This window comes from Mus caroli, unplaced genomic scaffold (assembly GCF_978045245.1).
Source record: "Mus caroli unplaced genomic scaffold, Mus_caroli_1 scaffold_4, whole genome shotgun sequence".
NCBI lineage: Eukaryota > Metazoa > Chordata > Mammalia > Rodentia > Muridae > Mus > Mus caroli.
Window position 1 is genome coordinate 112,355,787 of NW_028227259.1, and position 130,067 is coordinate 112,485,853.

General features: G+C 41.6%; 1 protein-coding gene, 1 non-coding gene and 2 pseudogenes across 4 annotated transcripts; 2 read left to right on the forward strand and 2 right to left on the reverse strand.

Annotated features, from left to right (window-relative positions):
- Positions 1 to 12,032: 12,032 nt before the first annotated feature.
- LOC110294917 (small nuclear ribonucleoprotein G pseudogene) lies at positions 12,033 to 12,353 on the forward strand (annotated as a pseudogene).
- A 51,434-nt stretch (positions 12,354 to 63,787) lies between these two features.
- On the reverse strand, positions 63,788 to 64,251 carry LOC110295430 (small ribosomal subunit protein eS19 pseudogene; annotated as a pseudogene).
- Positions 64,252 to 77,518: 13,267 nt separating this feature from the next.
- Positions 77,519 to 121,489, forward strand: Mtf2 (metal response element binding transcription factor 2). Of its 3 annotated transcripts, XM_085836986.1 has the most exons (16): positions 77,519 to 77,785; positions 81,001 to 81,198; positions 92,721 to 92,919; positions 93,032 to 93,113; positions 98,733 to 98,929; positions 99,315 to 99,463; positions 102,833 to 102,928; positions 104,098 to 104,166; positions 105,071 to 105,194; positions 110,043 to 110,110; positions 111,745 to 111,915; positions 115,334 to 115,439; positions 115,584 to 115,636; positions 115,744 to 115,848; positions 117,491 to 117,806; positions 119,149 to 121,489. In XM_085836986.1, the coding sequence occupies exons 2-16, from the start codon at positions 81,161 to 81,163 to the stop codon at positions 119,218 to 119,220; spliced, it is 1,845 nt and encodes a 614-aa protein (XP_085693112.1). In that variant the 5' UTR covers positions 77,519 to 77,785; positions 81,001 to 81,160; the 3' UTR covers positions 119,221 to 121,489. The 3 variants fall into 3 exon arrangements, with proteins under 3 accessions (XP_085693112.1, XP_085693111.1, XP_021019035.2); XM_085836985.1 differs by having other exon boundaries at positions 117,491 to 121,488; XM_021163376.3 differs by lacking the exon at positions 81,001 to 81,198 and having other exon boundaries at positions 117,491 to 121,488.
- Positions 107,306 to 107,412, reverse strand: LOC115031277 (U6 spliceosomal RNA). Its single transcript, XR_003836876.1, has one exon. It is a non-coding gene; the product is annotated as a U6 spliceosomal RNA (small nuclear RNA).
- Positions 121,490 to 130,067: the final 8,578 nt, after the last annotated feature.

Genomic DNA, 130,067 nt, shown 5'->3' on the forward strand with positions numbered 1-130,067 from the left:
GCTGCTGCTGCTGAGCTATTGACTGTTGATAAACTCAGAGAGAGAGACAGACATTGTCTTCAGTAACCCACTAAGCTCCAAACCTATAGTCACACAGCTCTGGTTAAACTCAGTAGGCGAGTGGCCTGGACCAGCAGATGGTTCTTCAGCAGCAGGTACCTGAGGAGGAAGGGCCAGGGGAGATGAGAGATAAAAGCAGACCTATGGGTTGAGAAAGTCTTGCATAAACTATGTTTTATACCAAGCAAGCTTTAAAAAGAAAAGATTTATTCTTTTTTTTTTTTTTTTTTTGGTTTTTTCGAGACAGGGTTTCTCTGTATAGCCCTGGCTGTCCTGGAACTCACTCTGTAGACCAGGCTGGCCTCGAACTCAGAAATCCCCCTGCCTCTGCCTCCCAAGTGCTGGGATTAAAGGCGTGCGCCACCACGCCCGGCCCAGATTTATTCATTTATGTATGCAAGTACACTGTCACTCTCTTCAGACACACCAGAAGAGGGCATCAGATCCCATTACAAATGGTTGTGAGCCACCATGTAGTTGCTAGGAATTGAACTCAGGACCTCTGGAAGAGCAGTCACTGCTCTTAACCTCTGAGCCATATCCTCAACCCCCAGCAAGCTTTTTAAAAATTGCAGAATCTTAGTGAAGTATGGTGGTGCATGTCTTTAATCCCAGCACTTGGGAGCAGAGACAGGCAGATCTCTTGAGTTCCAGGGTAGCCTGGTTTACAGAGTGAGTTCCAGGATAGCCAGGGCTACACAGAAAAACCGTGTGTTGAAAGAGAAGGGAGAGGGCTGGTGAGATGGCTCAGTGGGTAAGAGCACCCGACTGCTCTTCCGAAGGTCCAGAGTTCAAATCCCAGCAACCACATGGTGGCTCACAACTACCCGAAATGAGATCTGACGCCCTCTTCTGGTGTGTCTGAGGACAGCTACAGTGTACTTACATATAATAAATAAATTAATTAAAAAAAAAAGAAAGAGAAGGGAACAGGGAGAGATTTGAAGGAGCAAGGGATATAAATAGGTAACAGGATAGGAAGTAGTGGGGGTGAGAGCAGTCAGTATGCATTATATACATTTGTGAATGTTTCAGAAAACTAAGGTCTAAAAAGACTGAAAAATTGCAGAGATGTATTTTGATGCATATGACACAAAAATTAGAAAAAAAAGTACAGAGTAAGAGACTTATTCTGACTCATTCTGAGACTTGCTGGAGTAGTGTCCTGGAGAGGTTTTGTCTTGGAATCTGGTTCTGGTGGTTTCTATGTGGGAACAGACACTGTATCTAGGTGTGCAGTTGGGTAGAGGTGGTGGTGGGAACCTCTGGGACTCCTGATGTTTCAGTTCTGTTCGAGGCGTAGGAAGTAGTGTTTCCAAACTGAAAGGTTGGTGGGAGTTTGAAGAAGGAGAAGAGAAGGTGTAAAGTAGTTGTCTGGATCGGGAGATGAATGGGCAAGAAAAAAAAAAAAAATCTGAGCTTTCCGAGTGTGCCCGCTGCCCAGAGCTCGTGAGTTTAAGTGGGATAAGTTGATGCGATCATGTTATTTTCTCTAACACAATCAGCAACCAAGGGTACAGGTTCAGAATAAGCTGAGACTTCCTCGTCACCAAAATTTACAAGGGAATAAATAAGAATAAAGAGAGGGCAGTAAGAAAAAGAGGATGTGAGCAAGAGAGTGGGTTTGACTCACCAGGGAACTTAAGATGAGTGAAGAGACAGAGTGGGCACGGAGAGGTCAAGGATGGCAAAAAGGCAGAAGGATCAGTAACTGGCAAGTACTACATCAGTGAGCCTTGGGATGAAAGAGCTGGAAGAAGTCTGTGTGGTTCTGAGGGTTCTGGGTCACGAGGAAAGAGAATCATCTGGAGAGAAAGCAGGGAGGAGAGCCTGGCTCCGGCTGGTCTCTCTCTGGATAGGTTTCAACCTGCAGGGACAATGGAAGAGACTCAAGGTCAGAGTGCATGATTACAAGAGCCTGGTGTGGAGACACAAACCTAAAATCCCAACACTTGGGAGGTGAGGCACCAGGTACAAAAGATCGGGTATTCAAGGCCATCCTCAGCTATATTTGAGAAAGTAGGGGGAGTATGATCACGCCTTTAATTTATAAGCCAGCTGGCTCAGCCACCTTTGTGGAGTGTCTGGGCTCGGCCTGCCAATTTGCCGTGATCTTTCTCGGCACCATCCCCTGCTCCATCCCCCAATGTTTATTTACCTTTTACTGTCTGATTCCTTTGGCGTCTGACTTCGAAGTCATGACTTCTGGGTTAAAGTCATGGAAGTGATTTGAGATGGTAGACTCTGATAAGAGCTTCTTGGAAACTTCAGAATGGGAAAGCAAGAAGGCAAAGAAAGGTAAAGGTGGGGAGGGGAATTAGGCTGTGGAGTAAGTGGTTGCAGCTCAGTGATATAGTGTACGAACCCCCGAACCCCCGGTTTTGATTGCTAACAATGAGGGAGTAGGAAATGAACGAGACAGAGAGAGGTAATCTTTACCTGAAATTCCACAGATAATACAATTACAAATAAGTTATTTCTGTAAGCTGTGTGGCTTGTATTTAGCTCTTTGGTCAACATAATGTAGAGTATTCATAATTCAAGATGGTAAGTGAATTTACACCCCAAGAAAAATTAAGTATATGAAAGATGCTACAATTTAATCATATGGATGTAGATTGAAATAAGAGGCAGGACTTAAAATTTTTCCATAAAAAGGCATATTGGATAAACACATACATGCATCAGGTCAACATAGCAGGTAAAACGCTAGCCATGCAAACCTGACAGGCTGTGTTCTAGCCCAGGAACCCACGTGAAAAAACAAACCAGTGGCTGGGTGGTGGTGGCCCACACCTTTAATCCCAGCACGGGGAAGACAGAGGCAGTCGGATCTCTGTGAATTAGAGGACAGCCTGGTGGTCTACAGAGCAAGTTCCAGGACTATACCCAGAAACCCTGTCTCAAACAAACAAAAACCAACCAAACAAACAAACAAACAAACAAAAACAGATTCAGTGGTACACATTGTAATCCCAGCAGCCCTACAGTAAGATGGGAGGTGGAGACCATAGGCTTGCTAGCCTTATATTGAGAAAACAGCAGCAGCAGACAGAAGACCCTCAACAAAGTTGTCTTAGAGCTATTTTGCTGGGAGGCAACACCATGATCAAAAGCAACCTGAGGAAGAAAGGGTTTGTTTGGTTTACACATCCTGAATCACAGTCCACCAAGGGAAGCCAAGACCTGGAGGCAGGAGCAGCTGCAGAGGCCATGAAGAAGTTCTGCTTACTGGCTTGCTTTTCATGGCTTGCTCAGCCCGCTTTCTTGTAGAACCCAGGACTACCAGCCCAGGGATGGCCCCACCCACAATGGGCTGGGCCCTCCCCCATCAATCACTAATTTAAGAAAATGCTCTATACAGGCTTGCCTATGTCCAGTCTTTTTTTTTTTTTTTTTTTGGTTTTTTGGTTTTTTTCGCCACCACCACCCAGCCCCAAGAAAAATTCTTGAGGGGGCTGGTGAGATGGCTCAGTGGGTAAAAGCACTGACTGCTCTTCCAAAGGTCCTGAGTACAAACCCCAGCAACCATATGCTGGCTCACAACCAATCCATAATGGGATCTGATGCCCTCTTATGGTGTGTCTGAAGACAGCGACAGTGTACTTAGTTATAATAATAAATAAATCTTTGGGCCAGAGCGAGCGGGCCAACCGGAGCGACCAGAGCAAGCAGAGTTGACAGGAGCAAGCCAGAGCAAGTGGGGTTGACTGGAGCAAGTAGAGGTCCTAAATTCAATTCCCAGCAACCAGATGAAGACTCAAACTATCTATACAGCTACAGTGTGTACTCTTATACATAAAATAAATAAATCTTAAAAAAAGAAAAAGAAAAGAAAAATTCTTGATAGAATCTAAAGGCCCACCTTCACAACATAAACTTAGGTAAGTTATCCAACTTCTCACTCCTGGGAACTATTTTCAACTCATAGTTCCAGTCTGTGACCTAGGGTCAAGCCATCCTTCCTCTGGTCTCATCTTGATCAAGTTCTAAATGTTAATTGCCCCCATGAACCTCTATTCTTTTTTTTTTTTTTTAAATTTTTTTTTTAAGTTTATTTTTATTTATTATATGTAAGTACACTGTAGCTGTCTTCAGACACTCCAGAAGAGGGCGCCAGATCTCGTTATGGATGGTTGTGAGCCACCATGTGGTTGCTGGGATTTGAACTCTGGACCTTCGGAAGAGCAGTTGGGTGCTCTTACCCACTGAGCCATCTCACCAGCCCAAACCTCTATTCTTATAGGGTTGGGTTTTGTTGTTTTGTTTTGAGACTGGGACTTACTTTGTAGTTCTGGCTGGCCTAGAACTTGCTGTGTAGAGCAGGCTGGCTTTAAACTCACAGAGAATAGCCTCTCAGTACTAGGATTGAGTTTGCCACTACACCTAGCGCCATAACTAGACTTTGTTCTGGTCTCTGTTTTAGAATTGAATTTCCAATGATCTAGACAGTTCATTTGATCTCTGAATTTGGGGCCCTGTCCTGTTAGGTTATAGACCCTAACGATCCTCAGTTACTAGCTCTCGCCTACCAGTTTGAGTCCCACAGCATCTCCCCCTGAATTTGATGATTCTGTGTCAGCTTGAGCCTGGCTAGCTGCTGCCCCTGTGCCCTTCACTGACAACAGCTTTATGAACTTTATCCTGATATTATGAAATCTTAAACATGCCTGCTCACAGCCAAAAATCCCAAGATCCAGCCTCATCTAATGAATGTGTTCAGTACTGATTCTGAGGTAGGATAAAAAGATAGGGGAAAAATTTTTTGAAATAGGGTCTTTGGCTGGCAAGATGACACAGTAGAGACAGACTCTTGCCAAATATGCCTACTTACCTGAGTTTGATCCCTAGAACCCATAAGGTAGTAGGAGAAAACCAGCTCCCGAGAATGTCTTACAATTGGCACACGTGGGCGGCAAGCCCCAGTGAAGCTCTTGTCTGTTTCCCACAGTGAGTTAGTTCACTACTGAGCCACAAGCATTCACCTGGGTGCTTGTGTTTGATAAGGAGCATCCGTGACCATGCTGTTATCTCTTCAACAGCACCTCAACTCATTTTCTTCAGTAGTGTAGCCACTTTCAAGTTGCCTGTGCACCAGCAAAAAACTTCCCCGTGTACATTCAAGCATCTCTAATAAACCCAGTGGGTCACAAATGAAAGATGTGAAATTAGGATGGGCACTTGGGAAAGAAGAAGGGGTCCAGTGCGAGAGGCAGAGTGATGAAGTAATGGGGGGCAATGACAAAAATACAGTATATACATATATGAAATAGAGAATAATACAGTGTATATATTTTCATATATATGTATATATATGAATAGAGAATAATACAGTCAGAGAATAATAAAAAGTGTTTAACCTCCATATGGCTCAGTATAGCAAGAGTTTCTTTGACCTTTGTGGCCTTATCAGCCTGTATAATCTCCTTACAGAAAAAAAAAAAAAGTGGAGAGTCCTCTTAGGATCCCTTTGAACAACTTATGTAGTCAGGTGTGGTGGCGCACACCTTTGATTCCAGCACTCAGGAGGCAGAGGCAGGTGGATCTTGGAGTTCGAGGCTAGCCTGGTCTGGAGAGCAAGTCTCGAAAAACTCAGGGCTACACAGAGAAACACTGAGGGGGGAAAACAAACAAACAAACAAACAAAACAAACACACAAAAACGAAAAACCAAGGAAGCAGGTTGTATCACTGTATCACTAATAGTCATGGCTAGGCATTGGGCCAGCCTGGTAAATTAGGAGTCAAGAGGACACATCCCTCTGCGGATGTGACTCAGTGCAGACAGAGCCTTGCCTGGCATGCATGAGGCCCTTGTTCAGTCTTCGGTATAGCTTACATCATAGAACAAGCACTCAAGAGCCAAAGATAGGAAGAATCATCCAGAAACAAAAGATCTACCGAATGCTGCATGTGTGGAAGGTTAGGCACACAGACAGTGACCAGAGAGACTAGGAGGCCAAGAGCCTTTCATCCCAGCACTCATGCAGCAGAGATGGGCAGATCTCTGTGAGCCTGAGGCCACCTGGTCTGCATAGGAAGTTCCAGGCCAGCCAGAGCTAGCCAGTCTCAGCAAAAGGAAACAAAATAGAAACAGAAGGCTTGAGAGATGGCTCCTTAGGTAAGAGTGCTTGCTGCTCTTGTACAGAACCAGTTCAGTCCCAGCATCTGCACTGAGCAGTTCACAACTGCCTATTAACTCCAACTCCAGGGGATCTGATGCCTTCTCCTGACCTCGGCAGGCACCCACCAAAACGTGCCATTCACTCTCACAGATGCATAAACATAAATAAAAGTATATTTTAAAAATAATAAAATAAAATAATCTTTTCTTTTAATGGAAAGAAAGGCACCAAGACAGGAACCACACCCATGAGCACAGGTGTGGACCCCTCAAAGAGGAGTTGCAGTTATCAAAAGGCTTTTGTAAACATAGATGTTTTTGGTTTTGTTTTTCTTTTCTTTTCTTTTCTTTTCTTTTCTTTCTTTCTTTCTTTCTTTTTTTTGTTTTTTGTTTTTTGGTTTTTGGTTTTTTTTTGGGGGGGGGTTGGTTTTTTGAGACAGGGTTTCTCTGTATAGCCCTGGCTGTCCTGGAACTCACTCTGTAGACCAGGCTGGCCTCGATCTCAGAAATCCGTCTGCCTCTGCCTCCCAAATGCTGGGATTAAAGGTGTGCGCCACCCCGCCCAGCCTCTTTTTTTAAAAAAAAGATTTATTATTATGTAAGTACACTGTAGCTGTCTTTAGACACATCAGAAGAAGGCACCTGATCCCATTACAGATGGCTGTGAGCCACCATGTGCTTGCTGGGATTTGAACTCAGGACCTCTGGAAGAGCAGTCAGTGCACTTAGCGGCTGAGTCATCTCTCCAGCCCTTTCTTTTTCTTTTTAAAAACACTTTTAAAAGTTATTTTTCCTTTACGTTTAATTTCTTTGTTTTGTGTGCATGTATGCACATGTGCACCAGGGCACACTCATGTACCAGAAGGTACCTAGTGAAAATCTGCTCTTTCCTTCCACCCTTTGGGACCCAGGAATCAGACCTAGGTCATCAGGCTTGCTGGAGAGAGTCTTTACTTCCTGGGCCCTCTTTTTACTTTTCAATATGTGAGATTATCGATGGTCTTGGGTGGATTTTATCTGATAAAGTAAAACCGGAACCTGGTAGGGCTGTGCAAAAGTTTGTATATGTCCTTTCCTTGTAAAGTGTTTTATGGTGAGTTTTTTTTTCCTTCTCAGATGGAGGAGGCTTCAGCCAGGCTTTGGGGTCAGGAGCTCCTTTCCTTTGCAGACTCCCACAGCTTCCCCTTCCTTCCTTCCTTCCTTCCTTCCTTCCTTCCTTCCTTCCTTCCTTCCTTCCTTCCTTTCTTTCTTTCTTTCTTTCTTTCTTTCTTTCTTTCTTTCTTTCTTTCTTTCTTTCTTCCCTGTCTGTGAGTAGTCTCAGCAAGAGGTCAGAGCTGTGGAGGTCAAGTACCAGGCAGAGAATTCCCCAAGGAAGTCCTCATTCTCAGGCGAAACAGTGTCTGGAAATAACGTTCACTCTTGCGTAAGGGACATGGGCTGCTCTGGACTGGCCTTTCCTTTTCCTACTGCTAACAAATGGTTTGGCTACACAACATGAGAGCTGCCAATTTCCTTCACTTTTGGGCAGTGTCCGCTGCTCTCTCTCCCTGGGTACTATAAAGTTCTTAATCGGGACCCGCAGATGCTTCTGCAGTGATTCTATTTTGGCAAGAGACTCCGAGCATCTGGAGACAAGTTGAGAACTGGAAATAGATCCTGCCCATTGACTCAGCCTGACAGGACGGCTTGCTTCTTAATCCCACACCAAGTAAGGACTTATTAGTGGGGAGGGCATGCTAGTGGATCCCTCTCTGGGTCTGGTTTTGTTCCAGAGGTGTCTTTTATATTGAAACAGAAGTAGGGACAGCTGGTACAATGTTATATTCTCCCTCTTGAAAACTAACAGTCATATAGTTCTGAAAGTCTGGTGATTTTCCTCCTCCTGTGAAGCAGGAATTTCACAGAGCACTACCCCTCTCTAGGCCATCTGGGGAAGCAATCTCTCATCTCCCAGAGTAGAGCAACTCATGGCCTACTTCCTTCCTTTAAGCTGGAGAGCTTGTCATTTCATCCACCCTAGGGTAAAGGTCTATATTCCTGTGATGATTTGTATATTCTTGGGCCATGGAGTGGTACCATTTGGAGGTGTGGCCTTGTTGGAATAGGTGTGTCACTATGGGCGTGGGCTTAAGATTCTCACCCTAGTTGCATGGAAGTCAGTCTTCCACTAGCAGCCTTTGGATGAAGATGTAGAACTCTCAGCTCTTCCTGCGACATGCTGAATAGATACTGACATGCTCCCACCTTGATGATAATGGACTGAACCTCTGAACCTGTAAGCCAGCCCCAATTAAGTGTTGTTTTATTAAGACTTGCCTTGGTCATGGTGTCTGTTCACAGCAGTAAAGCCCTAACTAAGACAATTCCATTTGTTTGGTCTTTTGAAACAATGTCTTAGGCTGAATCCCAGGCTGGCCTGGGACTTACTGTGGAGACCAATGTTGTCAAACTTTCAGTAATCCCCCTGCCTCTGCAATGTTGGGATTACAGGTGGGAGTCATCATGCCTATCTCAAAAACTTAACATTCTCTGATAGGTAAATTACATTCTATTCCTGCTTTACCTGCAAGAATTGATAGCAAAAGCAGGGACATTTGTTTACAAGGAAATATTCCTTTACCATTGGATTCATGAATAAAGGTTGATGCATCCCATCTTTCCCTCCTAACCCTTTCTCTGCTGTAAACTCTGACAGCTCTGGTCAACCAACAGTGTCCCTCAGGTGCCCTGTGGTGAGGAATCTCCCCCCCACCCCCCAAGATTTATTTATTATTTCATTATGAATGTTCTATCTGCATATATACCTGCATGCCAGCATAGGGGATTATGTCACATTATAGATAGTTGTGAGTCACCATGTGGGTGTTGGGACTTGAACTCAGGACCTCTGGAAGTCAGTACTTTTAACCCGTGAGCCATCTCTCTAGCCCAAGGGTTCATTAAATGAATGTGGATCCCATTACCTCAGCTTGGAGCCCAGCTCTAGAGGTTCTGACTACGTAACCTTAGGTAAGTTACATGATTTCTAGGGTTTGCTTCTCTAAACTAGTGTGATATTTAAATCCCAGGTTGTATCTGAAAGTGTCTGGGGAGCTGGGGATTAATTTTAGTAGCGAAGCACTTCCTGGCACGCACAAATTCTGGATTCCATTTCTATCATATCTATAGTGTCTCACATACTACAGATGTTCTACCAGCTGTCCTGAGGATGAGACATTGTTCTCGGAAGTTTTTGATCACAGAACGGTTTGCACCTGAGATTGTCCTGTCATGATACACAATTTGACTTGTGGTTTTTGGGTGCTGGGGAAATAATCACGGTCTTATAAATGTTATTACACAGCATTTATGTTTATTAAACATAAATGTTTCATCCCTGACTTTAAGAAATGTCACCTGGATGTAATGATTCACACTTGTACTTCCAGCCCTTGGGAGGCTGAGGTGGGAGGATTGCTGCAAGTTAATGGCTGGCCTAGGCTATAATGTAACACCTGGCAGAGAGAGAGAGAGAGTTAGAGAGAGAGAGAGAGAGAGAGAGAGAGAGAGAGAGAGAGAGAGAGAGAGAGAACATTGCTGTGTAGAGCTGTGATCTTAGCACTCGGGAGAGAGAAACAGGAGAATATCATGCTACTGCTACAGCTATTTGATATGCATGATTAATGTGTTAAATTAATAGAACAAAACCTTTAAAAGTTAAACTAGGAATGGTAAGATGGCCCACCTAGTAAAAGCATTCACCAAGCAAGCTTGATGGCATGAGTTCAATCCCTGGAGTCTACATTAAAATGGAAGGAGAGACGTGACTTCCAAAAGTTGTTTTTCTTCATCTATACACATATATACACAGGCATGCTATTAATAGAGGGAGGGGAAGGGAGACGGGGGGGGGGGGAGGAGAAGGAGAAGAGGAGAGGAAGGAGGAGGAGGAGAGAAGAAGAAGAGAAAGAAGGAAAGGAAGAAGAAATGAAGATATTTGGCAAAGAGAAAAGTTAAAAGGTAGGGAAGATAATGAAGCATGGATAGAAAGAGAAAATTATAGGAACATGCGAAGGGAAAGGGGCCCTTGACCCCAGAGTGTGGCTGAAGCTTCCTTTTAGCAGCTGAATTCTCCCACACAGTTAACAATGGCTCAAGGCCTTCCTCCCTTTTCAGTTGTAAACCTGCCATTTTCTAGGAATCTCACTTAAAACTCCTTTTACCGCTCCTGCAGTCCCGGTGGCTCCTGGCTAAAAACCGTGACACTGTACAATAGTTCACCATGCTGGGCTGGGACTCTCCCTTGCGGAGTCACATTTGGGCATGTCGTGCTTTCTGCAGCTTTTCTTTAAGAAGACTATGTCCTCGCCCCTTAAGTGTGCTTTTATTTTTTTCAGGGCTGTCTTTCTTTCTAACTTTAATAAAATCCCAACTCTGTGTCACACTCACTAGTCCTGAAATTTTTTTCTAAGTTCCAGAACAATCAGGGGAGCGCCTCTGGATGCTAAGGATGACAGAGTGAAGCTTCGCCTTATTCCCTCAGTGCTGACAGTAATACCTATGGTTAAGAACATATCATCTTGGACTGGAAAGATGCCTCAATGGTTAAAAGTGCTTGCTGTCAGCCGGGCGTGGTGACACACGCCTTTGATCCCAGCACTTGGGAGGCAGAGGCAGGCGGATTTCTGAGTTCGAGGCCAGCCCGGTCTACAAAGTGAGTTCCAGGACAGCCAGGGCTACAGAGAAACCCTATCTCGAAAAAAAAAAAGACTACATTTTCCAGCGTCCCTTGCGGCCGGAAGGGCGGGACTATGGGAGGAAATGTAATGCAGTAAATTTTACTCCCTTATAAAGGTCGCTGTTTCTCCTTTCCCGCGCCCTTTTAAGCATTCTCTCCTCCACGTGTATGGTATTTGATATATGGCTCAGTTTCCCGTAGTGAGATTTATGCTCCCTCGGTGTGTAGTCAATAAACATGTTTCCGTCTGCGTAAGGCCAGACGTGCTTCTCTTTTTCTGCCTTTTCATCTCTTGAAGATCCATCAGAATCAGGTGGTAGAGGTACACACATTTAATACTAGCACTTGGAAGGCAGAGGCAAGCATATTTCTCTAAGTTCGGGGCAGCCTGATCTACAGAGTGAATTACAGGACAGCCTGAGCTACACAGTGAAACCCTGTCTTAAAAAAAGAAAAAAGAGAACCGGGCGTTGGTGGCGCTCGCCTTTAATCCCAGCACTCGGGAGGCAGAGGCAGGCGGATTTCTGAGTTCGAGGCCAGCCTGGTCTACAAAGTGAGTTCCAGGACAGCCAGGGCTACACAGAGAAACCCTGTCTCGGAGAAAAAAAAAAAAAAAAAAAGCATCAGAAATCTAACACACTTGTTCTGCAAATTCAGTCCCTGGGATCTACATGGTAGGAGAGAACTGACTCTCACAAGCTGTCCTATGCTCCGAGCTCCACATGCATACAGTGGCACATGGTACCGCACATAATAAATACAATATAATCTTTAATATAGTATACTAATACCTAGGTATCTAAAATTTACTTCTAAACTTCTGAATAGGCACAGCTGTGACTCATTTTTTCAGGGAAGACCAAATCTATTACAAGACTTTGGTGTCCAGAAAAAAATGAAGCAAGAATCGGGATCTGGGAAAGAGCAGCAGGTGTTGTGTGTGGCTGAGGAGGTGATGAGAAGCTCCTGAGGCTGTCCCCTAAGAGGCAAAAAAAAAAAAAAAAAAAAAAAAAAATGAATGAAGAAGATAGGACTTCAATCAGCGCCAAGCCTGCCCCCCACCCCACGCGCACGCGCGCATTTGTGAGCATTTCCTTCACTGTCCTGTGGAGCCTGCTGAGGAGTCAAAGCACACCCTCCCGAACTGAAGAAAATTATGGACAAGAAGTTATCATTGAAGTTAAACGGTGGCAGACACGTACAAGGAATGCCACAGGGCTTTGATCCCTTTATGAATCTTGTGATTGATGAGCGTGTGGAGATTGCAAATGATAGGCAACAGAATAACATCGGAATGGTGGTCAGGTGGGGAAACGGCACCATCATGTCAGAAGCCTTGGAAAGAGTGAACACTGTCCAGCAGTGGCGTCCACATCCCTCCCCAAAGGCCCTGTTTGATTGTGCTGTAGAATTGGGTCATGTACATTTTCATATGAAACTTTTTGCAAAATAAACTTTTGTGATACTTTAAAAAAGAAGAAGAAGGTAGGGTTTCAAACAGAAAGAGAGGAGGTGCAGACAGACTAAGGAGCTACTGAGCACAGTTGGAATTTAGAAGTCTAGCCCAGAATTTTGTAATACTCACCAAAATGCAAGAAGCCCTAGAATCCATCCCCTGCATCACGTAAAATGGGTGTGGTGGCACACAATACCAGCACTTGGGAGATGGAGGGGGGAGGAATCGGTCATCCAGGGCCACACGAAACCCTGTCCCAAGCAGTCATTTAACCAGCCTGTGTCTTGGCTGACACTGACCCTGAGTCCTGTAGCTGTCCTGGCAGGAGTAAAGACACTCTAGAAAGATGTGTGCCCCTCCCTTTGGCTATCAGACTACTGAAACAATGGACCCCCAGAAGTTGGAATTTCCCCAGGAATCTCATGCTGGGAAAAGGAAAAGACTGGAGCCTGGTGCCAGGCAGAGGTGGACCAGAGCTGAGACACTGGTGATGGTTGGGACAGAACCTTGACCAGCCTGCGCAGTTATGTGCACCCCTTCCTCACCTCAGGACCCTGAAGAAGGATTCCTCTTCCCAATGTGGCCATATCGAATAAACATCCTCTTTCTGTTTTTGGTATTACTCTTTTCTGTAATTAGCCAGTTAAAACTGGTTGGCCATAGGACTGCTAGGGCTTACTTAGTCATTGATTCTAACATCTCCTCTGATGACAATTACCTTTCAGATTGTCAGGATTTTGCAGCAAGCCTGCTGCCAGTTGAGCCAGGTTATCTACCCCCTACTTCCAGACCTTTGCCTGGGTGTCTTTAAGGCAATCAGCTGATGAAGGACCTGATATTCCCAACACTGTTATGCAATGAACAGATGAGGTGAGCAAACTGTAACTGTTATATGATAAATAGTTTTGTTTTGGTTTTTTTTTGTTTGTTTGTTTTTGTTTTTTTTTTGTTTTTCGAGACAGGGTTTCTCTGTATAGCCCTGGCTGTCCTGGAACTCACTTTGTAGACCAGGCTGGCCTCAAACTCAGAAATCTGCCTGCCTCTGCCTCCCAAGTGCTGGGATCAAAGGCGTGTGCCACCATGCCCAGCGATATTTTATTTTTGAGCCATGGTTTCATGGAGGCTATTCTGGCACTGAAACCTGAACAGTAATACAGAATGTGTCAAATATCCATAAATATCCCACTTTAAGCTGTAACACCAGCATTTTCAAGGCTGACATAGGGGGATCATGAGTTTGAGGATAGCCTGGGCTACATGGCAAGAGCTTGCATCAAAACAAAATCCTTACTTTAAGTTACGTGGTATAGAAAGCACTGCTTGCTTTTGATGTTTTTATAAGACAGCAGGGGAGAAACTGCCTGTCTCTCAAGGTCCCAAATGAAATATTAAGCCGAGACTAACATCAACATAAGATCAAAATTTACACCATTACAAGAAAGTTAGTAGGAGGTGTCAGAAGATCTTCCAGCTTTGGGATATTTGCTTACTCAGTTTGACAGAGATGAAGAGGTAGGATGTGCTGCCCAATACCTCTGAGATCACTGAGCAAGCTCGTCTTCAGGCAGAGGGCTGGCTTCCACCTCTGGAATATCTTAGTCTTGTCATAGCATTCATCCATATAGATCTTACCATGTGAGTTTCTCGTGCTAACAGAGGTGCCTGAGACACTGAACCAAACATTTGGTTCATTTCATCGACGACGTAAAGCGGCACACGTAACTAGGGTAAGCGTGCCTACTTCGTACTTTTTCTTCACCTGCGGGAAGTTCTTTTTGACCAGTGGACTAAAGACCATCCTGGGTTTTGGATAGCTTTCCGCCATGTTGCCCAGTGAGAATGGAACTGTAACAGCGATCTAACTTGGATGTGTCCTGACAGACAAAAAAGAAGCTGTGTGCATGTGCAGAATTTAAACGAAGAGCAGAAACTCGGAAGAAACGGAAGCTGGAGACTTTGCGGAAATGTTCGTGAGTATATAGAGGCACCTCCAGGATGTGAGAGTATTTGTCTCCTATAAGATGAATCTTCAAAGGGCTGGGAGGACGGCTCCACTGAAGGACTGGGAGGATGGCCCATTTCTCTTGGTACAGCGCTCCCTGTGCAGGCATGATGGCATGAGCTTGTTTCCCAGCATCCACATGAAAAGGCTGGGCTCAACAGCATATTGCTGTAACCCTAGAGCTGGGGAGGTAGAAACAAGAGGATCCTTGGGGCTTACTGGCCAACTAGTGTAGTGGAACCAGGGATCTCCAGGTTGAGAGAGAGAACAATGCCAGTGGAAGGACCCATGCTGGTAAAGGAGCTTGCTGCACAAGTCTGGAAACCTGAGCCTGATCTCGGGGCCCATATACATGGAACCAGCTCCACAAAGTTGTTCTCTGACCTACACATGTGCTTTCTGGCACACTCACTGCCACACCCACAACAAATAAATAAAAGAGAGAAACTGAGGACGTCACATACCAGCCTCTGGCCTATATACAGCGTGTGTGTGTGTGTGTGTGTGTGTGTGTGTGTGTATGTGTGTGTGTGTGTGTGATGTTCTGAATAATCAATGGTCAAGATTACCCCTCTGATGATTCTCAGAGTTCTTTCTCAGTGACTTGCACATCCAATTGCCCATGAGCTTACTGCAGCCGTCCCTTTAACAAACCTTATCTCACTGACACTGTTAAAAGTCATCCTGACCTTGAGCCTTCAAGGTCATCTGACTTGTGCCCTCTGTTCAGAACCATGCTCACCAGGAAAAGACTGCCACCATGTGGCAGGTAGGTACTGTTGCCCCCTTTACTAAGTAATCTATAATTTAAGAGATTTTTTTTTTAAAATTTATCTTTGCTATCTTTAGTTACGCATGTGTGTATGTGGGAAATGTGCACGGGAGTGAAGTGCCCTTAGAGGTATCAGATGACTCAGGAGCTGGCATTAAAGAGGGTTGTAAGTCTCTTTAACTGATGTGGGTGCTGTGAGCTGAACTCAGGTTCTCTGGAAGAACAATTGCAAATGCTCTTAACCACTGGACCATCTCCCCAGCCCCAGTAATTTGTAACCTGATAACTTGTCCTCATTATAATCAAAAGTTATTCTGTCTAATCTGCAATTCTTGCCCTCTCCACATCTGCCAGCTATGTTACTCATGGAATTGCTAATCTTATTTACTAATATGAGATAGCAAACCATACTGTTACGTATTATGGAACTTACTTTCTTTTATAAACGATCTCATGTAGCCCAGGGCGGCTTTGTACTTTTTATGAAACTAGGGGTGGCTTTGAACTACTAATCTTTCTGCCTCCAAACCTTAAATACTGACATTGCAGGTTTGTGCCACCATACACCCTGTGTCCTAGTTTCGTTTCTATTGCTCTGATAAATATAGCACAATTGTTCTTGGTGCATGTGGAGCTCAGAAGAGAGCATCAGATCCCCCAGAACTAGAGTTCAGATGGCTACAAACCATCCTGTGGGTGCTGGGAACTGAATTCAGGTCCTCTACAAAAGCATCAAGTGCTCTTAACTGCTGAGTCGTCTCTCCAGCCCAGGGTTCAATGATCTTAATGTGCATTGTCTGCCCCATATAGTGGAGGCAGAATAGGGTCATTCAAGGAAATCTATTCACAGTTCAGGCCCCCTGCTCTTGGAAAGTAAGATGACAAAAACGAGGTGAGAAAGCAGGATCTTGACATCTCGGGATAGCATCCTCCTCTGCTGTGAGACCAACCAAGGAGAGCAGAAAAGCTGCATCCTCACAGGGCATTCAGGAACCCTCTGCTCAGATCAGACCTGAGAGCCGAAGCACCCAAACAGGTTTTGTCATCAACTCAACTTCTTTGCTATGAGGATGTGGCTTGGTTGGTAAAGTATTTGCCTAGCATTCATGAAGCCCTGGGCTTAATTCCCAGCAACACATAAAAGTAGGCATGGTGGCACACACCTGAAATTCCAGTTCTTGGGAGGTGAAGACAAGAGAATCAAAAGTTCAAAGCAGTGAGTTTGAAGCCAGCCTGGGCTATGTGCAATGCTTCCTAATCAAAACGAGACTTCTTTTTGTTTGTTTCTGTCTTAGTCAGGTTTTTTTCTCTTGCTGCAAAGACACACCATGACCCAGAAGAAAACTGGGGAGGGAAGGCTTTATTCAACTGACACTTCCACATTGCTGTTCATCACCAAAGGAAGTCAGGACAGTCTTGCGCGCATCCGACTCGACCAGCAAGAACGAGGCTGCAACAGGATCCTTCTGCACACACGCGCGTTTATTGGGAGAGCTTGATTGCAGAGGCGAAAAGACCCTCAGCCCAGCCCTGGTGCTGCTTTATATAGGCCTAGGAGAGGCGTGTCTCACACCCGGATCGTGTTGTGTTTGGTTGATGCTTACTACCTCATTTGCATTCCTACATCTGATTGGTTACTTTCTCTCTTATCTGATTGGTTACTTTCTCTCTCTTCTGATTGGTCAATTTCTCTCTCTTCTGATTGGTCAATTTCTCTCTCTTCTGATTGGTCAATTTTGGTCAATTCTCAAAACCTCATCTTGGCAAAAAACTTTCCTGCCTATGTATGCGTGGTGGCCAGCAGAAGCCTGTGCCACTCTGCAACGGCACATGTGGCTTCCCACAGGACAGGAACTTACACAGGGCGGGAACCTGGAGGCAGGTGCTAATACAGAGGCCATGGAAGGGTGCTGTTTACAGGATTGCTTCCCCTGGCTTGCTCAGCATGCCTTTTTATAGAACCCAGGACTACCAGCCCAGGGATGGCACCACCCACAATGGCCCCTCCCATTCTTGATCACTAATTGAGAAAATGCCTTACAGCTGGATCTCATGGAGGCATTTCCTCACGGAGGGCTCCTTTCTCTGTGATAACTCCAGCTTGTGTCAAGTTGACACACAAAACCAGCCAGTACAGTTTCTGAGACAGGATCACTGTGTAGTCCTGACTGGCTTGGAACTCACTATATAGACTAAGCCAGCCTCAAACTCTTGGCGATCTTCCTGCCTCTGTTTTCTGAGTTCTGAGATTATGGACACGAGCCACCTTGTCCTGCCTTTAGCACACATGTTTTCTTCTTTCTTTCTTTCTTTCTTTCTTTCTTTCTTTCTTTCTTTCTTTTTTTGTTATTTGTTGTTTTGAGGTAGGGTCTTACTATGTAGTCCTAGCTGGTCTGGAACCATCTACATAGACCATGGGAGATAGAGATCCACCTGACTCTGCCTTGAAAGTCCTGAGATTAAAGACATGTACCACCATACCTGGCCCAGAATACCTTAGTGCAGGTCTTTGTGCCTGTGTAGTTTTGACAGGCCCTTCTTTTATTTTTCTGACTACTACTCATACCCAACATATCCAAAAAGTCTTCCTTAGTGCACACATTTGCCTACAGCGCTTGTGTCGGTCCTTCTAACCTGCCATACTTTCTCTCTGCTTTACTTGTTTGGCCTTCACCAAGGTCTTCCTTCTCTTCCTTTGTTGCTGTTCTCATTGCTCCTCTGTTTGTTTGTTTTAACTTAGGGTGACCTTGAATCTGTGAACCTCCAGCCTCAGCCTCCAGAGTGCTAGAATTTTAAGTAATCCATTGTTCAATGACAGGTGGACCTATCTTGTCTTCCTAATTGGATTCACAGAAGCAATCTCTTAGACTCACGGTAGGGCATAGGAATCTACAAACACATATGGGATAGGAATTATCTCATGGGCATAGAGCTTAGGAGGCACTCAGTCCTCGGAATGATTAAACCAAGGAATGGGTCGATGTGATGTGGCTGACTGTATGTGAGAAACAAGGCTTTGCTCAAGTGTGGCAAGGATGCATTTGTAGGAAAGGCAAGGATCAGGGGATTCCATGCGTGGTGGCCAGCAGAAGCCTGTGCCACTCTGCAACGGCACATGTGGCTTCCCACAGGACAGGAACTTACACAGGGCGGGAACCTGGAGGCAGGTGCCTCCCTTCTTAACTGTCTAGTGTTACATGTCTTGATCCTACTAGTCACGCTCTCTTTCCAACACCACCATTAATATTGCTTAATAAAGAAGCAAGCTCTTCAAGCAAACAAGCTACAGGGTGGGAAAGCAAACTCCATTTGGATTGATATGATCAAGCAATCTCTCCTGACTTGAGTCTTGTGGTGATTTGAATGAGAATGTTCTACGTAGGCTCTAGGATTGGAAGGCTTGTTTCTCAGTTGTTGGTGATGACTGGAGAGGTCTAGGAAGGAAGGCCTTGCTGGAGGAAGTACTTCACGGGGTATGAGCTTTTGAGCTGTCAAGGCCTCAAGTCATTCCATTAGATCTCTCCCACTTTTGCTTGAAGTTTACAACGTGAGCTCTTCACGGGGTATGAGCTTTTGAGCTGTCAAGGCCTCAAGTCATTCCATTAGATCTCTCCCACTTTTGCTTGAAGTTTACAACGTGAGCTCTTTGCTCGCTGCTCCAGCTGCCATACCTGCCTGCTGATACACTTCCCAGCCTTAGCTCTTTGGAGCCACACGACCAAATAAACTCTTCCTTCTATAAGTTGCCTTGGTGTAGGCTTATATTTTTCAAAACCTACTTTAATAAGAGTTCTTAAACACTTTAACCTTCCTTCTAATCCACCACCCGCCAGAGGTAGGGGGAAGGAAAGGTAAATAGGGCAAATGGGGATGTGGCCCTGTTTAGACATAGTTCTTTGAGGGCACTCAATCCAGTAGAAACAGCAAGGCTCTGCCAGTCGACTGAAGTCTGCAAAAGTATTGAGAAGCTGCTGAAATTTTATAAGAAGTTCTTTGGTGTATTTCTCTCTACAAAGTCACACAAAGTTCTGACAAATAATGATCAGTGAAACAGGAAAAGGGAGCCAATGCCACAGCATCAGCCACTGTCTGATGGGTTATACTTAAACCCTTTCTAACATCACATGTTCTCCCAAGCATCTACTCCAACAAAACACCCCATGCCCTTTTTTTCAGGCAGCTTCCAGAAAAACACATGTCTGGTCTGAGCACAACATCATCCCAAGTCTCTGCTTCAGCAGAGCATCTTCTCATAAGACAGTCTCCAGTAAAACATCACATAACACAGCTGAGTCTCCAAAGAAACCAGAAATTTCCACTTCACCTTGGTCATGCTATTTTGTCACAGCAACTGAAAAGAAGCTAATGCCATTGTCTAGGACCAAGACAAAGACAAATATTTCCGTGAGCTGTATCCAAAACCCTTGATGTGGCTTTAAACCAACCTTAATAGCACAGACTCAAATTAGGCACTCTGTCCTCTGCCAACATCTGGAACAAGCCAGTTATAACCCCTTCCTTAACTGCAAGATATTCTTCTTAGAGAATTATATGCCATTGGTTAAAATCAAGTCAGGTAGAATGAAAGTCTAAGACAATGTAAAATCTATGTCATTCTATGATGCGATTTAAGTAAACCCAGATTTTGCACAATTTTCTATGAACATTTTGCACAATGTTCTATGATTCTACTTTGGCAGCCATTTCTTGTAGACCAGGAAAAAGGGGCAGTGATTTCTGTGGAAGGAAGAAGATACATATTGACCTAGCTATCCTATGCCTCAGACACTCTAGAAGGATCAGTACTTAAATATTAACAAAACTTAGCCTAGTCACTCTAGATCCTGCAATTGGAATAAAATAGGAGTTGAGTTTGGCAGTACATGCCTGTAACCCCAGCATTTGGGATGTAGAGGCAGGAGAATAAGTGTAGTGAGAACTTTGGTTTCTTTAAAACAAACAAACAAACAAAAAAAAACAGAAATGTTATGTGAATATGTTTTTGTTTTAATCCCAGATGTGGAATGTGGAGCTGCTTCAGACTGTCCACAGCAGCTAACTATTATTTGTCTTGTGCTCTGGCAGGAGCATGATTTTGTCAGCCAAAGATAGTCTACAGCTGGAATTCCAGAGACTCTTGAGTAAGTCTAGACATGCCAGCACCCCAAGAGTCACTGGTGGCTGCTGCTCCCCTGCTGCCTGCTGCTTTTTGAGAATTGCTGTTTGAGGATTGCTCAGTTGCTGGATGGTTGCTGGGTTGCTGGTGGCTGGTTGAAGATATCCTGAGAACGAAGATTGGACCTGCCCCAAGAAACTGGACACCCCTAATAAGCAGGAAGTATTCTAACAAGATTAATGTCCCCTTTCCCCTCTAACCTTTTTCTCCTACCTAGTGCTGAGGGGTTGGAAGGGATGGGGGTGAAGGTAGTTGGGCGGTAGAAGAAAAACAACCCAATAAGGTGGCTAAAAGTTCAGTTACAGATAAGAATTTCAAGTCATCCCCCGCTTCATATTTACTTCAAGGACAACCTGGGCTGCCTGGGAGCCCCTGTGTCAAACAAACAAACAAATAAACAGCACTATTTTTTGTTGTTGATTTAACTAAGTAATCAGGATTTCTTTCCTTTTTTATTTTAGTTTTTGTTTTGTTTTGTTTTGTTTTGTATAGTTCTGGCTGTCCTGGAACTCCCTTTGTAGGTCAGGCTGGCCTCAAACTCACAGAGATCTACCCGTCTCTACCTCTTGAGTGCTGGGATTAAAGGCATGTACAACCACTGCCTGGCTTGTTTTTTATTTTATTTTATTTTATTTTATAGTCAAAATGTGGTCTAGAACTCTCAAAAGCCATCCCCTCAAATTCCAAAATAGTTTTTCTGTTTTTCTTTTCTTCTTCTCTTGTGTGTATATTCATGAAGGGTTAGGGTTTTTGGAATGTGTATATGTGCCTTTTGTTGTTTTGAGTAGACATTGTGGTTTGTTGTATTTATGTGATCTTGAATTTATGACTCTCCTGCCTCCATCTGCTGTAGTCTGAACTTCATACTGGGTTCTAAAAGAAGGCTTTTGTTTGGTTGGGTGGTTTGCTTTGGTTTTCAGCAGATCTGACATTTATTTTTTAAATGATAGTGATAGTGTGTGTGAGATGATGTGTGATGATGATGATGATAATGATGTGTGTATGAGGCTAATGATGGATGGTGGTGTGTTTATGTGTGATAATGATGGGGTGTGTGCACGTCTGTGTTTGTGTACACACAAGTGCTATGGTGTGTATTTGGAGAACAGAGAACAACTTTCAGGAGTTGGTTCTCTTCTTTTATTTTTATTTTTAAAGATTTATTTATTTATTATATGTAAATACACTGTCGCTGTCTTCAGACACCCCGGAAGAGGGCATCAGATCTCATTATGGATGGTTGTGAGCCACCATGTGGTTGCTGGGATTTGAACTCAGGACCTTTGGAAGAATAGTCAGTGCTCTTAACCACTGAGCCATCTCACCAGCCCCTATTCTTATATTCTTGACCCCGAGGATTGAACGCAGGTTGTCAGGCTTGAGGAGTCAGCACTTTACGGGATGAATCATTTCTCTGACCCAGAGTTGATGTTTACCAGGAATGCATGCCTTAGGTTGTTTTGCCTTTTAGGAGCTTGGGGAGAGATGTTCTTTGCTATTTGTTCTTGAGTTTTTTGTTTGTTTATGTTTTTTGAAACAAGGTTTCTCTGTGTATCCCTGGGTGTCCTAGAACTTGCTCTGTAGACCAGGCTGATCTCAAACTCAGAAATCCACCTGCCTTTGCCCCCTGCCTGTGCTAGGATTAAAAGCATGCCAGGTTTTGGGTTGTTGTTGTTGTTGTTGCCATTGTTCTTGTTTGATTGCTTGGGGTTTTTTTGTTTAGTTTTTTTGGCTGGTTGGTATAATGGAACCCAGGACTTCATGCATGCTGGGCAAGTGCTCTACTACTGAGCTGCATACATCCCCAGCCCTTTTTACTTAAAGATAGGGTGTTACTATATCGACCAGGATGGCCTTTAACTCTTGATCCTCTTACCTCAAAGTTAACTGCAGTTGTAGACTCAAGCCACCCATCCCAGTTTAAAATAGTTTTTTTGTGTCTCAATGAATTAGTTTCATCAGACGATTTTAATTCTTCTTACTATTTATAAGTTTGGGAATTGATTAATATTCATGGGGTTTTTTTTTCTCTTTTTTTCTATCCAAGTCCCTTTCTCAAAAAGAGAAATTAGGCCATGACAGCTTTGCCAAAGGGAAAAAGAAAAGGGTTCTGCATAACCATCCGGCTAAGATCTGCCTGAAGGTCTCAGTGGTGTTGAGTAACCTCAGAGAAACTGCTTCTCTTATGATTCTGTCTAGAGATGGAGACATTGGAGACCCACCAGTTGCCAGGAACTTCAGTTACTAGATGCCTTATCAACCAAGGGAATCCCATTTCTCTTCCTGTTGAGATATGAAGCAGAGCTGCAGACATCCACAAAAAAAAAAAAAAAAAAAAAAAAAAACAAACCACACCACCTCTCCCATCTCTACGTAGGATAGATAGAAAGAAAGAAAGAGAGAAAAACCTATCTACTGTGCCAAGTACTATGCTGTGTGTCTTATGAATCAGGTCTCAAATGATCCTCACAATGACTTCATTGTCCAGATCTGACAATGGGGAAAACTGAGGGTCAATGGAGCTAGGAAATAACTAAAAACACTGGGAAACGGATTAGTTGGTCATTGATGTGGGTGGAGAATGAGAGCCAGGAAACTGTCTGTTTCTCCCACAACAATCCCTTATATAGTAGTGCCTGCAGGTTCACAACTTTGCAAAGCATGGGAACATCCCTTTAGCATCTCTCTGGCATTCATCTTACCTCCTTCATGACCCCATTCAGTCTTGCTACTCCCATTCTCCCTCCCCATATACTATCCAACTTGGTCAATATTGAGCGCTTTGGTCCTAGTAACCATTTGACCACATCTCTGGTTCAGACTGGCTCTCAATTCTGCAATTTGCTTCCTACTCTTTGGCTTCTAGACCTATGAAGAAGTGCATTCACCTTTACTATCCATTGACCGGTCTGTAGAATTGAACCATGCTTCCTGCATGAAACATCTGACCTGGGTGTCACAGTGAAGTCAGGTAAGCAAATGGGAGCTAGAAAAGCGTGTTGCAGAAGCAGAACATGAGCTTTGAATGATGGCTTATACCACAAACCCAGCACTCAGAAGGCTGAGGCAAGGGGGGTGCGGAAAGTTCAAAGTCAGCCTGGGCTACAGAGTGAGTTCTAGACCAACTTATAGTACAGGATGCCCAGTAACAGAAGCCATTCAGGAAGGGTACGGCAAGCAAGTGAGTTACCTGGAGATGGCCCACCATTTTACATGACTGGGATGGATGTGCTCTGAGAGGCAAGGTCCCCAGAGACTTCATCTCAGGATTGCTTTTCAAAACTGGGACTGGACAGTTTATTTTAGGTGCAAGGACAGAAATAAATAACTGACTGGTTTATATAAGACTTCAAAATAGGGCTGGAGAGATGGCTCAGTGGTTAAGAGCATCGACTGTAATGGGATCTGATGCCCTCTTCTGGTGTGTTTGAAGAGAGCAATGGTGTACTCAGATACATACATAAATAAATCTTTTTTTTTTTTTTTTTGGTTTTTTTTCGAGACAGGGTTTCTCTGTATAGCTCTGGCTGCCCTGGAACTCACTCTGTAGACCAGGCTGGCCTCGAACTCAGAAATCCGCCTGCCTCTGCCTCCCGAGTGCTGGGATTAAAGGCGTGTGCCACCACGCCCGGCTCAATAAATCTTTTTTTAAAAGACTTCAAAATAATAAGACACAAGACAGATGACTTGTCTCTTGGCAAAACCATGCTAATTTATGGTATAAAAACTATTGGTTTGCTGGGCGTGGTGGCACACACCTTTAATCCCAGTACTCAGGAGGCAGAGGCAGATGAATTTCTGAGTTCGAGGCCAGCCTGGTCTACAGAGTGAGTTCCAAGACAGCCAGGGCTATACAGAGAAACCCTGTCTTGAAGAAAAGAAAAAAAAAAAACTATTGGTTTAAACTTATAATGAACTTATGGAGCTAGAAAATAGATAAGGAATGTTCAGTCAGGTACTAGTCTCAATGGAAAGACATGTAAACAATTCTACTATCACTCCTTAAAGCTTACCGACCTATGACATTAAATATTACCTTAAACTTACTGTGAACTTATGGAACGCAAAAGTGCTTAGAAAACCATGTAATCAATTATCCTGAGAAGGTATAAAAACTAGGACCAGTAAAGTGGTAGTGTGTGTGTCTGTGCTTGTTCTTTTCTTTTCCTTTTTTCTCTGGCTCACGAAGAGTTAATGAATTCAGAGCCTCTCACCTGGCCAGTGAGAGCCCCAGAATCAAAAAGAGTTCAAGTAACCAAGTTTCTTTTCTTAATCCCCTGCTGCTATCAGCAGGAGTTAATAGCCAGAAGCCATCAGCCATCATTCTGTAACAACAAGAGAGAGTTAACCAAAAGTCATTAGCATTTGCCCCCCCCCCCAAAAAAAAAAACCCCACCATATGATGGCTCACAACCATCCATAATGAGATCTGGCGCTCTTTTCTGGAGTGTCTGAAGACAACTACAGTGTACTTACATATAATACATATAATAAATGTATTACATATGTATACATATGTATTACATATGTATTACATATAATAAATAAATAAATCTAAAAAAAATTTTAACAAAAACTAGCCAGCTGGTGGTGCTGAACAACTTTAATCCCAGCACTTGGGAGGCAAAGTCAAGTGGATCTCTGTGAGTCTGGGTTCCAAGAGAGCCAGGGCTACACAGAGAAACCCTGTCTCAAAAACCAAAATGAGAAATTAATGGGAATTTGTTTTAATAAGCATTTGACTTTAAGGGGCTGTGAAGCTGGCTTTCCACACAAGAACCTGAATTCAGGTCTTTAACATCCATCAACAGTTGGCTACAACAGTAGATGTCTGCAACCCTAGCCCTGGTGTCAAGAGTAGAAGAAAAGACTCTACTAAAGTAGTAGAAAAAGATCTACTAAAGATCTGGAGCTCATTGGCCAGCCAGCCTAGGGAGTTGGCAAACTCCAGGTTCAGTGAGAGACCCTGTATTTAAAACAAAATAAACAACAAAAGGAAGCAGAGATCCAAGGCTGACCTTTAACCTACACACACTCAAACGCATCTGTACACAGCCATTTGAACATGTGCATATGTATCATACATACACACAGGATTTGAGGGCTGGGAATATAGCTTAATGGGCAGAATTCTTGGATAGCACTCACAAAGCTCTGGGCTCATCCCCAGCACCAAACAAAATCTGGCACAGTAGTACCTTGTAATCTCAGCACTCAGGAAGAGAAAGAAGAAAGGTCAAAATGTACGCCTACTGTCTGCCCCACCGCAGTTCTCAGGCTAGCCTCAGATACATGAGACCATGTCTACTATGTTTGGTTTTGTTTTTAAATAAAACTCATCTTCGTATTCTTGGCTTATTTGCCTCATGGTGAGAGAAATTACCATCAATGTGTTCAACTGTCCAGAGAGACTTTCTGAGGTTAATGTTAGAAATTTAAAGTAAAATGGAAAAGGTAAACTCTTTCTCCCAAGGGAATTTCTCGCACAAGTCATACAAAGTCAGCTGTGTTGAGTATAATCTGTGAGGCCCACTGTCTAGCTACATGGCCCTGATAAGACCTTGAAATAGCTATACCCAGGGGATAAAGCCAAGCCAGCAAGCCCTGGATTTGATCCAGAATTTAATACCACATCTACTTTGTCTTTTACTCTCATGAGCTGTGCTAGAAGCCAAGGAAAATACAAATGTTTCCTTTATTCTCCTGTCATAATAGGAGAGTCAGGCCCTAGCCCTTCCTGCAGGGCTCCTCTTGGCTGAGTTCTAACCTCGTCATCATCCCCGCCATGACCCTAATCTTACTCCTGAGTCTTTCAAGGGCAGAAAATGGCAGCGTTCAGGACAGCGTGACACACAGCCACCTAGATCATTCCTTTTTAATTACAAATGTTTTGAAACATTTAACATGCAAGGTATTTTGTCTACATGTATGTCTGTGCATCATGTGTGTGCCTGGTACCAGAAGAGGATATAAGGATCCTCTAGGACTGAAATAACTGGCAGGTGTGAACCATCATGTGAATACTAGGAATTTAACTCAGGTCCTATGGAGGAGAAGACACTGCTCCTAACCACCAAGCTGTCATTCCAGCTCTGCCACATTCTTGAAGAGGGGAGAGTGATTGGAGGTCATCTACAGGGAGACAAGAGCCCACAGGAAGCCCTTTGTGCCACCAAATGATAGTCAGAGTCCCAGAGAAATCTAATGGACCAGAACTGGGGACTTGATCCTGAGTACACATGGCACACTTTTTGGAAACTAGAAACTCTTGTTCAGAGATTCAGAGGGGAAACATTGTAAGGATAGGTGAAGATCGCCGGGCGTGGTGGCGCACACCTTTAATCCCAGCACTCGGGAGGCAGAGGCAGGCGGATTTCTGAGTTCGAGGCCAGCCTGGTCTACAAAGTGAGTTTCAGGACAGCCAGAACTATACAGAGAAACCCTGTCTCGAAAAACCAAAAAAAAAAAAAAAAAAAAAAAAAGGATAGGTGAAGATCATGACAGTACATGATAATGTGACCTTGCGGGCGTGGTGGTGCGAGAGACAGAGGCAGGCACATTTCTGAGTTCGAGGCCAGCCTGGTCTACAAAGTGAGTTCCAGGACAGCCAGGGCTATACAGAGAAACCCTGTTTCGAAAACAAACAAACAAAAACAAAAAAACAAAAACAAAAAAACCTAAAAAATGTGACCTCATCTGTAGTTACAAGCTAGAGGCCGGAGGACATTCAGATTTCCTGAAAGAAACTAAAGGTGTTTACAAGTGTTCTTAGCATTGATATTGAGCTCACTCAAGAGACAGATAGGCACCTTGTTGGAGTTTTTGTCACCCACAGAGCAATTCCATGTGTGAAGGGTTTTGTTGTTCCTTTGGTTTCGGTTTTAAATGTGTATGAGTGTCTTGCCTGCTTGTGTGTCTATTTACCACATGCAGTGGCGCCTGAGGAGGCCAGAAGAGGATGTTGGATCCTCTGGGACTGGAGGACCATTGTAAGCTTCCATGTGGGTGCTGGGATCCAAACCAGTCCTCTAGAGCATCCCATTCTCTTAACCACTCCCCAACCATAAATACTAGATTAGAAGTGTGTGCCACCACTCCCTATTTCTGGGTCTCCTCCTCCTCCTCCCCCTTCTCTTCTGGGCATTGAGCCCACCGCTTTGTGTGTGCTAGGCAAGTGTCTACCATGGAGCTATGCCCCCATCCTCAATTTTCTAGAGGATTTTTAATTTGAAGACAAATATTCTACTTGAGAAAACAGATTGACATTTATACTGACTGGAAAAAGCAATGACATTTTTGGGAATTACTAGGCTCAAATGGCTTTTCAGGGTTAAGGAACCATTGAACCTGCCAGATGACATTCTTTTCTCAAGGGAGGGAGGGGGACAGGAGAGAAGGTAATTTGGAATCTTGCTCTCTCCTAAGAATATGCTTTCTTGCTTCTGTGTTTGGCATAGTGTCAAGGGGACTGTCAGCCCACAGGTAATCATTGTTAACTTGCTGTGGAAGGGAGAGCTATTTAGGAAAACATTAAAAGCCTGTTACAGGGTCATAAAACCTTCAAGGGCAAAGAAGTACAAGGCCTGTGCAACCTGTTTCACTCAAGCAGAGACACTGGGCAGAGGATTTCAGTACCCACTGAATTTTAAGAAAAAAAAATTTCCCATGTGGTTCGTCATGGATATTTTTTTAAAAAGACAATGTGTATAGAAAAACATACTACCATAAGTAGGATAACAGGGCAAGCAGAGGCAGAGAGTCTAGGCAATCCAGATTGATGATACGCCGCATTCTTGTGATTTCATTAGGAGTTCCCATCCTCAGAGGGTTGTAGCTACAAGGGGTTTCCTCAGTTGTCTATGCAAGCAATAACTCACACCTTTGTGCCCTTTGCACGCTGTGTGGTTTGGAGACAGCTACAGATCCAAAAAAGGTTGTTGATTAAGCTTTCATCAGAATTTATGAGCAAATTCTCTGAGTAGCACGGAAGGATAGGTAAGGAGCTCACCTTGAAAAGCATCACCTTGAGCTGAATGTGTGGGATGACATCACCTTGAGCTGGATGTGATGGCCGATGCCTGCAACTCCAATGTGCCCCACAAATATTATTGTATATGATTTGCATTTGTCAGCTGTACTTTACTGAAATCTTAAAAGATTTATTATTTGTGTGTGTGCATGCACATGTGTGTGGGCTCCCTCAGAAACAGAAGAGGGTACCAGAGTCACTGAAGTTGAAGTTACAGATAGTTGTAGGCTACCTGATGTGGGTGTTCAGGACCTCTTCAAGAGCAACAAGCACTTATAGTGCTGGAAAGATGGCTCAGCTGTTAAGAGAACTTGCTGTTCTTCCAAAGGACCGGGGTTGGATCCCCAGCACCCAAATGATGGCTCACAAACATTTGTAACTTCAGTCCCTGGGGTTCTGACATCCTTTTCTGGCCTCAACAGACAGCAAGCACTCATGTAGTACACAGATAAACATTCAGGCAAGGTATTTATGTACATAAAATATTTTTAATTAAAAAAAAAGTATCAAGTGTTCTCAACTACTGAGCCATCTCTCCAGTCCCTAGTGGATTTTTTCTTATGTATTTATTGTGTGTGAGAGGTCAGAAGGCGCCTGAGATTCAGAGAAAAGAGAGGCTTCCCTGATCAAAATCAAATGTGGACCATAGAGTAGTGAGAGGATAGAATCCTAATCACTAGATCACCAAGAACAGTCAAGTTACACTTTAATTTAAAACAAAACAAAACAAAACAAAAAACAAAAAACAAGCCTATATAATCTAGCACTTTGTACCCAGAAGCAGGAAGATATGAATTTAAGGTCATCTTCAGCTGAGCATGATAGCACAGCTATAATCCCAGCACATGGGAAACTGAGGGAAGATGGCTGCTGTAAGTCTGAGGATAGCTAGGAGTGAGTTCTAGGCAACAGGACCCTATCTCAACAAAAACATACTGGAAAGACAAGAGGGTCACAGGTTCAAGGTCAGCCTCTTCTACATAGTATCTTCGAGGCCTCATTAACCACATGAAATTCTGCCTCTTAACCAACTAACAATGCCGACAGCAAGAGACTTCTTCGGAAGGTTCAGAAAGTCTTCCTTCTGCTGTTTCCAGATTTACTTTGGTTTACAGTATTTTGGCTTTTTGAGACAGGGTCCTTTGTGACCGGGGTTGACCTTGAAATGATTATGGGGTGGAGCATGGCTTTGAGTCCCTTCTGCTTCTGCCTCCTTGTGCTGGGATGAGAGCTGTGAATATTACACCTGCTGCTTCTCCACTTAGACGTCTGAAATCCCACCCCACAGCAGGCTGATCTTCCCCTGGTTTCTTCCACTGAGACTGTTGAGCAAACACTACAGGTCGCCTTTGAATTTCTCCTACTGAGTCTGCTGACTAGTCCTGATCATCACTGCTCAGTGAACCTCGGCTGTTTTCTGTGGACTTCCCACACCATGACTTCCCTAACCCTGCTTTCTCTCCAGTCTCCCTCCTCTTTCTTCTCCCCTTCCTACCCTTCCTCACCTTCTTTCTTTTCCTCCCTTCTGGTGTTGCCCATGAAGCCCAGGGCTTTGCATATGCTAGGTAAGGCACACATCTGCAAGGGGTTTCTTCAAGTCCGTTTATTTTATTCAGCAAATCATTTCTCATGCTACTTATCAGCTTCAGTGGAACTGAAGGAACCATACAGTCATGGACAACACTGAGAAAGCACCTGCATTGTCTGTGGCTTGGACATTGTTCACCTTGGTGATCGCTCAAGTTCAAGTGCTAGGAAGAGGTACAGGGATAGTGGTATGGCTCCGGAACAACACATGACTTGCAGAAATGGGCCAGGCAAATGGCTCATCAGGTAAAAGCACCTGAGCCAAGCGAGCTCAATCCCTGGAACCCACACGGTAGGAGGAGAGCAAGTCAGCTACTCTGACTCCCACACATGCACTATGGTACAAGCATGTCCCCACAGGTACACACACACACACACACACACAATGTAATTACAAAATCAAAAATACAAGCAAACAAACCCCAGATGTGGAGGTGCATGGCAGTAACTGGAGGACTTGAGAGGCAGAAGTAAAACAATCCATTTAAGAGCTAGCCTTGGGGGCTGGTGAGATGGCTCAGTGGGTAAGAGCACCCGACTGTTCTTCCGAAGGTCCAGAGTTCAAATCCCAGCAACCACATGGTGGCTCACAACCATCCGTAACGTGATCTGGCGCCCTCTTCTGGAGTGTCTGAAGACAGCTACAGTGTACTTACATATAATAAATAAATAAATCTTAAAAAAGTAGCCTTGGCTATCTGAGACTCTGTTTTGGGGGATGAGCCTGAGAGGACAAGACATGTCAAAAAATGAGCTGATGCTATTTTCCCTTTTGAACCTTATCCCTCTTGATTCCAGAGGTAATCACTGTTTCAAACGTATGAGCATCAGTTTATCTTATTTTGTATATGTGTGTGTGTGTGTGTGTAGAAATAAAATATATCCTTATATCCAAAGCTGATCTTAGATTGTGGAGGGACTGTTGTAGGATTTACACACCTTGATGCTGATGTCTGAACTACAATTTAAACCAGGCTCAGAGCCCCACCCAAAGTATATGTATATAGCATTTTTTTTTCTGTAAGAAAATTGCTTCTGTCCCATAAAATGAAATGACATATCTCATGCTTCCATAAAGAACATCATGATTTCCTCCATCTCACTCTGGATGAGTGTGCAGACCACTGAGAAGCCTTCACTCTTCCCTAGAGCACAGATGGTGCTCTGGGTTCAGGGCTTGATAAGCAACCAACTCCTTGCCTTTGTGGTACATAGACAGAGACAGGTAGGTATCAGCTAAGGATAAGTGGGACAAAGCAAATTAATCAGGCATGACATCTGAGATGACTGTGTCTGAGTGTGTGAGGGTGAAGGAATCTTTAATATGAACACAATGAATATTGTGAATCCATCAGAGAAGTTGGAAAAGATCCGAATATAGAGCAAACTCGAGTACCAGTGATTTTTATTATTATTGTCATTGAATAAAATAAATAAGCTGGGTGTGGTGGCACACGCCTTTAATCCCAGCACTCGGGAGGCAGAGGCAGGCGGATTTCTGAGTTCAAGGCCAGCCTGGTCTACAGAGTGAGTTCCAGGACAGCCAGAGCTACACAGAGAAACCCTGTCTCAAAAAACCAAAATAAATAAATAAATAGGAAAGGAGCATGGCTGCTGCTAGGTATGGTGGAGGGCCATGTGTGGAGAGGAGGAGGGGAAAGTTGGGGGGCAGCAGGACAACTGTGTGCAGGAGCCAGGAGGGGCAGGTACCTAGACCTTGATATGCTAATAGGCACCACAGGCTAAAAGACAGGCCTGAGGAGGCATATGATACCTTCTAGCAAGTAGAACTATCTTCTTAACTCCCTGAAGGAATGATGGATTTTGCTACATACCTGACTCTGGGAAAAGGAATTTCTTGAGATCTTACAGATGGCAGGTGCCATTTAACTAGCCTCAGGCTAATATTAACTTAATCTTCCTGCCTCAGATTCGTGAGAATTAATAGCTGGGGTTATGAGCCTATGCCACAAGGCCTTGCATAACGTGATATTTGATGTGATAGCCCTCATTAGGGCTTCTGGAGGAGGAAATGCTATCAGAATAGGTACATTGCCTTCCCAGCTGTTTGAACATTAACAGGATAAGATGTCTCTGAGAAATGCAGCTGATTAAGGACATGGTTTGTGATGCTATCAGGGACATTAATCATAATGACTCTGGGGAGGAGAAGGAGGGTGGATTGGGCTAAACTTTCTAGGGCCTGGAACTAGAGACTGAGTTTGGTTCCCAGAACACAAATCAGGTAATTCCCCAGCTCCAGGGCACCCAACGCCCTCTTTTTAGTTTTATGGGGCACCCACAGAAGTGCCATACACTCAAACACATGCATATATACATATATACATATACACATCAAAAATTTTTTTTAAAAAAGGATATTTTAAAAAAAATTTTCCAAGACAAGATTGCTGTAGAAAGAACCTCTTATGAGCATCACCGGTCAATACAAAAGCCTATGGCCGAGGAGCCGAGGCAGGAAATGGGTGGGGCGCTGGCAGGAAGAGAGAGAATTCTGGGAAACTGTCAGAGGTGGGAGATGGAGGTAAACCAGAAGGAAGATGAACTCGGTTATTGTATGTAAGAGAAAGATCCTTTCATTGGACTAAAAGGGGGAAATGTAGAGAGACTTTCTCTTAAGCATCACCTACCAATAAAAAAGGTTATGACCAACGAGCTGAGGCAGGAAATGGAAGGTGGAACATCTAGCAGGGATAGAGAATTCTGGGAAATGGTCAGACCCACTGGAGGTTCGCAAGTTGAACCGCTGAGGAGACTGACCTAAACCAGCGCTGAGAAGACAACTGACCTAAACCAGCAGGTAGCAGCACTCAGGATAGAATAAAGGGGAGATTCGCTCCCAGGAACTCACAAAGAGAGGAAACCAGCCACGTAGCAGAACCCAGGATAGAATAAGAGGAATAACTTAAAAGCAAGCAAGTCAGAGGGTAGGCATGATGTTTCTGTACACTGTGTAAAGTTTTCCCTTGTGTTATTCAAATGCCAATTGCTCTGCCCTCATATTTTGTTTCAATCCATGTCGTTGCAATGCTTATACAAAGAATCTCCTGTCTCAAGTTTGGGCAAACAGTTCTTACCATTTATTCTTTGCCTTGTCAATCAAGGCTGAATACCCAATGACTGGGCAGAATAGAGAATACGGTAGGACATTTGCCAGCAGAGGGAGAGGGGAGAGGGGAGAGAGGGAGATTCAGGCAAGCTGGCAGGATGAAGGAATTGGAGCCAAGAAGAAGGGACTGGAAGAGCCAGATCAGTACTAATATGCAGGTCCTATGAGATGCCACTGGGAGGTCGCAGTTAGCACAGAAAGTAAAGGTAGATAGACCATTTAATTGCTCAGCTATTGAGGTACATGCCTGACTTTGGAAAAGGAATTTCTTAGGACCTTACAAATGGCAGGTACCATTTAGCTAACCCCAGGCTAATAGTAACTGTTAATAAACTTTTAAATAAAACTTGGTTTCTCTGTGCAGTTACTGGGGACTAGCATAAGGTAAGGAAATACAGCTGATGAATTAATTCACTGATTACATTTATATTAAGAACAATTCATGGGGCTGGTGAGATGGCTTAGTGCTTAAGAACACTGACTGCTCTTCCAGAGGTCCTGAGTTCAATTCCCAGCGACCACATGGTGGCTCACAACCATGTGTAGTGGGATCCGATGCCCTCTTCTGGTGTGTCTGAAGACAGCTACAGTGTACTCATATAAATAAATACATACATCTTTTTTTTTAAAAAAAAAAAAGAATTCATTTATATGAGAGAACAAGCCAAAGCTTATGGCCTGGGCATTTATTGATAATTAGTTTCAGTCATGATTCCGGGAGCAGGGGCTGGGAAGGAAAAGCTTGGGGTTTATTTTTTTCAGATTTGTCTGGGTAGCCCTGACTGACTTGGGAACTACCTCTGTAGATCAGTCTGGACTTTAACTCAGAGACATCTGCCTGTCTCTGTCTCCCATCTAAAGGCAGGCAACACCACTGCCCTTTGAAAATCTTTTCTTAAAAAGATTTCCAGAGCTAGATGTGAGCGCCCGACTTGACTGCAGAAGGGAAAAGACCTGGAGCCCAGAACTGGTGCTGCTTATATAGGCCTAGGAGAGGCGTGTCTCACACCCGATTGATTATGCATTCTACCTCATTTGCATGTCTCACATCTGATTGGTTATACTCTCAGTATCATACCTCATTTACATGTCTCTCATCCGATTGGTTATACTCTCAGTACCTCACAGAACCTCATTATCATGCCCGGGCCAGGCAGTGACTTGGCAAAAAACTTTACTTGCATATGTACACATTGGTTGTTTACCCAGCCTTATGCGTGGTGGCCAGCGGTAGCCAGCGCCACCTTGTAATGGCATATGTGGCTTCCCACAACTAGAAAACAACTACAGGTTTTGGGAGTTGCATTTGATTCACTTAGATCCTTCTCAAGACTTCTGCCTCTCCCCACCCACAAGTCTCTTACACTAAGGGCATGGCCAATCACTCGGGCTGTTCTGGTAGATACCTCACAGATGTAGTCCCAGGACCCCTTTCTCTTCAGGGAAAGACTACCTTTTCTTCTGGAGTATGTTTTTCCTGCTACAAACTCTGCTCTTTGGTCACACTTCATGACTGCTGGAACCATGAGACAAGCAGGCCAATCTGACCCCAGCACAGGACAGACCTGTCAAGGCAAGGTCTAACCACAAGCTCAGCGTTTATCCCCAGGTTTTTTGGTTTTTTGTTTTTTTTTTTACTTTGGAATGTAGGAAGAAAAACCATTCCTCTAAGGAGGCAAAGCTGCAAGCCCCAAGGCAGGGGAGTGCTGATAGTGTTCTTGGCAATCCCGACTTGCAGTGAAGCTACCTGAAAGAATAAACTGAATAAGCAGAAAGATTCTAAGGATAGGGAGGCTAACTAGCCCTCTGGGTTCCAGATCTCTTCAGATTCCTATGTAGCTCTCCTGTAATTCCAAGAAACTGCTAAACCCCCACCTCTGCCTAGTCTAATTGCATTTCTGTCCTGAGAAAAGTGTCCCAGTGCAATGCCTTCCTCTACATTGACTCAAGTTCTAAAATTAAAACCCCATCTCCCTTCCCTCGCTAAATAAAATTCCTCTCTAAAGTCCTAAGAGAAACTAATCCAGCTAACTGCCTGGACTTAGTTCCCTCTGAGAAGATAACAGTTTCTCTCTGCAGATAATGGGAGGCAAGCACTTGCAGAGACAGGGAGCAGATACCTCCAGAATCCTGCTGTGAGCTCGAACTGTTCCGAACAAAAAGTTATACAAAAAAAGAACAGCAAGGGAGATGGAGAGATGGCTCAGTAGTTAGCACATATTGATCTTGCAGAGGACCAAAATTCAGCTCCCAGTACCTATACCAAATAGTTCACAACTGCCTGTAATGCCAACGCCAGGGGATTCAGAAAATCCAATGTACTCTTCTGGTCTCTGAGGCCACTGTACTCACATGCACAGAGAGTGTATAATTTTAAAAAGTTTTTTAAATTGCCAAAACAAACTCACAAGAAAACAAACAAACAAAAAAAAAACAGAGGCTCAAGCCGGGCATGGTGACGCACGCCTTTGATCCCAGCACTTGGGAGGCAGAGGCAGGCAGATTTCTGAGTTCGAGGCCAGCCTGATCTACAAAGTGAGTTCCAGGAAAACCAGGGCTATACAGAGAAACCCTGTCTCGAAAAAAACAAACAAACAAAAACCCAGAGGCTCTCTGGGGTCTTGGTTTTGTAATTGGTCTATTTATGGCCAAGTGGTTCTGCTCCTGGTTGAATGACAGAGAGATGGATATGGGTTTACATATGGTATTGTTCCTAATAGGTAAGGAGACATCCCAGTGCCTGTGGATGCAGGTTGGTTGTGGTTTGAGTGTGTCTTCCAAGGCTTCATCTGTGGTGATGTTGAGAGATGGTATGTACCTTTAAGAGTTGGAGCCTAGGGCTGGTTGTGATAGCCATATGATCTGCCAATTACCTCAGTACCCAGGAGGTGGAGGTAAAAAGATCAGGGGTTCAAGACTATCCTAAGCAACATAATGAATTCAAAGACCAGCTGAACTATAGCGCACCTGTGTCAAAGCAGGGGCTGGTGCTGTAAAGAGGGCTAAGTGTTAAGAACACTTGCTGCTCTTGTAGAATATTCAGGTTCAATTACCAGTAACCATGTTGACCATCTCCAACCACCCATAACTCTAGCTCCAGAGAATCCAATAATGTCTTTTGGATTTCTTGGGTACCCACATTCATACATACATAGACCTTACACATACATACTAGTTAATTAAAACCAGAAACATAGGCTTGATGGTGTATGCCTTTAATCCCAGCACTCAAGAGGCAGAGGCAGGGAGATCTTTGTGTTCAAGGCCAGCACAGCTAGGGCTACATAGAAAAGCTGTGTCTTGAAAAACAAAAACAAAAAAATACCCCCCAAACAACAACAACAAACCCAAAACATACAAACAACAAAACCCTGTACCACTGCTAATAGAATATTTTTAAAAACACAAGAAAACACGTAGGGTTTGCATTAGAGAACATGCTTGGAAGAAGCCGTCTCTCCTCCTTTAACAATATCTAGGCAAGACAAGATGGCTGGGTTAAGTAAATGCAGAGTTAAATTCTCAGAACTCACAGTAAACTCCTGAAAATTGTCTTCTGGCTTCCACACACATTCAATGGCACGTGCACTCATAAATGTACACTTTGATAGTTAAATAGAAAAATAACTGAGATTGTAGCATAAGGGCAGCTGGGGGACACGGAGTTGAGACTAATGAGATACAGGCTGGTCTGATATAGCATTTTCTCCTGCTTTTCCTTTGCCCATCCCACCCTCCCCACCTGCCGCCATCCCCATATTTGACCGTTAAGAGTATTACACACAACTCAATTTGGCTTTGTGAGTTTTATTATTCATTTATTTGAGACCGGGTCACATGTAAACTTTAAATTCACTCTGTAACCATAGTTTGAACTCCTGATCTTCCTGTACCAACCTTCCAAGTGCTGGGATCGCAGCACACACCACCATGCCCAGCTCCACACTCATGATTGCATTGCTTTGAGGCTTCCTCTTACACGGCTGCCTTCCCTAATGCCCTAAAGTTCTTTGGTCTCATTTGCCTCTATTGTGTTTTTAGATTTATTTCATACATATGAGTGGCTTTTACTTGGTTGTCTTGTATGCGCACTACAGTGTGTTTGGTGCCTGGGGAGATTAAAAGGACGACTTTGGATTTCCTGAAACTACAGATGACTGTGAGCTACCACATGATCCTAGCAATCCAACCTGGATCCTCCGGAAGAGCAGCCCAGTGCTCTTAACTGCAGAGCCAATCCTCCAACCTCTCATTTGCCTTTGGCACCTCACTGTTTAGAAAACCGACATATAACAGAATTGCAGTAATTGTTTTTCTCCTCTCCTTTTCAGAAAGGGTCTGTATTGCCTAAGTTGCCCTTAAAATTGGAAGTAATCTTCCTCCCCTGGCCTTTGGATTTACAAATGGTAGCCACTAAGCTCCATAATAATTATTAAAAATCAAAATCAACGAATGGTCTGAGCTGAGGATTCAGTGGCAGAGTGACTACCATTCAGGAGGCCCTGGATTCAGCCCCAGCACTTCATAGAACAAATGTGTTGGCGACACAAGTCTAGAGAATCCCAGTGCTCAGGAGGCAGAGACAAGGGTGGAGGTAGAGGGGAATCAGAAGTTCAAAGTCACCCTTGGCTATGTGGTAAACCTGAGGCCAGCCTGGAATACATAAAACCAGTTTAAAAAAAAAAAAGACATATGACCTCTGCTAATGCCACCTGCTATACCTTCCCTTGAATGATGTTACCATTTTCTCCCTTGTATTGGGATTTTTGTGACTGCGTCCTCACTGGAATGAAAGCCCTCCAAACACCAGGCATAGCACTTTGTTTATAACCAGCATGAAAGTAATATTTGTAATCTAACTGATAAGAAATCAATACAGATATGATCATGCAGATGCCAGAATATAAGCAGGCCTTCATTTCCACAGAACTGTCATTCCAGCGCTGACAGGGATATTGAGGCTGAAGCTTGCTGAGGTATCTGAAGGGGTTTAGTAACCACGGGCCTTTCCTCCAGCTAATGGTAATTTTTGTTTTCACTGTAAGAAAACTGATGCCTAGGAACCAAAAAGTGACTCTGTTCAAACAGCAGGTCAGTTGCAGAATCAAGACTAGGTCTGCCCTCTCAGGACCCTGCTTGCCTTATCTTCTGCATAAGCCACAGACTTGGAAAAGTGGGGGTGATTCCCATATCAGGAGGAAAAGAGGAAGGGGAAAGAGAGGCTATGCGTCAGTGACCCCTCACACTTTCAGACTGAGAGGTTCTTGTTCAGACTGAGACTCAAGTTTGTTGGCCTATGAACACATCACAGCTTCCGGAGACTTAGGTAGGACACAACTATCTTCATCACGGGCAAGAAACTCTAGTAGATAAGCTATCTCATATTCACTGGGCAATTCTAAGGCACCAGACTAGTCATAAAGTCTACTTAATGATGTTGAACATGAAAGTCCAGATTGTGTATTTCCAAGCAACAATCCAGGCTAGCTAAATGGTCCATTTTTTTACATCTGGCCTGAACTCTCAAGTGTGTGAAGGTGGTGTTCCCAGTTTAAAGCTACAGCTACAACAGACTTTCTTCACCTGAGCATATTAAGACCAGATAGTTATGAGGGCCTCTTGGTGCATGCTGGGAATTTTAGCAGCATCCTTGGCCTCTACCCACTAGATTCCCACAGCAACACTCTGAGTCCAACTACTTGGAACAACTAAAATTCTCTCCAGAGCTGAGGAGATGGGTCTGTGGGTAAGAACATTTGCTGTGCAAGCAAAAAGACTATTGGGTCACAAAGTGTCCCCCACCCCCCAATGGCAGTGCTGACGGCAATGTTTTAAGATAATGACTCTACCCACACCTGGGCTGGGTTTTGCTGGGAAATAGAAATGTTAAGTGTTTCTCAGAAGCCTTTAAAGACTGATAAACACTCCTGACTGCAGCTGTCAGCACATTGTCTTTCTGGAAAAGTCCCCATGCTAACCACCTGGCAGTTCCAGGCTCTGTCATATGTCCATGTAAAACCCCATAGTTTATACAGCTGGGCACTATCTGAGATAGCTTCAGAGATGGCTTCACTCTGAGGCAGACAAGCAGGTTTTTGTTTGGTGCAGTCCTGGCTGATCTAAACTCAACTCTGTAGACCAGAGTGACCAAGAACTTGAATAGCTGCCTGCCTTCACCTGCGGAGTGCTGGGATTAAAGGCATGTGCCACCACACCTGGCTAGCTAGTTGAATCTTGATGGCTACCAGCCTGGCTCTTGTTTCTATGAGACCTTCTGTCTACAGGAAGTAAGTCGGAAAGTGATAGAACAGGGTACCTGAAATCCTCTGTTGCTCAACATTTCTTGTTTAGTTTTAAGTATATGTGTGTGTGTGTACATATATATACATGTACACATATCTCACCCCACAATAGCATTTGTAAAACCTTGGGATCCGCGACCAGGAACTGGATGGGAAAAGCAGACAGCTTGTCTCTTCAATCAGCCCCTCCCCTACACTATCAGCAGTGGCAGCTGCCAGCCAAGAGACTGCTGGAGTACCACCCACAGCTTTACATACACATCTCCTCCTGAAAGGCAAACTGTGCTGAGCCCGGTGCAGCAGAGACAGTCGTAGGTGCTCGTGAGAGCTGCACTAGTCTCACTAGAGTAGACTGAAGCTGCCACATCCTTCCCCTTGTGCAGATCCAGCTCTGGAGTCATCTGCAGATGACGAAATTCACTTGTTATTTAGGACATGGGGCAACCTGTCGTTGTGTTGCAATGCTTACTGACTGGTTCATTTTCCAACCACCTTCCTCTTCTCACCTAAATTACCTACTGGGTCTTCCAGGTCCTAGACACCAACTCATCACACTCCAAGCAGATCTCCATAGTCTGTGACTTTCCATGGCAGTTTGCTTACACCTTTGGGTGCACAAGGTTCTTAGCAGGCTACAAGGGCAGAACCACATTTCACTCATGTGCCGTAGCCTAATGACTAGGTCTGTTCACTGGGGAGAAGGATAATTTCCTCTTTGCCCTTGCATTTTCAATTATTAAAATATTGCAGAGCCGGGCGTGGTGGCGCACGCCTTTAATCCCAGCACTCGGGAGGCAGAGGCAGGTGGATTTCTGAGATCGAGGCCAGCCTGGTCTACAAAGTGAGTTCCAGGACAGCCAGGGCTATACAGAGAAATCCTGTCTCGAAAAACAAAAAAAAAAAAAAAAAAAAAAAAAACTGGGCTGGAGAGATGGCTCAGCGGTTAAGAGCACTGAATGCTCTTCCAGAGGTCCTGAGTTCAATTCACAGCAACCATATGGTGGCTCACAACATCTATAATGGGATCTGATGCCCTCTTCTGGTGTGTCTGAAGACTGCAACAGTGTACTCATATAGATGAATAGATAAATAAATCTTTAGAAAAAAAATTTAAAATCTAGGGTTGTAGAGATAGCTCAGCAGTTAAGAGCACTGGCTGCAGCCGGGTATGGTGGTGCACGCCTTTAATCCCAGCACTAGTCTATAGAGTGAGTTCCAGGACAGCCAGGGCTATACAGAGAAACCCTGTCTCGAAAAACAAAAACAACAACAACAAAAAACCCAACAACAACAACAACAAAACCAACAACAACAACAAAAAGAGCACTGACTGCTCTTCCGGAGGCCCTGAGTTCAATTCCAAGCAAACACATGGTAGCTCACAACCATTTGTAATGTGATCTGATGCCCTCTTCTGGCATATAGGTGTACATCCAGATAGAATACTCATATAAATTAAATAAAAGTTTTTAAAAAAATTAAAACTAGGCTGGGTGGTGGTGGCATGCTCCTTTAATCCCAGCACTCGGGAGGCAGAGCCAGGCAGATCTCTGAGTTCAAGGCCAGCCTGGTCTACAGAGTGAGTTCCAGGACAGCCAGGACTATACAGAAAAACCCTGTCTCGAAAAACCAAAATACTACTACTAATAACAATAACAATAATTTTGGCTTATAGTCTACAAATAGTCTACACATCAATACTGGTATAAATAAATAAATAGAGCTGGAGAGGTGGCTCAGCGTTTAACAGCACTATCTGCTCTTCTGGAGGTCCCGAGTTCAAATCCCAGCAACCACTTGGTACAACCATCTGTAACAAGACCTGATTCCCTCTTCCGGTGTCTGAAATCAGCTGAAATATACTTACATATAATAAATAAATCTTAATAAATGTTAAACAAATTAACAAGAGAAGAGATAGCTTGTCCAGGCGATTTTTTGTTTTGTTTTGTTCCTCCATGTAGCCCTGGTCATCTTGTAACTCACTCTGTAGACCAGACTAGCCTTGAACTCAGAGATCCACCTGCCTCTACCACCTGAGTGCTGGGATAAAAGGTGTTCGCCACCACCACCTGGCTAGACGAATTCTTTTTTTTTTTTTTTTTTTTTTGAGGGCCCTGGAGAGGGGCTCCCTTTTTTTTTTTTTTTAAGATTTATTTATTTATTATATGTAAGTACACTGTAGCTGTCTTCAGACACTCCAGAAGAGGGAGTCAGATCTTGTTACGGATGGTTGTGAGCCACCATGTGGTTGCTGGGATTTGAACTCCTGACCTTCGGAAGAGCAGTCGGGTGCTCTTACCCACTGAGCCATCTCACCAGCCCCAGGCTAGACGAATTCTAAACAATCTGTGTTACGCGATATTTGATCATACTTTGAACTGCAAGATTGTGTTATTTATTTTTAAAAAGCCATTTCTAATTGAGGTGTGGCTCAGCCTTAGTACATACCTTTAATCTCAAACAATGAAGGTTAAACTTCGTAGAAGGAAGCACCATGTTTGAAAGTGATGTCTAACTGAGTGGTAGACAGTGATGAATCAGAGAAAGATTTGACAGAATAGGAGATGCTCAAGTCTCAGAGAAGAGAGGAAAGTGAGGCTACTTAAGAGAGAGCAGTGCAGAGAGAGGGGAAGAGACAGTTTTACTGGAGCAGTTATACAGAGTCAGGCTGTAGAGAGAGCACGCTAGATACAGGTGAAGAGAGAATGAGCCAGAAAATGAGAAGAAGCCAGAAGATTAGAACAGATTGCCAAGTCTGAAGCCAAGCAGAGCATTTCAGGAGAGGTGGAGAGAGAGAACCCAGATTGAATCAATTAGCTTGGAGAAGAGCTTGAACCAGAACAGCTGAGTTGAATCAGCGAGACAGAGTTCAGAAAGCACTAGGAAGGGTGAGCCTATTCAGCAGTAAGTCTCAGAGGCTGAAAACATTTTGGGCCTAGATTAGATTGTATGGAGCCCTCATTATAATTTGTTCTAATTAATTAGATAGACATTTAAATGACGTTTACTATGTGACAGGTACTGTTATAAGTGTCTCTTACAGATTAACTCAGTAAAATCTTATTCCTTTTTTTTTTCTCCAGTACTGGGAATGACATCAGGGCCTGGTACATGCTAGCAAGAACTGGACCACTGAGTCACAACCCCAGCCAGATCATTGCCTTTTTGTGGACAGGGATCTGAGATCTGGGCTAGTCACACAACACTTGCTTGCACAGGTTCAAACAGCCATTAAGTGGTTGTATTGAGGGAATCTGACCACTAGATTGCATAGCTTCTCTTACTCAAAGAAAACTTTGAAAAGTGGTTTTAAGTGAGAATCTTGCCTTCTGTTGGGGGCATAACAACAAAAACCGAGCTGATAAAATTATTACCGGCCACTAGAGGGCAGCAAACCCTTACAAAGGTTGCCTTACAAATAAGTCGCTCAATATTTATTTATTTATTTATTTTTATTAATTTATTTGATACAGGGTTTCATGCAGCCTCCATCTTTTTTTTTTTTTTTCGAGACAGGGTTTCTCTGTATAGTCCTGGCTGTCCTGGAATTCGCTTTTTACCCCCCTACCTCCATCTTTGTATGTAGCCAATGCTGGCACTATGCATCTGAATCATTATGCCTGATTTTAAGCTAGTCTTCTTCTTCTTCTTCTTCTTCTTCTTCTTCTTCTTCTTCTTCTTCTTCTTCTTCTTCTTCTTTTTCTTCTTCTTCTTCTTTCTTTTGAAAGGTGAGTAGGAGGGGCAGGATGCTATATTTTATGAGACAGGGTCCAGGCTGGCCTCAAACTAGTTTCTGTAGGCCAAGCTGGTCCTCTAATCACCAGAATTCTCCTGCCTCCATCTCCTGAGTGCTAGGATTACAGGCATGGGCCACCATATATGACTTGAAATTCTTTTCTTAGGGGTAAATCTAGAATCCTGGGAGTACAGAGATGATTTAGCCATTAAAGGCACTTTCTGCCAAGCCTAATGACTTGAATTTAATTCCCAAGACCCACAAGGTAGGAGAGACTGATTCCTTCAAATTCTCTGAGTTGTTTCAGTGTGTATATACAGAGACACATATACACATAAATACATGTAATTTTAAGAGAATCCTAGAACTGGCAAGGTGGTTAAGAGCGCTTGTTTTTACAGAGGACAGGGCTTAAATCCCAGTACTCACATGGTGGCTTACAATGCATGTCTAGTTCCAGGGGATTTGATACTTTTTTCTGACCTCTTCGGCCTCAGACATACACATGATGCCCAAATACACATGTGAGAAGACACTCATGCATGTAAAATAAAATAAATGAATCTGAAAGAAGAATCTGGTAAGCTCTTTGAGATGGCTTAACCTTGTACTTCAGCACTCAGGAGGTGGAGACTGGAGAGGTAGAAATCCAAATTCATCCTCAGCTACATATTAAGTTGTGAGTTTGAGGAAGCCAACATATACAACACCTGATTTCAACAAATACAAAATCCCAGCTTTACTGAATAGAGGTCTTCAACAGAACTCCTGGCAGCTATAACCCAGGACTGCTATCTCCCACTGCTGCTGACAGAGTAAGTATTTAATCTTTTTTGTCATATAAATATCCTAAGGACACTGGAGTAGTTTGTCATGACATAGTCGTTTGTCATTGCTGATTAACCTGGACTCAATACACGGGGTAAACCCTGCTGTGGTGCTCCAAATCCAACTCAAGTGTGTTAGGGGACCAATTGTTAACCTAAGCTTTTACTTCTCGCCAGTGTTAATTCAAAGGAAACCCTCATGGCTGCCATCTGGGAGGGGTTTATGAGCTGCAAATTGAGTGCTCAGAGAGCAATTAAGCATTTAAATTAGAGCCCTGTGTAAATTTAACAGCTGGTAGGTGTTGTCATTTCCAAGCTACAAACCACCTGCTTAGCAGGATCTGCATACAAACTGAAGAAAATAGACTGAGTGCCTGAGAGTAGAAGCTGAATTTGGTAATTTAGAGCATAAATTCAGATTACACCTACAGCTGGGGCACCTTTAAGCGGAGGAGTTGAAAGCCCATCCTGGTCTACACCAGGCTTTGTCTCAAAACAACAACAAGCCGGGCGTGGTGGCGCACGCCTTTAATCCCAGCACTCGGGAGGCAGAGGCAGGCGGATTTCTGAGTTCGAGGCCAGCCTGGTCTACAAAGTGAGCTCCAGGACAGCCAGAGCTATACAGAGAAACCCTGTCTCGAAAAACCAAAAAAAAAAAAAAAAAAAAAAAAAAAAAAAAAAAAAAAAAAAAAAAAAACAACAACAAACCCCAGAGATTGTAATGAAAAAACCTAGAAGTTTACATTTAAATACATGGTATCTATAGAACTTGTTTCTCTTTTGTTGCCTTTGTTTTTTAGACAGGTTCTCTATGTCGCTCTGGGTGGCCTAGAACACTCAACAAGGATCAGTTTGTCTCTGTCTCTAGAGTGCTGAGGTTAAAGGCATTCACCACCATGCCCAACAGTGTTTTTGTTGTTCTCAGTTAACCAATGTTTCTAGACTTCCCCTTGGAGATGGTCATAAGGGGTAGGAAAGGGAGTTCTCAGATACCGACTGGTCTTGTGGCTGACTATGATTGACCAACTCCTCAGCTCAGTATGTATTTTTTTTAATATTTTATTTTTAGCTAGACATAGAGGCACATACGTTTAATACCAGCACTTGGTAGGCAGACGCAGCAGATCTCTGTGAGTTCAAGGCTATCCTGGTCTACATACAGAGTTTCAGGACAGCCAGGGCTATGTAGTAAGACCCTGTCTCAATTGAAAAAAAAAAGTTTTTATTGATCTTAATTTGTAAAATCAAATTTTATTGATATTTTTTCTGGCTTTATTTACTTATTTATTTTATTTATGAGGATGGGTGTTTTGCCTGTGTGTACATATGCCTGTGCACAATGAGAGTGCAGTGACCTCAGTGGTCAGAAGAGGATGTCAGATCCCCTAGACTGGTGTCACAGAAGGTTGTGAGCCACCATGTAGGGGCTGGGAATTGACTTTGGGTTCTCTGGAAGAGCATCTAGTTCTCTTCATTGATAACCCATCTCTCTAGATTCCTCAGTATGAGGTCTTTTCTTGTGGAGGTCAGAGGTTACTGTCAGGAGTCTTTCTCCATTACTCTCCACCTTACATTTTGAGGCAGGGTCTCTCACTGAATAGACTAGTCTTTTTTTTTTTTTTTTTTTTTTTTGTTTTGTTTTTGTTTTTCGAGACAGGGTTTCTCTGTATAGCCCTGGCTGTCCTGGAACTCACTCTGTAGACCAGGCTGGCCTCAAACTCAGAAATCCTCCTGTCTCTGCCTCCTGAGTGCTGGGATTAAAGGCGTGCGCCACCATGCCCAGCTGAATAGACTAGTCTTGATAGCCCAATTGTCCCAGACACCTGTCTCTAATCCCAAAATCTAGGGTGACAGGCAGGATAAACCCCCTTTTTACATGGGTCCTGAGCACTGAGCCATCTCCCCCAGCCCTCTTAAGTATTTGTTTGAGATCTTCTGTAACAAATACTGGTAGTTGTTGGAAAGGAAAAGAATTTGGATTAATTCTTGGTCTAGTTTACACGTGTTATTTCTATTTCTTATTAAAGTTATAACTCCCCTCCACAGAAATCCTGTGTGATCTATGACTTTAGAAAAGAGTATTCTGAGGAGCTGGAAGAAATCTGGATGTCAGGTCCCCTAGAACTGGAGGTCTATAGTCAAGTGAGAAAGAAACAGAAATAATATCAGGGGGTCAGTGCTGTGGTAGAACTTGACTGCAAGAAATAACATTAACCTAACAACAAGAGCTCTGATATTTGGAAACTTAGTTTCATATGCTCTAGACAATTTTCATATGCCATCCTATTTAATTCCACCAGTCCCGAGGGACAGGTGCACACCTGCCCTTTGCAAATGGGCAAGCTGAGGTTTAGGGGTGGCTTTGCCTTTCTGTCACTCTCCCTTGTGGTGTTTACATGCTTGCCCTTCTAAATTTAATTTCCTGTTTGTCTGCACCTTCAACTAAAATTGCACTAGGATTATAATACAGAGGGAGGTTATAGCTTTGTCACTAACAGCATGGTCAGTTCCTTTCATGTAACTCATGCCCTTGATTAAATAAAATGTATCAGAATTCAGATGGAAGGTGACACTTCCCACTGTGGGAGCACATATGTGGGCCATACTGTGAAAAGAATTCTGCACACACATATTGTTAAAGGTCTTTTAGTTATTAGATTTATTTATTTTATCTTATGTTAGATTTATTTATTTTATCTTATGCGTGCGCGAGTGTGTGTTGAGAGGAATGTGCAATGGTTAATGGACAACTTGTTAGAAGTTAGTCTTCCTTTCCACCCTGAGGGTCCTAGGACTCATACTGAGATCCTCAGGCTTGGTGGTAGGTACATTACCTGGTGAGCCATCTCAGCTGCCCATTGTTAATGCTTTGACAAAAGAGCCTGTACACACTGTTGATGGTTTACTTGTTTGGAGTTAATTCTCCAGGGTATAGGTGTCCCTGGAGAGTTCAAGCAGCTGCCTAGATCATCACTGCTTTGAGAAGCATAGAGGGTTTAAGTAGACAGGACTACAGCAGCAACACCAGGGACAAAGCTGCCCACCCGACCCCTGCTGGCTAGCGACGAGACTTAAGGCATGGCCTTTAGTGTGATTATCCACTCCTAGATTGCTGTCCCTCTCAATAAAACTCAACTTAAAAATTAATTTCCCAGGCTTGGAAGACGACTCAACAGATGAAGACCTTTGCTCCCAAGCCTGATGTGAGTTTCATCTCCAGGATCTACTTGGTGGAGGCAGAGGGCCAATTCATGAAAGTTGATGTACACACACACACACACACACACACACAGAGAGAGAGAGACAGACAGAGGCAGAAAGAGAGAGAGAGAGAGAGAGAGAATAAATGGTTTTGTTTAGTTTTTCTTTTTGTGAAGAAATTTACTTAAATTTTGAATGTTTGAAGAAACACAAAACCAAGCCATAAAACAAATGTTTTTAAAACTTTTTTAAAAAATGTTTCGTGTCTCTACTTCATTTTGCTTGTGACAGTCAGAGCTCCAGTATTTCTGTCCTACCAGGACCTTATCCATTCTACACCATAAGTTGGTTTCCCAATTTTATAGGTATAATTATAAGTTCAAGGCCAGCTTAGTCAGTTCCAGGACAGCCAGGGCTACACAGAGAAACCTTGTCTCAAAAAACCAAAAAAAAAAAAAAAAAAAAAAAGAAAAAAGAAAGAAAGAAAGAAATCACTGAAGAGACGATGAGAAACAGCTGACCACCTTGAGTGAGCTACGAAGGTGTGTTTGATTTACCAGGACTAGTGTATAATTCCATTGTAAAGCATAGGTTGAAGGGAATTAGTGATAATATATCCAGGAAGCTAGGGTACACCAAATGTGAGAACTTTGTACAGTATTTGAAGTTAAGCAGTTTGGGTGATAAAGATCTGTTGACAGCTTTTAAGTAGATTTCCTACTTGGAGATAAAGGACTGGAATCAGAATATGTCAGTTCAATACCTATTTTTTAAATTTTTCTTTTTTTTCTTTTTTTTCTTTTTGGTCTTTCGAGACAGGGTTTCTCTGTGTAGCCTTGGCTGTCCTGGAACTCACTCTGTAGACCAGGCTGGCCTCGAACTCAGAAATCTGCCTGCCTCTGCCTCCCAAGTGCTAGGATTAAAGGAGTGTGCCACCACGATCGGCCCAAATGAATCTTAAAAAAAAAAAAAAAGAGAGAGGGGTCTCATTATGTAGTTCTGTCTGGCCTAGAATTCTCTATATAGACCAGGCTGGTTTTGAACTCACTGAGTGAGACCTGCCTGCCTCTGTCGTCCAGAGCTGGAATTGAAGGCCTGCCCCACCAAGCCTGGCTTTAAGACCTAAATTTGTCATTGCTATGTGATCGTGTGATCTTCGGGGTTCTCCTGTACTTAGTTTTCCAAATGAAAATGATGAATATTGTGATGCCAAAAATACAGCAAAGGCAGAAAGCAAGAAAAACAAAAATCGTCGGGCAGTGGTGGGGCACGCCTTTAATCCTAGCACTTGGCAGGCAGAGACAGGCGGATTTCTGAGTTCGAGGCCAGCCTGGTCTACAGAGTGAGTTCCAGGACAGCCAAGGCTATACAGAGAAACTCTGTCTCAAGGAAAAAAAAATACAAAAGTAAATATGAAACAAAAAGCCCCCAAGTTCTTAAATGAAATAAGAGATAATTTTTACTGGGCATAGTGACAATGCCTTTAATCCTAGCACTTAGGAGGCAGAGATAGGTGGGTCTCTATGAGTTCAAGGCTATCCTGGTCACACAGTCATTCCCTGTCTAAAACACTGAGAACGAGGAGGGGTGGGGGAGGGAGAGAGAGAGAGACAGAGACAGAGAGTAAAAGGCAAATGGAGGCAGAAGAGAAAAACACAGAATTATTTATTCTGAAGCCAAAAATGAGTGGCCATGACCCATGAACACATATTCAAATTGCTACAAGCGCCATATTCCAATGTAGTAAGAGTTTCATGAAGTCCTTTGTTTTGGCTTTGGATTTCTGAGACAGGGTTTCTCTGTGTAGTCTTGGCTGTTCTGGAACTCTCTCTGTAGACCAGGCTAGCCTCGAACTTATAGAGATCCACCTGTTCTTGCCTCCTGAATGCCAGGACTAAAGACATGTGCCACCACCTCCCGGCAATTCACGAAGTGTTCTATACTAACAGATCAAAGCAAAACATAAATCAAGATACTTTTCAGATACGCTGGTGCAAGTATTAGGTAAGCAGGTTGCAGCAAAGAGGAGAAACCTCTGCTGGAGCCTCAGATGTTATCTGATGACCTTTTAGGGTTGGTGGAAGCAAGGGTCCATCTGTACATTCCAGAATGTTAGGTAAAAGATTGAGGTAGGCTATATATAGATGGCTCCTGAAGCAACTAAAATAGCACAAGATCATTTGTCTCTGGACTTGAGACGTTCCAACACTGCATAGCCACCCTTTCTAATCAGTCGATCAGCCCTGTAGAAAGTTTAAGATCCTTGTGATTTTTCCCTGAAAACTTCATTTCACTCGCCCCCCCCACCCCCCACCCTATCCTATCCCTCAGAGGATTGTTAAGTGCCAAGTAGCTGGGAGTTAAGTTTGAAGTATAGAGCTAACCACTAATGCTAGTTGTTACTACATTAGCATCTGTATCAGTCTACTGGGACTTTCATTACAGATACCATTGCCTGGCTGCCTTAAGCAACAGAAAAGTATTTTCTCAAAGTTCCTAGTCTAGAAGGCTGAGACTGAGACATTACTAAGATTCAATTCCCAGATTCCCATTTTTGTGATGTTCTTCTTCTCCATCATTCGGAAAATGGCCTCTCCTGTGTGTCTGTGTTGTAATCCTGTGCTTCTTAGAAAAACACCTGGAGCTGGGCATGGTGGCACACGCCTTTAATCCCAGCCCTAGGGAGGCAGAGGCAGGTGGATTTCTGAGTTCGAGGCCAGCCTGGTCTACAAAGTGAGTTCCAGGACAGCCAAGGCTACACAGAGAAACCCTGTCTCGAAAAACCATAAAAAACAAAACAAAACAAAAAACAAAACACACCTGGGCCAGCAAGATGGTTCAGTGGGTAAGAGCACTTTGTTATTAAGTCTGATGATGCATTAATAGGCAAGAACCAATCCCCGAAAGTTGTTCTCTGCCTCTCCCACGCACAAATAAATAAATATAATTTAAGAAAAGAGCCTACCCATATGACTTTACTTTATGTCTTTTGAAGCCTAACCTCCAAATATAGGGGTTCTGAGACAGTAGGGTGAAGAATTCAACATAATGTATTTTGAGGAATGCATAGCATATGACATCAACATAAAATGGGTGCCATCTCAAAGACAATATAAGATAGTTTATTCTTCAGCCAAGTGCGAGTGACCACGGCCAAGAGATGTGGATTCAGGTTATCCCAAAAACACATGTTCCAAAAATGGTGATGGTTTAAGTTTTTATAGTTACATAACAACAGAAAGTCATAAATCAATGCATTAAACAATGCATTAAAAAATCCACTGCGAGAGGCGTGTCAGGTGGGCGGGACAAAGGGCAAGGTGGATGCTATCTGTATCTGGCATTCTCAGCTTTGGGGGTGGCGGAAGCTGGGATCTGTTATGTTTAAAACGTTCCAAGGGGTCTGAGGAGATGGCTCAGCGGTTAAGAGCACTGACTGTTCTTCTGGAGGATCTGAGTTCAAATCCCATCAACCACATGGTGGTTCACAACCATCTATAGTAGAATCTGATGCCTTCTTCTGGTGTGTCTGAAGACAGCAGTACTGCACTTACATAAAACAAACAAATAAATCTTTTAAAAAAATTCCAGAAGATTTTGCACGATAGTCAGATAATCACAACGATGTTAGGTTGGACACAGGTGGCTATGAAGGGAGCTAAGGATAGTCTAAGGCAGTGTGGCTTTGGGTATACAGGGTTTCTGTTGGCATTAGAAGCAGCTTTAAGGTCAGCCTCCTAATCCATTGATGGTGTCAGCCCTAAGAGACAAGGACCCTCTTGTGTCTGTTGCCATGGCAACCGTCACACACTCCCTGTGTACACCTCACCTGTGCTATGGTGTGTGTGATTACATCACGGCCCGAATAAAAAGCAGAGACTCCAATCCCTCACCCCTTCTTCTTCCTCTTCTCTTCCTCCCCTACCCCAGTAAATCTTTTCTCTTCTCGTGGGACTGTGTTTGTCTGGCGAGATCTATTCAGATATGAGCCACAGCCGGGCGTGGTGGCGAACGCCTTTAATCCCAGCACTTGGGAGGCAGAGGCAGGCGGATTTCTGAGTTCGAGGCCAGCCTGGTCTACAAAGTGAGTTCCAGGACAGCCAGGACTACACAGAGAAACCCTGTCTCGAAAAACAAAAACAAAAACAAAAACAGATATGAGCCACCTTCTAACACAACAGTTTCAACTCTCCACAATCATAAAGTTCTATTTTTTTAGATTTATTTATTATTATAAATAAATACACTGTAGCTGTCTTCAGAAGCACCAGAAGAGGGCACCAGATCCCATTACAGGTGGTTGTGAGCCACCATGTGGTTGCAGGGACTTGAACTCAGGACCTTCAGAAGAGCAGTCAGTGCTCTTAACCGCTGCGCCATCTCGCCAGCCCCCATAAAGTTCTAAACAATCAACTGGTTGTATAAAATATTTAACATAGGCATACTGGTTTTTTTTCCTGAGAGTTTTAGTTTACAAGAAGAAAACCACTAAGGGCGTGGTGGCGCACACCTTTAATCCCAGCACTTGGGAGGCAGAGGCAGGCGAATTTCTGAGTTCGAGGCCAGCCTGGTCTACAGAGTGAGTTCCAGGACAGCCAGGGCTACACAGAGAAACCCTGTCTCAAAAAACCAAAAAAAAAAAAAAGAAAAAAGAAAACCAACATGTTGAGACTCTGCAAAGTCTGGTATGGCAATGGCAAATGAAAAATTATTTTCTGACCATTCCGTCCAAACAGGAACAAGTTTTACTCCCCAACCTTTACCCTTAAGTACTGAGTTCCCTGGCCAGGGGCTGTGTTGGATGAGTTTCAGGTTTAAGGTCAGGAGATGCAAGCTCATGTCTGAATCCACATCTCTTGGCCCTGGTCACTCATACTTGGCTGAAAAATAAACTATCTTATACTGCCTTTGTAAGGCACTGTCTCAAAGCAAAAGGAATAAAACAAACAAAACAAAACAGGGGCTACAGAGATGACTCAGCAGTTAAAAAATACCTACTGTTCTTGCAGAGGAACTGGGTTTGATTTCCAGCTTACAATCATCTGTAACTTCAGTTCCAGGAGACCTGATGCTCCCTTTCGGTCTCCATGGGCACCAGGCACATGTGTAGCACACAAACACACATGTGGGGAAAGCACTCATACATAGGAGCTGAGGACACTGCTCAATGGCACAGTAGTTAAACTCATTGGCTGCTCTTCCAGAGGACCCAGGTTCAATTCCCAGCATCCACATAACGGCTCATGACTGTTTTAAAATCCAGTTCCAGGGGAATCTGTCATCCTTAGGCACCGCACAAGCCTGGTACACAGATGCACAAACATATGTACAGGTAAAATACTCATACATATAAAATAAAACTGAAGGGAAAAATTAAATTTAAAATAACATGAATACACATCATAAAATAATTTAAAAACATGGTACTGTAGCTCTAGCTTATCTGATAGAGTGCAGATGCTAATGAGCACAAAACCGTAGCACCACTTGAAACCATGAATGGTGCCACATGCCTGTATTTCTATAACTTGGGAGGTGGAGATAGGAAGTTCTGGGCTATTGTAAGTAGTTCCAGGTAGTCTGGGCTACTGTAAGACTCGGTGAAGAAGAAGGAGGGGGGGGGAGGGGGGAGGGGGAGGAAGAGGGGAGAGGAGGGGGGGGAGGAGGGGGAGGAGAATAAAAACACTTTTAGCTTTTAATCCCAGCACTTGAAAAGCAGAGGCAAGCAGTTCTCTGAATTCAAGGCAAGCCTGGTCTACAGAGTGGGCTCCAGGATAGCCAGGGCTACACAGAAGAACCCTGTCTGGGATTGGGGGGGGGGGTGTTGTTCACTCTTAATTTCATAGTACCAACTGTTGTCCAACATCTGGCTTTCTGGTGGCTACACCTGGGACATCATCAAACTGAAGTGGTGGGGAGGGAGAGTAAAAGTATCCAAAGGTATCCAGTGCCAGCAGAGAGGTGAAGCTTGGGTTTTAACCACAAATTGTCAAGTTTGATCAAAGGACTTACCCTGAAAAGGAGAAGCCACAGATCTTGGCTGGGAAAGAGGAAGGGGTGGGAGGAGACAAAATAGAGACAGGAGTTGGGAAAGCAGGTTGAGAGCAACCCAGAGCACCTTGTCTAGGTGGGATAGTTCCAACCCAGGGCACTACCAACATCCGGTTCCAGTGGCTGAAATTCCCTCATAAAAGGCCCAATGGTAAAGCGTTTCAAAGCCTGCATTTTGGAGCCAGGAAACCTCGGTGCTCAGACAACCGTATTTACTGACGTGTGATCATGAACCATACACTTCAGTTTATCACAGACTGACGGTTTCTCAGAGAAAAGTAAAGGTGTGGCTGTGTGATACTGACAGACTGTAGAGCTCTTAGCACAGTGGTTGGCAGCAGTGAGTGTCAGCCAGGGAGCTAGAGAAACGGCTCAGCTGGGAAAGGCAGTGGCTGACCACCAAGACTGCTGACCTGAATTGCTGACCCTGGGACCCACGTGGTAGAATGAGAGACCCCACTCCCTCGAGTTGTCCACGTGTGCACTGTGGCATGTTTGAGCCTCTCTCCCCACTGACTACACTAATGTTAAAAATGTTAGCTAATATTATTAGCCTTGGTCAGAAGCTTTCTAATTTGGCTCTGGGATGTCCCAGAGACATGTACAAACACCTTTATTCACACTTTATTCACATCCTACCTTTTTTTTTTTAAAAACCATAACCCTATCCACTTTTTTTCTGTCATTTTCTTTCTTCTCAACATTTTTATTTACTTATTTGTGTGTGTGTGTGAGAGGGGGGGGGCAATTTTTCTGATGTTTTCTTTACTTTGTTTTCCTTCCTTCCTTCCTTCCTTCCTTCCTTCCTTCCTTCCTTCCTTCCTTCCTTCCTTCTTTCCTCATTTTTCCATACAGGGTCTCATGTACCCTAGACTGACCTGGAGCTCACAAAGTGGCTGAGGATAACCTTGTAATTCCGCTCTTTCTGCCTCTGTCTCCCAAGTGCTAGGATTACAGGAGTGACTATATGCTCAGCTAGGCTTAATTCTTACTCGTTAAGAATCTTATATGTGTTGGGGCTGGTAAGATGGCTCAGTGGGTAAGAGCACCCGACTGCTCTTCCAAAGGTCCAGAGTTCAAATCCCAGCAACCACATGGTGGCTCACAACCATCCGTAACGAGATCTGGCGCCCTCTCCTGGAGTGTCTGAAGACAGCTACAGTGTACTTACATATAATAAATAAATAAATCTTTAAAAAAAAAAAAAAAGAATCTTATATGTGAGCCAGGTGGTGGTGGCGCACACCTTTGATCCCAGCACTTGGGAGGCAGAGGCAGGCGGATTTCTGAGTTAGAGACTAGCCTGGTCTACAGAGTGAGTTCCAGGACAGCCAGGGCTATACAGAGAAACCCTGTCTCGAAAAACAAAACAAAACAAACAAACAAAAAAAGAATCTTACACATAAGATGTCTTCCACCTTGTCGAGGCCAAGTACCCCATCTTAGAAATAAATATCTCACCAGGGCTAATAAAATAGCTCGAGAGTGAAGATGCTTCAGCTAGCCTGGCAACTCGAGTTTGATTCTTGAGACTCAAATGGTGAAATGAAAGAACCTGTTCATACCAACCGCCACACATATAATTACATACTTGTGATTTTTTAAAATATTTAAAAGAATTATAATTAGGTTAGAATTAATAATATTTGTGGGGAAACTGTTCTGAGAATTCATATAAATTAAATAAAGGAAATGGCAAAGTAGGTGTAGGAAAACATACAACATGATCCCTAGGAAGTTTATTCTAGAGATACATTTAAAATATTTATTTCAGACATTAAATCATTAAAAAAAAAATCAGCTATGCTGGCCACTCCATCCATTTCAAAGGTTAACTCACTCATCTCTGGAGTGAATGGTGCCAGTGTAGAAGATCCCAGGTGGGCTGACTGCTCTGGGCTTGAACAATGTGGTAAAAGTTGGTCTGAGATCATATTTCCCTTGCTCCCACCCCTTTTGTAATCACTAGTGTATCAACCATCTGCACAGGGATAAAATTTACACTTGTACCCAGTGGCTATCAAAAGATTAGGCTGTTCTCAGAGAAGGACTTATAACACAGAAAGACAATAAAAGTTTATTTTATAATCACAAAAGAGAAAGGGTCTAAAAAATAAAAAGCAGGGCTTGCAAGATGGCTGAGCAGGTAAGGGTACTTGCTGCCAAATTTGGCGATCTGCAAATGTCACAAAAACAAGAAACCAATCAACCAGTAACAAACAATGATATTTCTATCAATTACTTTTATTATTACTGTAATGATAAACTTGACAAGCAATTTAGAGTGGGGAGGTTTATTTCAGCTGGGAAAACATGGTGGTAGGAGACAAAGAGGATAGTTACATTGTGTCTATAGACAGCATGCAGAGAGCAGAAAGGAACTGGGACCATCTGGGTCCTTTCCACAGTGAAGTGCTTTGGTCAGTAAAACTCAACTTCTTATTGGTTCTACAACCTTCCAAACGAGCAGCACCAGCTGGAAACCAAATGTTCAAATACAAGGAGCCTTTAGGGGTATGTCACATTCAAATAACAACAACGTTAACCCTAAATCCAGTAAATATTTTATTAAATTATACCAGTTATTTATTTTAAATCTCGGGGGGTGGTGTTTACACTCACACCAAGGCACACATGTGGTTAGAGGACAACTTTTAGTAGTTGGTTTCACCTTCTACCTTGTAGAGGTTTCTCTGTGCTGAGTACTCAGAGCTGGCTGGCCCTCAGACTTACAGGCTACTCTCCTGTCCCATCCCATAGGAGAAGTGACAGGGTGATAAATGTGAGCCATCATGGCCTTCTTTTTGTGGGTTTTTGTCAGGTTTGCCTCTGTCCACTGAGCCATTTGCCCTACGAATCTCTTTGTTGTCATCTTAAACAGTTACACAAATCTTTCAGCTTGTTCTCTGCTTTAGTTAAATGAACCTAATGGAAGTATCTTCTGATTAGCATTATAATTAACTCAATATTGAGCTGGGCATGATATTGTATGTCTGTGATTCCAGCACTATATTTTTTAAGATTTATTTATTTCTAATCCCAGCATTTGGGAGGCAAAGGCAGGTGGATTTCTGAGTTCGAGGCCAGCCTGGTCTACAGAGTGAATTCCAGAACAGCCAGGGTTATACAGAGAAATCCTGTCTGTCTCAAAAAACAAAACAAAACAAAAGATGTATTTATTTCATGTATGTGAGTACACTGTCACTGTCTTCAGACATGCCAGAAGAGGGAATGAGATCCCATTACAGATGGTTGTGAGTCACCATGTGGTTGCTGGGAATTAAACTCAGAACCTCTGGAAGAACAGTCAGTGCTCTTACCTGCTGAGCCATCTCTCCAGCCCCATGATCCCAGCACTTGAGAGACAGACAGGGAACCTCCCTGCAAGTTCAAGGCAAGCCTAATCCATTTAAGATTTTCAGGTTGGTCAGTACCACAGAATAAGGCCTTGCCTCCTAAAATAAAATAATAAAATAAAGTACTATTTAAATAAATACTTCTGTTAGATAATCTGTGGAGATGATCTTTATTTATTAAGGCCATTCAAGTATATGTGGATTAAATACACCATCTAGAATATTATTAAGCACCTGTGCTCTAAAGTCTCAAAGATTTTTGTGTACATCTGTGGGTTTGTGTGAGTGGCACTTGTGTGCAGCTGCCTTCTGAGATGAGAAGAGGATACTAGATCCAGTCTCTGGATCTGTGGCAAAGCCAAACAGAGACTAATTCTTGGTGTTGTTTACCCAAGAGCATGCCTGATTTTTCTAGAATAGTTTTGGTCTCTCCTGTTCTAATCTGAAAGAAGTCTCTTTCTGTCTCTCTCTGTCCCTGTCTCTCTGTCTCTCTCTGTGTCTCTGTCTCTGTCTCTCTCTCACACACACACACACGCACACGCACACGCACACGCACAGAATTCTGTGTAAAGGCCATTCAAGAAAGAGTCACAAATTAAAAACAGTACAGTCAAAGCTGAGCTTGTAGAGTGAATTACATTGGGAGTCCAGAACATAGTCACTGATTACAATGCCTTTTTAAAATTTTTATTTATTTTCTATAGAACCCAGTTAGTTGTGAACAGCTGAATATACAGTATGTGAGCAGAATGAGTATGTAGACATAAATGATCTCCGAACACATTATTACATTGGTTGCAGGTTGGGTGAAAGTTTGTGTGTAAAGCCAAATCTTCAAACCACATTTCTTAGAAAAATTGTTCCCACAGAACATGTGTTGTAGGTGGCTGCGAATAGCCTGGCGTGGGTAACCCCAGGTTATGGGGCTACTGCAGGTGGGATAGGAACTGAGCACAGGTCCTCTGTAAGGACAGGTGCTCCTAACTGTCAGACCTCTTTGCAGCTATCTGGTGATCTTCGTTTAGAAACCCCTATTCTCATCATTTCTTTTGATGTTTGCTGTGCTTCTGAGGGGCTGGAAAATGGAAATGACATTGTATTATATCTCGCCAGGTTTACCCGATTCAGATACAATCAAAAGCAGCCTAGAAGAACCACAACCACAAACTGCTCAGTCAATCATAATCCCTCTTGGCGGTTAGGAGAACACTGTTGAAATTTGTTTGTTTGTTTGTTTGCTTGCTTGCTGTTTAAGAAGAGGTCTCATTTAGAGCAATCTTCTTGGCTTAGCCTCCCAAGTGCTGGGGTTACAGAAATGTTCCACCACACTCACTTACCTCACATCTTTTATCTTTTTTTTTTTTTTTCTTTTTTTTTTTTTGGTTTTTCGAGACAGGGTTTCTCTGTGTAGCCCTGGCTGTCCTGGCACTCACTTTGTAGACCAGGCTGGCCTCAAACTCAGAAATCCACCTGCCTCTGCCTCCCGAGTGCTGGGATTAAAGGCGTGCGCCACCACACCCGGCGTCTTTTTTCTTATTTTTAAGATATGTATATGTATGTGTGCCTATGTGTGGATCTTTGCACATTAGTGCAGGTGACCAAGAAACCCAGAAGAGGCCGTTGGGTCCCTTGGAACTGGAGTTGCAGGTAGTTGTGATGCCCCCTGACCCCCATGTGGGTACTGGGAACCAAATTCAAGCCCTCTGCAGAGCAGTAACTGCTCTTAACCATTAAGCCATCTCTCTCTCTCTCTCTTGTGCCCTTTCAAACTTTGTATGTGTTTACTTGTTCATTGGATTTTTTTGGGATAGGGTCTCATTGTGTAGCCCTGGTTGACCTCCAACTCACAGAGAGATCTGCCTACCTTTGCCTCCAGAGTGCTGGGGTTAAAGTTTGGACAACTCAGATCTCAGGAGCAAGGATTCAAGCTCTGTGTTCCCCTCCATCACTCTTTTTATCTCCTTGTTTCTCTGTCTTTATTGAGTCCGGTCTGATTCTGTTCGAACTTCATCACAAGAAAAGAGTATGGTTTCCTTAAGGGCATGTCTTTCTGCTTTGCTCTCTCTCTCTCTCTCTCTCTCTCTCTCTCTCTCTCTCTCTCTCTCCTTTCACTATGGGAAATTCTTTGTCTCTTAAATCTCATGTGCATGCACAGCAGTTAAGAACTTTACTTAAACTGGGCAGTGCTGAAGCATGCCTTTAGAGGCAAGCCCATCTCTGAGTTTGAGGTCAGAGTGAGTTCCAGGACAGCTAGGAGCTGCACTGAGAAACCCTGTCTGGGATGGGGTGGGGTGGAGGGGCACTTTACTCAAAGTAGTTAGAACTAAGACATCATTAAAACAAACTTGTGGACCCAGCCCGGGGTAGGGGCTGCAGGCCGGGGTCTCTTGGACCTGTGCTCACTCAATGATCTCTTCCAGGTTCCTGGCCCACGCCAGCCGGACCCAGTAGCACCATGGGATTTGAGGACACACGCCGGCTGCCTACCCTTGAAGAAAGGGTGAGCTCTGAGGACTTCACGGGGGCCCCATCTCCTTACCTAGATGAGGGCTAACCTTGGAATCCAGACAAAGGTGGAAGTGACCTAGATGTGACCTGGATGACCTGATCATCTAAGGAGAGCCTGCCCTTTGTCCTGCCCTTGTGAAGGGCTTTGCTGCTGTGCACTGACAAGTTGGGACGGCTTTTTATTGCTTTGTTGCCAGTTATCTGAACATGAGAGGCTGTAAGGTGTAATCTATGCGAGCTGACTGCCCTACGCCCAGACTGAACCAGGGCCTCACTTGACTGAGTATTAGACAATGTAATAAAAACTTACCTTGCCCAGACTATATAATGGCTTGGAAATGCACAGTTTCCCGAAAGATCTCAATAAAATACTTTTAAAAGGAAAAAAAAAAACAAAAAAACAAAAAAACAAGCTTGTGAGCATTTGTCTTTGAGCACACCATAAATACACAATTCCTGTGGGGCCTCAGTGTCACCTGTCCTAGCTTCTGCAAACAGACCGGAAGCCTTGCCACCTGCTGCTACAGAAGCAGTCAGGACCCAGCTAGTTCCTCCCAGGAGGCTGCCTGGTCAGACTATGCTTAGCTAAAAACTCTGATTTTACTTTAAAAACACTCTGGTCTTACAATAACTGTCGACAACCAAGGATGATGCTTGCTGCTGCTACAAAATAAAGAGCTTTAAAGTAAAGGTTTAATTACCATATTCCCTTAAGTAAGACAATTTTGAAACTTAGGCTCAATTAACAGCTAGCCCTGAAATGGTTAATAAACAAATCAAAGAAACGTCCCAACAGGACTTTAACTAAGTAAGTAAGTAATTAATAAATAAAGTCCCTGATCTTGACACACTCCAGGTCCACCACTAACAGACAAAAGCCTACTAAGACCTTTATAGACTTTGTTAATCTTCTTTAAGCTGTAAACGACAGTTAGTTAGCAGAGAGATCACTGCCACCTTCTTTCTTTCCTTGACTTATGGAAACACAAATACTGAATAGGCCTCTAAATGTTTCAAATGTAAAAAGTCAGACTTTGCCTTTTCATAGAGCTAACTGGCTTCCCGCTGTGATAAGATAAACTCACCAGTAGATTTCAATGGATAAGCAAGCTTAAAACTTCCCTGCTGTAGTTACTAGCTTAAACCTGCTTTTTACCATTCCTTTATTCTCTAATGATGATTAAGAAAAGAACTACTTCTCCGTGTCCACTCTCAGTAATCAAGCACCTAAGTCTCAAGATATTAAGAAAAAGAAATCAGGGGGCTGGTGAGATGGCTCAGTGGGTAAGAGCACCCGACTGCTCTTCCGAAGGTCCAGAGTTCAAATCCCAGCAACCACATGGTGGCTCACAACCACCCATAATGAGATCTGACGCCCTCTTCTGGTGTGTCTGAAGACAGCTACAGTGTACTTACATATAATAAATAAATAAATAAATAAATAAATAAATAAATAAATAAATAAATAAAAAGAAAAAAGAAAAAGAAATCAGCCGGGTGTGGTGGCGCACGCCTTTAATCCCAGCACTGGGGGGGGGGGTGGTGCAGAGGCAGGTGGATTTCTGAGTTCGAGGCCAGCCTGGTCTACAGAGTGAGTTCCAGAGTTCCAGGATCAGCCAGGACTACACAGAGAAACCCTGTCTCGAAAAACCAAAAAAAAGAAAAAAAGAAAAAGAAATCAATAAAATGTAAGTGGGGGTGGAGAGATAGATCAGCGGTTAGGAGCACTCAATGCTCTTCCAGTGGGCCTGGGTTCAGTTGCCAGCACCCACACAGCAGCTCACAACCGCCTGTAACTCCATGATCTCACACCCTGACACAGACATATATGCAGGGAAAACACCAATTCACATAAAATAAAAACAAATTAAAAAAAAGTTCAATGGATAAAAAAAGGAAAGTATTAATGAAAACATTTTTTATATATAAACAATGGATGTCCAGATGAAAAAGAAAGGTAACAAAGTTTAAACAAGTTGTAAGGAAGATTAAAGTGGAGAGGAAGAAAGATTTATACATGTTGTAAGAAAACTAAACTGGGGAGCTGGAGAGATGGCTCAGTGGTTAAGAGCACTGACTGCTCTTCCAGAGGTCCTGAGTTCAATTCCCAGCAACCACATGGTGGCTCACATCCATCTGTAATGGGATCTGATGCCTTCTTCTGGTGTATCTGAAGACATCTACAGTGTATTCATCATATAAATAAAATAAAGAAATACATTAAAAATTTTTTTTAATTGTTTTCCTCAACTTTACTCTGACACCTGCAGAAAAACTCCACAAGAAGTAAGGCATTTTATCCAAACCCGTGGTTCTGTATGAACTCTCTCAAGGACCTAACCAAGGTCTGGGGCCTGCTCCCTTCATACCCTGGAGTCCAGGCTCTCCATCTGAGCTCTTTCCTACGTGATTTTTCTGGATTCCAACAGGATTGGTAAAACCCAACTGTGAACTGACAACAGAGGACACTGTGTAACAGAAGAACACTTTCCTGAGTTTTGACCACATGTAAAAACCAAATTCTCACCAAGTTACCAAACTTCTCTTACACCACGATTTTATTTATTTATTTATTGTTTTTTTTTTTTTTTCCGAGACAGGGTTTCTCTGTATAGCCCTGGCTGTCCTGGAACTCATTTTGTAGACCAGGCTGGCCTTGAACTCAGAAATCTGCCTGCCTCTGCCTCCCAAGTGCTGGGGTTAAAGGCATGCGCCACCACCGCCCTGCCCACCACGATTTTTATCTCCCGACTTTAATTCTTAGACTATATAAGTCCATGCCTGGATTCCTGTTACTCAGACTGGTCAATGGCATGCGGATCTGCTTTAGAACAACTTAACAAGATTGACTGGCTTGACTATGGCAGCTATTCCACTCGGAGCCTTAACTCTGTCTTAACTGCAGCAACCATAAATTCCTATCTTCAGAACTTTACTACGGAATTGCAACAGACCCAAACCGCAAATCCCGAAAAGATAAGATGTCCTTGAATCTGTTGCCTTGTGACTTAGAGAAAGAACAGCAAGAAGCCCTGCCAGCAATTTCAGTGGACAAAGGATTTCGATTTGGGTGTGCCTCTAAAAGCTCCATAAGAATGCTAAGAATGGGACATTCTTGCCTGTTTTAAGGCAAATTGTTTGGGAGAGGTCTTGTGCCCTTGGCTCTGTGACCCAAGCCAAAGTCAGCTGGATGGCCCTAAGCTTCCCCACCATAAAGGTAAAATGGTTTGGGCTTCACTGACTAGGTGCCTGGCTCCAGGAAGGTGATCTGGGATCACCAGCCAAGGGTGTAGGGGAGGAGCTACAGACTTCTTTTATAGCAAATGGACCTTTGAGGGGCTCTCTCTTTGGAGCTCGGCGCCTTTTTAGATTCTCTCTCCTGGCTTGTAGGAACCCAGAGAAGTAGCTAGGAGGACTCCGGTGAAACAGGATTTTAGGAGAGAGTTACATACAGTGCCCTCCTAGGTTTGGAGGAGCTAAAGAAAAAGGTAGACCAGCTCAGTAGTATGACACAGATAGAAAGGTTTTTTTGTTTTTGTTTTTTTGTTTTGTTTTGTTTTCGAGACAGGGTTTCTCTGTATAGCCTTGGCTGTCCTGGAACTCACTTTGTAGACCAGGCTGGCCTCGAACTCCGAAATCTGCCTGCCTCTGCCTCCCGAGTGCTAGGATTAAAGGCCTGCGCCAACATGCCTGGCTAGAAAGATTTTTGAAGACCTGGCAGTTTAGTTGTAGAATCAGGCTCATAAATAGATATTTTGCATGCAGTTAAGAAAATAAAATTACCTAACCGAGCTAGCAGGTTTTTACACAGCTCCCGCCTCACATGTCATTTTATTGGTATAAATATTAGTTTAATGTTACAGAAATACCAATGAGAACAGGATAAGTGCACAGCAAAGTCATGTTCCCAAGGAAGTCCCTTATCCCTAAATCCTAATTGGTGAAATAACTTGGCACAGATGTTTGTGGATTTTATGCTTAAAAGCCTTGTAAGATCTTAACTCGATGCTCAGGGGACAGACACACATGCAGAGTTAGCAACGGAGGTGAAGACACAGTTGATGTGTTCTAGCAGCAGACAGGAGGTGTTAGTTAAAGGAGGACATGCTACTTCACTCCATAAGTCTGCACCTACAGGCCACAAACACATTTTCAGTTGTAAACATGCAATTTGGAGCAGGATGTAATGCCGGCCTCAGGGACACATGAGTCCACTCTCATCTACATAACCATGAAATGGAAAGTTCTGGTTTCTTGAAAAAGCAAAACAAAACAAAACAAAACAAAGAAAATACCTCCATAATATCAGCTGGTTTGGTGGTCCTGGGCTTTATAAGAGAGCAGACTGACCAAGCCATTGGGAGCAAGCCAATAAGCAGCATTCCTTCATGGCCTCTGCATCAGCTCCTACCTTCAGGTTCCTTCCCTGATTCAGTTTCTGTCCTAACTTCCTCCAAGGATGAATAGCAGTGTGGAAGTGTAAGCCAAATAAACCCTTTCCTCCCCAATTTGCTTTTAGGCATAGTGTTTTATCACAGCAATCATCACCATAACTAAGACACAAACCAAACAAAATAACACAAGCAAAAATACCAAAACCCACTACCAAAAAACAAAACAAAACAAAAAAAAACAAACACAGATGGGCATGGTGGCATTGCAAGTTTGAGGTTGGCCTGGTCTACAAAGCAAGGTCCAGGCTAGTTAGCACATCAAAGTGAGATTCTTTTTTTTTTTTTAATGATTGAGGCAATTTATTAACCCAGCATCCTTTGTTCTAATGCTTCTTGTTGGCAGCTGCCACCTGTCCAGCGATCCTGTCCAGATCTCTCTGTCCCTGAGGTGTTAGCTTGCGGCCCCCATTTTGGTCCTTTTCCACCATTTTCAGCCCCTCCAGGGTTTGGAGGACCCAGCGGGCCACACTCTTAGAGCCTCTGCTGAAGTGGCTGGGTCTGACACCGTTTCTCTGCCTTCCTCAGTAGATCTTGGTCATGGAACCAACCCCTGCACCACCTTGGAGGTATGGGTGCCTTGCTGTGGAAGCTGCTCATGTGTAGAACCAGTTCTCATCATATGGGGCAAGCTCTTTATGTTTGGCCATCTTAAATGTGTCCACCCATTCGGGGACTTTCAGCTTCCTGGACTCTTTGAGGAAGGCTGCCAGGGCTCTGAGGAACTCCTGCTGGTTAACATCTTTTACAGTAACTCCAGGCATTGTGCGGCCTCATCGCTGCCAGCCAGGGGAAAGGGCCATAGTGAGATTCTTATCTTAAAAAAACAAATGAACAAATAAACAAACAAACAAACAAAGAAAAAACAAGCAACAAAAGACCCAAACAAACTCCAAATCTCAAAAACAAAACAAAACAAAGCAAACAAACAAACAAAAAGACAATGAAACCCTCACAATTTTGTTCCCCCACATTTTGATCATTGGTTGTAGTGGTTTGAATGAGTAAGGGCCCTATAGGCTTGTTTATTTGCACACTTGGCTCCCAGTTGGTGGAACTGTTGGGGAAGGTTTAGGAGGTATGGCCTTGTTGGAGGAGGTGTGTCACTGGAGATGGGCTTTGAGGTTTCAAAAGTCCACACCATTCCCTGTAGCTTTTTCTCTGCCTCATGTCTGTGAATTGGGAGGTAACACTCAACTACTGCTTCAGTACCATGACAGCCTTCCTGTCTTGGTTAGGGTTTATTGCTTTGAAGACATACCACAACTCTTATGAAGAAAAACACTTAATTGAGGCTGGCTTACAATTTCAGAGGTTTGGTCCATTATCATCATGGCAGGAAGCATGGCAGCATGCAACAGAAGAGGATTGACTGTACCTGGACATACCTTGAGCCTAGGAGACCTCAAAGCCCTTCCCTACACAGTGACACACATCCTCCAACATCCTGTGAGCTCCCATTCAATGCTTTCTTGTATAAGTTACCTTGGTCATGGTGTCTTAAGACAATACTCAAGTCTTTTATTGTTATATCTAAAATAGCATATTGTAGAGTTTTTTTTTTTAAAAAAACAAAAAACAAAATGATCAATGGTATATTTTACTTGACATCAAATGCAAATGAAATGGAGTAAGATATAAGTCATCTCATTTCAGAGGCTGAAGATGTAGTTCAGTTGGCAGACTGCTTGCCTAGCATGCACAATGCTCTAAGTAGGATGTGCAGCACCACATAAACTAGACATGGTGACTGTACTAGTTACTTTCCTGTTTTAGTTTTTGTTGTTGTAATATGATGTGGCCAAAAATAACTTGGGGAAGAGGGCTTTGAGCTTATGGTTGCGGAAGGGATACAAGTCCATCTTGGCAAGGACACATGTCAGCAAGTGGCAAGCACAATGTTTGGAGCAGGAAGCTGAGAGATCTCCAGAATGAGGCCGAGGGAATGAGCTGGACGTAGGGTGAGGCTATATACTCTCAAAACCTGCCCTCATTGATATCCAGGAAGGGTGTACCTACTATCATCTTCCCAAACAATGCCATTAATCAGGACCATGTATTTAAATGCCTGAACTTATGGGGGGCATTTCTTATATTTTTGGTTGTGAGCTTAGCCTTTAATGGCTGAACTATCTCTCCAGCCCATGGGGGGCATTTCTTTTTCTTTTTTTTTTTTTTCTTTTCTTTTTTTCTTTTTTTTTTTTTTTTTGTTTTTTCGAGACAGGGTTTCTCTGTATAGCCCTGGCTGTCCTGGAACTCACTCTGTAGACCAGGCTGGCCTCGAACTCGGAAATCTGCCTGCCTCTGCCTTCCAAGTGCTGGGATCAAAGGTGTGCCCACCACGCCGGGCAGGGGGCATTTCTTGTGCTATTTTTTTTTTTTTTTTTTTTTGGTTTTTCGAGACAGGGTTTCTCTGTGTAGCCCAGGCTGTCCTGGCACTCACTTTGTAGACCAGGCTGGCCTCGAACTCAGAAATCCGCCTGTCTCTGCCTCCCAAGTGCTGGGATTAAAGGCGTGCGCCACCACGCCCGGCACAGGGGGCATTTCTTAACCCACCACGGTAACTTCACAGAGAGAGAGAGAGAGGTGGTGAGGCAGAGGCAGAGAGATAAGATCTAGGCTAGCCTGGACCCTGTCTCAAAAATACAAAACAAAGCTGGGCGGTGGTGGTGCACGCCTTTAATCCCAGCACTTGGGAGGCAGAGGCAGGCGGATTTCTGAGTTCCAGGTCAGCCTGGTCTACAAAGTGAGTTCCAGGAGAGCCAGGGCTATACAGAGAAACCTAGTCTCGAAAAACGAAAAAACAAAACAAAAATACAAAACAAAACACAACCATTAAAAAGAAAAGTAAAAAAAATAAAAAAAAAAAATAAAAAGAAAAGTACTGGGGCTGGGCGTGGTGGCGGACGCCTTTAATCCCAGCACTTGGGAGGCAGAGGCAGGCGGATTTCTGAGTTGGAGGCCAGCCTGGTCTACAGAGTGAGTTCCAGGACAGCCAGGACTACACAGAGAAACCCTGTCTCGAAAAACCAAAAAAAAAAAAAGAAAAAAAAAAAAAAAGAAAAACCAAAATAAATAAATAAATAAATAAATAAATAAATAAAATAAAAAGAAAAGTCCAGCTGGGGAGATTAGATTGCTCAGTGGTTAAGAGCACTGACTGCCCTTCCAGATGGTCCTGGGTTCAATTCCCAGCAACCACATGGTGGCTCACAACCATCTGTAATGGAATCAGATGTCCTCTCCTGGGGTGTCTGAAGACAGCAACAGTATACTCATGTACATATAAACAAATAAACAAATAAATAAATCTTAAAAAGAAAAAAAAAAAGTAGACATAATGTGAAAACCACTTCAGTAGCCCACACTGTCCTCAAACATTAGACAGTTCTCCTGCCTCAGCCTCCCAAGTGGTGGCAAAATCATATGCTTGAATAACTATGCTATTTTGACATTTCTCCCATTAATTTATTTATTCACTTTATATCCCAATCACAGCACTATATATGCCCCTCCTCTCAGTACCTCCCTCACACTGCCCCTTCTCCTCCCTCCCCTTCACCTCTGAGAAGAGGGAGGCCTTACCTTCTGCCCTGGGTAGCAGCAACTTGACAGTTTAAAAACAGGTAAATATTCAAGTTTCGGACTAGTCAAAACCATACTGTAAGGCCCTGGGTTAAAAACAAACAAACAAGAAGCCGGGCGTGGTGGCGTACGCCTTTAATCCCAGCACTTGGGAGGCAGAGGCAGGCGGATTTCTGAGTTCGAGGCCAGCCTGGTCTACAAAGTGAGCTCCAGGACAGCCAGGGCTACATAGAGAAACCCTGTCTCGAAAAACCAAACAACAACAACAACAACAAACAAACAAACAAAAAAACAAAAACAAACAAACAAACCCATATAACCCAAAACCCTGCAATGCATTTGAGTTTCATTGAACTTTCTCACATCAGAAGGTAGTTTCTTGACAGTTAAGAGGAGTCACATGGGTGAAGTTCTCGTGTGTTCAAGTTATATACAATCACAAAGATAATTTGCATATGGCAAAAACATGTTTTCTCCATAGAGACATCTAAACAAACAATAGCCAGTTGAAATGAATAATCTGAACTATATTTACTCTTATCCATGAGATACATAATCAACATAATCAAAAAACAATTCTGTGCTTTTGAAGAAACTGAGGTTATAAGGCTCTTGTCTTGGTTTCTTGGGTTTTCTCACAAGCACTCAGAAATCTCACACAATTCTGTTCTTGAACTATGTTATGACACAGTATTTTTTTGTAATATTTAAAGAGGGATTTATTAGACTGGTTTACATTATATAGTCTGGTTAGTCCAACAGTGGTTGTCTGGTTAGTTCACCCTGGGTAGTCTGGGACATGGTGGTTGCTCAGTTCATGCTGCTAGATGCTTTCGCAGTCCTAATTGGGCTCAGAAACCCTGAAGGGTTCCTGGAGAGTCATTGGTTTTCAGTTCACTTTGGAAGGAAGGCTAGCTAAAGACACAGATTTCCAGTGTAAACAAAGGCTGGTGACTGTCATGGTAGCAATATAATAGATATTCTCACTAGTGTGCCACCTTGCAGGAAGGCAAAACTTTTTGTTGTGGTGGTGGTGGTGTTTGTTTGTTTGTTTCTAGTTTCTTGAGACAAGGTTTCTTCTCTGTGTAGCCCTGGCTGTCCTGGAACCCAGGAAGACCAGGCTGGCCTCAAACTCACAGAAATCTGCTTGCTACTGCCTCCTGAGTGCTGGCTGAGCTGTGTGCCACCACTGCCCTGTTTTTTGTTTTTTTGTTTGTGTTTTTTTTTTTTTTTTTTTTTTGGTTTTTTTTTTTTTTTGGTTTTTTGAGACAGGGTTTCTCTGTGTAGCCCTGGCTGTCCTGGCACTCACTTTGTAGACCAGGCTGGCCTCGAACTCAGAAATCCGCCTGCCTCTGCCTCCCGAGTGCTGGGATTAAAGGCGTGCGCCACCACGCCCGGCTCTGTTTGTTTTGTTTTTAGTTGAGGTGTCTGATATACCAGCTGGCTTAGAGCTGGTTATGCGTGGAGCATGACCTCTGCCTCCCCAGCTCTGGCATTACTATGTTCATCAACATGCTCAGTTTGTGCAGAGCTGGGGCCTGAACCGAGGTCTTCAAGCATGATAACAATTGTTAGTGTTATATCCCTAGGTTTTGGGTTTTTTTTTTTTTTTTTTTTTTTTAAGAATTATGTAGCTAAGAATGACCTTCAACTCTTAACATTTTTGTCTCCATCTCCTGAATACTAGGATTACCAGTTTGCTTACCGTGTCTAGTTGGCAGTGTTTTAACTAATGACGAATAAATGTGTCATATAACTCAGCAATTACGCAGAGAACCAACTCAAAAAGAGAGAAAGGAAGAAAGAGAAAAAGAGCTGGGTGTTGTGGTGCACTCCTTTAATCCCAGCACTTGGGAGGCAGAGGCAGGCAGATCTCTGTGAGTTTGAGGCTAGCCTGGTCTACAAAGAATCCCAATACAGCCTGGTTTGTTACACAGAGAAATCATGTCTCAAATAAACCAAACCAAACCAAACCAAACCAACCAAGCCACCAACAAAAAGAAACAAATATCTACACAAAGAATTGTAAAGAAGTGTTCATAGCAGAGTCATTCACAATAGCCAAAAATTGGCAATGATTCATATGTATAGGTTAAAAAAAAAGTGTTTGTTTTTTTTAAATTTTTTTATTTTTGGTTTTTTGAGACAGGGTTTCTCTGTGTAGTCCTGACTGTCCTGGAAGTCACTCTGTAGACCAGTCTGGCCTCGAACTCAGAAATCTGCCTGCCTCTGCCTCCCAAGTGCATGTGCCACCACTGCTCGGCAAAAAAGGTGGTATATACAGTGGAGTTCTCATAAACAGTAAGGCAAAAATACCGACCAGTTCTGAGGGAAAACCCTAAGGGGTTTTCCAGTCTCACACCCTCCTTACAGCCTTCCCCACCCACCTGGAGTCAAGGCTAGGCCAAGTTCCATTCTTCACCTACAGGAACATTCTTGAGTAAAAAGATCCTTAGAATGTACCTGATAGTAACCCGACTCTTTGGAAAGTCCCAGGTGGAGTCCAAATGCGTGTCATGATTGCTAGCCAATAGATTTAAAGGTCAATATGCTTAGCCAATAAGTTTGAACTGTAACCTTGCTGACGTAACCTGTGCCACTAAAAAGTATAAAAACTTCTTGTAATAGTCATTGGGGTCGCCATCTTAGTAGCTCGCCTTTGAGGGACAATACGGACGTTCCGGGAAAATACGCCTCTTGCTTTTGCATTAATCTGCGTCTCGTTGTCTCACTCCGGGGCTTCTCGAAGTAAGTGACCACTGACTGAGTGAGGGTCATGGGGGTCTTACAGTGCCATGCGAATATGACTCAAAGACATTATACTGAGTGCAAGAGGGGTAGTGTGCAATATATGTATAAATCCGTTTGTATGAACTCACCAGAAAAGTAAACCAATGGCCACAACAGTTTGAGGGTGAGGATACCTGATGAACGGGGAAGGAGCTAATAGATTTTCTAAGTTTGGCTTGTGATCATCATTGCGCAATTTTAGCAGGCTTATTGTCATTATTATTATTATTTTTTTTTTTTTTTGGTTTTTCGAGACAGGGTTTCTCTGTGTAGCCCTGGCTGTCCTGGCACTCACTTTGTAGACCAGGCTGGCCTCGAACTCAGAAATCCGCCTGCCTCTGCCTCCCGAGTGCTGGGATTAAAGGCGTGCGCCACCATGCCCGGCTTATTGTCATTATTTAGGGACCTAAATTGACAACATTCTATGCCAACACAATTCCATGATTTGTACCGCAGGAATAGGAAGATGTGAAGTGGAAATTTCTGGTTCCTCCCCCACCCCCAGGGTTTTTCTGTATAGCCCTGGCTGTCCTGGAAACTCACTTTGTAGACCAGGCTGGCCTTGAACTCAGAAATCCTCCTGCCTCTGTCTTGCGAGTGCTGGGTTAAAAGGCATGTGCCACCTCGCCCGGCTCAATTTCTGGTTTCTTTTGGAGGCTCAGTTGTGTCATGTGATGTTTTGTGATGTTTTTCTGGAAACTGATGTTTTTGCTGAAGCAGAAGTGTGGGAGGATGGTTTGCCGGGAACAGACACGTGGCGTTTTTCTGGAAGCCACCTGGAAAAAGGGCCTGTCATGTTTTGTTAGATCGGACACTTGAGAGAACACCTGATGTTTGGAAAGGATAAATATAGCCCAAATGATGCTGTGTGGTATTGTTACGCCTTACGGTGCTTGTGATCATCTTTTGCATGACTTCGCAGAGAGAAACTTCTGGTGGTATTCCAGTGGCTTCTTGCCACTTCCACAGACTTGGGCTGATGGCAGAGCCTCAAAGTTTCTTGGATCAACCTGCCACTGCTGGTTTGTGAATGGTGTTTTTGAATCCTGCTTTTGCTGATTCCTGAATGACATTTGCGAGTGGATTGAGCTGCCACTACTGGTTAGTGTGGACTGAATTATTGATATCCTGACAACACAGATTGGATTTGCTCCAAAAAACTATTTCTAAGCAGGTCCATATCCTTCTTTGCTCTATTTATTAACTTTTCCTTTCCATTACCTCTGGTGGGTGGTGAACTAGGAGGTAGGTGAAAGCATTTAAGAACTCTTATTAAAATTAGGTTTTGAAAAATCTAAGCCTACAAAAATGTGTTGTTATAGAAATTCTAGGTTGTTGTAGAAATTCTCTCATTTTCTAGCCAACTTCAAAGGTGCAAAGCAGAATTTCATTGTGTGTTTAGAAGAAACAAGAAACAATGTTTGAGAAGCAAATAAGGACATGAAGAGTACAGTTTATTCTGACTTTTTACTTTGTTTTATCCTTTGAGGGATTTGACACCTATTTCTTCTTAAAGTCTGACTCTATTATATCTTGCTTAATTAGTACAAAACTTGAAGCTCAGGGTTATAGGTTTTATTACATTAACCATGACTCCTTTTGTGTCTTTGGAAGTCGGAGTATCAGTTTTCTTAAATTTAATGTTTGAGCCGGGCGTGGTGGCGCCAGCACTCGGGAGGCAGAGGCAGGTGGATTTCTGAGTTCGAGGCCAGCCTGGTCTACAAAGTGAGTGCCAGGACAGCCAGGGCTATACAGAGAAACCCTGTCTTGAAAAAAAAAAAATCAAAAAAAAATTTAATGTTTGTTCTAACTTTATATTCATTGTCTAGTTTCAAACCCTGGGATGAGGGATGAATGGGGTCGCTGGCGTGGCTGCAAAGCAACTTCTCTCAGGTTTGGCACCATATGATAGGTTATTTCTCTGCTGTTGGGGTTTGGGAGTCGCCACTCAAACCATATAAGCACTGATCTCAGCTAAGCAAGAATAGTTTATTGAACAAACACCTTAACCTGAATGATCAGGACTGCAGAAAGGACTCAGAAACCTAATTTTGGTAGTAGTCTGCTCTTAGGGTAGATTTTTTTTTTTTAAATAGGAAAAACCATGTTCAAAGGTTTAAAGGGAAAGCAGGGAGCATTTGGTTTACTAGGCATAATATTACCAGCTAATCTTTAGGCTGATTGGTCCTGAGTAAGGTAAAGAGTGTGGTGGACAGTGGTGGACAGGGAATTCCAGAACATTGACATAGCAGAGAATGAGTATTATAATCACAACTTTTTGGCTTATTAGTAGCGTTTTTTAGTGCCAGACACAAACCCACAGTGAGCTCATACATAGGTACAGGAAGAGCTGCCCAGTGGTCAGCTCTGGCTCAAGATGTTTTAGACATAACAGTTCATATTGACCTTAGAATTGATGAGTCCTATCTATATAAAGCTTTGTGGAATTTCTTAAGGTTAGCTAACCTCATACAGAACAGAATAAACATGTAGTCAGCATGACCCTGCTCTCAAGTCACAGGAAAATAATTCCTGTGACTGGCAGGCATGTTACAGCAAGAATATGAAATAGCTGGCAGGCATGGGTCAAAATGGCTACAGCTATTCTGTGGGTGGGTGTCAGTCCATAACATCTGCCGCTACTGGTGAAATGAGCCAATTCAAGTCAGATTAGGCAGGTTTATTGGGAAGCTGCTCTCCAGAGAGTGAGTTCACTGGCCCTAAAGAAGGAGGCCAAGGATGTCACCATGGGGATGGGGAAAAAAGAGAAAAAGGGTGCTCTTGCAGAAAGAGAAGAGGAGGTGCAGAGAGAGAGACCAAAATGTCTGAATTATATAAGGAAGAGCAGCCCAGCAGCCCCTGTGCTGAAAAGTTCAGGGTTGGGGGGGGGGGGGAGAGAATGACAGGTAGGGACTGAGGGATGCTGGGAGAATCTGCAGGCCAGGTCTGTTTGGGTATGTAAAATATGCAACTCAGTCCATGTACTGTGGTACAAAACCAAACACTCATATGTCTACATAGGAAAAAAATTAAAGAGGTGTCAAGCACAGGTGGTGGCGCATGCCTTTAATCCTAGTACTTGGGAGGCAGAGTCAGGAGGATCTCTGAGCCTGAGGTCAGCCTGGTCTACAGGGTGAGTTCCAGGACAGCCAGAGCTATACCCATCTCAACAAACAAACAAACAGAAAAAAAGGTGTCTTAGAGTTCTTTAATTTACAAAGTATTAGATCACTTTTTGTGACCAAAGGTGCCAAAGTTTAGGTCAGAAAGTGTAAAGCAGATTATGTTTCTTTGTATCGAGTTTTAAATTATGGCACCCACCTGATGTATAGTTTGTTTTCAGAGTTTATTTGTTTTCAAGATTTATATTTACTTATTTTATGTATATGTATAAGAGAGTCCCTCTCTTCAGTCACACCAGAAGAGGGCATCGGATCACATTACAGTTTATGACCCATCATGTGGTTGCTGGGAATTGAATTCAGGACCTCTGGAAGAGCAGTCAGTGCTCTTAACCACTGAGTCATCTCTCCAACCTCTTTTTTTTTTTTGTTTTTTTGTTTTTTGTTTTTTGTTTTTTTGTTTTTTCTCCAGACAGGGTTTCTCTGTGTAGCCCTGGCTGTCCTGGCACTCACTTTGTAGACCAGGCTGGCCTCGAACTCAGAAATCCGCCTGCCTCTGCCTCCCGAGTGCTGGGATTAAAGGCGTGCGCCACCACGCCCGGCCAACCTCTTTTAAAAGACTTACCTATTTTTATTTTATGTACGATGCTGTTTTGCCTCTTAGAACTAGAGCTAAAGACACTTGTGATCTGTCATGTGGGTTCTGGGAATTGAACCCAGGTACTCAGGAAAAGCAGCCAGAGCTCTTAACTACTGCGGCATCTCTCTAGCCCCATCTTTCAGAGTTTTTAAAAAAGTGTTGTTTGTGTGTGTGTGTGTGTGTGTGTGTGTGTGTGTGTGTGTGTGTGTGAAAGAGAGAGAGAGAGCGCCAGACAGACAGACAGACACACACACACACAGAATGGGTTTGCACATGCTCCTGTAAATGTCAGAAAACTCTTGGGAGCTGGCTAGCTACCTTTTCCATGGTTTTCTTATTATTTTTGAGACAGGGTCTTATGAAGCCTCTTGTGGCTTTAAACACACTTTGTCACCAAAGACATCCTTAAACTTCTTATCTCTCGCCTCCATTTCCGCAGTGCTGAGATTACGGGTGAGAATCACCATGCCTGGTATATATCTGGTACTGGGGTTGGAACTGTGAAAGCCCCCTGCCAGTTGAATTTCATCCCCAGCCACATAGATTTCAATTCCTTGAGGTCAACTGTGACCTGAAAATATTAAATAAAACAATTCCAGAAATAAAAATAACTTTTATTTTCTTTTTTAAATATGTATGAGTATGCATCAATATAAATTTGTTTGTGTAGGGGCATGTGCACGAGCATGTGGTTCTAGAGGTGGCCAGAGGTGTCAGATTCCCTTGGCAGTTGGAGTTACAGGTAGTTGTAAACCAGCCAATATGAGTGCTGGCAATGGGTCTTGGGTCCTTTGCAATAGCAGTCAGTATGTACCCTGAATTTCCTCTCCACCACCCACTGTAAATTTTAAATTGTACACTATTGTGAGTAGGTTTATGAAATCTCACAGAGTTGCATGCACACTGCTCTGCTGGGATGAGAATTGTCCCTTTATATCCCCCATGTGCACATTGTTTATACTACCTGCTACACTGTAAATAGTCTCTCTGTTATCAGATTAGCTGTCCTGAATGGTGGTGTTACAGTTCTCATAGCATTTTTGTTTGGTTGGTTTTGCTTTTGGAGACAGGGTTCCTTTGTGTAGCCTTACCTATCCTGGAACTAGCTCTGTAGACCACACTGATCTTGAACTCATCAGAGCTCTATCAGTCTCTGCCTCCAGGGTCCCAGGATTAAAAGCATGCACTACCACTTCCCAGCTAGCTCAAATAACTTATTTTACTTAGTAATGGCTCCCAAGTGCAAGAGTTGTAATATTTGGTGCCAGGCGGTGGTGGCACACGCCTTTAATCCCAGCACTTAGGAGGCAGAGGCAGGCAGACTTCTGAGTTCGAGGCCAGCTTGGTTGGCCTACAGAGTGAGTTCCAGGACAGCCAGGGCTACATAGAGAAACCCTGTCTGGAAAAAAATAAAAGAGTTGTAATATTTGGAAATTTGGTTATAACCAAAGAGAAGATGTAAAGTGTTTTTTTTTTTAAGTGAAAACTTCTCAATTTAATAAGAAAAGACAAAAAAAGCTGAGATTGTTCAGATCTCTAAGAAATTTTAGAAAAAGAAAAGGAGGGTTGTCCAGGCCACCTTCACTTTTTTCTTTTTGAGCCAGGTTGTCACTCTGACCCAGGCTAATCTCAAGTTCACACTGTAGCCTGGGCTACACACTTATCCTCTCGGTTCAGCCAAGTGCAGGGATTCTGGGTGAGAGCCAGCACATCCAGCTGGTTTTTATTACAATATATTATAATTTTATAATTATTGCCAATATTTTCTTCTATTTAATATATAAATTAATTTTTCCATTAGTGTGTTTGTACAGTAAGACAGTATGAGAGTCCATTACTATGTGAAGTTCAGGCACACAATGGGGACAGCCCAGTGCTAAGAGATTTTGAGATTGCAGTGGCTGCTCAGAGGTACTGAATTACAGGAAATGATAAATATGAGGCTTGGTGACCACATAACAGGAATCCTGAAAACAATTAGACCAAGTTCTATCCCAAACTCATGTTCGAAAATTAAACATGGCTGCAGAGCAAATATACTTCTTTGGGTAATAATTGTATTTAACCAGTTTGAGCTGCATCTACTTTATTTCATTGAAAAACCTTTCTCAATCAACATAGGAAATACATTGAAGATAAACCTATAAGGAACTATGTTATAATGAGCCAGGTGTGGTAGTATATATCTGAAATACCAGCAATTGTGAGGTGAAGGCAGAAAGGGATACATAAGAACTCTGTCTCTAAACATTAACAACAGCCAAATTATGAAATAATGGGATTGTAGTAAAGTGAGACTGGAAAATTGGATATAGTGAATCTGCAGTAAAAAGAAAACCAGAAGAGTGGAAAGAAATAGCGAACATATTCATATTTTAAAATATTTAAGTTGGCTGTGATGGTTCATACCTACAATAACAGCAGTCACAGAGGCAAGAGGGTCAGGAGTTCAGGGTCAGCTTTAGTTACTTGTGTGTGTGTGTGTGAGAGAGAGAGAGAGAGAGTGTGTGTGTGTGTGTGTGAGAAAGAGAGAGACAGAGTGTGTGTGTGTGAGAGACAGACAGAGACAGAGAGAGATATAGAGACACATGAGAGAGAGAGAGAGAGAGAGAGAGAGTTAGATTGATTAAAATATACTGTATAATACAAAGCTAGGCATAGTGGCTCAGGCCTTTAATCCCAGTACTGAGGAGGAAGAGACAAGAAGATCTCTGTGAGTTTGAGGCAAGCCTGGTCTACACAATGAGTTCCAGGACAGCCAGAGCTACATAATAGATAGACCCTGTCTTTCAAAAAAAAAAAATGTAGTGTAATATGAATATGCCTATTTGCCAGATTTTGCAGAGCCTAGGTAAAGGGAACTCTTTTTTTTTTTTTTTTGTTTTGTTTTTCGAGACAGGGTTTCTCTGTATAGCCCTGGCTGTCCTGGAACTCACTCTGTAGACCAGGCTGGCCTTGAACTCAGAAATCCGCCTGCCTCTGCCTCCCAAGCTGGGATGAAAGGCGTGTGCCACCACCGCCCAGCTTAAAGGGAACTCTTGAAATATGAGTGAAAGGAATTTAGATCATAAGAGGTATTTCTTCAGAGAGAAAATACAGTACTGCCTCTGTGACATAATCTGTGATAAAAAAATATATGACTCTGAAAATATTTTAACAAAATAGAAATGTATTACAGGTGTTTCTGTAAGTGCTGGGTTGCATTTAAATATAAGTCAAAGATATAAGCATGTATTCCATTTATCAGCTGGGCCTCATATAAAAGCCTGCAATAGTATTAAAGTTGTGTGTTCCTTCAGTCAACTGCTTTGCAGGAGGGTATGCTCAAATTTCACTACAATTAGGAAAGGTCATGAAGCAGGTAAACAGGAAAAAAAAATCTCGTTCATTGTCAGAGGAAAAAAAAGGGAAAATCTCCCATTACAGATTCCAGATAAGTTTGGATTTGGATAGTATTCATTGAACGAAATTTGCCATCCAGGGTCTCCTCCCCACTTGCGGGGATTATAACAGCAGGCCTCTTGGTGAAGGTAAAAGAAAAGTATTTTTCCAGTTAATAATTTCCTTTCTTCAGAAAGAAAATCACCCCAGCAAGATGTACTGAGCAATATCCTATTTCTGAGGGCATTAAAAAAGACCCGCACGAAAGGTTGGACACGATCTCTCTTTTTAAAAGCCCTAGTACGGCAAGCATCAGCGTCTGGGAGCACTGCGCTCACTATTGTGTCTGCACCGGCAAAAGGAGGACTTAGTTCCACCGCGACGTCAAAGAGTCCCTCTTTGTTCAGCGCTGGTCCGGGACGCAGGGCGCGGTGTTCCTCCGCGCTCGCCGCGCAGGCCCCGCCCCTCTGCGGCTCTGGAGAGCTGCCATTCGGCCCCGGTGTAGCTCCGCGCTCCCAGAATGCACCGCTAGTCCGCGGGAAACCAAAATGGCGAAGGGCTGTAACGAAGTGGTCTGTGTTTGAGGCCGGTGTGAGCACGCACATTCTCCTTCCCAACCCTCGTCCCCAAGGAACTCGGTGTGTGTGTGCGTGTGCGCAGGGCTCCCGCTGGGGCGGGTGCCCAGGGAGTGCCCGGACTCGCGGGGGAGCGCCCACCGGAACGAGATTGCTTCTATTTTCCTGTATGAAGCGGTTGGCACCACTTAAGTGACCGAATGAGGTGAGAGACCTTGGCCTGGGAACCGACTCTTTGGGAGGAGGTTGGGATGAGGAGAGACGAAAGAAAGGAAGCAAAAGAAAGGGGAAAGATGGAGGATCCGCTTTGGGCAAGGGAGTCCTGTGTGGGGGTGTTCTTGCATTGATGCATATGTTGAAAGAATGGATCCGGAGGGGTAGTCAGTGAGATGTTGGTAAAAATAGGGACTGGAGGAAGGAGCGGGGCGCCCCGCTCGGGAGTCAGTTGGTGGAATTAGATAAAACGTTGAGACGGGGAAGCTGTGTTTGGAGGGCAGGAAGGAACCTGGGGGCGGGAGACGGTTGGAGGGGCAGGATGAACCTGGTGATGAGGGGGTGGGGAACCGAGGGGAGGAGCCGTCAGAATGCGAGGAGCCTAGTAGAGGGGCTGACTGGCACTTTAAGGGGTGCTAAGGAAAGTAGCAGTTTGGAACCAGAGGGTGCTGGAATTGTGGTAGGGCAATCTTAGTGGTGGGCTAGAGAGCGTAGGAGGGTGAGGAAAATGCCCTGGAAAGCAAGCCCTGGAAGCTTAAAGAGAAGAAGTGATAGGTGAATTGATACGGGGAAGAGGCATTTCTTCCGTTCAATTAAAATTTCTTGCCCCGATAATTTGTATTTATCATTACAACCTAGTTACTTACGGCACTAAAGGGGTTTAACCAAAATTTCCAGGATTTCTTAACACATTTCCATAGTGCCAGAACTCTTAACTGTGATTTACAATCTGCAGTCCTTGGTGGTTAATTTTTTCTTTGGCAGAGATGGATTTATTGAGTGATAGGAGAGATTGTGAACAATAGGAAAAGGGATATGGAATGCTGTTTTATTCTTTAAAACATTTAACTTTGGTTGAAGATATTACCATGCCACAGTAATTAGAATGTGAAAACCCAGACAAGCCTGTAATTGACATAGAAAAGTACCTCATGACATCAAAGTAGAGCTAGAAATATGTTAGTGGTTGGTTGACTCCGTTTTCTCTAGAAGTAAGTAACTTTCTCCTTCAAATAGATTCCATGTAATCTTCATAGTAACTTCTGCAGTTATCTGCAGACTGTTTTTAGCCTTTATGTTTTAATTTTTCTCTTGGGAATTTCTTTTTTGGGAGGGAATTGTGGGTAAAAAAAACCTGATTCTTTTTAGGATGCTGGATAATACTTTAAATATTTATTTATTTATTTAATGTATATAAGCACACTATTGCTGTCTTCAGACACACCAGAAGAGGGCATCAGATCCCATTACAGGTGGTTGTGAGCCACCATGTGGTTGCTGGGAATTGAACTCAGGACCTCTGCAAGAGCAGTCAGTGCTCTTAACCACTGAGCCATCTCTCCAGACCCCCTGGACAATGCTTTAAGTGGAGGTTTTTTGTTTTTTGTTTTTTTGTTTTCCTTTTTAAGTTTTGAAGCAGGGTCTTGTTATATAACTCTGGCCAGCCTGGAACTCACTTTGTATTCCAGTCTGACTTGAAAAGACAGAGATCTGTCTGCACCTGCACACTGAATGCTGATGGAGATCACTATCATGCTCTGCTGTTATTACTTTACTTGAGTTAACATCAACTATCATTGGGTATGCAACTATACTTAAATGTGTATTGTGGAGATTTTTTTTTTTCCTTTTGTTTTTCTCCTTTTCTTTCATTTTCTTTTCTTTTCTTTTTTTTTTTTTTCTTTTTGGAGACAGGGTTTCTCTGTATAGCCCTGGCTGTCCTGGAACTCACTCTGTATAGACCAGGCTGGCCTTGAACTCAGTAACCCATCTGCCTCTGCCTCCCAAGTGCTGGGATTGAAAAATTACCTGGTGAATTTTTTTTTCCTTATTTGTTCAAAAAGTATATATTGGGGACTTTCTTTGCATTAAATGTAGTCTTAAATATTAGAAATACCATTGTTGAACAACAGACATGTTCAGTGCTCATGTAGAGTATGCAGTTTGATTTTTGAGCAACGAGTAATGATAGAATGAACACACAAACACAAACTTGTTCATGTGTGCACAGGCATACATGGCAAGCACCATTTAATACCTTCAAGTTATACAATTGATATTTGATGGTAGTAATGATGAAAGTACAAAATAGATTCATAATGGAGTATGCAATTGAGATAGTTGAATTCAAGATAGTAATACAGCTGAGATTAGAGAAGACAAAAGAAACATTCTGTCAAAGGAATACACCCTGAATTTTGGGGAAAAATGTATAAGACATTAAAAAATTAAAAAAAAATGCATATGTGGTGGGGGAGGGCTGGGGAGGGTAATTTGCTAGTATCCATGGAAGCCAGAGGCATGAGATTCCCCTCAGTCTAGAGTCATAGGTGGTTGTGAGCTGCCTAATAAGTGCTGGAAACCAAACTCAGTTCTTCTTCAAGAGTAATATGTGTTTTTAATGGCTGAGACATGTCTCTAGCCCCCATAAAGAATATTTTTCACCAGTTATAGTGGTTCTAAAATTTTACCTGCTTAATGAATGCATTTTTCATTTTCTGTTTTATTTTAAGACTTTAAAAAAAAAGTATTTATTTTATGTGTTTGAGTACACTATAGCTGTCTTCAGACACACCAGAAGAGGGCATCATATTCCATTACAGATGGTTGTGAGCCTACCATGTGGTTGCTGGGAATTGAACTCAGGACCTTTGGAAGAATAGTCAGTGCTCTTAACCACTGAACCATCTCTCCAGCCCCAACTTATTTCTTTTATGTATATGAAGATTTTTGCCTGCATGTATATGTGTGCACCACATGGGAGCAGTGCCCACAGAGGCCAAAAGAAGGTGGTTTATCCCTTTGGAACTGAAGTTAGAAACGGTTGTAAGTTGCCATGTTAATGCTGGGAATCAAAGGCCCTGGAGATTGAACTCAGGTCCTCTGGAAGGACAGCCAGAGCCATCTCTAATTCTGAGCCATCTCTACAGTCTAAGAATGCATTTCTTGACAGCAGGTAGGGACAGAAAGATCCAAAGTTCAAGGCTATTCTTAGCTATATATGAATTCGCAGCTAGCCTGGGACACATGAGGCCCCGTTTGGGAAAAAAAATAGAAATGATTACCAGGGGCTAAATAATAATCATAATCATATAATCATAAAAGTAGGACTTGACATAAAGTGATGGTTGAACTTCATTGTCAATTTGATTAGATTCAGATTCACCATGGAAATATACCTCTGGATATGCCTATGATTGTTTTCAGAAAGGTTTGAGGAGGGAAGACCCACCCTGACTATGTGAGGCCATCATACCCATGGGCTGGGGTCCTGGATTGAATCAAATGGAGGAAGCAAGCTGAGCATGAACATTGATCTTCCTGACTGCAGATATCAGTGCGATAGCTGTCTCCTGCTTCTTCTACTATGCCTCCCCCTTCCATGATGGACTGTACTCTGAAACTGTGAGCCAAAATATACACTTTTTTTATGTTTTTGTCAGAGGTTTTTACACAGCAATGAGAAAAATACTGAATGCATATATTAATAAAATCTCAAGACATGAAGAACAAAGGACTGTGGCTCAGTAGAGTAAGATTTTTCATCGTAGTGCTGAGTATAGTAAGTGAACAGCACCAGACTTTCTTTACAAAGGGAAACTCTTTACAATGTAAAGTTGTGTGTGTAGGAACTGAATGAGTCAGTTGTTATTCATTGCTTGGCCTCACCTGCCACTCGTATGTTGAAGCTTTGTTCCTTTCCTAGCTAGGACCACAGGTTCCAGCCACTCTACCAGTGAGTTGCAGTGAGGACTGAGATATTTGTAGGTCTAGAAGAAGACTTTAGAGAAGTTTTGTGCACATATCCTTTTACTGTGTGCCACGTCTCTAGCCAAAGAGTACATGATCCAGAAAGCTTTGGCGTGGTGTGAACAAGACCCGGCAATCCCAGATTGATGCAGAATCATTGTGAGCTCTAAAAGCAACGGTTATTCGTGGAAAGGGGAAAAAATTTAAATTATCTTTGACAACTTAAAAATGAAGTGCTAATAGGATATATTAAGGATTCTGGGCAAACAGTTTGTCCTATTCTAGTTTGTTTCTATCTTTTTCTTTGATGTGATGCCTGTAATCTCATGAGAGAGATAAAGAGTGTGGATTTTGGTAGTGGGGAGGATCTAGGACCAGTTGGGCATAGGAAGTCATAATTGGAATATACTGTATGGAAAAAAAAATCTATTTACAATTAAAAAAATGTGACTAGAAATGTAGTAAGTACACTTTGTGGGTGGTTTTAAGAAGAGTCATGTAGCCTGACTCTAGTGCTAGGATCGCAGGTTGTCACTTAATACTGCTACTTCATTTTCAGTTTTTCCTCCCCTTCCCTCTTCTTGCTTATGGAATGGTGTCCCATCTCTTGCAAAGGGAAGTTTCTTGATGAGGAGTGAGAACTACACTTAACTGGGCATAAGTAAAAATATTTAGGATATAGTTAGGGGTTGATTGCTGGTTTAGTAAATGATAGTTGTAGGTTCTCCTCTAAGATCCATGACTTCAGTAGTCCTAGGTAGTTGACTAGATTTCCATTAACACAAGTTTTTTCTCTCTGAGTAGGGTCTTAAGTCCAATTAGAGTTACTGGTTACCACCAAGGTATGCATGCCACTGGTGCACCATAAAGGTTATTGTGCCAGCTGTTATAGCTGGGTAGGAAGGACTGTTGCTTCCCTCATTTGGCAGCTTGCATGGCACCTTCTGGAAACATGAAGCTAGTCAGTTCTAGTTTAGGTGTCTCTGGGCCCACTGTCTGAAGTTCATGGTATCATCAGCATTAGGAACTTATCTTCTACCACTTGGGATTGGGTAACCAAAGGCTAAATAGCAGTAGTCTGTAATGTTTAAGGAGTCTCCTGGACAGTCCTGACCAACAACTGAAAAGTGCTATTCTCATGTTTAGTAATGGAAATTTTGTTAAATAGAGGGGAAATCAGAGGACAATTTCAGAGAGTTGTTTCTATTATGGGTCTCAGGGATAGAACTTATAGCTTATCAGGCTTGATGACAAGCATTTTTATCTGCTGAGCTATTTTGCTAGCTCTTAGTTGTTTAAAATGTACTTGTTTTTATTTTATGTGTATGAAAGTTAGGCTTACATGTTATGTTCACCATGTGCTTGCTTGGTGTCCATGGAGGCCAGAACAGGGTGTTGGGTCCCCTGGAACTCTGAGTTGTTAGCTACCGTGTGGGTGCTGGGACACAAAACTGCAAGAGCAGTAAGTACTTGAGCTGCTAAGCCTTCCCTCTAGATTCTCTATGGAGTTTTAATGAAGTAAAGTACCTCAGTGAGGTAGGGAATGGGAGTTGGAATATGTGGACTCCCTTTTATGACAAGAAAGTAGGTCTAGGGGCTGGCTCAGTGGTTAAGAACATTTGTTGCTCCTGCACAAGATCTAGGTTTAGTTCCCAGCACCACATGGTGGTGGTTCATAACCACCTGGGGGTCAAATGCCTTTTTCTGACCTCCAAAGGCACCACCAAGTTGCATGTGGTACATAAGTATACATGCAAGCAAAACAAAATAAAATGTATAAATCAAAAAATAAATAAAAGAATGTAGGTCTGAAATTGATTAAAGGCAAGTATATAAACACAATTGTTTGGAAATAAATACTGGGATAGGTTGGGGAACCTCTCTCTCTCTGTCTCTCTCTCTCTCTCTTTCAATGTATGTGTGCATGAATATGAGTGATGCTGGAGAGAAGGCTCAGTACTTAGGAGCACTGGCTGCTTTTCCATAGGACCTTGGTCCTATTCCCAGTTCCCACTTGGTGGCTCACAATCATCTGTAATTCCAGTTCCGAGGGAATCTAGTACCTTCTGGTCTCCCTGGACACTTATGCAAGTCATATACATATACATGCAGGCAAAACACTGAAACAATTTTTTTTTGGAGACAGGGTTTCTCTGTAGCCCTGGCTGTGCTGGTACTTAATATGTAGGCTGGCCTCGAACTCAGAAATCTGCCTGCCTCTGCCTCCCAAGTGCTGGGATTAAAGGCATGCACCACCACTGCCCGGCTTGAAACATAAATTTAAAAAATACTTTAATTTTGATTATGTGCCTGTGTGTATATGCATGTAAATGCAGTGCCCAAAAGAGGTCTGAAGGTGTCAGATCTTCTACAGGTTGTTGTGAGTCAAAGCAATGTATGCTCTTAACTGATAAACCATCTTTCTAGCTCCCTTTGCCTCTCTTTTCCTTTATTTTTTATTTTATTTTACTTTGTTTTTATTTTTTGAGGCAGGGTCTTGAGATGAGGTTACCTTTAAACACAGATCCTCCTGTGTTTGCTTCTTGAGTGCTGGGATTAAAGGTATACACCACTGTGCCTGGCCATTTCTTACTATTTAATTAAAGAAATTTAATGTATGATAATGTTTTTTAATTTCTAAAGCTAAGAAATAGAGTAGAAGTAACTTTTCTAAAATTATTTTTTAAAATGTGTTTTGCCTGTGTAAACATCCTTGTTTGTGTGCCTCCTGCCTGTGAAAGCCAAAAAGGGATGGGTGTCAGAGCCCCCTGAGGCTATTTGCAAACAGCAATGACCTGTTTTGTAGGTATTGAGAATCTAGCCCAGCTCTACTAGAAGGAATAGCAGCTATTGCTCTTAACAAACCACTGAACCATCTCTCCGGTCCTAGAGGTAGTCTTGAATCTGCCTGTGTTATGCCTTCTGGTCTCTGTAGAACTTTGGTTTCTTTGATGTTAGATGTTGGTATATTCGTCAATTAAAAAGAAGACATCCCAGGCTCAGATTTTATTTTATTTTATCTATCTCAAGGGGTAAGAGAATGACTTTCCCATAGGTTTGGTGCAGGATTGCATCTGAGTCCTGTTGTGACCTTGTGGATTCGACTATATCTGAGTCCACCAAAAGATGCCACCAGAGTGGCTCCCTCATTTGTTGTTAGGTTATATCCTTCCCATCACAGGAAGTAGAAGAAATTCTGGGAAAGAATATAGCCACCATGGCAGTTTTGTGCTGTTTAGAAGAGCTCTGAATGGTGGCTCATGCCTATAATCCTAGCCCTTTTAAAGCAGAGGCCAGCTTGAGCTACAGTGGGGAATCCTGTTTCAAAACATTAAAACCAAAACAAAAAAATCCAAAAAGATGAGATTTGTTGGTGGGGTCGGTGTCAGGATAGATGAAGTGGGTTTTGTCTTGTTTGCTTTGCTTTGTCCCTTAGCTCTGATTCCTTCCTACCCCCACTATTGCAAGATGCTTTTGCCTTATAGATTGGTGAATCAAGGGCAAGGTGGCGGTGTGAAGTAGGATTAGATTTTCCTTCCTTTTTTCCCTTAGCTGCCGAGTGTTTCATCTTGGACTAGAGTAGTGGCAAGGGTACTGGAAACGTGATTGTGGTGGAGGTGTCATGGCTGATTGCTGTTACCAGAGAAGAGGAGGGAAATTGGAGCGGCACAATAGAGGGATGAAAGTTCCTACTAGGGAGGTGAGTCCTATTTGGGGGGTGGTAGCTTTCAGCCCTTAGATTAAACTACCTTTAATCTAGTCTTTATTTAAACAGACAGTTGTTACAAGTAGTTTACTGACTGTGTATTCTTTATCTATGCATTGTGTGTGATAGGTGTACGTGAGGATATGGTAAGCAAACCCTACAGTTTTCTAAGAACACAGACTGTACGTATACAGGGTGCAGAGTAAAGACTCATTTTTTTATTGAAGAAAAATAATTGAAATTACAGACTACTTTGTTCATTTTTTGAGAAATGATACTATGCTAGGTTCTTAAATGTATTTTCACAATCTGTTACTTTAAAAAAACCTTTTTTTTTTTTTTTTTTTGGAGACTGTTTTTCTGTGTAGCCCTGGCTGTCTTAAGAGCTCACTCTATAGACCAGGCTGGCCTCAAATTCAAGAGATCCACCTGCCTCTGCCTCCTGAGTACTGGGATTAAAGGCGTGGGCCACTGCCATCAAGCTGATATCGTATTCATCCCCACCTCTTCTCAGACCACCTCACCCCTAACTCCCCTACTCTCACTTTTGAACTATCCCACTAGCCTAGATAGATTGTACTGGCTGTATGCTCCAGAGTGTGAAGGCCATATAACTTCTGTGTCTTGAAACTGTAGCCTCAGAAAGGACTGCATTTTTGTTTGTTTGTTTTGTTTTCAACACAGGGTTTTCTCTGTGTAGCCCTGGCTGTCTTGTAACTAACAGCCTTGGACTCAGAGATCCACCTGCCTCTGCCTCCCCAGTGATAGGATTAAAGACATGCTACACAACTGCCCAGCTAAATTTTAAAATACTTTTTTGTGTGTGTGCAGGTACCTGTGTACCATAGCATTCATGTGGAGGTCAGAGGACAACTTGCTGCAGTTAGTTTTTTCTAGTTTGTGGGTTCTGAGGATCAAACTCATGTTGTCAAATTTGCAGCAAGATCTATTACTTGCTAAGGCATATTACTGGTCCAAAGACTATTTAGATTAAGCTATCTAGGCTCTAACAATTAATCTTCTCCTAGATAAGTAGGGGGAAAAATGGGAAGGTAGGATGGAGTAACTAGTCTTTTCTTTAATTACATTATTTAAACTATTCAACCAATTACTAAGTTGTTAAGTCACGGCCTTATTTATTATAGGCTAGTAAACTAACTAATGAAGAAAGACTTTTTTTAGTCATTTGTTACCATTGGCTCTCAAAGAAGTTCATTTTCTATCAAATTATGTATCCCTGGAGCTATCAAGATGGCTCAGCAGTTAAGAATGAAAACTGCTTTTGTAGAGTTTGGTTCACAGCACCCGTATTGGGCAGTCCCCAGTTGCCTGTAATTCTGGTTATGCAGGGGGATCTGATACCTCTGACCTCCAAGGTCACCTGCACCAATGTGTGCATATCCCTATACAGTATATACATATAATAAATAAAGATAACAATAAAAAACTTTTTAAAATCCTATTCATTTGTTTATTTGTTTTGAGACAGTTTCTCTGTGTAGCCCTGGCTGTCCTAGGACTCACTCTGTAGACCAGGCTGGCCTTGAACTCAGATCCACCTGCTTCTGCCTCCCAAGTGCTGGGATTAAAGGTGTACAATACCACTTTGGCTCTACATATACAATTTTATTGTTAAAAATGTAATATTTTATTAAATATATTTTGGCACCCTTAATTGGTTTCTCTTTTTTTAAAAGAAACTATTCATCTATGTGTAAATGTGTGTGTGTGTATATATGTATATATATATGTGTGTGTGTGTATACACACCACGCCATGCCATGCATGCTGAGGTCAGAGGACAGTTTGTAGCAGGATTGATCACAGGTCATTTCTTTTGTTAATGGACACTCTTAACCTACTATGCCATCTTGCTCTACCACATTTCTCATACTCATTGAGTATGGATGTATATCCATATCATCGTGCATATGGAGGTTAGAGGACAACTTGTTAGATTATATGGGTTTGAGGGGAGTATTTCCCAGATGAGCCATCTTGTGTCCATTTCTCCCCCAACTCCTCTTTTTGAGACGGTCTTACTAGCTGACCTGAAACTCACTATGTAGAGTGGGCCTTGAACTCAGAAAGCCCTGCCTGCCTTTGCTTCTCAAGTGCTGGGCTTCTTAAAGGTTTTCTAGGGATCTGGCTTTGGACAGGATGCAGAAAGTGAGGTCAAAGGGTAAAGGTAACTGTTACTAGGATGGGCTCTTGTTCCCAAACACACATCATCGATTTCAGGAGAAGGGAGGAAAAAGGACAAAGTTTAATGCTTGATGTAAGAATGTGTACTCTGTGATAGAAGTAATACAGTGGAGAGTAAGACAAGAACATAACATAACCATCACATAAGAGAGGGCATGTCGAAATAATAGCAAAGCACATGACTGTGTCTGAGGATGTTTGCCTCTTTGATTGTATGTTTCCATTCCAGGATTAGAGAGCATTCTGCTGGCTTATTTTTCATAGTTACTTATACTATTCAGGTTTGGGTTATTGTAGTGTTTTTTAAGTTTTATTTATTTTATGCATATGAGTACACTGTAGCTGTACAGATGGTTGTGAGCCTTCTTGTGGTTGTTGGGAGTTGAATTTAGGACTTCTACTTGCTCCAGTTGGCCCTGCTCCCTCCAGAAAAGGGCATCAGATCTCATTATGGGTGGTTGTAAGCCACCAAGTGGTTGCTGGGATTTGAACTCAGGACCTTTGGGAAAGCAGTCAGTGTTCTTACCTGCTTAGCCATCTCACCAGCCCTATTGTAGTGGTTTGAATAGATTTGGCCCCCATAGAGTCATGTTTGGAATGCTTAGCCATACATACTGGCAGTATTAGAATGTGTGGCCTTATTGGTGGAAGTGAATCATTATGTAGGTGGGCTTTGAGGCACCACATTTGCCTGCATGCTATTGTACTTCCCACCATGATGATAATGGACTAAACCTCTGAAACTGTAATCTAGCTCCATTTAAATGGTTGCCTTTATAAGAGTTGTCTTGGTCATTTCTTTACAGCAATGGAAATCCAAAGTGAAACAGAAAGTTGGTACCAGGAAGTGAGGTATTGTTGCCATAGGCCTGACCATGCAGCTGTTTTGTTTTGTTTTGTTTTTTGGAGGAATGTGGGTTTTGGTACTTTGGAAAGAGTGGAATGCTTTAATTGGGATCTGATGCTTAATAGGCTACACTAGTAGAAGCATGGAAGACAGTAGCTCAAGAGGTTTTAGAGAAGAGTTTTAATGTGTGCCCTAGAAATTGTTCTTAGGGTATTTATTGAAGAATGTAGCTGCTATTTGCCCTTGTCTGAAGAGTCTGCTTGAGGCTAAAGTGAAGAGATTTAGATTATTTGCATTGACAAAGGAAATCTCAAAACATCCACCATAGACTGTGTCCCGTGGTTTACTCTTTCAGAAGAGCCTTTTGATCAGATTTAGCAAACTAAGGAAAAGTACAAACTTTGTGGTTCAAAGATTAAAGGGGCACCAGGAAGTGGAATGGAGCTAAATCCTGTGTTCCCGGATGTTGAATAGAATTAAGGGATTGGTGGCTTTGAGGCAGGATCCCACCCAGCTAGCTTATTGTTTTAAGTGGTGTGCATTTGAATGAGGGGTAGTTATTATGTTAGGCCTTACTGTGACCTGGCTATTGTTTCTATTTGGACTGAGATCTGATTGTGTGTCACGCTGACAAGGGATAGTTTATGAGGGCAATTCTTGGTTGTCAACTTTATGTGACATGGAGTGAACTATATATAGTCCAGAAATGTAGAGCACATGTGATCCAGACACAGGCTTTTTTGATCTGGATTTTGAGGCATAGTTTTTCATGAGAAAAGGAATTAAAAAGAAAAGCTTAGGTCCAAGTGTGGTGGTAGGAGTCTTTAATCCTAGCACTCAGGAAGAGGAGGCATACAGATTTCTAAATTCAAGGTCAGAGCAAGTTCCAAGACAGCCAAGCATAGGCAGTAAGGGATTTGGAAAACAGAAAGCTTCTGATAATGTAATAGAAGAAGGGGGCCTTCTTCAGCTCTAGTAAGCAGCAGAACTTGGTTAGCAGCTTAGGCCATGTATGTGGCTCTGGTTTTAGTCAAGAATAGAAGGGACAGACTACTGGGATGCTGGTTAGCTAGAGCTAGGAAGTTCATGGTGATTAAGAAGAGACCAGCATCACTGAAGTGAAATCTGGGAAGTGTTTTCAGAGAGCACAAAGGAGCCTGTATTCCAGTAATAGCCAAGGTTGTAGCTCATGTTTCAGCTGGAATTGGTAGTGTGTAAGAGATACCCAAGTGGACTGATTTTGAAGTTATGAAAGGGTCATGGAGAGCAGCTGAGGTTAGGTACTGTGAGAGGCTAAGAGGCCATCGGTGAAGGTACAGCCTCAGTGACATTTGAAGACCCAGGACTGAAAGGACCATGCAAAAGAGTTGAGGCTTGGTACCATGAAGAGAACCTATTGATGAAGCCTAGTTGCAACGGAAGACACTTGTGTATTGGAGATCAGTACCATCACCATGATCACCAAGAGCAGCAGCAGCTGTGGAGTGGAGTCAGCCTAGCATGCTACAAAGATCATGTATGAATCCCAGACATTGGAACAAGAAGCTATGAAGTTGAAGTTGCCTTGGAGACCCCAACATGTTCCAGATGCCAAAGCCATAGGATATCTGCTGAGAAAAACTGTTAACAGGAGTGGGACCAGCCCAGGAGAAAGAAGTGTGTTGTAGTTAACAAAGCTGAAAGGAATTGGACATCAGACGGGCAGATGCAGAGTTGAGAGTGCCCAGCAGGTTTTTGGTCTTGTTTTAATCTAGTATTTCCTTACTCTTATATTTTTGAAATGATAATGTATATCCACTTATTGAAATATGCTGTCTGCTTTTTGATTTTATAGGGAACTGCAGTAAAGAGATTGCATGAATCTCAGAAGAGATTTTGAACTTTTAAACATTGTTGTCACTTCAGTAGACGGACTTGTGAAGTTGGACTAAATGCATTTTGCATTGTGTTATGGCTATAAGCCTATAGGGGCGAGGGAATGGAATTTAGTGGTTTGAATAGGTTTGGCCCCATAGATTCATGTGTTTTATTGAGTGGCACTATTAGGTGGTATGGCCTTGTTGGAGGAAGTGTGTCACCGTGTAGGTTGATTTGAGGTTTCCTATGCTCAAGTCTTCACCCAGTGCAGTAACTGAGACAGTTACTTACATAGGGATTCAAGATCCCTGAAGTCATCACTGAACTTAGAGTGTTTGCTTATTTATACAGGGTTAGACATATCCCAGGCTGGTCTTGAACTTTTCTTTTTTCTTTTTTTTGTTTTTGTTTTTTGTTTTTTGTTTTTTTGTTTTTGTTTTTTGAGACAGGGTTTCTCTGTGTAGCCCTGGCTGTCCTGGAACTCACTCTGTAGACCAGGCTGGCCTCGAACTCAGAAATCCACCTGCCTCTGCCTCCCAAGTGCTGAGATTAAAGGCGTGCGCCACCACCGCCCAGCTGGTCTTGAACTTTTCAAGCTATCTGTAGTTGAGGATGACCCTGAACTTCTGATCTTGCTATTTCCACCTCCCCAGTAGTGGGATTACAGGTGTGTACCTGTTTTTCTTTTGTTTATTTTTGTCTTGTGTTGGGGATGGAACCAAGGACCTTGTCTATGCTAGGCAAGCATTCTACCAACTGAGCTACATCCCTAGCTGTCTTGTTGGTTTGAAGATTATCTTTCTGATTTTCAGTGATTCTGTTTACAGTTACTATACTCATAGGGTTTTGAGTTTGTTAGATACATAGATTAATATTTTTTACAATTTAGGGGAAAGGTATCAGTTCTTAATTCTTTTTTAGGACAACTTTAAAATGTATTTCTTTTATATCAATTCTGTTCTTGTAAACATTTAATCCTTTCTCCTACCCCCAGATACTTCTATTTACTTGTCTATGAGTTTAACTCTATCTCAGATAACCAGAATTAAACAGTAGATGTCTGTTTTTTGTTTTTTTTTTTTTTTTAAAGATTTATTTATTTATTATATGTAAGTACACTGTAGCTGTCTTCGGACACTACAGAAGAGGGCGCCAGATCTCGTTGTGGATGGTTGTGAGCCACCATGTGGTTGCTGGGATTAGAACTCTGGACCTTCGGAAGAGCAGTCGGGTGCTCTTACCCACTGAGCCATCTCACCAGCCCCTGTTTTTTGTTTTTGTTTTTTGTTTTTGTTGTTGTTTTTTGAGACAGGGTTTCTCTGTATAGCCCTGGCTATCCTGGAACTCACTTTGTAGACCAGGCTGGCCTCATGGCCTCAAACTCATAAATCTGCCTGCCTCTTCCTCCTGAGTGCTGGGATTAAAGGCGTGCGCCACCACGCCCGGCTAGTTTTACATATTCTTAAATGTTAACCAGTAAAATATCTAAAACTGGAACAATGAACCCAAGCACTGCTTTGTCCTTTAAAAAAGTTGATGTTCGGGCTGGAGACATGACTCAGCAGTTAAGAGAACTGGCAGCTCTTCTAGAGGACTCTGGTGGCTAAGAGATCCAACATCCTTTCTTGGTCTCTTGTAACACCAGCCCCACACGTGCATTCAGACATGCATTCAGGCAAAATACCCAATACATAAACTTTAAAAAAAAAATAAATTGATGGCATGCTATATTGTTCACAGTTTTTAATATGTAAGTTATAATGATTTTATAGTTTATTGTTTGGGATCATTGCTTAAGAAATAAAATCTTCCAGTTTTCACTTGATTGTAATTTTGTGGAATCTGAAGTTTTAATTTTAATTACATTCATTTTGTGTACTCATGTGTAGGTAGGGGACAACTTACAGGAGTCTATTCTGTTTTTTTGTGAGTACTGGGAATCAAATTCAGGTTGTCAGGCTCATTGGCCTATGCCTTTATCTGCTGAGCTTGTCACCTGATCAATTATCAACTTAAAAAAAAATTAAGTCTGTATATTCTGATTGACGTATTCTCCGCTCTTTGCTTAGTGATTCCCAGTGGCGGCTTTGTTATTTCCCTCCAGCGAATGTGAACATAGTCGTGTGTCGTGTAACCCAGAAGTCGCATATCTTAATTACTTGTGGTCCAAGCTAGGAAGTTAAGGCTTACATCCTCAAATCTGTTTAAAGGACAGGGTCCCAAATATGTAGCTTAAGCTGGTCTGGTACTTCTGAGTGGCCTATGCTGGCCTGGAACTTCCCCTTGGGCTACCCTGCTTAGTGGTTCTTAGCTGTTATTTAGGAGGCAGTTACCCTGAAACAGAAATGACTTCTGAGTCCTGGCTTAGATACCCTAAGCAAATATCATGAATTATTGTTGTTTTGTTTTAGTTACATCTACTTAGAAAGTACTTGTCATTTGAGTTAATTGTTGTTTTTTTCACACACTAAGGATTTTATACCAAAAGTTTGGTTAACATGTGAGATTTATCTGGTATAAAATATTATACGTCTTCTATTTGATCTTTTATTTCCTGAACAGAGACTCTACAGGAGCAGGTAATTCACTGGTCCACAAGCGGTCTCCTTTACGTCGAAACCAAAAGACCTCAGCATCCTTGAACAAGCTGTCTTTACAGGATGGACATAAAGCCAAAAAACCAGCATGTAAATTTGAAGAGGGTCAAGATGTCTTAGCTAGATGGTCAGATGGCTTGTTTTATCTTGGAACTATCAAAAAGGCAAGTTACCTTAATAAATTTCTGCTATACTTGCACTACTCATTTTAATAATTTAAAATTTAACCTCATGCTTAACAGTTTTAAGGGGTTACTGATTTCTTGTGTATTGCAGATAAACATATTGAAACAGAGCTGCTTCATCATATTTGAGGACAGTTCCAAATCCTGGGTTCTCTGGAAGGACATCCAAACAGGCAGGTGCTATGTTACTCTTGAACATGATTGATATCGAAACTTAGTTTTCTTCAACATGACTTTTTCTGGTGCCAGTGATACTGAATATACTGTTCTTCAGTGGCTGGGCAGCATGTATAAGAAGTTTAAAAATTTATTTTATAAACAAAGCTCTATAGTTTAATTGAATCATTTAATACTGTTTTCTGTTATTCTTCTACATGCTGAATCAGTTTAAGCCTTTCTACTTTTTGGAGATTTTGGTAGGTTTGACATAGGTCTTTCTGTCTTTCTGTTTTTTTTCTAAGGCAGTTTTTCTGTGTGGCCCTGGGTGTCCTGGAACTAATTCTGTAGATCAGGCTGGCCTTGAACTCAGATCTGCCTGCTTCCTCCCAAGTGCTGGGATAAAAGGCATACACTACCACTTACCTCCCTCTTTTTACCTTTTAAATCCCATCTTTTTTCCATTTTTCCATTCTCCTTTTTTCTTTCCTCTTCATTCATATATATATATATGAATGAATGATTGGATATATATGATTCATGAAATCAGAATCTGGTGATTCTGGAGGTCAGAAGAGATGTCAGATTCCCTGGAATTTGAGTTTCAGATGGCTGTAAGTCACCATGTGGGTGCTGGGCACTGAATCTGGATTCTCTGCAAGAATAAGCTGAGCCATTTTTCCAGTCCCCTTAAGTGGTATGCAGAGATAGAAAGGTGTAAAGGCTTGAAGTCCTGTCAAACAGGCACCTAATTAGTGGGTGAGGTGAGTGGGTGCTCTGTGCTTGAAAGTGCTGTGAGAAAGAAACTCTTGTCTAATCCCAGCTCTTGGGAGGCAGCAGATATATAGTGCTACAGCGCTTGTTCCAGAACAGCCAGGGCTACATAGAAAACCTGTCTTGAAAAACAAACACAACAGAACACAAAAAAGAAAGAAAAAAAGAAGAGAAAGAGAAACCTGTTTATAATTATAAAACTTAAGAGTGAATTTTAGGTAATAAGCTATGTTCTAAAGGTTTACATAAATCTGGGAAAAAATAGTCATGCTAATTGTTTAAAGTAATGTGCATTATGAGTTGGATAGATGGCTTTGTTGTTAAGAGAGCACTGGCTGCTTTTCCAGAGATACAAGTTCAATTCCCAGCAGCCACATGGTAGCTCACAACTGTCAGTAACTCCAGTTCCAGGTGATCTGACACCCTTGCAAAGAACACACTTGCAGGCAAAACACCAGTGCATATAAAATAAAAATAAATTTTATATTAAAAAGAAATGTGGGCTGTGAGATGGCTCAGCTGTTAAGAGCTGTTAAGATGCTTTTCCAGCCGGGCGTGGTGGCGCACACCTTTAATCCCAGCACTCGGGAGGCAGAGGCAGGCGGATTTCTGAGTTCGAGGCCAGCCTGGTCTACAAAGTGAGTTCCAGGACAGCCAGGGCTACACAGAGAAACCCTGTCTCGAAAAAAACAAACAAACAAAAAAAGATGCTTTTCCAGAGGTCATGAGATCAGCCATGTGGTGGCTCACAAGTGTCTGAAGGGGGTTCTGATGCCCTCTTCAGGCAGGTGGATATATATGCAGCAGTGAACTCATACATTAAATAAGTAAAATTTTAAAAAAAGAAATGAATATTATAACAGGGGCATGTGTATTTTATTAAGACAGAAATTTAGGAAGGTTTTAAATACCTAGTACTTATTTGTTTCTATGAAATGATATATTCCTGCATTGCTCTTGACAGTGTAATTTCTGTTTGGGCTATTCTTTCAGTAGTTGCATTAAATGAATAAAAATATTCTAATTTAACTTTCCTAGAAACTTATTAATAAAATATAATTGAAAAGAAAGAAACTAGGTGAAAATGTTTATTATACCTTTATATTTTTTAATTAAAATTGAATTTAAAAATAAAATTAATTTAAAAATTTGAGTGTAGGTGACTGAAGAGGCTAGATGTGTCAGATAACCTGAAGATGGAGCACAGGCAGTTGTGAGCCTCAGCTAGAAGTGCAGGAAACTGCTCTCTGGTCAATTATAAGAGCAGTATCTGCGTCTAGCCACTGAGCTGTATAGTAGTTTTCTTGATTGTTTTTTGGTAGTTACTTTTTTTACCACAAGGTTTCTCTTTAGCCTTGGATCACCTGGGTCAGGCTGGCCTGGATCAGAGGTTTGTGACACTGCTTCCCAGTTGGGAACTAAGAGATCTGCCTGCTTCTCAAGTGCCCAGCCATTTTATTTTATTTTTTGAGATAGGGTAATGTACCCTTGACTGGCTTGGAACCTGCTATATTGAATAGGTTGATTTTGAACTAAACAGTAAGTAGGGTTGCCTCTGCTTCCCAAGTGCTAGGATTAAAGCTGTTTGTCACTATGCCCACTTTATTTGAAGTAAATCCTTGATAGATACTTTCAAGATTTATTATATTCATGTGCGTGGGGTGGGAGTATTTGTGGAGGTCAAAAGGATATGTAGGATTTCATCCTCTATAACTTTGTATTATTCATTTGAGGCAAGGTCTCCTCCCTGAACCTGAGGCTAGCATGTCATCTGTGCTAGAAGCCAGCAGGCCACAGTGATCTCCTGTCTGTACATCCCACCCCCACCTGAGCTGGGTTTTTAATATTTGAGGGAATGCCTATGATTGCTGAGATCTAAAGGTTTGTGGTTGAGGAGTGGAACAAGTTCTTAATCACTAAACCATCGTTCCTGCCCAGCATTTGGTATTATTAAAATGAAAAAGCTAAGACTTCATAGATAGCTTAATTTGTAGTAAGGAAGACAATAGGCAATTAAGTTAGGCTAGTAATCTTGTGAATTTGATAATAAAAGAGATAGACTTGGATTTTACAAATAAAGATAATTTTCAGGTTTCTTAGGCTTGTTTCTTGAGTATGTACAGTTTATTGGATTAATAACTTCCTCTTCTGCAGAATTACCTTCTTCCTTACCAGTCCACATGGAAATGGTGGAAGTTATATTAGGCATCTACTACTCATGGAGGCTATACAACCCTTTCTTTTGAAGACTTTTAAAATATTTATTTTATATATGTGAGTACAGTGTAGCTGTACAGATGGATGTGAGCCTTCATGTGGTTGCTGGGAATTGAAGTTTAGGACCTCTGCTCAGTCTGGTTGGCCCCACTTGCTCCCTCAGGCCCAAAGATTTATTTATTATTATGCATAAGTTCACTGTAGCTGACTTCAGATGCACCAGAAGAGGGCCTCAAATCTCATTATGTGTGGTTGTGAGCCACCATGTGGTTGCTGGGATTTGAACTCAAGACCTTCGGAAGAGCAGTCAGTGCTCTGACCTGCTGAGCCATCTTGACAGCCCAACCCTTTCTTTTGAAACAACACATTTACCATGATAAGGCTCAACTCATATTGACTAACTGTAGCCATAAACCCAGAAGCTATGGAACAAATCACAGTAAACAAAATTTGGTAGAAACAGAGGACCTAAGTAGACAAATAGTCAATAATACAAAAACAGGCAAAGTAATAAAATAATAATTGGTAACTTCTATGTTACCTATATCTTACAGAATAAAGAAGTAATGAAGGAAATTTGTTTTCTTCCACTAGATGGAATATTATGCAGCTATTAGAAGTTATAATTTGGAAAACTGGCTATGTGAAAATGCTTTGGTAGAAGTATTTCCTTGTATTGGTGAGAAGAATCAGTGTATGGTGGGAGAGCATGGCTTCTGGCACATCAGGGTTTGACATCTAGTGTTGATACTTTCTAACTTAGACTACTTAGGTCAGTTCCTTCATCTGCTTGACTATCACTTCTTTTTGAATAGTATATTAACATAGTCTGTTGGTTGTGTGGACTGCTGTGACCCAGATCTGTATCTTAGCACCTCAGAGACTGAGGGTGAAACATGCCAATAGGAGTTCAAGGGCAACAAAGTGAGTTCCAGGCCAGCTTGGGATACACAGAGAGACTTCCCCCCCCAAACCCATCAAAGAAAGTTAGGTTTAAAAGAGTGAGGTGTAACACGATGTTTGATTTATAGCATAAAAATATAAGCATTTATTGTTTATGTATAGATAGTGTATATCATTTTTGCTATATTTAAATGAGAAAGAGGAAGATGCTAGAATTGATAATTATGTTGAGATGGTAATACGTTCAAATTTTGAAGTTTAATAGCAACACTTTTGTGTTACTATAAAAAATTTACTTACTATTTTATTTATATGAGTACACTGTAGCTGTCCTCAGACCCACCAGAAGAGAGCATCGGATCCCATTACAGATGGTTGTGAGCCACCATGTGGTTGCAGGGAATTAATTGCACTAAGGACCTCTGGAAGACCAGCCAGTGTTCTTAATTAACTGCTGCACCATCTCTCTAGCCGGAAGGTTTTTTTGTTTGGTTTTCTTTATTTTGAGATGGTCTTACTATGTCAGGGTCTCACTATGTAGTAGGTCTAGCTGTCTTGAACTTACTGTATAGATCAAATTGGCCTTGGACTCACTGAGATCCACCTGCCTCTGCCCCCTGAGTGCTGGGATTACATATTTGTGTTACAACATCCATCTTTGACGTGCCCTCCTCACGGTTTCTCTGTGTAGCCCTAGCTGTCCTGGAACTCACTCTGTAGACCCATCTGACCTCAAACTCAAGAGATTCTCCTGCTTCTGACTCCCAAGTCCTAGGATTAAATGTGTATGCAATCACACCTCTTGAAGTTTTTTTTTTTTTTTTTTTTAAGAACAAAATGTTCTTAAATGTTAAGAATGTTAAGGAGACAGTAATTTCTTGCTTAGTTGACACATATAAATAATTGGTACTTCCAACTTTTGTTGCAGTAGAATTCTCTTTGTGTACAGTATTAGACACTATATTTCTAGATTTAAGCCATGAATTAATTGCTATCTTTCATAATTAATAAATACAAAGAACTGTTTTTAAGTCCAGAAAGGAAGCATATAACTGCCTTGACTAGTAGTCTCTGTAGCCTTGCGTTGCTAATATAAAAAAGATGAGTATCTGAACCTTAGTAGAAGTGTTCTGCAGAGAAGTTTTAGTGTTAATAAATCTTTCCCAGTGTGTTAGTTTGAGTTTTATTTCTTCAAAAAGACACCATGACCAGGACTGCTCTTTTTTTTTTTTAAAAGCATCCAATTGGGGCTTGCTTAATTAATTGTCATGCATAGTGGTACCAGACAGACATGGTACTGGAGAGGAGTGGAGAGCTCTGCATCTGGATCTGCAGGCAGCAGGAAGAGAGAGTGAGGCTGGGTCTTGTCTGGCTTGAGCTTCTGAAACTTCAGCCTACCCAGCAGTGATATACTTCTTCCAACAAGGCCACACCTCCAATAATGCTACTCCCTATGAGTGTATGGTGGCCATTTTCATTCAAACCACCACACTCATCCTCCATCACCATTTATACTGTATTTGAAATGAGAACCATCGTGCCTTATGCCTAAAAGCAGATTAAAGCATGTAGATAGACATGCTAAGTTAGGAAGGGGAGGAACAGAGCTAGTGAACTGAGCAGAGAATATTGTATGTTGTTGCTTGCTTTGTTGAGCATTCTTATATAGTTAACACATGCTCATATGACTACTGAGTCATAAAAGTTCTATTCCTCATGACTGTTAGCTTTATGTATTTCAGGAGCCACTGGGAGTGGGGAAATGGTCTGTACAATATGTCAAGAAGAGTATTCAGAAGCTCCCAATGAGATGGTTATATGTGATAAGTGTGGTCAAGGATATCATCAGCTGTGTCATACGCCTCACATTGACTCGAGTGTGATTGATTCAGATGAAAAGTGGCTTTGTCGACAGTGCGTTTTTGCAACAACAACAAAGGTATCTTTTAAAAGTGTTTTGGGCTAGACATTATTAAATAGAATTTGTAAGGCCTTATTGAAATGACTATGTACATTGAAAAGCTTGTTCTGAATGAAATTAGCAGCTAGTGTTGGTTAGAGTTGTTTTATTAATGATCCTTAAATGGCTCGTAGGGTTTTTTTTTTGGTGCTTTCTGATAATGGTGTGGGGATTAGGACAATAAATTGTAGAATGTAGTAAATACATTATTAGTAACAGACCAGACAGTATGCTATCATAGAAATTCAGAATGGAAATTATTTCACAAGTATCAGGAATTTTTAAAATGTAGAATTAAAAATTAGAAAATTTGGTTAAAAAACTTGACCTTCACTTTTTCAAATGTTTTCCCTCTAATATGTAGAGGGGTGGTGCGCTTAAGAAAGGACCAAATGCCAAAGCATTGCAAGTCATGAAGCAGACATTACCCTATAGTGTGGCTGACCTTGAATGGGATGCAGGTCATAAAACCAATGTCCAGCAGTGCTACTGCTATTGTGGAGGCCCTGGAGAGTAAGTAAACACAGTTACTTAATGTTCTTTGATGTGATTTTTATTTACTAAAGTACATTATCTTTTTTTTTTTTAAATTAAAAAAAAAGATTATTTCATGTATATGAGTACAACTGTAGCTCTCTTCAGACACACCAGAAGAGGACATCATATCCCATTACAGATGGTCATGAGCCACCATATGGTTGCTGGGAATTAAACTCAAGGACCTCTGTAAGAGCAGTCAGTGCTCTTAACTGCTGAGCCATCTCTCCAGCCCCTCATAAAAATTTTTTATGAAGACCTCTTTTTCTTGTTGAGTCATGGTTCATGGTCTTGCTCTACTGGCCTCAGATTCTCAAAGGTGCTATCACTGTTTCTGGTGTGGGAATGATAGAGAATTGCAAATGTATGAAAGAATCAGTTAAAAAAATACGTATATTGTTCTTTCTCTCCCCCATCTTCCTCCTCTTCCTTCCCCTCCCTGGTCTTTTTCCTTTTTTCTCCCTTTGCCACTTTGGAGTGGGAAGTTAACTCAGTTCACTGGATATCATATGAACTAGTCTTTTCCAACTATTAGTTCCTGTGTATGTGCACACATGCATGCATGCACACAATTTTCAGAAGAAACTACAGTGTCATTTTAAAATATTTTACTGAAGAAATATAATATCCAGGTACTAAAAAGCTGTACTGGGTGTTTTTTTTTTATTTTTATTTATCTTAAAGGATTTTATAAGTTTAAATTATGTATATGTGGATATGTCTGTGTGTGAATAATGTGAACGTGAGTCCAAGTGCCAGAGAGGACATCAGATATTCTGGACCTGGATTTCAGGCAGTTGTGAGCTGCCTAATGTGGGTGCTGGGAACAGAACTCAGGTCCTCTACACGAGCAGTGAACTATCTCGCAGCCCCAAGTATCTTATCTTTAAATTAGACTTAGTAACTGCAGTATTGAGAATCTAGGACATTTGATTTTAATAATTCGGGGTGCATAAAAGAGTTTTGTTTACTATTTAAATTCTGTTGCTATGGCACTCATCAATTATCACTAATTTTACCATTCTATAAGATTGTAAAAGGAAATCATACGATGTTGGCCATTCTAGTTAACATCACATCTTTAATTAGATCACGTAATTTGAGCCATTTATTTATTCAATTATTTGTTTGTTTGGGTTTGGGTTTTTCACGACAGGGTTTCTTTCTCTGTGTAGCTTTGGCTGTCCTGTAACTCTAGCTGTAGGCCTGGCTGGCCTCATACTCACAGAGATGTGCCTAGAATATAATATAGCCATGAATCATGGGCATAGCAGTTGTTTTGATTCTGCTTATACAATTAGTTGCTAGGCAAAAAGACTTTTTGAAAGGTCTTACTGTTTTCAAGTAATAACCTGAGATGAAAATTCACTTTTGGCAGTTTTTAGCTATCTGAATCAGATATTATAGAGTTTATAACAATACTGAACTTGGTTTTCATTATAATAAACAGAAATATAAATAGATACACTAAAATGTTCATAAACAGAAATTTCTATGGCCATTTGGCATTTGGGCTAAACATTGGTACCTTGGTCCTTTTAATCTATCTTTTGCAAGATACAGATATTTGATGTGAAAAAGCAAAATAAACTATAGCAAAAAAAGTTTCAGAGGCAATGGAAAGATGGCTCCGGGGGTTGAGAGCTCTTCTAGAGGATCTTATTTGTGTTTTCAGCAACCATATTGGTGACTCACTGTAACTCTTTGTCCAGGGATCCACACCCCTCTGGGCTTTGTGGGTATTTACATTCAACATGCATGTACCTACATGCAAGCACACAAATTTAAAAGGGGGTGGTGCTAAAGAGATGGCTTGGTGATTAAGAGCACATGCTGCTCTTCCGAGGACCTGGATTCATTCCTAGTACCACTGTCATCTCTTTACTCCAGTTCTGAGAGAATCTGCTTTCTTCTTTTGGCTTCTGCAAAGCATTGCATGCACATTATGTACATATGGAGAAGCAGGCACCCACACATGCACATATTAAAAAGATGCTTTTAAATTGCAAGTTTAGAGCCAGGCTAGTGGTACATGTCTGTAGCTATAGTTACTCAGAAGGATGAAGAAGGGTGATTGCTTCATCCTTGGACAGGAGTTCTCAATCTTCCTGGTGCAGCAACCCTTTAATGCACTTACTTCCTCATGTTGTAGTGACCCCCCTCATAAAAGTGTTTTTGTTGCCACTTCATTACTAAATTTGTTAATGTTATGAATCATAATACAAATATCTGTGTTTTCTGATGGTGACCTCTCTGAAAGAGTCATTTGATCCTAAATGGGTTATAACTCACAGGTTGAGAGAACTGCTTGGCTGGCCAGGAGTTTAGGGTTGGCCTGTGCAGCAGTAAGAACCCAAGTTGAAAAAAATTCTATCTATCTATCTATCTATCTATCTATCTATCTATCTATCTATCTATCTATTTAATGTATATGAGTACACCATTGCTCTCTTTAGAGACACCAGAAGAGGGCATCAGATCCCATTATAGATGGTTGTGAGCCACCATGTGGTTGCTGGGAATTAATTGAACTCAGACCTCTGGAAGAGCAGTCGGTGCTCTTAACTGCTGAGCCATCTCTCCATTGCTCTCCGGCCCCAAATAAAAGTGGTTTTAAGTAGTTGGACCTCAAAATGAGACTCAGAGAAAATGCAAAGACGCCCGAGGATGTAGCCCAGCTGTAAGAAGAGTGCCTGTCTAGCAGGCTTGAAGCTATGGATTTGGTCCTCAGCACCTTATGAACTGGGTGACGTGGTGATTAATCTCAGTACTAGGGAGGTTAAGGCCCCTAGTTTTGAGGTCATTTTCAGTTTGAGGCTGGCCTGTGGTATGTGAGACCCCATTTCAAAAACAAAAATAAAACACAAAAACAACAACCAAAATAAAAAGTGCTATATAGGTGTGTAGCTCATTGTTATAGTGTGTAAAACAACCTGAATTAGACCTCACTACAAAAAGCAAAAACCCCTGAATCTTGTGATTTGAGATCAGAGACATTATTAGCTTGAAATAGTAATTAAGCTTAAAGAGCATGTAAATTCCCATAATAGAAGAGGAAGGATGAAATAATTGATATTACAAACCTTTTTGGGAAAAAATTAATTAATACTAATACTAGTATTTATAGCAGAAACATAATACTTCTATCAGAACTGTATTGGTTATATATATATATATATATATATATATATATCTCCTTATCAGTAAATAGTAAATTAGCTTAATTTAATAATGGTGCCATACACTTGTAATCCCAGGATTGGGAGGCCAGGGGGACTGTGAGTTGGAGACCAGTAAGTATTGTTTTAAAATGAATTAACTTCATTTCTTCTTTTTTTGTGGTAGCTGGTATTTAAAGATGCTGCAGTGCTGCAAATGTAAACAGTGGTTTCATGAGGCTTGTGTCCAATGCCTTCAGAAGCCAATGCTGTTTGGAGATAGGTAAGAAGAGCATTAGAATTTTAATGATTAGTTTGTCATGGCCGCTTTGTAATTGTGGTTATTTTGCAGTTTCAGATTTGCCAAAAATAATGTTGACAATGATGTGTTAAAGGGATCAGTTCAGAGTGAAAATACTAAATAGTAAACACGCTTTATATATATTTTCTGTGTTTTTAAATACTATTTCAGAAAGCTTTTAAGTATTGTCTCAGTGATTACATTTGTTTCTATCACGCTACAGTTCTCAAAAATATTGTCATTGATTCCTTCTGTTAGGAAGCTCAAAGGAATACTGTGAGAATTGAAAGACCATAGTATATTATTAAAAACAAATTGTATATTAAGTTTGAAAACTTGTGAAGCAATTGTCACGTACTTTCTGTGCCAGGATATTAAGATAGGACAGTGAGCTCTGGGAAGAAAACCTAGAAAGATCGTTAAAGTTGGCTTACTGATCTCTTGGCTTAAATCTTGGTTGAAGTAAGGATAAGTGTCCTTTAGACCTTGGTTTGCTTTTGACTTTATTTTATAGCTTTTGAACATTGAGTGAAATCAGGTTTTGCTTCCTATTCCGACCAGCAGGAAAGAGCGACAACACTACGTTCTTCTCAAAGCAGTTTATTCAGGAACCTTTCAACATCATGCATGAATCTCTCTCCAGAAATCAATCTCTCTAGTAAAAAAACAACAACCACCCGCCCCCAATTGCAATCCCTTATATATCCTCTCAACCATGCCCCATCAGCCCAGTCCATGTAACGGCAGTCCATTGGCCAGAATCATCATCGTCATATGGTCCGATCCTGAATCATGGTGCACCTGCCCAGTTCACCCAGTGGACGTGGCTTTTTTTCTGGTGTATGAGGAAGTCAGGTGCAAGTCATAAGACTTGGCTTGCAGTCCCGGGCACCATCTTGGGACTGCTGCCACACCTGCTCCTTACAATCAGGGTTAGGGTTAGAAGTAGCCATCATTTGGTAGACCTAAGCTATTAGTAAGAATAACTGGAGAATTCTCTAATCGTTAAAGAAATTGTCCCTTACCCCCAGATAGGAATTGTTGGTTATTAGTGTCATAATTGAAAGTGCATTTTGACTTGGATATCAGTTGGCTGTAATCATTAGCTAGTTTGAATATTCACTGTAAAACTTTTTTCCCCCATTGTTTAGGTTTTATACATTTATTTGCTCTGTCTGCAGTTCTGGACCAGAATACCTCAAACGTCTACCGTTACAGTGGTGAGCATGGCCTGTTCTACTTTCTAAAGAGTGCCACAGCACATAAAGCCTTTCATATGAAATTAAATAAAATTTTATTCTTTAACCTGGTTTTAGTTCTTTTAGTAATCCTCAAGGCTTATACTGACTTCAGGATTATCCATTTAACCATTATGTTAGTAAGGCTTCTTATTATGGAAGGTTATAGAAACTACTTTCAGTTGCTCTTAAGTTTTTCTCTGTTTTCAGCTTTTTATGCCTTCAGAGTATTACATAAATTGACAGTTTCTGCTTCGATGTGGTAATAATTTAATAGATATTTTGGAGATCTAATAAAATGTGTATACTATGATGTTACAAATTTTTATTTGCTTTACATATTTAAGAACAGGAGATGCCTTAAATTGTGCCGATGGCACAGGCCCAATAATATATGGTCTGCTTTGTGGCTTCCTTACAGTAAAATACAAAGGTCTTAATTATAAATCACTTTCTCCTATAGCCAGGTTTTTAAAAAATGCATTTAGGAAGTAATTTGGGTACGTTTTAGTTTATAATAATTCCTGATAAGTTAAGCTAGTGGTTTCCAATTTCTTTTTTTTGTTGTTGTTGTTTTTCGAGACAGGGTTTCTCTGTATAGCCCTGGCTGTCCTGGAACTCACTTTGTAAACCAGGCTGGCCTCGAACTCAGAAATCCGCCTGCCTCTGCCTCCCGAGTGCTGGGATTAAAGGCGTGCGCCACCACGCCCGGCGGTTTCCAATTTCTTAATAGGTATCAGTTTATTGTGTTCTATGATTTAAGTTATTGACCACCTCTCCACCTAAGAATGTCACTTTGGTTATATTACACTACCTTTATAAAGAAACTGATTTTTTTTTAAAAAAACAAATAACAGTTTTCATGTTGATTATTTTTGGATTTCAGGGTAGATATAGCACACCTATGCCTTTACAACCTAAGTGTTATTCACAAGAAGAAATACTTTGATTCTGAACTTGAGCTTATGACATACATTAATGAAAACTGGGATAGATTGCACCCTGGAGAGGTAGGTGGCTCAGAGCTCCTTGATGTCTATGCTTTGTTTTTGTGAAAAACTGAGAAGACACATGAATAAGTCAGACAACTAAGGTTTAATTTTTTTTTTTATTTTATTTATTTGTGTGTGTGTGTATCAGAACTATTGTTTTATTTTCTTGTTTTGGGAAACTTGGTGGAAATAAAATAAATTACTTGATTCTTACATATTCTTTTTTTTTTTTTTTTTTTTGATTTTTTTCAAGACAGCATTTCTCTGTGTAGCCCTGGCTGTCCTGGAACTCACTTTGTAGACCAGGCTGGCCTCAAATTCAGAAATCCGTCTGCCTCTGCCTCTGCCTCCCATGTGCTGGGATTAAAGGAGTGCGCCACCACACCCGCCCCCCCCCCTCCCCCGCCCTTTTAAAGATAAGGGTTTCTTTGTGTAGTTCTGGCTGTCCTAGAACTTACTCTGTGGACCAGGCTGTCTTTGAACTCATTGACCTTCCTGCCTCTGCTTCCTGAGTGCTGGGATCAAAGTAATATGCCACCTTGCCCAGATATTGTAATTTTCAAAAAGTAAAGAAAAGTAGGTTTCAGAAATAGATCAGTTTTGTTGTTGATTCTCAGCAAAGTAGGAAGTCGATATTTCAAATAAGTTAATTTTGAAGTTTTATAAAGCAATTTAAAAAACCTTATAAGAACAAATATTCTGAATATTCTTTTAGATATGCAACACTGTTTTATTGAATGCTGTGGACGTGGTATACACATTATAAACTGATTTCAAATAATATTGAAATGCAAAGTAATTAAGTAAAAGTTAAGTGGATTTGTAGCTGACTTGAAATACAGTAAGAAAACTAGTTTGGGAAATATTGATGGAGTTTGTAGAAGAGGGCCAAAGTTCTGTTTTGTCTTTGGAAAGGATGTTGGGATCAAGAGAATATACCTGAAAATTTGAGCTGAAAACAAGAATTAGCACACACCTTTGATCACAGCATTTGGAAGGCAGAGGCAGGAAGAATACCATGAGTTTTATTCCAGACTAGTCTATGTAGAGGGTTCTAGGCCACCCAGGACTACATAGTGAATATTTGTCTCAAAGAATATAAAATAAAAATAAAGCCTATTAGTGCAATAGTCCCAGTTACTCAGAAGGCAATTGTGTAGGATCACAGTTTCAAAGCCAGTCTAAAATTGAGTGAGACACTCAGAGGTAAGCTGAATATGGTTGCAGACACCTATTGTCACAAGTTTGGGACTAACCAGGCTATAAAGAAAAACTTTTTCTTTCCCCACATTTAAAATAAATTATAGGGGCCTGCAGATGTGGCTTAGATGGTTCTTGCTGAGCATAATGAAGCGCCGGGTTAGTCCTTAACACCAGATAAAACCAGGCACATGCCTGTAATCTAGTACTTAGGAGATCGATACAGAAAGATGAGAAGTTGAAGGTCAGCCTGGAATACTTGAACCTCCTGTTCAAAAAAGAATAAACATTAAAAAGAGGACCTAGGATGTAGTTCAGTGCTAAAACACTTGTGTATTGTATATGAGTCTCTTAGTTTAATCTTTAGTACTACAAAGCAGGGGTCAAGGGGGTGGAATATTTATAAAGATCTTTTGAAAGTCTTGTTACAGTTGCTGTTTTTCCCCAGACAGGGTCTCACTGTCTTATCTCTGGCTATCCCAGAACTCACTGCGTAGATCAGGCTGTGAGTTTAAACTCAGAGAGATCTACTTGTTTCTGCCTGTCTCCTAAATTACCACTAAGCTCTGTTTTTCTCTTTTAAATTTAAGCATAATAATACAGATAGGGATTTTTGATTTGATTATTTATAACTCCTGATAAGACTTCAGATTTGGATGATAAGAGGAGAAGATCAGTTAGACAGTTTATATGAAGTAATTACATGATGTGACATGTTAGAAACTTGACCTTGGTTTCAAACTTCTGAAAGCTATTATCAGATATTTCAGAAGTGTCTTATAAAATGGAAGAGAAGAGTTTGAGAGCTTTCGCTCAACTATAATGCTCATGAAGTGGGGTTCAGTAAATGATTTAGCTCTTACTACTAGTATTAAGCAGTGTAGATAACTGGATCTCTTCTGAAAAGATTTTTTTTTTTTTTTTTTTTTATAAATATGGACCGCTTCACGAATTTGCGTGTCATGCTTGCGCCGGGGCCATGCTAATCTTATCTGTATCGGTCCAATTTTAGTATATGTGCTGCTGAAGAGAGCACAAGATTCTAGTCTTGATAAAAGATTAAATCAGATCCAGGGCTTCCTTATTTTCTTGCAAACTTCAAAATCTGCTTATTCTTCCTTAAATAGAAATTCTTCCATTCTTATCATTCTTTTTTTAAAAGGAATTCTGTGTCTGAGAGTGTACTTTTGAGGGTCGAGTGTGTGCTGCTTTTTGTTATTTTTTTTAAAAGATTTATTTATTTTATGTATTTGAGTACACTGCTGTTGTCTTCAGACACACTGGAAGAGGACCTTAGATCCCATTACAGATGGTTGTGAGCCACCATGTGGTTGCTAGAAATTGAACTCAGGACCTCTAAAAGCAGCCAGTGCTTTTAACTGCTGAGCCATCTCTTCAACCCCTTTGTTATTTTGAGACAGATCTCTCTATGTATCTCTGGCGTCTTGAAACTTACTGTGTAGACCTGACAAGCCTCCCAAGTGCTGGAATTAAACGCACGTGCCACCAAGCCCTGCAAGCATGTGCTTTTGATGTGTGAGGCCCTCAAAACTCCCTCCAAACTCTGTTCCGGGTATCTAAGATTAGGAGGACAATCTGATAGTGACAAGTGTAATTGGCCCCAAGTTAGTACTGGCCCCAAGAGTGCTGATAGAATAACCACCTGAATTTAGGTTCTGGCGTTCTTTCTTTTTTTTGTTTTTCGAGACAGGGTTTCTCTTTATAGCTCTGGCTGTCCTGGAGCTCAGTTTGTAGACCAGGCTGGCCTCGAAATCAGAAATCCGCCTGCCTCTGCCTCCCCAGTGCTGGGATTAAAGGCGTGCACCACCCCCCACCCCTTCTCTTGTGGCTTTCTTTCTAATCAGAATTTGAGCAGTTCATTTTACCTTTGTAGGGCCTGTGTGCTATGAGGTGTTTTGCACTTAGGATGTCCACACAAGATTTGTCTGTTGAATTATACTTGGTTTATTCACCCAAATATTCCATATAATATCATGCTAATATAAAAGTCTTCTACCAACTGGCCAACAGCCAAGCAGGCTGTGCAGGCTTCCACTGGGTGTCCAGTAAGGAAGCTTTGCAGGCTTGAACCACGTCCACTGCAAAGTCTTCCTCTGAGGCAGGCTGGGAGAATGGCACTGGCAGAGGTCTTTGAGAACATTACCTAGCCTCTTGCACTGAGAGGTGGGCATGTGTGAGCTCAGCAGTAGTGCTAGAAGTTCAATGGTCATTTAACTTAGGCCCCCACACAGGCCAGCCATAAAGTCGTCTTGCTAAGGCAGAGGCTTGAGAAGCAACACATCTCAGGAGCTTTGTAGTGCAGTTCTAGGGGCTGCTTTTAAAGTTCCAATTTTTTATTGTTCATTCGACTTTAGTTTTGTGCTTTCAGGGTTTACAGCTTGGGGTTGGTTCACTAATATATCAATGCCACCTTAAGGTTAACTTGTTAGCATATCAAGAAGGCTTGTCTTGGGCTTGACTTACCTCTGAGTTGTCTCCTGACTGGTTCATCAGTATATCAGAGTTTAGGGTGGGCTGGCTAGCTCCAATTTAGGCTGCCTGGTGGCAGATTCTTGTCTTGAAGACATTACACAAAGGTTTCACTTATGTCCTAACTACTTTTATATTAACTCATCTGTAGAACAGAGTTAGAATAATGACTTGTGAGCCTCTTTTATTTTCAACATTTTGGCAGTGAGAGTTCTCTCTCACTTGATGTGTTCTTGGGCTTGGGAACTTCAACTAGTGAAGAACATATCTTGTGTCAGATTACATAGAGCTCTGTCTGTCTATCTCAATCAATCAATCATGCAATCTGTAGGGCCGAATTTTAAACTTCCGTTCGTTTGGGTTTAGTGTTTTTGAGACAGGGTTTCTCTGTGTTACCCTAGCAGTCTTGGAACTCACTCTGTAGACAAGGGTAGCCTTGAACTCACAGAGATCCACCTGCCTTTGCCTCTCAAGTGCTGGGATCAAAGCTTTGTGCCACCACTGCTGAGTGAATATATAGATGTTAAAAAAGTAGTTTTTGGGCTGAGCTGTGGTGGTTCCGGCGCCTTTTATCCCAGCACTTGGGAGGAAGAGGGAGGTTGATCTTTATGAGTTTGAGACCAGTCTGGGCTCCAGGATAGACAGGGCACACAGAGCAACACTGTCTTGGAAAGCCAAAAGAAAAAAACCCAGCCAAACAAAAGACCCAAAACCCTACTGGTTTGTGAAGGTGAAAAGGTGCTGAGCTATTTGAGACCAACTAACGTGTATAATTGAGAAAATAACCCTTCGAGTTTCACATTTTTGTTGTTTTTATTGTTGTAGAGATTATGTATAATATTAAAGTTACTATTTCTGTAAGTTATAGAGTTATACAAGTTGAATATAACTGCTAATATGTCAGTTTTGTAGTGTTTATAGTATGTAGTTCTACAAATACGTTTATTTCATGTAATGAACTAATATGGGTGTAAAATGTAAACTTTTCTTGTATCATAGAAAGTAAGTTTTGAAAGGTTCGGTGGCACTCGGTAGGTCATAGTAACTTACTTAGTTAGGACCCAGAAAAACAGATGTCAGGTCTTCTGAACACACATCCTGCAGCTCTGTCTAACACCTGTGCGTTATTATCGAGTAAACTTACAGTGTATTAAATTGTTTCTTGATATTTCACAGCTGGCAGACACACCCAAATCTGAAAGATATGAGCATGTTCTGGAGGCACTAAATGATTACAAGACCATGTAAGTGGATTTATTTGACATATCCCTCTAAGGGAGCTAGTAAGAGAAGAATAAGGGCATTAAGAATTGTGGGATTGGTGTAAGGAAGAAGTACATGCCATTTTAATGTTTTAATGTTCTGTTCTCTTTTGATCAGAGTAAGGTAGGGATTCAGGATGGCTGGAAAAGAAAAGAGAATGGGTGGGTGGGAGGCATGTCAGTGTCCTGATGGGGATGTAGATTTAGTCTACTCTCGAATCATATTTACTAGTAACTTATTCTGTAATGGAAAATACTGAAGATAAAGTAAAATCTTGTTAGGTGGTGGGAATATGCAAAAAATGGAGTCTTTTATGGTTTAAGCTTAGTTATTATTGTCATACTGAGGAGCAGTAAGTCAGTTACTGAGCAAATATTAATTACTAAGTAGTATTGATCAGAGTGGTCTTAGATAATTCACTAATAAAATCTTATATTCTTATATAGACCACTCTCCTCCTTTAAGTCCAGCATGTCTACATTTCTTGAAAATATTTTCAAAATGACAAGGAAATTCTTATAAATGTATGTATACAGACTCTCAGACAGTCTATTCTTGTATTATACAATTTTTGGTTTTGAGAAGATGCTGTTTTGAACTTGACAGTATTTTCTTACTAGATAATGTTTGAGTTACTTGTAACTAGATCTTTAAATTATTTTGAAAATGTGTAAGGTAATTGAGTAATTGTACTGATAAAAGAATTGATTCAATAAATTCTTAATTCCACCTTAAAATGTCAGAAATACATGTTACTCATAATGGTAGAAATGAGAAGTATATATTCTTTAGGTACATAAAAATGTAAAAACATTTTGAGCAACTACTGATACAGGTTTTTATGGCCAGGAATGTGCTAGTAGAGTTAAAGTATATAGAAATGTTTGGTTAGAACAATCCTAAAGTTTTCCAGATGCACGAAGTCTATATTAACACTTTTTGGATCTAAATTGATTTCAACCCCAAGGCTGGCCTTCTATATACTCATTTTATTTTCTGGATCTTTAGAGATGGCCTTTTTAAAAGTTGTCTCTGGTCACATTTTTTTGTACTATAAAGATACCCCGAAATAGTCTGTTGGGACTCAATACTCTTTGCTTCTTGAGATTATTTAATTATTAATTTAGAGACAGAGCATTACTGACATATGCTCAGGCTGATCCACAGCCCTGGGCTCAGAGCCAGAAACAGTGAGTGGCTCATACTGTGATATCAGGTACTTGGGAGGAGGTTAAGGCAGGAGAATCATGAATTAAAGCCAATTCACCTTCTTAATGAGACCAATCTCATAAAAGTAATAACTATAAAAACCTGAATTTAAATAATCCTCCTAGCTTGGTGTCTCATGAATTGGGAATCTGTTATCTATGATCTATTATTAGTTACCTATTATCACACCTAATCTAGAAGCCACATTTGGGAGAAGGGAAATGTGGGGGCTTTTTTCTATTCTTGACCTATCCTTTCCACTCATGATAACCTATAGCCTTTAGATAAGAACCTGTAGCCAGCTATGGGGGTTGATAAGAATAAAGGATATCAGGGGGAAAATATTTTGTGGTATCTGGTAGTTCTCCATGAGTGTTATGCTAGGGCCTTCCATATGTATTTGCAGGTTTATGTCTGGGAAAGAAATAAAGAAGAAGAAGCATTTGTTTGGGTTGCGAATTCGTGTTCCTCCTGTGCCACCAAATGTTGCTTTCAAAGCAGAGAAAGAGCCGGAAGGAACATCCCATGAATTTAAAATTAAAGGCAGAAAGGCATCCAAACCTATATCTGACTCAAGGTAAAGTCTGCGACACAGCTCTATTTATCACTGAATGTGTGTGTTATGAGGTGGCATGTGACAGTGTGTATGACAATGTCAGTGGCTTGGTGACCTGCACTACCCCTACCCCATGGCAGGTAGGTACCCAGGGGTAGCCCTACCCCTTTAGACAAGGTAAGGAAAGAGGATGTTAGATGTTCACTTGTTGGCCTTTGGCCTTTGAGGAAAGGATTTAGTACTTAGGTTTGTTGTTTGCGCTGATTTGCTTTTCACACTCTGCACCCAGGTCAGATGACTTTACCTTCTAAGTGCTGAGGGTTTAATGACAGACAGATTTCCTCTTGTCCTTAATAGGATCATATTATAGTGAGGAAAATGTGTAATAAATAATAAAGTAATTGAGGTTTCTGATGCCATTTAGAGTTAGTATGTTGTTGGGTCAGTAGAGGGAGGGGCATTGTACTTCAAAGCGAAGGCTTAAGGAAGGAGGACTGTGTAAGATGATATTTGAGAGCATTCTAACAGTATGCAGAATAAAGGAGCATAGCACTCCAGGGTGCAGAAGTGGAGGCCATGAAACATAGTCTCATAATAGAAGACTAGGGAAATTCCTTGGATGGCTCTTGATCACACAGCGACTTGCAGATATGGATACCCTGCCCTCTCTAAACAATGGTAGCCATTTTAATTAGGTTAACAGTTTTAATTATCTTTAAAAAATTCTTTGCAAGATAGTACAGAAAATTAGGAAAAGGTAAAGAACTTGGTTTTGTCTGGATGGTGCTTGTGCAGGAGTTATGGAAACAGTCAAGTGGAGTGAATAGGGCTGCCATCTCTTTTGGGGCAGAATTGATCAGATTTGCTACGGAATTAAATTTATGAGGGAAAAAGAGGAATAAGTTAACAGATTTCAAATTTTTAGCTTGAACAACTCATAGATGCTGGTTTCCCTACTAAGATAGGGAAGAATGTGATGGTGAGGTGGGTGGGGGACATTCCAGTTCTGATTTTGAATTGAGATTCTTAGGACACATCTAAATGGTGATGGGTAAGTGACTTTGACTTGTAGATAGGGAGTGTACAGACAGGTCAGGACAGATGATAAAGTCAGGAGAATGAATAAAATGATCTAGTGTAATAAAATGAACAAGTAGGTGTCTGAATTTAGAAATTTGGAGATTTATAAAATGTATAAAACAAAGGAGATTGAAACAGAATGACCTTGATAGTAGAATGAAACCAGGATTATTGGTGTCATGTAACACAACACAACACAACCTTGTTATTAGTGACATTGACAAAAGCAGTTTATTTAGAATAAGTAAAGATTTAATGAGTTGAAGTATGATTGAATCCATACTTTGTGATTTATGTATTAAGAACTATGCTTCTGCATGTCAGGGATCTAACATTTAGAATGATGGTAATCATGGAGGGAAGAGGCATTAAAGGGTACAAAAGGAATCGGAGCTAGACAGAAGAGAGTGAAGAGGAAATGTCAGAGCTGAGCTGTCTTGCTGTAAAGTTAAACAGACCAATGGACTGGAAGTGGAAGATGGGAATGATAGTAAAGCTTAATAGCTATTTTAGTAGTTAGGAAATAATTGGAATCTGGTTTTGTGTACCAAGAGTGGCCCAGTGACTAAGCAAAGATGAGTGTAAGTCAAATCTCATTGAGAAAGCAAAGGGAAGGTTCTATTGCCTCAGTCTGAGAATAACTTTTGGTAGCAGGAGAAACCCCTTTCTGATGCAGTGGTTTGAAAAAAGCAAGTATATGCTTGTGGAAATTAGAAACTTAAGGTTATTGTTTATTATATTTTCTCAAGAAAGTGAGAGGTCAGTGAGGCTACTTGAAAGGGCTGTATGCAGAGGGGAATTATTTACAAAACATGGACAATACCATATAGCCATTTTCATAATAAAGGACATACTTAAGGTATTGTTGAAAGGAAAATATACCTCTTCCTGCCATTTTCCAGTTTGATCTAATCCTTTATTCTCAGTTGCCATTATGAAATAAGAAATGAGAGTCTCACAAACCTCACATTGCTGTGATGTTAGGAGTGTACTTGGTCTCTGGCAGCTCTCAGATTGTCAAGTACTACCAAGAAGGATTTGTCTGTCTGTAAAGCTTCCCTGTGGACCCCATGCCTGCTCAGTCCTTTCAAGGCTAAGTGTACGGTTACTTTTCCTCTGTGGTCCTCCTTACATGTTAGGTTATTCATCCTCTTCTTGAGAGTTTTGACCTTTTCTGGGCCTTCCTCTCCCAACTACCCCTTTCTTATCCTCCTACTTTCTAGTCTGCTGTAGTTGTGGTCCTTTTCTTTTTCTTATACTTTTCTTATAGCATCCTCACGGCACTTTCTTTTGTTAGCTTGCTTGTATTTATTTGTGAATCCTTCAGCAGAAGCATCATTGTCCCTTTTATACCTTTCTGTAGCAGCCGTTGTTACATGGAGTGACTCTATATTCTGCATGTTCCTGTTTGTCCTTTCGTTCTTCCCTTTTTAGCTATAGCCTTGTTTATTCAGCTTTTTACTACTTGGTAGGTACATACATGTTTTAAGAATGATTTTCTAGTTTGCAGTTAAACCTTAGACCTGTTAAAGGCTCTGTCTGTCAAAGTATGGAAGATTTCTTGTTTCTCCTTGATTCTGTTTCTGATGGTAATATTCAAGTGTCCCTTTACGTACACGAATATGTGATATTATGACTGAGAATGTATATTTATTTTTTTTTTAATTTTTAATATTTTTATTACATATTTTCCTCAATTACATTTCCAATGCTATCCCAAAAGTCCCCCATAGCGCCCCCCACTTCCCTACCCACCCAATCCCATTCTTTTGGCCCTGGCATTCCCCCATATTGGGGCATATAAAGTTTGCAAGTCCAATGGGCCTCTCTTTCCATTGATGGCCGACTAGGTCATCTTTCGATACATATGCAGCTAGAGACAAGAGCTTCGGGGTTCTGGTTAGTACATCATGTTCCAACAATAGGGTTGCAGATCCCTTTAGCTCCTTGGGTACTTTCTCTAGCTTCTCCATTGGGAGCCCTGTGATACATCCAATAGCTGACTGTGAGAATGTATATTTAAAGAGAAACTGTTGATAGATACTGAAAATTTTAATATAGGTATTTTCACAAGGTTAGCTAATTTTATAGTCATTTTTAGTAGTAAATTCTTGAAACCATCCCCTCCCAAGTTGTAAGAAATCAATTAAAATTAAAAAAACCTCTTTAGCTAGTATGGCTTTTTGGTGATTTGTTATTTTTTAAAGTCTTGAAATGGTAATCATATATTAGATGTATAGTATGGAGAATACCCTTTTCCTTAAAACTTTCAAAAATTGAATTATAATTATTTAATCAGCTATGATAAACCAGTGTCATTTTTGCTTTTTGCAAGGATTAAATACAGTCTTTGTTTCAGGGAAGTAAGCAATGGGATAGAAAAAAAAGGAAAGAAAAAATCTGTAGGTCGCCCTCCTGGCCCATATACAAGAAAAATGATTCAAAAACCTGCTGAGCTGCCTTTGGTAAGAGGACTTGTTTGCATTGTTCTCAGTAAAAAGACACTTGGAAATTATTGAGAACTGAATGTTTTATTTCAGTTATAGTACAGTTGTCCTTTATGAATTTTTTTCCTTTAATTTTTTTTTTTTTTTTTTTGTAATTTTTAGGATAAGGAATCAGTTTCAGAGAATCCTACGTTGGATTTACCTTGTTCTATAGGGTAAATAGTTAATTTTTTTCTTTTCTCGGAATTTGCTTTGTGAAGGAATTAGTATCTCTATTGTTATGTAATATAGTTGTTATACCATTTAAATTCTTTTGTCTCAGGAGAACTGAGGGAATTGCACATTCATCCAATACCTCAGATGTGGACCTCACGGGTGCTTCCAGTGCAAAAGAAACTACCTCGTCTAGCATTTCCAGGCATTATGGGTAGGTATTCTATGTATTACTCTGTCTGAAGTTTCCCTGTAACCTCAGCTGTGCTGGACTAGGCTGGCCTCAAACAAAGAGATCCACCTTGAGTGCTGGGATTAAAGGCATGTGCCATCACTGCCCAGCTTGATTGATTTCTTTATTTTTCTAATTTTAATTAATATTTTTTTTCCAGATTGAGTGTTTTGGGGTGGGGCATATAGGGGTATACTTGTAACACTGGCCACAGATGACTTAAAACACAGCTGTGTCACTTTGAAACATAGTTGACAGCTCATAAAAGCTGCATCTCTAGAAGTCTGTATAAGTTGCAGATAGTTCCAAAAACCGTTTCTTCCCAGTGATTTTTCTCTCTTCTTATAATAACTGTAGGGAGGAGGCTTAAAAAAGTATTGAGTCTTGTAACTTTTTTGAGACATGGTTTCTCTGTGTAGCACTGGCTGTTCTGGGACTCACTTTGTAGACCAGGCTGGCCTCGAACTGATATATATATATTTATTCTGTTCTTAATCATTTGAATGCTTTCAGAACACAGACACTACATAAAAATAGAAATACCACTGGATCTGTGCTGAAAGACCTTACTTACTATTCTTACAGAGAATCCCAGTTTGGTTCCTATCACCCACATCAGTCAGCTCACAATCTTCTATAATCCTAAATTTAGGATATACAGATTCTGGCTTTACTGGGAACCTACACACATGTAGCCTGCACACACACAAATAGAAATAAATCTTTTTTTTTTTTAAACTATTTAATTTTTACTTTCAGTTCTTGTTGGCTAAGGCTATTTCCCACCCCCACTGCCAGCCCCTCTTGTTCCAGCTCAGCTCCCTGAGGCCCATAGGTTTTTGTTTTTGTTTTTAATTTGTTTCTCATTACAGGATTACAGGTGGTTGTGAGCTACCATGTGGTTACTGGGATTTGAGCTCAGGACCTCTGGAAAGAGCAGTCAGTGCTTTTAACTGCTGAGCCATCTCTCATCTTTTTGTTTTAATTGTTGTTTTACAGTTCAGAAACTGCTATTCTAGAAATGTAAACATTTAACTTGTGCTAATGTGTAAACTCATTTCCTAAGAATCTTTTTTTGTCCTCTTGGTTTTTAAAGACAGGGTTTCTTTGTGTAATCCCAGCTCTATTGCCTCAGCAAACTAGGGTGACCTCTGCTGCAGTGCTGGGATGAAAATCATGAGACACACCCTACCCCCACCCCCACCCCACCCCCACCTGGCTGGATTTGCTTTTTTCTTTCTTAGTGGTGCTAGTTAGTGCACCAAGGGCCTGTGTGTGCCAGGCAAGCTCCTTATTATTGAGTCTCATTGCCAGCTTTGCTCTGATTCTTTTAACTTAATAGCACATGGTTAAAGGAGGAAAAACTGTACAAAGATCAACCCCAAGGAAGTGATGATGTCTGTAAGAAGGAAGGCAGTGACACGGTGCTAATGACTTTAATTGTACTGAATATTATCTCAGCAAACACATACTTAACAATAGCCAGGTGGTGATAGTCAGTACAGCCTCGGGGAGTCTGCGGCAGGGAGAGTATGAGACTTTGCTAGCCTAGTCTATAAGATGAGAGAGAACCTTTACCCAAGTGAAAAAGATCTTAGCAGATGTGTTCTTTTCCCTACCCTAGATTACCTGACTCTAGAAAGAGAACTCGCACAGGAAGGTCATGGCCTGCTGCAATACCACATTTGCGGAGAAGAAGAGGGCGCCTTCCACGAAGAGCACTCCAGACTCAGAACTCAGAAGTTGTAAAAGATGATGAAGGCAAAGACGATTATCAGTTTGAAGAACTTAACACAGAAATTCTGAATAACTTAGCAGATCAGGAGTTGCAGCTCAATCACCTGAAAAACTCCATCACTAGTTATTTTGGTGCCGCAGGTAGAATAGCGTGTGGCGAAAAATACAGAGTTTTGGCTCGTCGGGTGACGCTTGATGGGAAGGTGCAGTATCTTGTGGAGTGGGAAGGAGCGACTGCATCCTGACTGTAGGACTGAACGTTATGTTCACTGCACTCGTTTTCTGTTGGTACAGTAAACAAACAAACAAACAAAAAACAGAGTGTGGGTTTTATTATCTTTCTTAGAAAAACAAACAAAGAGAAAACACAAAAATATTCACAAAAGGAGATGATACTGGCCTTAAAACATGTACTTGTCAATGTTAACGGATATTGTCATAAAAAAGATATCTTTTAAAAATCAGAGGAGAGACTTAATTTTTTTAAATCTTAAGATTTGTAGACTGTTTCTAGGATAGGCTATTAAACATGATTCAAACCCATGCATGGTGTTAGATACTTTTTATAATTCCATTGAGTCAATTTTTGTGATTAGTGGTTATCAGAGCAAACAGATCATGTAGATAGCACAAGTATTTGGAGAAACATTGTGTGTTTTGTTAAAAAAATGTTGGAAAGATTTATTTCAATACCCTTTAGATTTCATAAAGTGCAGTGTATATAATGTCTACTGAAAGACTGTAAAATATTGAAATTTCTTTCAAGCAAAATGTAAAAAAATATATTGAGCCTGTAAATTGCTCTGTGACTAGACTTCATTGTCGTCTTAATATATTCTTTGCATGTACATGTATATACACACATGTGTATATATGTGTGTGTGATTATGTGACCTATGCAATACAAATTATGGGAATGGGCAGCTTTGGAGTATATATCCCATAATTCTTATTTCAGGAATAGTTGCAGTATTTACACAGCAGCATTTCTTCTCAGGCGTTTATTGGGTGCTGTTGCTTGCTATGTATGAAGAGAAATGTGTCAAACAAGTTTAGTGTGTACTGAAGAAGGGTGTGAACAAGAGTGTACATGGGCTTTTAGAGTGCTTTTCAGTCCTTGTAACTCAGCTGTTGAATACCTAAAACAAATTCGAGTGATAACTACATTATTTCCTATTAGAAGTGACGTTTTCAAGTTCTTGTGGCACATTATGATTGTAAATGTCTCAGTTTAACAGCAAGTCTGTAGGAGCCCAGTGAAGACTCCTGAAATGTCTGTAGTAACTGTTAGTCATGTTTGAGTAAGCGGAGTATGAACAAAGTCGTTTATTGCACAGGGTTAACAAACAGTATGTTGCTAGCTGAGGCTAACTGCTGTTTTATTACAACATTACCTCTTGTTTTTATAAAATGTACCAAGATTTTAAATTGATATCTTTATTTTACGTGTTAAAAAAAAGTTTCTTTTATCACCAGTGTTAGAGTTGTCTTCTGTTTTTTTGTTTTGTTTTGGTTTGGTTTTTTTCTTGTTGTTTTCTTTCTTAGCCAAAGAGTAAACAGAAGAATATTATTTTGGTAGCTCTTCATTTTACTTTTATAATGATTGGGGGATTTTAGACTAAAAATTGGGGAAATTTCTGCCAAAATGAAAAAATATGTGACGTGTATTGATGACAATGCTAAAATTGTGGTTAGTGCTTATTTATTCCATTAATTGATTATTTGCCTGTTTTTAAAGAAACATGCTTTATTTCTTTAAGCATCTTCAAAAGATGACTTTTCTTGTCACATTGTAGCCAAAAGAAGCAGAGAACTTCTTGTCCTGCTTTTGGTTCCTGGTTAACCAGGTATAATGAGCTTTACAAAGTGCAAATTACAAACTGTCACTTCTGTTCACCTCCACCAAAACTTGATTTCCCCTAGCTATTAATTTAAAGTTGCCTTTCCTGCAGCTGCAATATTTTGAATAACACAAAGATTGTGTTAATTTTTGAATGTTTGTTTATATCTAGGGGTAATGGAAAATGTAATTCCCGTGTAACCTTATTCACTCCAGCTGTATCATATTTCATTTTTCCCAAAGTTCTTTAATTTTAACTGAACACCAGCAGTATTTTTAGTAATTCTTTAAGATACTTGGAAGACAATTTATCAAGCTGAACTGTCTCTAGACTTAATTATTGTGAATGTCTGTTTTCTTTTGTCATGGTGGTTCACATGGCTCTGATGTTCAGTTTGTATTTTTGAAATTGCTTTACTTAGAATTAAAACAGACCAACATTAAATGTGTGTATTTTTAAAAGAGCTAATGAGTTTTTCTTCTGTATCTGCTTGAAAATACACACAGGTGCAGTAGTAAACTGCTTTTATTTAGCTAGGGAGGAGGAATTTTCCAATTCTTTTATATACTTGAGTTAGTCTTGAAGAACTTTGCTCCCATTTCCTTTTGTCATAATGATAGTATTGTATGTTCACTGTGAGTGATCTTTTAAAAAAGGATTACATGCTTTGTATTTGAAAGACAGTGTTTATGTCCTTTCCTCTTCCAAATACTGTAGAAAATCAGACTTCACAGTTGTTTCTTCTTCCTAGGTATTGGGGCACATGTAAACAGATTTCCCATTTTTGCTTTTCTTTTTTTTTTTTGTCTCTAATCTACAGAATAGTAAAGTGTAAAATAATATACCTTCCTTTCTTTTTCATTTTAAGCATTTAAGAGAAAAAGAGCACAGAAGCGGTGAATCTTGGAAGCTGCTAGAATAGGTAAACGTAGGTGAAAAGGACAAAGTCCTGTTGTGTTAGGTTCTGGCTTGTTCAGCAAGCAGCTACACGGCAGGAGCAGAAACTTTTTGAAAAAGTGTGGTGGAAGTTTTCTGAGGTTTGTAAAAAGGTAGAAGGAAAGGAAAAGGCTCAGAGAGGCTTGGCAGAAGCTCTAAAAGAGACCATAGGAAAACTTTATTGTAATCTCTCATTTGTAACCACCCTGTACTGTATGATAAGCCAGTTAAGTGAGTGTGCGTTACCAGAATAATTGAACTGCACAGCTCCTGTCTTCCTGTCCTGTGTGTGTGTTTTTGTGTGCGTGCGCTGTGCTAAAGGGTCAGGTCTTTCTGGAAAGATTGCTATTTAAAATCGGGCATATGTGAGAGCTGAGACTGTCCCAACTTTATTTTTTGTTGACAGTTTAATGTGTGAGTATTTGTTTTCTCTCATGGATATAGTTAGATTTCTGTTTATCAGTGTTGGGATAAAGTTGTAGTTTTGGCTGATTTGTGCTCCTGTTTGGTACTATTAAATTTTAGTTATTAAATTTTGAAAGAGAGTGTTTTAAGGCCAACAGATACCCATGTAATAATTAAAGATAGATTCCCCCCACCCCCAAGGCCCTCTGTATGGAGAAATTTTCTTTTCTTTTCTTTTCTTTTCTGAATTAAGAGTACAGTAAAACTCCAGAAGTCCCATTCAGTTTCTCTTAAGGCATTTGATATCAGTCAGTTTTTGATCATGGAAATGAAAACGTGACATTTAAATGTAAAGTAAAAGGTTTGTCTGATCATAGGTGTTTTTCTAATTGGTGTTAGGAAGCATAGATAATTCTGATACATTTCTGACATGTGAGAAACATGTAGCATCTCTGTAAGCAAATAAATAGATGGTGTATATACAAGTGTTTGTAAGTTATAATACCAGAGTAATAGGTACATGAAATATTAATTTACTTTATTTTTTAAATTAGAATAAAGTCAGTGTTTGGGTGTGTGCTATTATTTTTTACCATTTCAGTGGCTGAGATAGGAAGATCAAGAGTTGGAGACTAGCCTGGGCGATATAGTAAGACACTGTCCAAATTAATTAAAAAATAAAAATGAGCAAGACTAAGATTACAGCCTGGCGATGGTGATGGCACATGCCTTTAATCCCGGCACTTGGGAGCCAGAGGTAGGCGGATTTCTTGAGTTCGAGGCCAGCCTGGTCTACAGAGTGAGTTCCAGGACAGTCAGGTCTACACAGAGAAACCCTGTCTCAAAAAACCAAGAAGATTTTAAATGAACAAGATGACTGCCTCTTTGTACCCGGCAGAGTTCTTTATTAGCCAACTCTGTTTATTGGCATTTTCTGTTTCTGGAGATGAATACAAAAATTGAATTCTTAGTAATTCCTTCAAAGTAATTCTTTGGTTACTTAAGAGATTCCCCACTGTGTATAAACAAAGAAACAAAACCTTCACAGGTTATATATTATGTACATTTGGATAAAACATCCTGCCTAGCCATTTGTCAGGATGCAGGCCTGTAGTATTATACTTGATATTTTCTACTTGAGAGGCTGAGATAGATTGTGTCTCAGAATTGCTAGTTCTGTTGTGTTTGTTGTATTTTATAGTCAGTCATTCCTTTTGCCCCTTTTGTGACATACATTCCTCTAGAAGCTGATGTTAAGTTCCTGAATGATCAAAATTAGTGTATGGGGAAAAGAACAAGAGTAGAACCCTGGATAACATTTTACTCAACTGCACCTGACAAAGACAAAGAAAACCACATTATTCTGTAGTAGTTAGTTGGGATCTCTTCAGGCTTCTGAAGAGCATTTCTGTGGAGCTTATGGAACATGCTCCGCGTGTGTCACAGCGATGTGACACTAACGTCTGTTTGGAAGGATCACAGCCTGTGGACTGCCACTTGCCTCTCCTGTAGTTCCATCTTATCACCGAGTCTTTGCACAGTTAATAACATTCCACCCTCTATTACTTAACAATGTACTAAAAAGTTGATGCCCGTCTGAATGTTTTTTGGTTGTGGTGGGGTGATTGAAACTGGGTTTCTCTGTGTAACTCCCACTGTCCTGGAACTCTGAGATCTGCTGCCTCTGCCTCCCAAGTGCTGGGATTGAAGGCTCTGGCCAACACCACCACGTCTGAATATACCTGCTGGGCTGGACAGTGGTGGCACCCATCTTTAATCCCATTAATCCCAGCACTTGGGAGGCAGATCTCTGTGAGTCTGAGGCCAGCCTTGGCTATAGAGCAAGTTCCCGGATAGCCAGGAATATACAGAGAAACCCTGCCTGGAAAACCAAAAAGAAAAAAAAGCAAACATTTAAAAGAAGGTGTCAGCCGGGCGTGGTGGCGCACGCCTTTAATCCCAGCACTCGGGAGGCAGAGGCAGGCGGATTTCTGAGTTCGAGGCCAGCCTGGTCTACAGAGTGAGTTCCAGGACAGCCAGGGCTATACAGAGAAACCCTGTCTCGGAAAACCAAAAAAAAAAATAAAATAAAATAAAATAAAAGAAGGTGTCATTTAATAGTATTAGTGGAATGCACAGTAAATTTTAATGAGCAGAATTTTAAACAATATAACTGCTAAAAATTTTGTTGAGTTTTGTTTAGTTTTAGTTTGAAATTAAGTTAAACTACTTTTTCTTCAACACCATCTGGGAGCAGGTGCACAAAGGGTCTGGAGAGATGGTCTGGTCCTCTGAGGCAGAAGTGAGATGTGGGTCCTCTGGGAGGGCAGCATCTCTCCAAACTCAAACTTTCTAGAAATATCCCTGAAAAGAAGCTTCGTGGAATCTTTGAGTCATTTAAGTCTCAATTTTGATTTCTATATCTACTCTTTCGTAACTTCCAGATTTCATGTAATAAGTCCATAGTGAAAAAATATTTGAATTATAACTTTATAGATTCTCTGTCTCTGTCCCTCCCACCTTTCTTTCCAGGCTAGCCATGAAATTGCTATGTAGTTGAAGATGGTCTTGAACTCCTGGCCTTAAGTTACATATATGTGTGAATGTGTGGGGGTGTGCTCAGGTGTGCAGGTGCTCTTAGGCACTTGAGGTAGAGATGATAGCCTCCTGGGATGGGTCTAGGGGACTAAAATTGGGTCTTTTGCAAGAGCAGTGTATGTTGTTAACCTCCTAGTTACCATTTTTGATACCTTTTTCCAGTCCTAACATTTGTTCTTAGAGACATGTTTTCCTGTAGGAGGAGATACAGAAATCATGCCAGTCTGAGCCCTTGATCCTCATCTTTACTGTTCTCAAGTATTGAGAGTACCATGCCTAGCTCATAGTAGGTATTTTAATCAACCCCTAAACCAGTTAGAGAAGCACATTAAGAATGCCTTTTTATAGCCAGGTGTGGTGGTGCACGCCTTTAATCCCAGCAGAGGCAGAGGCAGGTGGATTTCTGGGTTCGAGGCCAGCCTGAACTACAGAGTCCAGGACAGCCGGGGCTACACAGAGAAACCCTGTCTTGAAAAACCAAAAGAAGAATGCCTTTTTGTTCGGCGGAAGTCTTGTAGAATGTAGTAAATGTTTCATGCTTTTTAAGACCAGTTTTGCTGGGCTTGGTGGCACTGTCTTTAGTCCCAGCACTGTGGATGCAACAGCAGGGAGGTCTCTCTTACTTGAGGTCAGCCTGATATATATGGTGAGTTCCAGACCAGTTAGGACTACAAAGTGAGATAGTTATGTCAATAAATAAGTAAAATTAATAAAATCATTTTTGAAGCTATAGAGATGACTCATTGGGTACAGTGCTTAGTGTACACATTAGAATCGGTTTGGATGCCTAGCACGTACGCAAACCTCAGAAGGGTGCTGTATACCAATAACCCTAGCTCTGACGGGTGGAGACAGGTGTATTCTGGGGACTTACCCACTACTGTCACCAAAATAATGAGCTCCTGGGTCAGTGAGGAAAAAATAGAGTGGAGATCAATAAAGGAATGTACGTGTGCATGGGCAAGCAGCATAGCACACCCCATGGTGTATGAAAACTTTTCTGTCTGTTGGGAATGTGAGCATTACTGTGTTGCTGTATGTAGTGGTCCTTACAGAGATTTAGATGTGGGTAGGGATTCTTACTCAACCCAGCCTAGGTGGTTGCTGTCACGTGTGCCTGTCTCCCTGGTAGTGCGATTCATGTTTATTCATGATGCACTGGGGGGTTTTCTCCCCTCTTCAACCCATCTTATAAACTCTACTATAGAATAAGTAAAAAGATGTTAAACCAGGTTTTCTGGGCTAAGTTTTTATGTAAATAAAATTTTGCACTTTATTTTAAGAACAATTCTTGAGTTAGGTTCCTGCGAGTAATTTGTTTCGTGAAGATCCTTTCATGATTCTTTATGGAATAGAGGGGTTTGGAAGTTTGACAGCTAGATAATTGTTACATGACTAATGGAGAGGATAGCAACTTGATTTAACCATCTCTCCAGCCCCAAGACAATGTTTTTGTTTGTTTGAGGAGATTGTCCAGTGTGTAAATTCAAGATAACATATTTAATTGGGTTTTTGTTTGTTGTGTTTTTTTTTTTGGTTTTTCGAGACAGGGTTTCTCTATGTAGCCCTGGCTGTCCTGGAACTCAGAAATCCGCCTGCCTCTGCCTCCCAAGTGCTGGAATTAAATTGGGATTAAATGCGTGCGCCACTGATGCCCGGCTTTTTTTTGTTTTTGTTTTTTTTTTTTTGAGACAAGGTTTTTCTGTTTAGACTTGGCTGTCATAGAATTCACACTGTGCTGTGTATATAGGCTAGGCTGACATTGAACTCAAAGAGATTTGCCTACCTCTGCCTCTTGAGTATTGAGATTAAAGCCATGTGCTGCCTCCACTGCCCAGCTAATAAAATTGGTTCTTATAAGCAGCAACACTTATATGGAGTTGGTTTGAAGGAGGAGTTTGGAAATGTTTAGAGAACAAGCTAAAATAAAGGGCCTAGTATGCTCCAAACAGTAGAAAACTGTGATGACTCAGAAGACTAGAACACTGTTAGAGTGAGGACAGAGCTGTGTGTGTTGCATACCTTTTATCCCAGCACTTGGGAGGCTGAGAGAGGTAGGCAGATCTCTGTGAGTTCAAGACCAGTTTGGACTACAGAGCAAGTTCTAGGACAGCCAGGGCTACAGAGACCCTATATTGAATGTTCATAAATATTTTGGATTTTAGGTATTGCAAACGTCTTTAAATTGGGCCCTGGGAACTTTTTCTAGGCTGTCTATCCGGTAGAGCTGGTTCCCAAACCAACAATGTCAAGATTGAGGTAGGGAATGATTTAGGGTTTCTGCTAGTTTAGGTATATGTTAATGAGATTAAAAGTGTGTGGGGTTAATTAGGAAAATGAAGGGAGCTGCAAAGTCAGTTACTGGATAATCAAAGGAGTCACTCCAGGAAGAAATACAGCTTCAAAGGCCGCAAGGAGGTCCAGTCTCTGATGGAAGCATATTATTAAAGTTCCTCATGCCGAGATCCAGATCTGACCTATGAGTTTCTGTGTTTCTGTAATGAACACCACCTAACCCTTGCAGTTTCAGTCCTTACTGTGGATTGTTTGCAGTCCTCAAGCTCTCTCAGAAACAGCTCTGAGTCACAGAAAACAGTCTAAGTACTGAAAACCAACGACTTCACTCTGATGTTTATCCTAGAACTGGCTCTATAACCAGGGCTAGGCAGAAGTAGTAGGACTGACAGCGTTGGGAAGCTAATGATACCATTACGTAGGACAGAAAAGTAGTGGCTATTAAGTCAAGGAAATGGAGAGGTAACAGGATGGCAGAGCATGAAGTAGGTTTGGTTGGGGTAGCGAAAAGTAGCAATGCTTGCTAGTAATGGAAGAAATTGGGAAGGGTAGGCACCAAATTGTGTGAGGCATCCTGTATACTCTTGTCCATGTCTAAAAACAGCTGCCTGTTTAACATTTTCCCCAAATGCTTACATTTATTTATTTATTTATTTATTTATTTATTTATTTATTTATACATACTCTCTGTGTGCATTCTTCCTGTCTTCTGGTGTCAGTACCAGAAGAGGACCTTGGATTCCATGGAGCTATAGTTACAGGCAGCTGTATATATGTGGGTATATGCAACAGAACTCGGATCCTCCAAAGAGGAACATTTCTCTGAAATACTGAGCGTAAAATTTTTCCAGCTTGAATTTTATGGTTTTTTTAAAAGATTTATTATTTATATGTAAGTACACTGTAGCTGTCTTCAGACACCAGTAGAGGGCGTTAGATGTCATTACAGATGGTTGTAAGCCACCATGTGGTTGCTGGGATTTGAACTCAGGACCTTCACAAGAACAGTCAGTGCTCTTAACCGCTGAGCCATCTCTCCAGCCCCCGAATTTTATGTTTTTTTTTATCTTTATCTTTTTTAAATTATTTTTTTGAAGACAATTTCATGTATCCCCGGTTGGTCTGGAACTTGCCATTTAGCCCAGGATGACCTGAGCTTGTGATTATCTCGCCCTATCTTATGAGTGCTGGGATGACAGGCATGTAGGTACTATGCTGGATTTTATGGGGGGTTGAGGGTCAAACACCAGGGGCCAGAGACATGGCTCAGCAGTTAAGAGCACTGTCTCTTCTTCCAGAGGTCATGAGTTTGATTCCCACAACTATCTGTAATTGGATCCATTATCTTCTTCTGGATGCTCATATACATTAAATAAATAAATCTTTAAAAAAAAAACCAAACACATCCGGGCTTCACTCGTGCTGGAGGAAAACAGTGGCTTAAGCTGCATTCCCAGCTCATATTCCTTACTTCAAAAACATGTTGACTAAGAAAACAAACATGTAATGGAGACATGGCAGAGCATGTAGAAAATTTAAATTTTTTAAAGAAAAGATTGATGTGTATGAGTGGTGGTCTTCCATATTTGTATGTATACCATATATGTGCTTAGTGCCTGTGGAAGGCAGGAGTGTCCCAGATCAGATTTTCTGGAACTTGAGTTACAGATGCTTGCAAACCATCGTGTAGGTGGCTGGGAACTGAGCCTGGGGTCCTTGAAAGAGCAGTACGTGCTCTTACCCACCAAGTCATCTCTCTAGACCCCATAATTGTGTTTCTCGTTACTACAGTATTTAAAAATAATTTAGAGTAAAATGAAAAAGGTGTCAGAAAAAGAAAATGCCAATATAAATGGAAAGGGTTTCATTGTATTTGATTGGAAGGTGTGTTCTGGATTACAGATGTAGCTCAGTTGGTAGAGTCCTCATTTGGCTTGCCCGGGCCCCTGGATTGATTCCAGCACTGAATAAAACTGGTTAATGGTGGTTCAGACTTCTAATTCCATCACTGGGGAAATGGAGGAAGTAAAATAAGTAGCTTATGGTCATGCTATATACAATTTAAGGGCAGCCTGGGCTACATGAGACCCTATCAAAAATCAGTTCCAGGGCTGGAGAGATGACTTCGTGCTTTAGAGTACTTCATGCTCTAGCAGAGGACCAGCTTTGGTTTCCAACACCCCCACATGGTGATTCACAACCATTCTTTTTTTTTTTTCCTTTGATACTGATTTTTTTTTAATTAGGTATTTTCTTCATTTACTTTTCAAATGCTATCCCCAAATCTCTCTATACCCTCCCCGCCGCCCTGCTCCCCAACCCACCCACTCCTGCTTCCTGGGCTTGGCATTCCCCTGTACTGGGGCATATGATCTTCGAAATACCAAGGGGCTTGTCTCTCTTCCCAGTGATGGCCGACTAGGCCATCCTCTGCTACATACGCAGCTAGAGACATGAGCTGTAGGGGTACTGTTAGCTCTAGTTCAGGTGTTCCAATCCTACTGGCTGTGGAGGCACCAGGCAGTCATAGTGCACATGCAAACCTTAGAGGAAAAGTACACCATAAACCTTAAAATACAACCAGCATTTTGTTGTTCCAAACGGTGGTGGGACAGGGAGGCAGAGGCAGATCTCTGAGTTTCAGGCCAGCTAGGACTACACAGGGCTTGTCTCAGAAATCTACAACCAAAACTCAACAATTTCATAGACAAACACTGAGAAAAATGAACAGTTTTGCTTTCAAAAGTGCTTTTTGGGGCTGGAGAGATGGCTCAGTGGTTAAGAGCACTGACTGCTCTTTCAGAGGTCCCGAGTTCAATCCCCAGGGACCACATGGTGGCTCACAGCCATCTGTAATGGGATCTGATGCCCTCTTCAAGTGTGTCTGAAGACAGCTACAGTGTACCCATATACATAAAATCAATCAATAAGTAAATCTTTTTAAAAAAGAGAAGGGGTGGTGGTGGTGGTGGTGGCATACGCCTTTAATCCCAGCACTTGGGAGGCAGAGGCAGGCAGATTTCTGAGTTTGAGGCCAGCTTGGTCTAAAAAGTGAGTTCCAGGACAGCCAGGACTACACAGAGAAACCCTGTCTCAAAAAACAAAGCAAAACAAACAAAAGACAGAAAAATACTTTTTGCTGGGTGTGGTGATGGCACACACCTTTAATCCCAGCCCTTGGGAGGCAGAGGCAGGTGATTCTCTGAGTTTTGAGTCCAGTTTTGTTTACCACCAAACCTGAAAACCTAAATTCAATCCCTGGGACCTACATAGTGGAAGAAGATGACTTGACTCCTGAAGGGTGTCCTCTGTGACACTGGTCTCCTGTATCCCAGATGCTATGGTGAATGTTCACACACATTCATAACCTGACCATCTAAACCTGACTTGGAGGAAATGTTAATTTGTTTGTCACTTCTCTGCTCCCTCCAAGTGGGCATGTCTTAGTTGGCAGGAAGAGGGCAAATGGTGGAACAGGCCCTTAGGAATGCAGGTGTGGCTAGTGCCAAGGTTAGGGCAGTGGTGGTCCATGGATGCAAACGATGTCAACCACCCTTTGTCCCACTTTTAAATCACATGAAAAGTTCAATTAAAAACTGTGGGGGCTGGAGAGATGGCTCAGCGATTAAGAGCACTGACTTCTTCCAAAGGAGGGTTTTTTTGTTTTTCTTTAAATCAAAGGTAGAAAGGTTAGGTTTTGCTGGGTGTGGTGACATGTTTTTAATTCCAGCACTCCTGAGGTCGAAGCAGTCAGATCTGAGTTCCAGGCCAGCCAGTTAACCCTTAAAAAAAAAAAAAGCAAATTAACAACAACACCCCCCCTCCCCGCGCCCCCAGTGTTACACCTCCAGTAATAATAGACATAGTAATGTAGAAAGGGAAATTTTCCTGGGGTTCCCCCACCACCAAAAAACTATATAGGCTGTTAGGAAAGTGAGAGTTGGCCACTCCCAGGGATGAATCCTCTTTATTGGTTATTCAAAATATGCTTTGGGCTTAGCAGCTTGTATTGTGCATATATATATATATATATATATATATATATGTAAATAACTCAGACTATCAATCTGAGTGTAGAGGGCATGAGAGGGTTTGCAGAGAGTACATTGAAGGAAGGGAAGATAGGGAAGGGAGAGGTGAATTTCATTTTAATTAAAATGTATTAAAAAGCCAGGCATCGCCAGGCAGTGGTGGTGCATGGCTTTAATCCCAGCACGTGAGAGGCAGAGGCAGGCGGATTTCTAAGTTCGAGGCCAGCCTGGTCTACAAAGTGAGTTCCAGGGCAACGAGAGCTATACAGAGAAACCCTGTCTCAAAATTAAATTAAATTAAAAAGCCAGGCATTGTAGTGCATGTCTTTAGTCCCTGCACTTGAGAGACAGAGGTAGG

Excerpts from the sequence above, each read along its gene's own strand:
- Mtf2 (XM_085836986.1), top strand. The coding sequence starts at position 81,161 with ATGCCTCCCCCTTCCATGATGGACTGTACTCTGAAACT. Across the intron at positions 92,920-93,031 it reads ATCTTGGAACTATCAAAAAG|ATAAACATATTGAAACAGAG; the intron begins GCAAGTTACCTT and ends TGTGTATTGCAG. Across the intron at positions 111,916-115,333 it reads AAACCTATATCTGACTCAAG|GGAAGTAAGCAATGGGATAG; the intron begins GTAAAGTCTGCG and ends TCTTTGTTTCAG.